The following is a 144,179-nucleotide window of genomic DNA, read 5'->3' as shown; positions in this document are numbered from 1 at the left end:
GCTTATGTTTATTTTCCAGATTTTTAACAATGAAAATGTACTGCTTTTGTAATTTAAATGTGTTTTGGTTTAGTTTGGCGTGTGTATACGGTTTTCTAAAGATATGCTTCTGAGGGTTATAATAAGTTAAAACAATTATGAAAGACACTGGTTACTGTGCTCTACTTCATGCATATGACTGATGAAATATCAGAAGAAAGGCCTCAGAGTGCTGATATAAAGCATATAACGTTAAACTTGCACAAACAGAAACATAAATAATTATGTCTTCATGTCACAATTCATAGACTTATCATGGTTTCTTTTATCTATTTTGTTCCAACAAATGTGGGCTACTTTGGGGAGAAACATATGCAAGGTATAAGAAGTTGTTATCAAGCATGACAGGTGCCCCCGTTTTAAAAATACGTCTGACAATACAGAAGTAAAGACATTTTGCTTCTCAAACTGATTCACAGCAGGGTTCCTTCCAAAACAAACATACCAAATAGAAGTATTTTTAAAGCCACAGAAATATGAATACCCTATCACATGACCCGATTGCTATGAAATTATCCTCAGAAAAAAGCAAATGAAGGAAAAAAATATTATTCCAGATAGTTCACTTCAACTTTATTTATAATAGTGAAAATCTGGAAACAACCTAAATGATTAAAATAACTGAGTCATGGTTAAGTAAACTGATAATTATTAAGTAATCTCCTCAATGGAATATTGTACAACAATTCAAAATCATAGTTATGAGACCATGCTAAGGTATGCAAAATAATTAGAAAAGAATGTTACAGTGTGAGGAAAAAGAAACTAAACTGCATGGTTCTGATTTTCATTTTATTATACCTATCTTAGTCCATTTGTCCTGAAACCCGTTTCTTATTTTAGAAGAGAATATTAAGGTTTGCAGAATACTTCTTAAATCTACTCTCTTCTTTATTTCCCCTTATAAAAATGCCCCTGAAGCTAAAGAAGCAAGCATAGAAATAGATAAACAACAAATAAATGATTTTGTCCTATATATAATTAAAAGCACAAAAGAGTTTATAATTCTTTACCAAGAAAATGGTTTACATTTCTTCTCACTTATAAACAAGAACTAATTCCTCACAATAATAATCTAGCTTTGAAATTATTTGTAGTTACTACGACATATTCATTACAGAAATGATATATGGCATCACGCACCTGGATATTATCCAAAATTTAGAGAATATCCCAAAATTCTTCCAGCTACTATATTAAGCAAGTTTCTTCTGAAATTCTCCCTCACCTCCATTCCACTATTTAAGAATCAAATGGAACCAATTTTGCTCTAGATTACTCACCACTCGTACTCCATAATGGATGTGGGCCAGAGTGAAAGCAGTTGTTAATGTAAACAGGAGAATGCTCTCAATGTAAGAGGCTACTCCTACATTTACCACTATGACAACCAAGAAGAGAGGAACCAGAAACCAATTCAAAGTTGGGCACCGGGTACTGCTCATCTGACAAACAATCAGCTGACACTTGAAGTTATTAAAAAAAAAGAGAGAATGAAAATTTAATTAGCAAAGCACGAGTCACTCCGACATTTAAAAAGCATTCAAGTACCTGTACATTACATTATTATCAAGTTCAGTAATTCTCAACTGCTCAGGAGCCCAACTGGACCTCTACCCCAACCTCCAAACCCGTGGACCCTCAGACCGTGTGTCAGAAGACACTGGAAGATAATTTAATAAGGGTGCTACAGAAGGCATTCTTCTACTGGGTAACAGTTTGGATAAAAGAAATTTCTCCCAATTTTAAGATTCTATGATATACGACAACAATTTTCTCAGAACACCCTCCCACAGCACCACACAACTAAATTTCTTCACGGTGATGAGGAGATTCTACCTCCAATCAAGTCATGTTATCATACAACACCTCAAAACCTCTTTGGCTCTCTTTACTTTCAACACCTTACTCAAATATAGTTTTATTCCTTCAGAGATACATTTTATACAATGCATTAATGTTTTCAGATCTTTAAACCCTATGAAACCAGTATGACTTGGGATAGTAAACGCAAGTTATACACATGGAAACATAAACTCAGTGGCTAAGTTAAAAAATAAAAACTTATTAAGGACCTGGCCTGAGCTAGAGCACAGGCTTCCTGGCTGTCAGGACTAACAGGGTCTTTTCTCAAGTCCTCCTGATCTTTCCTCCCTGTCTTCCCTCTTGCTGGGCCAGAGCAGAGAAAGGGATTTTTTAACATACGTAGTATTTATTACAAAGTTTTTTATTCTATGTTATTAATTTAAAAATCAGTTGATTATGGGCTTCCCTGGTGGCGCAGTGGTTGAGAGTCCGCCTGCCGATGCAGGGGACACGGGTTCGTGCCCCGGTCTGGGAGGATCCCACGTGCCGCGGAGCGGCTGGGCCCGTGAGCCATGGCCCGTGAGCCATGGCCGTTGATCCTGCGCGTCCGGAGCCTGCGCGTCCGGAGCCTGTGCTCCACAACGGGAGAGGCCACAGCAGTGAGAGGCCCACATACCGCAAAAAAAAAAAAAAAAAAAATCAGTTGATTAGAAAATGTGTGTGTGTGTTTCCTCTCTCAAAAACCCCTCCCAAGCTCCCTAAATTAAGCATTAGATCTGCTGCCATTTCAACCACACTATAAATAATATTTAGAGTCTGAAGGGAATTATTCCATGAATTCTTCAGCAGGCAACCAAAACAAAAAATTTAATTATGCCATGGTTCCAAAATACTACAGCTGTCCCCAAATCCTACTGGTTTCAAACAAAAAAATAAAATAACTTTCAGCATGTTGTCTTTGAGGTTATTAATTATTCTTTCAAATTTCTCATATAAGATCTTTAAATTAAAATCTGCTTATTCTAATACTATATAAGGTTTCTCAAACTATTGAATTCTGTCAAATATTTCTTATATGTATTACGATTTTTAAAAGAAAAAATCTTACTGTGATATTGGCAAAGCCTGTTCCAACCATTAAGTAGAATACTCTAGGATGTAACTCTAAAATATCTGAAGGTGACCGGAGGATCCATGCTGTAGACAAAATGAATAGCAAACATGGAGAAAAGAAGGGAACCATAGCTTCATAGACTGAATTGTGTTTCAAGGTGTTATTTTTATAGCTTCTGAAAAAAAAATCAAGTAATACAAAGAACATTATTACATATAAAAACACTGTACTTGTATTTCATTGTTTTCAAAGTACTTTCACACTTATTCTCTTATTTTTATTCACAATAACCCCATGGCAGAGGTAGAACCAACATTATTAATCCCATTTTAGAGACAGGTTAAGTGAGGATGTGAGAATTTAAATTTACATAACTGGCTACCAAGTGGCAGGGCCAGGACTAGAACAGAAGTCTTCTGACCCTTAGTCTCACTTTTCCCTCTGGAATGTAAAGATGAATACAACTTGGACTGTGTCCTATGAGATTATATTCTAATAGGAAAAATAAAATGAACACAAAACAATACTAGAAGAGCACCTCACGGTGCTACTATGATACACAGTTTAAGAGTGAAAGACTCTGAAATGAGACGGTCCACAGCGTATCTCAGTGGCTCTGGGCACACAGGTGGTACTCTCATATATGTTTGCTCATCTGAACTGAACCCTCAATCGTCATCCCGGTTCTGCCACTAATTACATAACCTTAGGCAAAATACTGCCCAATCAGGACAGGACCTCAACTTTAGAAAAAGAGGAAGACATGACTCAAATCACCTCTAAGGCCTTCAGAGCTTTAAACTTTATGGCTTCTATGAATGACTGCCAGTGGCCGTAAAGAGGGAAGATTCATAGAGCTCGGCTTGACATGGATAGGACTGTGCAAGACAGACGTGAGCACTGAAGGATGAAGGGGCAAGTACAAGAAAGTGTTCCAAGTAGAGGAAACAGGAGTAAAGAGTGGGAGCAAAAGTACTGAGGAATGAAAGAATAAAATACATTCAGGTCACATAAATGAACTCAGTGTGGCTGAGCCAAAGTGGAGAAGTGCATACATAGATCAGAGAGATGCAGCTCCACCAGGGCAACTCCCCTCCCAACCCCTACACACTCCTCAGGCCGGAATTTCCATATGGCGCTCTTTGAGAAGAGGCGGCCTAGGTCCAGGATTTGGTCCTCAACTACACAAGTTGAGAAGTTTTATTGTATGATCATGCTAACTAAACTTACACATAATCAATTTATAAAAACTTACAATCAATTTATAAAAAGAACATAAACCTATCAGTATTTGACAGGAACATACTCCCTCCTGATTCACTCACCAAAAAATGACAAATGAGAAGACTGTTTGGTGAGCCCAAAACTTTTACAAAAAAACTAGTAGTTCTGGGCTATGGTTGAAGTGATTACGCAAGCCACCACAGACAAATTATCCTAACCTCATTCTAGATTCAAAATACAGGTTTCATGACCTTTTCAAAATGCCCAGATTCCAAAAGAAAGAAATCCTAAAATTCACCTAAATAACAATTTCTAAAGATTTTCATATTTCTTGCCCAATTAAAAAATAAAATACTTACCTGAAAAAGTTTAACAAACTCATTGGAAGAGTCACACATAATGCACAACCTAAAGGGAAGAATATTTAAATTATCATGAATTATTATTCAAGCATCATTTTTATAATAATCAAATACATACAAACTATGTAATATTTTTAGACCCAATAATTTTCAGGTTCAGGTTTACTTCTGTAATGAAATTAAACACATTTTTCAACAGCATTTACAACTCGAAGAGTGGCAGTACGGTTTGGTGATTCAGAGCAGAGACTCAAGGAGCCAGAGTGGGTTGAATCTCAGTTGTGCTACCAACTGGTCATGTGACTTCAGGCAAATTAACTTTTCAGTGCCTCAGTTTCCTCCTTTATAAAATAGAGATAATAGTAGTATCAACCCCATAGGGTTTTGAGAATTAAATGAGTTATTACATGCAAAGACACCTGGAACAGTACCTGGTATATAGTAAATTGCACAGCCAGTATAAGTTATTTATTGGAAGAGGGGACAATTAATAAATCCTGCTGCTTCCTTGACACTTATCTTTACCTCCCTAGCGTTCTTAATTTCTCCCCCTACCCTATACACTAATTCTTTCCCCTGAAACCTTAAAAGCACAGCCTTCCCAAGAAGCCTTACCATTGCTTCTGCTGCTCTATCTACTTATCTTACTCTGCTATTTCCTGTCACTCACCAAACTTGCCTGTTGTCTTCATCTCCTCAGCACTCATTCATTCTGCCTCCCCTCTGCAGAAACTGTACTCTTGAAATTTATCAAGCTCTCCTAATAGTCAAATTCAGTATCCTGTCTTCATTCCTGACTTCTAAGTAAGACGACTTCGCTGACTACCCACTAACTGCAATTCTTTCCTCCCTTGGCCTTTGTGATTCCATTCACCCAATGTTCCTGTTAGCCGTCCAACCCCTACATTTGGTGTCCTTTTTTGGTAACCTACCTCCTGCATATTCCTAACTGGATGTTTGACTGTGCATCTACACTCCCTCAGAGAATCTTCTCTTCAGCTTTAACCAAAAGCTACCTGCAGATGACTCCAAAATCTAATTATGTATTCTTGGGCAAATCAGACAATCTCTCTGACCTTCAGATTCCACAGGTGTACCATGAGGATGGTTTAAATGATTTTCTAGTGACCCCTGAATCTGATTCTGTGATCTATAGAGATGTAAAGTTCTAATCATTCTCTGTTTCAAACTCCAAATCAATATATGTGGCAACTTTCTGGACACTTCATTTGGATATTTCCTTGTCACTCAACATATTAGTCCATTCTGGACTCCTGGTGACTAAACTTGGCTTGGGGGGGCGGGGGCAATGGTCAATGCAGCTGTGACCTTAAGGATCAAAGACAGAAGAACATTCCTTCAAAACAATTCTTAAGGCATCTTGCTAAAAACAGATGAAAAGGGGCTTCCCTGCTGGCACAGTCGTTAAGAATCTGCCTGCCAATGCAGGGGACATGGGTTCCATCCCTGCTCTGGGAAGGTCCCACGTGCCACGGAGCAACTAATCCCGTGCGCCACAACTACTGAGCCCGCGCGCCACAACTACTGAAGCCCGTGTGCCTGGAGCCCATGCACCGCAACAAGAGAAGCCACCCAATGAAAAGCCCATGTACCGCAACAAAGAGTAGCCCCTGCTCACCGCAACTAGACAAAGACTGTGCACAGCAACGAAGACCCAATGCAGCCAAAAATAAATAAATAAATAAATTTATTTGTTTTTAAAAAGATGAAGAAACTAGAATTCACTGAACAGAAATCTCATCTCAAAAGATGAATTACTCTACTACTTTCAAGCCCAAATGGAACAAAGTTCCCTCAGTTAAAAGATCTTAGAGGGAGTGGAAGAGAAGACAAGATGTCCTCAATGTCCTCAGAAATTTTTAGCAGCTCATTCCATGTCAAGCTGGGGAGCACACTGTTAGGGAGGCAGGGCTAAATGAATTAACCCAGAATCATTTGTAGCTTTCAGGCGTTGAAAATAGGCTGAGAGAAACTTGCAAAAGATTTGGTACCAAGAGTTTTTTAGTTTAAAACATCCTAAAATAGCTTTATCTTAATTAAGTGCAGTAAGCATGTAGAAAGCCTGAGCTCTATATAGGTTGCCAAAGAGAAACACTGTATCTTCTATTTCTTCTCTAAATAACACTCGATGTACTTTCTATAAAGAATATTTAGTGGTTAAATACTTGTCTATTAAACTCTATATGACGATAGTGATAGAACCCATATATATGTAGACCTGCTTTTCTTATTACCATAGGAAGGCCTAGACTTCATAATAAAGGAGACAACAGCTATAGAAAAATCGGAATAGAATTCATAAAAAAGGACTGATTAGAATGAGATAAACACCAAGGATAACATGGTCACAACAAATATTTTGGTTCCTCATATTTGCAGGCTTAAATAAAAACTTCAATGAAAACCAACAAGACAGGGGCTTCCCTGGTGGCGCAGTGGTTTGGAGTCCACCTGCCAATGCAGGGGACGCGGGTTACAGCCCCGGTCCGGGAGGATCCCGCGTGCTGCGGAGCGGCTGGGCCCGTGAGCCATGGCCACTGAGCCTGCACGTCCAGAGCCTGTGCTCCCCAACGGGAGAGGCCACAACAGTGAGAGGCCCACGTACCGCAAAAAAAAAAAAAAACCAACAAGACAAAAAATACTTCAACGAAAGTAAAAAAGACAAACAACAAACAAGGGGGAAAATGTCATTTATATCAAAACAAAGATTAATATACCTAATAGATAAAGAGCTTCTAAAAATAAAGGAAGTGGTTAACAATCGTAATGCAAAAATTGACTAGAGATATAAAGAAAAAAGAAATATAAATGGCTCTCAAACACTAGAAAAGTTCATCCATAATAAGAGAAATGCAAATTAAAACTATACAGATATACCATTTCTTACCTATCACAGACTGGCAAAAATCCAAAAGTTTGACAACGTACTACATTGGTAAAACTAAATAAACAAGTACTTTCATTCATGGCTGATGGGAATTCAAAAATCAGATAACCCATATGGAAGGGAATATGGGAATATTTAGTGAAAATGCATACATTTGTCCTTACTAACAATTCTACTTCTAGAGACCTCTTCCAAAATACCCTGGGAAAAATATGAACAGACATATATATGTACAAGACGATTTATTGCAGCAATTTGTACAACAGCAAAAGACCAGAAATAACACAAATGTCCATCAGTAGAAGGTTGTTTGAACAAACGATGGTACATCCACACAATGAAGTATTGTACCAGGCAGCTGTAAGAAGAAATGAGGAAGATCCCTAAACATCACTATGCAGTGATCTCTAAGATATATTATTACGTGGAGGGGAAAAAAAAAAGAAGCACGTGTAGTAAAATATGTATAGTATGCTACCATTTATCTATGAAAGGGGGTGATAACCCCCCCCACACACACACACTTACTTATATTAAGAAAGAAACAATGAAAAGATAAACCAAAAAATTTAAAATTAAGAATAGTTAACTATGAGGGAAGAAAAGGCTTGGGTAATGATAGAGACTAGACTTCTTTGAATATATCTTGTTTTATATATAGATTTGACTTTGTAATCATGTGAATACGTTACATAATTATAAAGGAAAAATAAATTTTAAAGGAAAAAGTAATCCATAAATATCAAAAGTAAAATGAAACTAACTTAAATGTACATATCCACAGATGGTGGCATAACCACAGAATGGGGACTTTAGACTATAATAACCTGACTGGGCATTCTCTAGTGGGATAAACCATAGGGCAAACGGAACTGCAAAAAACCAAAGTCTTCAACAATTTCCAGTAATCATATGTTGCTGATTTTGGAACTACATTCTCAGACTGTTGTGGGTATTTTATGGAATAACACAAATGTATAATTATTTTGTGTCGTTGAAAGCAAAGACTTTTGTCAGAGTTTAAAGGACATACAAATATAAGATCAACTAGGTTAAGTAAAAGATCTGTATCATTTAATATGATTTGGAATTATCAGTATGAATTTATGAGGTACTTTATCAAAAAACAAACTTTATTCCCCTGGCTATCCACTGAATGAATGGATTCCTAAGCAATGATCATCAGCGACTGTGAGTACCACTAGGTGAAGAGTTGAGGCAGAACCTGGGAAGAGGTGGAACAGATGTACAATACCTCATCCCGCTAGTCATTACTGATACCACAGACAGAAAGACAACTAGCTATCGTGTGCCCCCCAATGTGATGCAGTAGGAAGTACTATTACCGAATAAGTATTGCTGCCAAAAATTATAAATTACAAAGAAACTCATATGCCTATTAAAGTACCCACTTAACTTTCAAAAATATATCTCCTATGTCGGAGATTCCATTTTATCTTTAAATAAACATTTAAATGTAAAATGCAGCACACCTGCCAAAGGACGAGCTGCATAAATCAAGATTCACTCATGAATGATAGCTGGAGATGAAAAATAGCTCGCCTTTTCAAGGTAAAGAAATCAGTTTATAGAGGCACCCGAAAATGAACATTTGTTAGATCACAGCAGGGTTCCTAAAATATCTGCAGTCCAGAGCCACAGAAAATCCCCAAACTACTCCTCTTCTGAAAGCCAGTGCTTAATGCACCATCTTCCCAGCTGCTTCTAAGCCTTCAATTCCCATTCTGTAACCAAGGTTCACACGCAGACGGAGGGAAGATTAATTTTTAGATAAGAGAACAGAGCAACAGCCAACAAGTTTTTTTCTTTTACTCTACAAAGGTCTTAGTGTCACTCCTGGTGCCCCCAATAACAACCCACGTTCCTCTTCCTCTCGGCCTCTCTCCATAAAAACACTCTCCCACCACTCAATCATCCTGTAGATATCCTCTTTGGCTAAAATCAAAAAGGAAACATTACCATGATCAAAACCTTTATCTAGCATTCAAAGGCTTAAGAAAAAGGGTATCTGAGAGGAACAGAAGCTCAATTTTTGGAGTGGATGTATTATAAAGTAAACTCTGTGTTTCGTCATTCTAGTTCCTCAAACTAACCATCTTCCATTTTGAGATGAGTATTGAAATCAATACCGAACGTCCAACTAAATGTGGATCCTCCAATACAGTCTAGATTAACTTGAATAGTTAGTTTACAGGGTTTGTGTGATCTATTTTGGTATTGCCTTCTGATTAGAAATAATTTGGTGCTGAACAAAAACAAAACAAAGCAGAGCAAAGCAACCTTATTTTCCTTAAGGGTTTGGCTGAAACCCTACAGGGTTGCGGGGTTCTGCTTTTGCTGCAGGGTGTGCAGGCAGGCAGGGAAGTGCTGCTGGTTATAATCAAACACTGGCTTTGATAACAAAGCGATGTTACAACAGGCTTCAACATGGAGCTTCTTACCAATGATCATTGCAGTGAATAGGTCTCTATATAAGAAATTAAACAGGAAAGGTTCATACCAGGCCTCAACTCCCACAATCGCAGTCACTATGTAGACAAAAGAAATAGTCTGGAAGGAAAATGCAGACAAAAGTATACAGAGCATTAACAGCTGGAAAGATCAGGGAGTCAATAACGCTTTATGCAGCATAAGTCTAGTAAACAGTTTTAGTAAAAGCAAGAAGTATGCTTAAATTTGATATGGTGGCAAGTCTTCTTGCCTTTAAAAATAGTTTTTTCAGCCAACAACACCATAAGATAAGTAACTTCTAGATGATGCAAACAACTGGCCTCATAAGGCACCTTGTAAATTGGTTTAGCCACACGACGTTCCAATTTGCCCACCCAATCACTTTCTTCAAACACACTCCAACTTCTGATTCTTTACTGGAGCCTTAGGTGTAGACGGGCAAAATGGCAACACAAAAAGCTGGGATTCTAAGGCAGGGAGAGTTAATAGCAAGGCTATAAAGTAAGAGGAAAACAAATCTCTCTACTCACTGAGAAGTCGGCAATGAAGACAAAAAGCCAACAATTTAATTATAAGCGCCTTTCTTTATAAAATCAACAGTTTCAATGAATGTTTGTTAAGAAACCGTTCATTTTTTGGTGTAATAATGGCATTGTAATTATGTTTTTTAAAAAGAACTCTTACCACTTAGAGATATATAGTAAAATATTTATCACATAATACCAGGATTTTCCTTTAAAATAACTGGAAGGAGGGAGAGGAAGAGTACATGTGAAACTAGACTGGCCAAGTGTTAACTGCTCAAGCTAAGTAACAGGTACATAAGGGTTCACTATACTATTCTCTCTACTTTTGTACATATTGGAAATTTTCCATAAATAAGTAAAAATAATATAAAATAAAAAAGAAAAAAATATTAAAGCACCCATCAGTTCTAACCAAAAAAGCAAAAGGTCAATAAAGAAGGAATAACAAAAACTTTCCCCAAAATTCATGGCAATGTTGAAAATTGAAGGAAGAAGCCATACTTACCACCTGGCTAACGTCATATCCCCATGGCAGGAAAAGAATCCCTGTGTTATACTTTTCCCAGTGGGACAGGATGAAAGAAAATAAAACTACCCATAGCAGGAGATAAAGAACAAAAACACTGACACCAGATGGTCCTCGTCCAAAAATGGAATACACAGTTACAACAAAGTAAACACATGACCAACTATCCAGGCCATGGTCAAAAAGCTCCCCTAACGGGGTGCTGGAATTGGTTCTACGGGCTTGCTTTCCATCCACACCATCTGCAATAAAAACACATTACCACAGGAAGAGGTCAACAATTGCACCAGTCTGGAGAAAGTCTTCTTTAATAAAATGGAGAGAAACAAAACAAAACAGATGAGCATATCATAGGAATGTTAATTAACTAAATTATAACTATCAGACAGTATTGTAAAAATCCAACCTTTAATTCCTACAATGCAAAGATTTCAGAAATAAAAACTGTAATTTCTCAAACCTTAATCTAAAAATTAAAATGTTAAACATTGAATGGTGTCTATTTTAGATCTAAGGAAGAAGCATTCTAGCTGGACTCTGAATTCCTCCAAATCTGCCTAAGAACTAACTGAGTTGTTCCACTAGCCGCAAATTCTTAACCCTCCAGAGAATATTCAATAGTTGTTCATTATAATTTATCTAACCATTCCTTGCTCTAGGATCCAAAAACACGCTGTTACTTCAGTCATAACACCTGTTTCATCTTGTTTGATATCACAGTTACTTCTTTACAGATGGACCACCTCCATAATTTTAAGTGCTTTCCAAAAAGGCTTTGCAACACAGTAGGTGTTGAGTAAATATAAGAATAAATTTATTGGGCTTCCCTGGTGGCGCAGTGGTTGAGAGTCCGCCTGCTGATGCAGGGGACACGGGTTTGTGCCCCGGTCCAGGAGGATCCCGCATGCCACAGAGCGGCTGGGCCCGTGAACCATGGCCACTGAGCCTGCGTGTCCAGAGCCTGTGCTCCACAACAGGAGAGGCCACAACAGTGAGAGGCCTGCGTACCACAAAAAAAAAAAAAAAGAATAAATTTATTGAATAAATTGGGAGATTGGGATTGACATATATATACTAATATGTATGAAATGGATAATTAATAAGAACCTGCTGTATAAATAAATAAAATAAAATTCAAAAAAATTTACTGAAACTGTACAATGCACTATTTTTTAAATTAATTTTGATTGGGGTATAGTTGATTTACAATGTTGTGTTAGTCTGCTGTACAGCAAAGTGAATCAGTTACACATGTACATATATCCACTCTTTCTTAGATTCTTTTCCCATATAGGTCATTACAGGGTACTGAGTAGAGTTCCCTGCGAAGCACTATTCTTGATGCTGTGAAGACTATAAAAATCTTAGAATAAACTAAGTTTGTGCCCTCAAAGAGTTTACAATTGAGAACGGAGACAAAACATGACAGTTACAGATATGATGTATCACAAACCAGAGAAGAGTACAGAAAAGGGATAGTTCTCTTCAGGCTAAGATAAGCTAGACTGGCTTTCCAGACAAGATGAAATCTGAGTGGGGACATAAAGAATGAGTTGGATTTCGGTAGATAGGAGATAAAGGAGTGTGTCATTTCAAGAGGAGGGAGTGCTATCGGCAAAAACACCGAGATGGAAAAGCACATGTGTGTGCAGACAATGCCAGGTAGTTTAATTTGACCAGAAACTAGTATGTGAAGATGGCAGTCTAAAGAGGCTAGAAGGAAGGTCTGAGCCATTTCAAAGGTATCAGAGAGTCTGAGGAGCTACTACAATTATCTGAGTAGAGGATTATGAAGAGAAAAACAATGCAGTGCTTCAGGGAGACCCACTTGATATTGGTGTGAAGGACAGGCTGGGAGAGGAGCCCTACTTAATAGGCCTAAATTGAGATGGAATGCAGTGGGAATAAAAAGCTGGAGGAGGGCGAGATATTAAGAAAATAAAAATGATAGTGCAACAAAAGAGGAGAGGTGAGGTCGAAGCACAAGAAGACCATCTCCAAAATCTCCCGTCTGTGTAACTAAGAGAGTGGCAGTATTAACAGAAATAAGAAAATCTGAAGGAGCAAGACTGATAGAAAAGATCTGAGTACAGTTTTAGATGCTGAAATTGAAGTGTTGGCAGGACATCCACATGGTAATGTCAAACAACTCAACCTAAGGGTACTTACTAGCAACTCAGAAGATAGATAAGGGCTAGATACTAACATGGGAGTCAACTCAATAGTGTTAAGGATCAGGATTACCAAGGGAATAAGGAAGGAAAAAGAGAAAGAGAAAGCACACTGGAACACCTTCACACAGGGGCAAAAACAGGAGCCGGGGCGGGGTGAGGGGGGGCGGGGAGGAAGAGGGGAAGAGGAAGAGAGAATGGTACAACCTAGTTAAAAAGGAAGAAGCGTCTGAATTATAAAAATTCGTCCTCCAAAGAAACAGTTTTGTTAATTAAGTGCATCAGAATTAGACTAATTGTAAAGATTCAGATTCAAGGAATTAAAAATTCCTTATCATTACTGTGTTTATCTTGCTCACCACAGTATTATCCCCAGTGCCTAGCTCAGTTTGTGGCAAAGAGGGCCTTTAAAAATGTTGTTGAAGGAATATATGAAAGGACGAATCTCAAACTCTTGCCCAAACACTGTAGATCTCTGTTATATAGGACTGGGAACTTTTCTGCCCCCAAGTAGTTAAAATATATCCTAAAAGTCTTTTCTTATTATTTGCTGACTTAATTTCCTATTCTCAGTGCAACTTCTGTGCAGTTATTACAAATATTATATTCATGAACTACATATTAATTAGGTTTTGTACGTCTTCTCACTGAACCCGTTGTAGCCCCATAAGTCTGGGGTCTAGATAAGTCTCACAATGTTTTTTCATAAGAAAGGCGATTCAGCGCATAACCTATATATTAAGAAAAAACCAGCAGCAGAAGCTACAGCAGCACCCTGTGATCAAACACACTGATATTTCTGCAGCAAAGCGTAAGAACAGTCACATTAGTATAAATGAAGACTATAAATTGTTGCTTCAAGGCAGGTTTTGCAACAAACAGTTCATGTTAGATCAGGATTTTTGCCAGAATTGTGGAGACCTGAAACAGGTAGATGGTACAGTACTTCAAAAGACTCTTACGGGGACTTCCCTGGTGGTACAGTGGTTAAGAATCCACCTGCCAATGCAGGGGACACGGGTTTGAGCCCTGGTTCGGGAAGATCCCACATGCTGCAGAGCAACTAAGCCCATGTGCCACAACTACCGAGCCCGCGAGCCACAACGACTGAGCCTGCGTGCCACCACTACTGAAGCCCGCGCACCTAGAGCCTGTGCTCTGCAATAAGAGAAGCCACCTTGGGACTTCCCTGGTGGTGCAGTGGTTAGGAATCCGCCTGCCAGTGCAGGGGACACAGGTTCGAGCCCTGGTCCCAGAGGATCCCACATGCCATGGAGCAACTAAGCCCGTGCGCCTCAACTACTGAGCCCATGTGCCATAACTGCTGAAGCCCACGTGCTTAGGGGCTGTGCTCCGCAACAAGAGAAGCCACTGCAATGAGAAGCCCGTGCACCGCAACGGAGAGTAGCCCCCGCTCGCCGCAACTAGAGAAAGCCCGCACGCAGCAACAAAGGCCCAGTGCAGCCAAAGATTTAAAAAATAAATTAATTGAAAAAAAAAAGAGAAGCCACCTCAGTGAGAAGCCCACGCACCGCAACAAAGACCAACACAGCCAATAAATTAAAAAAAAAAAAAAAAAAAGACTCTTATGACATGCTGTTAAAAGCCAGAGCACACAGGCCACCCTCTCCTTTTCTCTATTCCTCCTGCAGTCCTTGGCAACCAAATCCTACAGCAAAAAAAAATTTTTTTTTTTTTGGCCACACCGCACGGCATGTGGGATCTTAGTTCCCGTGCCCGCTGCAGTGGAAGCGCGGAGTCTCAACCACTGGACCTCCAGGGAAGTCCCATTAAAACCAACTCATCTTTAATAACAAATGCACAAAAGCCTCTGTCTAAATGTAGATCTTTTAACTAAGTTTTTGCCTAATTCTTCTTGATTTCATTCTCTTCCTTCCCCAAACTCTTGCAGCTCTGGTCATCCACCACGTCAGCATTTAATTCTGTACCAAATTACCCTGGTTTTATGAATACAAGTCATTTTTATCTGAAGAGACCTAAGCAACTTTAAGTCAGGGTCTGCTACTTCACATTCATTTAAAAACCACATACTGAGTACCTCCTATGGAGCAGGCACTGTTCTTAACACTGGGTACACAGCGAGCAAGATAAAGTACCCACCCTCAAGGAACTTACATTTTAGAGCAGACAACATACAAGGGGGTCATATGGTTTTAAGTGCTATGGAGAAAAATGAAGCAGGGAAGAATAGGAGAATGCAGGACAAGTCACGCAGATGATCCCAATGAAACGCACCCTGGGCAGAATACACGGTGTAGCCTGGCCCAGTGGACTTCCCTGACCACACCCCCCCACCAAATGAGAATTGATCACGTCTATATTTGTTCTTCCACTATGCTCTATTACAGCATCTCTCTCAGTATTCTGCAGTTATTTGATATGTCAGTACTGCTTTCCAAACTCATGGCAAAAATGATGTCTTATTCCAGGGTTGGGAAATACTTCTCGTAAAGGGCCAAACAGTAAATAGTTTAGGCACTGTGGGCCAAATGGCCTCTGTTACAACTACTCAACTATGTCTCTGCTGCAGGAAAGCAGCCACAGACATGTAAAGGAATGAGCATAGCTGCGTTCCAGTAAAACTTCACTTACAAAAACAGACAAAGGGGCTTCCCTGGTGGCGCAGTGGTTGAGAGTCCGCCTGCAGATGCAGGGGACACGGGTTCGTGCCCCGGTCTGGGAAGATCCCACATGCCGCGGAGCGGCTGAGCCCGTGAGCCATGGCCGCTGGGCCTGCACGTCCGGAGCGTGTGCTCCACAATGGGAGAGGCCACAGCAGTGAGAGGCCCGCGTACCGCAAAAAAAAAACAAAAAACAGACAACAGGCCAGATTTGGCATACAAGTGGTAGTTTGCCAACTCCTACCTTATTCTTTGAATTCCCAGCAAATGACAATATTTTTCACAGAGAAACTCAAGAAAGTATTTATCAAATTGAACAGGATATTAATAAACCCTAGTTAAAATGAATTAAGCATAGGAGAAAATGTTTGGTGGCTATCCTTGCTGACAGTTTCCCCAGCCACTGACTATTTGCCAATTTCTTACCTAGAGTGTAGGCTACGAAGTTGAGGATGCCCACTATAATCCAAACCCAATCAGGTACATGCTTGTGACCTGGTGCTGTAAAGGAAAGCAACACAGATTTTAACACAGTCTAAGTACAACTGTTCTTACCATAGCCCACACTGCCAATGAGAAATGTTTCTATATATTAAGTAGAAGCTGAAGTACCTTACAATATATTTCGAATGCAGAACTAGGTAAATATTGAATGTATCAGCAAACTCTGACAAAACCAAAGTAACTGCCCAACCCCTCATAAACAATAGGCATTTATTTTGAGCTTTAATCGTAATTCAAGACTGACTATCTTCACTTGAAAATTACTTATGTGCCTAGAATGAAAAATAATGTTTTTGGAATTCAAAAAATGCTCGTGTTTAATCTGATCCTTGTTGTTTATGATTATACTACAAACATGTTATTAAGCTTTCAACCTATACTCTCTCACTAAATTATTAATTAGCTGAATAAAAGACCTTTTGATTTGTGTATAGGTAAATTACCTCAACTGGATGATCCTGGCAACAAAATCGTTCTGAAATGTCTAGACCTCACTTTTCCCCCCCCTAAGATAAAACAAGTGAGATGCAGGTCTGGGTTCTAGTCCTGGCTCTGTGACCAACGAGCAGTGTGGCCCTGAATATACCATTTAACCTTCCTGTTTTCCATTTCCCAAATATACTGGGACTAGATGGTTAATCTGGGCCTTCAAGTTGTATGACTTGGAGAAATACATATAATATTTACGTATTTTTAGTTCTCTTAGTAACTAAGTAAATAGTCTTATTTAGTCAGAGAAAATACTATTTCTAGTTTCAAAGATAAACTTTTGAGGCTGTTCTGAGGATTAAAATACAATTTAAAAAACCCCCACAATATCAAAACCATGCTTAATGAAATTTAAGCATGGTAACGGTAATGATCTTCAATTACCATTTTATTACATATACAGAAGCTATGGCTAAAATTTTCAGTTGATAAAGTCAGGCATAGGTAGAGTTTCAATATTCATAATTCCTATAATATCAAAAGTCATTAAGTGTTTGAAACTCCAAATTCTCCTACAAAAACAATGTTGTCGGTGATTGTTAATTTCTCTAGGTCAGTGCACAAACGTCTGCTGAACCCACAACACAGATGAATTATAGCAGCGGTCCCCAACCTTTTTGGCACCAGGGACCGGTTTCATGGAAGACAATTTTTCCATGGATGGGGGAGGGGGGGCAGTGCTGGTGTTTCAGGCGGTTAATGCAGGCGAGGGCAAGCGGCAGATGAAGCTTCGCTTGCCCGACCCTTGCTCACCTCCTGCTGTGCAGCCCGGTGGCTAACAGGCTGAGGACCGGTACCGGTCCGCGGCCCAGGGGTTGGGGACCCCGGAATTATAGTACTAAAACTCCTGACTACATCATTTATAAGTATTCTTATTGGAAAATATCTTCTAGCTTAGAATGCAAAAACTACTCATCTACCTCCATCTTTCTATTCCTCTCAACTCCATCCACCAGCTGAGCAATAAGAATAAACTGTTTCCCACATATCCCCCCTCATCCCAGATGTGCTCCAGATTTTCTTGTCCAGCCGGTGCAGAAGCTGGGGTGTGGGAGGAAGTAAGATGGCAGTGGGTCTGAAAGAAGACGTTGGGAATAAGCTGAAAACTGCCTCCAAAGGTGCATTTTGCCTCCCGTCCTCAGTAAGGGCCCAGACTTCCGTCAATAAATATCTAAGGTCTAACAACCATTTTCAGAGGAAACTGGGAGTTATTAAAGGTACGTACAAGTGCTGAGCAGAGGAAAGAGAGATCACATTGCCTTTAGAAAAGGGGGATTTTTATTCCATACCTAGAAAAGGGGAAGGGATATTTCTGGAACTGGTAGGTATGCTGGGCCTTGCTTATACTCATTTTCAGGCAAAACTTCAGAGTCCTAATTTTCCGTCTTCTTATAAATCCCATTACTCCTTATTTACAAAAACCTCATTGCTTTTTAGACAGCATATCTAAATTCAATAGCCAAATTGGTTTCTAGAACTTATTAGAAACATACATAACAGATTGTGAAAACACAACTTAACTTTTACACCCAATTCTAACATTTTACAAACCTTCTAATATTCAAAACTTTTCAGAAATGCAAGCATCTTAATAGAATCAAAAAATAACCATATCTCATTTTTTGCTATTTAGACATTTAAGATTTTATATTAAAGTAATAATCTTACCTGAAGCATAAAAGTCAGGATCAAAGTATGCCATAAGCAGAAAATTGAACACAACCAGCAGAAAGCCAGAAAAGGTTATCAGATTTGGAGCCAGCCAAGTAGGAAATACCTATTTTTTTCAAAATAATTACAAAATAATTACAAAATAATTAAAGTAGAGAAATCTCTCTGTCCACTACATACCACAACATGCAAATTTGTCAAAACAAAAACTATAAATTTGAAAGACCATATATACAGGAATTATATATATCAAATTATAAACCATAATCAGTTAATAGAAATCTATTTTCTATATTTTAAATAATTCTATAATCAACAAACTTTTATAATCATAACATTATATTTATTTTAGAAAAATTTAAGAAGCATTTTATAAATATGATAGATCTAGAGTATAAGCTTATACTTCAACGATGAGATAAAGCAAAAGGTATGTGACTAAAGGAAAGGAGGATGGGAGAGACAGGTTCTCTAAACGTCTTATTGAACTGACAGTTGGTCTGTAATACTCCATAAAATAGTTTAAAATATTTAAAACTTACTAAAACCTAAGTACATGCTTATTAATCATCATACCTTTACTACAGTGTTCCAAAATGGATGCATGATATACAGCGAGAGCGGATTGGTATCCACAGCACTGTACTGTTAAGAAATGAAAAAAAATATTCAGAGTTAATCCTTGCATACCAGCGAGTATTTAGAACAATATTTCTCAAATGAAAATAATAGTACAGGGACTTCCCTGGTGGTGCAGTGGTTAAGAATCCTCCTGCCAATGCAGGCAACATGGGCTCGATCCCTGGTCCAGGAAGATCCCACGTGCCGCGGAGCAACTAAGCCCGTGCGCCACAACTACTGAGCCTACGTTCTAGAACCCGTGCACCCCAACTACTGAAGCCCGCACACCTAGAGCCTGTGCTCCACAACAAGAGCCACCGCAGTGAGAAGCAGCGCACCGCGACAAAGAGCAGCCCCCGCTCACCGCAACTAGAGAAAGCCCGCGTGGAGCAATGAAGACCCAACGCAGCCAAAAATATATAAATTTTTTTTAAAAAGAAAATAATAGTAAAAAAAAATCTAGAGAATATATCTAGTTATACAATGTCCTCTTCTAAATAACAGAACTGGAGAAGCAATATGAATGGGGCCAAGATGGCCAAGCACAGCCAGACAACTTTTTACTCAGATCAACTTTTATAATATTACAATGTTGCAGCAAAAAATTTGATATTGCTTTCAAGTGCTCACCTATTTGCAGGATAATGAGCACACTGTGTGCATTCACACACTGACTTTCTCAACCTCCTTCATCCCTCTCAACTAATGGGAATCTAGCTGTTTTACCCTTGACACCATTACTAATGCACTTATTAATGGTACAACCTTGGGTGAGTTACTTAACCTCTCTGTCTTAGTTGCTTCACCTGTAAAATGAGGATCACAGCCTTTACCTCAAAGGATTGCCATAAGGATTAGATAAACTGATAATATACAGGAAGTGCTTAGAGCAGTACCTAGCCCACAGTTAGTGTTATATAAGCATTAGGTACCATTACTGTGTTTTGAGCACCAAAGGAATGACAGATCCCTTTACAGCTGGAAAATGGATTGCTTAAGTAAGCAAAGGAAGAAAACAACAGGTTAGGGTGTTCAAAATGTACTCCCCAATTGTTGAGCTATTTAGTAAAACTTCAAAGAAAATTTTAACAAAGTATCTGTATGTAATTATGTAATACTTTAAGAGTCATGTTGATGACTTATTCATCAGAGACACAAACACACACACAAACACACACACACTGGAGTGCCTGGCACGTAGGAAGCATCCACTAGGGGTGGGGAAGAAGGGATACAAAATGGGTAAGGGACAACTTAATTCTCACCCTCAGGGAGTGGGAATATTACCTAATTCAACAAACTGTCATTTAAAAGACGTCACACTAGTCAAATGCCTGAAAAAAGTTTCAACTGTGCTTTATATTTGTTTAGCATGAATATATTGGGGTGGCCAAAAAGTTCGTTCGGGTTTTTCCGTTAAGGCCAACCCAAAAAATAAGTAGTAAGTATCTGAGCAACTGATTTTTTTTTTTTTTTTTTTTTTTTTTTGCGGTACGCAGGCCTCTCACTGTCGTGGCCTCTCCCGTTGCGGAGCACAGGCTCCGGACGCACAGGCTCAGCGGCCATGGCTCACGGGCCCAGCCGCTCCGCAGTATGTGGGATCTTCCTGGACCGGGGCACGAACCCGTGTCCCCTGCATCGGCAGGCAGACTCCCAACCACTGCGCCACCAGGGAAGCCCGAGCAACCGATTTTTTTAAAAATCATAATTAAAGATCAATATTTCTTCCTGAATGTTTTATGGATATGCAAGAAATATTCCTCATCAGTGTTTCAAGATTTAAAAGTGTGATGGAGCAAAAAAGTAAATAAATAGAAATAATTTAAAATACTGCTAGCAAAGAGAGTTAGCTAGTAAGTCACATGTTTACTCAACAGAATCCATGGCTGAGCGCCTCCATTTCTCCAACTCATTCTGATGAAATGCGATATCCTGGACAAAATATCTGAGACAGACAGTGGGAAGAAAATGGTGAAGGAGAACACTGGCCAGAGTGAGAAGCTCTGCAGCTGCATCCAGACTCTCAGCTGGAGCCTACTTAAATGAGTATTACTGTTCTCGCTAAAATCAACTTCTACGTGCATGGTTCTCTACAGCCAGCAAAGCTTTTCCGCATAACAGATACCATGACACCTGAACCTCTGCAGAATGAAGGAGTCCCCAACTGATAGGACTGCCTGAATTTAAGTTTTCAGACCTGAGGACATGCAACCAATATGAACCCTGAAAAGCTGCCAATGACAAGGCGGGAGGGCCATGGCCTCCTCCATTTCACCAAAGTACGAACCCAGACCCACATGACATAGCCAGCAGGTCAGATAAACTGGAAAACCACACATTTCAAGTCCACCATCTACTGCAAAGTACAAAAGTTGTAAGAAGTCCAAATCAGAAGAAAACAATTTAAGACATCACACGAATAGTTAATACGATGTACAAAGTACAATGCTCTTAATTCAAATGTTTGCTGAATGATTCTCATTCAGCAGCTTTCCATAATTTGAATTTAGATCTAAAAGAAGGTCATTTACTCATGGTATTTTGATTTGAAAAGCTCCTCTTTTTAAATTCTGAAGATTTTTCTCTTTTTTAAATCTCATTATTTCCACTATTATAACATTTCACTTTTTTTTTTTTTTTTGGCTGTGTTGGGTCTTCCTTGCCGCACGCGGGCTTTCTCTAGCTGCAGCAAGCTGGGGCTACTCTTCGTTGTGGTGCACAGGCTTCTCATTGCAGTGGCTTCTCTTGTTGCAAAGTACAGGCTCTAGGCGCGTGGGCTTCAATAGTTGTGGCTCGCAGGCTCTAAAGCACAGGCTTAGTAGTTGTGGTGCATGGGCTTAGTTGCTCCACGGCATGTGGGGTCTTCCTGGACCAGGGATCGAACCCGTGTCTCCTGCATTGGCAGGCAGATTCTTAACCCCTGCGCAACCAGGGAAGTCCCCAAATTCTGAAGTTTTAACTCTAAATTTCTATTTCAGGAGACCAGTAGAAGTATGAAAAGATTATAGTACTCAATAAAAAAAGGTCAGTTTGCCTAACTGCATTTTTTACACTTAATAATAGTAGCAGATAAGCTCAAGTATAACAAGGAAATCTAATATGAGATTACAAAAGGTAGCAAACAGTAAACCTAAAGAGCACTCTGTGCTCTAGCCTTACACACTTGAGTATTTTTCAAGGTCACATATCACTTGGTATAAACAAAGAAACTTGAAACTGTCTTGTGAATCAATAGGAGGAAAGAAGAATGAGTCACACCTTCCACATGCCTGAAAAAATAAGTAAAATGTAACCTTTTAAAGGAGCTAAACTAGATTGAGTTAATGCCTGTTAAATATATTATTTTCTATTGGAATGATGTTTTGGTATATACCAGAATATCTGAACAAGGTAATAATCCCGTTTAAGGCCTGCAGGACTTGCTTGATCTACAATCTGTTGGGCCACACTAATCCAGTGCCCTGGAGAAAGGCTTGAGAACCACAACCTGAGTTTGAGAATCATTCCAAGGCAAAATCTCAGAACCACAAGAGTTCAGGAGATATCTAGTTCTCACGTGCCTACCCCTCACCTATGTGAATAGGTAAAACAGTCATCTGGTCTCTTTATTTTTTTCTTTAATTTATTTAATTTATTTATTTTTGGCTGCGTTGGGTCTTCATTGCTATGTGCGGGGCTTTCTCTAGTTGCGGCGAGTGGGGGCTACTCTTCATTGTGGTGCGCGGGCTTCTCACTGCGGTGGCTTCTCTTGTTGCGGAGCATGGGCTCTAGGCGCGTGGGCTCAGTAGTTGTGGCACACAGGCTTCAGTAGTTGTGGCTCACGGGCTCTAGAGCGCAGGCCAGCAGTTGTGGCGCACGGGCTTAGTTGCTCTGCGGAATGTGGGATCTTCCCGGACCAGGGCTCGAACCCGTGTCGCCTGCATTGGCAGGCGGATTCTTAACCACTGCGCCACCAGGGAAGTTCCTGGCCTCTTTTATTTATTTATTTTTTAATTTTTGGCTGCGCTGCGCAGCATGTGGATCTTAGTTCCCCAACCAGGGATCAAACCAGCGTGACCTGCAGTAGAAGCGTGGAGTCCCAACCACTGGACCGCCAGGGAAGTCCCTGGCCTCTTTTTAAATGCCTCTGGTTACCAAAAAACTCATTACTTCTAGAAATAGCCCAATCCAATGTTAAAACAACTTTTCTAATGCTAACAAAATCCTCCCCTTGCCCCATATTTCCTATCATGTTTTCAATTTCCCTAACAAAGCTAAGCAGACAAAGGTCCAATTTTTTTCCAAACAATAATGCTTCAAACATTTGAAGATGGCTCTCCCTGTCACATCTAAATCTTCTCTTCACCTGGTTAAAAAATCTCATGTTCCTTTTGCTGTTACTCTCTTGCCAAAGTTTCACTCTCTTCATCATCTAGGTCTAATTCTCTAGACCAGAGGTTGGAAAGCTTTTTCTGGAAAATGCCAGAGAGCAAATATTTTAGGCTTTGCAGGCCAAATGGTCTCTGTAACAATACCCAAAACTGCCACTGAAGCAGAAAGAAGTCGCAGAAAATAAGAAAACAAAGAGGCGTGCTGTGTTCCAATAAAACTTTATTCACAAAACAGGTGTACAGGGGCTTCAGTCTGACAACCAGTGCTCCAGACAATCCATTTTGTTGTTAAACCAAAATAAAAGTGTGATCCAGGGTAAAAGGAACATTTCAAGTGGTGCATGAGCACAAAGGAGAACATGACTATAAGGTCTTCTTCCTCAACAACTTATTTCTCTAACAGATGCTCAACACAGTATTAATTTCCTGAGGCAACAAAGTCATACTGCAGATTTACACACACCTTCACAGCCACCTTATCCCCTCAGGCCTTTCTCATACAGACTGCAAAGCCACCTTTCTCTGCGTTAATATGAAGCTGACTGTTGGAAACTAAGTGTAAGACCCTACATTTACCATTTTAACATTTCATCTTGCTAGAGTCCACTCATCTTTCTATCTCCTCCGATCTCCTCAGGGTCAGACTCAGTTATCCAAGGTACCAGCTATGCCCCCCAAACTCTCAGCATGGAAAGCTGTCATGCTAGCAATGCCTCCACATAAGTCTCTGTAAAAATGCTGATCAAGGTAGAACTTCTAAACATTCCCCTCAAGATTGCTATTAATACATTTAGTCATTTTTATTTGGGTACAGAATTCCATACTGTCACCTATGGCAATTAGTCTATGTCACCCACGAGAAAAGATCTTCATAAAGTCTTAGTGAAATCCAGAATTATCTTAGATAATATTCTGTCAAATATTAGAAAGTTTCAAGACTTTTTTTTTTAACTTCAGTACAAGTCAGGAAATAAAGCAGAGTTCATTCTTCATTCATTCATTCAGTAAAGTCAACAAATAATTGTGACTGAGTGCCTACGATTGTGCCAGGCACTGTGCTAGGCCACCAGAAAGAGAATGGTGAACAAGACCAAAAAGTTTCCTACATTCACCAAGTCCAGTCTAGGGTGAGATGGATGCTAAACAAGAAAACAAGTCGTAATCACAAGATGTGATCAATACTGTGAAGGCAATAAACAAGGTGTTGTACCAGAGGACCAGGGGGCTGGGAATGTGCCTAGTCAGGGTGCTCAGAGAAAGCTTTTCAGGGGAGGGGACACTTAAGCTGAGTCCCAGAAGATGAGAAGACAGGTAAAGCATGTACGAGACAGAACAGTGGGTCAAACAAGGGAGACACCACAGAGAACGTGCTGCTGGAGATTCCATTTATATGAAGTTCAAAACCAGACAAAATTAATTTATGGCAAAAAGAGGTCATAATAGCAGTCTGCTGAGAGGGACTAAATAGGGGCCCTCTGAGGTGCTGAAAATAATTCTTTATCATGGTGGTGGTTACATACATATACAAAATTCATCAAATTGTGTACTTAAGATCTGTGCATTTGTATATAATTTATACCTTAAAAAGGAGAAAGAAAGAATATATGTGTGGCAGTGTGCAGTGTGTGTGTGTGTGTGTGTGTGTGTGTGTGTGTGTGTGTGTGTGTGGTTTATAGGTGTTGGGAGGGGGGCGTGCATGCCAAGATGCCCTCTAAGCAGAGAACAAAATGTGGAAGGACCACAGAGTGGAGGGAGGCCAATGGAGCTACAGCGTAGTGAGTGAGCAAGGAAGAGTGGGATGAAATGACACTGGAGACATGGGCAGATACCACCCAAAGGTCCACAGTGAGTTTTATTTTACCATAAGCCCAGTGCATATCCTGATTTATATTATTAAAGGATCCCACTGTTTACAGTGTAGAAAATGGACTGGAGGGGAGCAAAAGTACAAAATAGTTATGAGACTGTTACAGTATACCAGGCAAGAGACGATTACGGGTTAGGCCAGGGGCAGTACGATGACTCTAAATTACTTCCAAAATATGCTATAAAGTGCCCATTTTTGAGAAGGGCATTAGAAATGTGCCTCCTCTTAATTTAAGAAGGAAATTGGCTCTAACAAAAAGAAAACTACGGAAGCACTTCCCTGGACCTAAAAGTATTTCCCTTATACATGTACTTTAAATCCCTTCTATATACTGATAAGAAAACTGACTGAACTGCCACACCCCTGCACTAAATACAGAGTTTTGGAAACTTATTAATTAGACTGAGGTCAGTATCCCGTCTAGTACTAATACAGATGGTAATACTCTAACAACTATCAACAGATGCAGGTTTCCCTTGCTTTGTCTTCTAATCAATATAAGGAGGATAAGTCTCCAACTATCAAATGATTTTTAATTCAAAGCCTGTCTTTACCCATTTGAAATATAAACTTTACACTTATAAAACATATTTTAGTTAACCACGGAAATCCATAAAGTATGGATTGAGTACAAGCTAATAACAGTTTATAAACAGCACTTAGTGTTAATCATTTCAGATGTAAGCAAACTCAAAATGATGTTTCTGACTTTTTTAAATGATTCCCCAAATTCTTGAGTTCCAAATCATCCATGTTTTTAGGAATAAAAGGCAGGATAGTCACAAAGAACCAATTTTAGTTCACAACTGGGTTCACTGTATGAAGTTATTTATTGCTCAGACCAACTTTCCAGACATAATGAAAGAAACACATTATCAACCTTTCTTAAGAACTCAGGAGAGAGAAAGGAAATGTCAACTCTCTTCTCTCCCGCTGCACAGTGAAGCTCAGTGTCTGGTGTGGTATTGGTATGATATGGAGGTCAGTCCCTTGCTGACAGGTCTCATGACTCAACCATGTTTAGGTGTAAGTCTTTACAGGGGCAGGATCCATTGTGGCCAACATGTGCTCTACCACTCCAGGAGCAGAGTTCTTTAGCAACGGCATTCCACGTCCCTGGGCCAGTCACTTAAGCAAAAACCATAAAGCAAAAGATCCCAATTATTAAAAATTGTTATTCACGCAACAAATATCAAGGCAGTCAAAAGAGCTACCTTCGGGCCTCCCTGGTGGCGCAGTGGTTGAGAGTCCGCCTGCCGATGCAGGGGATACGGGTTCGTGCCCCGGTCTGGGAGGATCCCATATGCCGCGGAGCGGCTGGGCCCGTGAGCCATGGCCGCTGGGCCTGCGCATCCGGAGCCTGTGCTCCGCAACGGGAGAGGCCACAACAGTGAGAGGCCCGCATACCGCAAAAAAAAAAAAAAAAAAAAAAAAGAGCTACCTTCACATACAAACGTGGGACTCACTGAGCACTGGTATTTAAAGAAGCAGTTAAGAGAACGGAGAAAGCTTCCCAACCTGATCCTTTCTGCATCTGGCACGTGGTAGGAGTTCAGTAAACATATCTGAATGTTTGCACATATGAATGAATAAATGCATGAACTACTCTGCATGTTTACTTAAATGGCAGTATAGAGTGACTCCATCAGTGATGAGAGGAACTCTTTTCCCCCGGGAACTAGTCTACAGCAACTTTTCACTTCACAAGGGGAAGTTGCTCTTACTCTCCCCCTATTAATAACACCATGTCTACATTTGTATGCTTTATAGTTTCCAAAGTACAATTACATTTGTTCTCTTATTTGATATTGTAAAATAGATAAGGTAGATTATTCCTATTTTACAGATGAAGAAACTATAAAATTCAGGGATTAACAGCTAATGAACAGGAAGGTCTAAACTGTAAATCCTTTATGAATCATCTTGGAACATTTCTGTGAAATGGATCACTTTGCTTTAATCCAGACTACCCCCTCCTGGCTCAAATACAATCACAAGCTACCTAGATCCAATATACTGAAATTGTTATTAACATAGTATCCTCCAATACACATTTTTCTGTCTTCCAATTTGTGGCGGACACATCCTAAGGTAATCCCCAGTGAGTCAAGCCCTTGTATAATCAATCCCCTCCTACTGATGGTTCAGTCATTCCCCTGAGGGTGGAACCTGTAACTTGCTTCTAAGGAACAGAATATAGTGAAGGTGATCGATGTCACTGCCTTGACTGAGAGAACATTACATGGCAAAGGTGATGAGATGTCCCTTCCACGATATAGTTCATTACCTAAGACTCCATCTTAACAGTTTGGAGAAGAGTCTCCCATTGACCTTGAAGAAGCAAACAGCAACGTTATGAACTGCCTATGGTGAAGGCCATGTGGCCAGAAAAGTGGGCAACTACTAGGAGCCGAGCGCCTCAGCCCTGCAACTGGAAAGAACTGAGTTCTGCCAACAACCACACGAGCCTGGATGAGGACCCCAAACTCCAGATGGGAGCACAGCCCAGGTGACACCTTCACTGCAGGCTGGAGAGACCTCAAGCAGAGGAGCCAGGTAACTGGTGCCCTGACGCACAGAAACTGTGAGACAATAAATGTGTGTTGTTTTATGCACCAAGTCTGTGGTAATTTGTTATCCAGCGATAGAAAACTAATATCCAATACTGAAAGCACTGCAGCATCCTCTTTTCTAGTAAGAGATACCTTGAGGCGCCTATCCACAAAATCAAGACTACCTGATACTTGAGAGCTAATATATGAACATTACGGTAATATAGCTTCTTACTCCTTTACATTCGTTTCTTGGTTTTATTAACTGCTCTTCAATATAATGGAATATTTCTCTGATGAGGTGCTTCTCAAAATGTAGTTGCCAAACTGAGTGCAAATTCTTGGGCCCTACCCTAAATATACAGAATCAGACAGCCTGGGGGTAGGGCCCAGCAATCTGTCTTTTAACAAACGCCCCAGTTGATTCTGAGGCACCCTCAAGTCTGAGGGCCACTGCTCTGGTGAAAACAAATGTGAATGACACTCCTGCAAATTCCTCAGCTGAAGGAAAAGCCACACGATCAGCTTAGTGGTCAACACCTAAACCTCCTGATGGCAACTTCAAATACGGCACTGTGAGCAAGAGACAAGGTATAATAAAATTCAGCAGGTACTCACTAAATGCAAGGCACTGTGCTAGTAATAATCTACCAAGAAAGAAAAACACCAAATCGAACTGAAAATGAAAAAGGGGGGGGGCATTACATTAACCCTAAGCCAGAAATTTAAAGTTTCTTAAAGTACTTTTTAATCAATACAAGACTTTATGAACTACACCCACAGAGAACATGACTCAGTGGACAAGGAGATCCCACTTCCGTGAATACTGTCATTTATATCTGCTAACGAGTCAGAGGAGAGAAGGTGGTGAGAGACGACTGGAGAAGAGCTAGAGCAGTAAGACAAGAACAAGCATGTCCTGAGGACAGACGTTTGCTTGCTAGGCTTAAACAACATATAATAAACTAACGAGAGATGAGAGGATAAGACAAAAGGAGGGGTCATTTAGTGAAGGCACTTGAAATCCTTGCTGAGGAATCTCGGCATCAAACACATGATAAATATGTGGGAGGTACTGCAGATTCATAAATAGGGAAGTGGTATTTGAAAAAACTTACTTACTCTCCCTTTGCTGAAACATCCTTTCTCTTGGTATAACCTCCCTGGGTGTGAGTATGTGTGTATATGTTATATGACAGTTAATGTTCACAAGCAGAGAAGCACTAATGTCAAGTTTTATTTTTTATTTACTTAACACTAACACATCACTAAGTGCCAGGCACTTTACAAATATTAACTCATTCAATTTTGACAATGATCCTATGAGGCAGGTACTACCCCATTTCACAGATGAGGAAAGCTGGTTAGAGAGACTAAGTTATGCTCAAGATCGCAAAGCTAGGATGTGGCTTCTATTTAACTCAGTATCAGTCCCAAAGCTAATTAGTTAATCAAAAGCCATTTACCGCAATTAGAGCTAATAGTGAATGAAATGTTAATAGTCAACTAAATATAAGACTAGCAAATACAAGCCCACTTGTCCCTACGAATAATTTAAAACTGGGGGAAGAGAAAACAAAGTCAGTTCTTCCTTTTTCACTGTACATTTTCCCCATCTGTAGACATTAGCATAAACCCAATTAAGCATGTCACTGAAAGTCCTTATTCTAATGTTTATATCTTTTGCACAAAACACCCAGTAACTACAAAGCAGAGTTTATACGTCATTCTTAGAATTGAAAGGCAACATAGCATGAAGAACGTGGACTCTGGACACAGAATGCCTGGGTTCAAATCTCAGCTGTGGGACCTTGAGCAAATTACTTAAACACTGTGTCTCAGTAAAACGGGGAAAATAATAGTACCTCTACCTCACAAAGCCCTTGTGAATATTAAATGAGACAATATATGTAAAGCACTTAAGGAAAGCCTGGCATATAGTAAATGCTACATAAATGTTTGCCATCATTATCATGATCACTATTGGGTATTTACAGTGACATTTCTCTTGCCATTGCAACTTCCCCTCATTGAGCTCATCAGGCTCAGCCTGGTCCCTCACACACCTTCCACTTCCTTGTGCCTCTAATTTAGCATGGTCCTCCCAGGCTCTGTGCCTTGGTTCCCATCAGACTCTCTGATTGAAACATCTTTCCCCTCTCTCCCTTATGTGCTGGGCAAATTCTTATTCAGCAGAGAAGTTCTTGACATTTAAGCATTACAGCAGTTACAAAAGCAAGCCATCAGCAGTGAACTGATATTTCAGAAAGCAGTTTAAGAACCAATTCGTTTCTTCCAAATAGTACCTAGAATTGGAGTAACCTTCTACCTAACAATCTCTCTCTCTCTCTCACTCTGCAGAAGTTTCCCATCCATTTTTCTCTCACTCCTTCTGAAAGATTCCTCTGTCTGCCAACTGCAAAATTAATTCTATGAGACATTTGTAAATCTATATCTAAGACGACTAAAATACTTTTCAAGCCTTACTAATGTACTTACAAGTGGGAGAGGCCAGTTTCCCACATCTACTTAAGGAGACCAAGGCACAACTAAAGATAAGTTATGCTTGAGTTAACTGTAACATATCTAGCTAATGCCATAATCAACACATTATATCGTAGTCGGCCTGCAGTCATAACAAGTGAAAATCAAAAGATCAGGAATTTCTCATGTTTCCCCTGTGACTCTGGAGGAAAAGTGTTCTAGTCTTTGAAATCATTACAGAAACAGTCCTCTAATGGGGGACATTTCATCCACAAAGGATATTTCTCTAGAACATGAAATTTTCTTTGTTTTAATTCCAAGTCCAAAAACCACACCTTCCAAGAGAAGTCTACCCCATGGTCCTGTCCAAGAGAAGTGCCCTGTGCAAAAGATTACTGTTATTCTGCCAGATTCAGCATCATTCATCATTTAAATTATAATTTTTCTTCTGTTCTGTAAGGACCAATCTCGTATGAGTTAGGTTGCTGATGAGATATTAATAAAATACCTCCTCACTGAAATATCAAGAGGATTAACTCTTAGACTCAGCAAATGCTGGGTGCCATTATTACCAAAGAGTTAATGCTTCACAAAACCCCTACCTCAGGGACTGCTGCCTCTATCCGCCCAATCATCCTCCTAGAACCTGACTCATCCCAGACTCCTCCACATCTTTTACCTTCACCCCTTCCAGCTAGTCAGTTACTGCGTTCTGTCAATTTAAAATCTTAAATCAAGGATCACAATCAAATGTACATAGGGATCAGGCAGGTAAACTGAACAAAGCAGACATGCGTGGAGCACAGGGACTGGTAGGGAAATGGCACACTAGAGAGCAAATACCTTTTTTTTTTTAACATCTTTATTGGAGTATAATTGCTTTACAATGGTGTGTTAGCTTCTGCTTTATAACAAAGTGAATCAGTTATACATATACATATGTTCCCATATCTCTTCCCTCTTGCGTCTCCCTCCCTCCCACCCTCCCTATCCCACCCCTCTAGGTGGTCACAAACCACTGAGCTGATCTCCCTGTGCTCTGCGGCTGTTTCCCACTAGCTATCTATTTCACGTTTGGTAGTGTATATATGTCCATGCCACTCTCTCACTTTGTCACAGCTTACCCTTCCCCCTCCCCATATCCTCAAGTCCATTCTCTAGTAGGTCTGTGTCTTTATTCCCCTAGGTTCTTACCCCTAGGTTCTTCATGACCTTTTTTTTTCCCCTTAGATTCTATATATATGTGTTAGCATACGGTATTTGTTTTTCTCTTTCTGACTTACCTCACTCTGTATGACAGACTCTAGGTCCATCCACCTCAGTACAAATAACTCAATTTCGTTTCTTTTATGGCTGAGTAATATTCCATTGTATATACGTGCCACATCTTCTTTACCCATTCATCTGTTGGTGGACACTTAGGTTGCTTCCATGTCCTGGCTATTGTAAATAGAGCTGCAACGAACATTTTGGTACATGATTCTTTTTTTTTTTTTTTTTTTTGCGGTACACAGGCCTCTCACTGTTGTGGCCTCTCCCGTTGCGGAGCACAGGCTCCGGACGCGCAGGCCCAGCGGCCATGGCTCACGGGCCCAGCCGCTCCGAGGCATGTGGGATCTTCCCGGACTGGGGCATGAGCCCGTGTCCCCTGCATCGGCAGGCTGACTCTCAACCACTGCGCCACCTGGGAAGCCCTACATGACTCTTTTTGAATTATGGTTTTCTCAGGGTATATGCCCAGTAGTGGGATTGCTGGGTCGTATGGTAGTTCTATCTGTAGTTTTTAAAGGAATCTCCATACTGTTCTCCATAGTGGCTGTATCACAAATACTCTTTTTGAAGAGGGCAAGCACTATTCAGCTTCAGGAGATTCTTGTCAGGAAGAAGTTCAGGGCCTATGTTATCCATTATTTTAGTTTTTCAAGAGAATCCAGAAATCTGGGCTTTTATGGGGAAGATACTAATTTTTGAAACAAAGTAGGTGTGAGCCAAATTAAATATATCTGCTGGCCAAATTCAGTGGGCAGGTTAACCAGTTTTGACCTCCTTTAGATTCCCATCTCCCCTTCTATCCCCACTGCTTTGATTCAAGCCTTCCTCATTTCTGACCCAGTTTTATCTGGGAGGATCCTAAAAGATCTCCAGATCACCCCTACCTCCCTTGCTCTCCATTCATTTTCTAGTTGCCAGGGTGAGCTTCCTAAAATTAAAATCTGATCCTGTTTAAAATTTGTAAGTGGCTCCCCAAATCTATAGCATTACCATGTACCTAAGAACTACCTGAGGTATGTGTCTAACATGAATATCACAGCGACCTACCCGATCTGAACCTCCCAAAATGGACCTAGAAATTGGCTAAACACTTTCCCCAGGTGATTCTAATGCCAATAGTCCTTGGACCACAGAAACAATGATCTACAGGGTAAAATCCAGAAATCCTTTACATCAAATCATCCCCCTCTGAGGGGGCCCCGCCTCCCTCTCCAGTCTCTTCTCTTGACACTCCACCACTAAGCCCCAACACCTAACATCTTATGGTTCCCAGAAAATACTCTCAGGCCTCAACCTCTGTGCACTCACCCCACTGCTCTCCAGTTCTGGGATGCCTTTTCTCCCCTCTTCACCTGGTAAGAACTGAGGCCTACTCAGCTTCATCCTCTAGACTGAGCTCTGCCTTCCCCTCCATCCCCTCTCTGAAGCCTTTCTCAGCTTTAACCCTTACTCCCTGGAGCTGCTTCCTTCTCTCCCACAGCACCCAACACTTACCTAACTGTACTTATTAACTATTTATATCTGTTTAGTTCCTTGCCCATATGCCACCAAACTGAGTTCCTTGAAGTCAGGAATTCTAGCTTAGCTTAATTTTGCAGCCCCAGTGCCATGTCTGACCCAGAGCAGGCCCTCAATAAATGCTTACTGAATAAACAAAATCAAACTGCATGAACCAGTAAGGGTGCAGGCCAGATTCCAGTTCTTTAGCATTACCATCAAGATATATGCAGCCTCTCCTTCCCACCTAAATTCACAATTATCACAATTCCTGTAATCAGGCTATTGTTGACAGTCAAGTTAACTAACTACCATAATAGCAGAAACCAATTCATCATAAAATTATATTCTTGAACCCAAACAAGATATTGCACAGAACACTTCCTCTCTGAAGCAAAATGATATGATACAATTTGAAACTAGCTGCTACACTATCAATTAAAACCAAGCCTTCCTTAGGTCAGATTAGGTATACCACAATAGAAGTTTCACCCTTAGATAAGTGGGAAAATCCCTCAACTAAAGACAGGATAAGAGAGAAGGAATGATAAGCCTCATGAGAGTGAAATCCCTCAACATAACTGTCTGCAGGTACATTAATAAGCAACAGAGAACAATGGTGGTTAAACTTTCGACATCTTCACATTCAAAATACAAAAGTATCCTTCCAATTTCCAGGAGATGCACAGCTCCATTTTACCATACTTCCAAAATGGTTTTTATTCTTTTACACTTGCATTCCTTCAACAAATATTTGTCAAATGCCTACTCTGTTCATGTGCCAGACCTTGGTCACATTGAACAAGAGAGCTGTAGGATGTGCCCTCCCAGAGCTCATATCCTAACAGAGAGGGCACTCAACTAATTATTCAACTGTTTGATAAGGCTGGGGTAACACAATGAAGAACACAAGTGTTTAGAGAGCATATAACACAGAATCCATCCCATGCTTTCTTCTATACTCAAAATCAACTGTCTTAACAGTTTCTTACTACAGAAAGCTAATTACTACGCTATGTGTGCGCTCCTTTCAGGAGTTATTCTGAATAATCGCCAGGTTTCCAACTGTAGCTCCTCAGATGTACCTCTAGGGAAGATAAAGAAATTAAACTGGTTCAAAAGTAATTTTTCCACCAGCTGCTTTTATAGTACCAATTTTTCTCTACAACTCTTTGTTTTAATATACAGGGTCACATCAGGGAATAAAAATCTCTTTTGAGTGTTTTGGGTCTTTACCCATTTATGGGATGATCTTCCTCAAAAGCTGTTTTAATGCGATAAGCATTTACAAAGCACTCACTGTCGAAGCCCACATAATGGGAATGGGTGATCTTCAGGAAGAAAAGGTCTCTAGGTGCAATTCATGTTCCAGTTAAACTGACCACACAGACTTTTTTCCTTTGGACCTTTGGATTCATATTTTTTTTAATATGAACACAGTACTGAGTAAAGAACCTTCTACTAGAAGAACTTAAGGTTATAAATTTGTGCCACACACCCCCACCCCCAGTTTTTTAAAGGAAGCCTCATTATAACTAAAATAACATCAATAAACTACGTTTTAGTGAACACTGGATGATGGTTAAATTGACCTTTGTTTTCCAAGATGATAGGAAATCTGCTGTCAGACACAGGAAGTGAGTCAGATCACGGAAGAGGGAAAAATAGGAACGGAAAAATCACCCTAAAATTTTCTGTAAATTAGGACACCTATCTAGTCAGAAATATAAATCTAGGAAAGACAGCTTATATATATATATATAAAAAGGAAGATTCCCTATTACAGACACTGCTGCAAATGAAACAGCTAGTCTATTGGCACCTACCAGAAAGCCAGATCCTAGTAAGGAAGAAAAAGTTTTGTATGTCAATATTTACAGTGCAGAAGAGGTAACAGAAAGGTGGTAGAGCTTAAGGGAAAACAAGAGGTATCTAGGTTAATAACCTTCTTTAGTGAAAGCTCTGCATTGGGTTAAATTTCGACTTAAAATTTTCAGACAAGTCAGCACCTCAGTTCAAAAAGGTATGGCACAATATTGCTTGAAAGCAGAGGAATGTACTATGTGACCTTATAAGGTCCCTTACAGTTATTCCAATTCCAGTTTGACAAGATCCACTATGACTCTTCTCAGTTATTCATTCATTCCACAAATGTTTACTGCATGCCTATGCACAGAAGTACTGTTGCTCAGGTCATGGTGATCCATAAGACAAGTCTAACCACTTGGGTACCGCGCTCTAATGGGGAGACACCTAAAGAACTAATTCCATCAAGGAGCAGAGGGTACTGTGAGAGCACACTTAAGGGGAATGAGATACTTAGGGAATGCTTCTCTGAGGAATATTTAAGATGTGAAGATGAACATAAACGGGGAGCTACATTCTTGGCAGACATAACAACATTACTTGAAGGTCTGAAAAAAAGGGGACGAGGGAGACGGCTGCTAATGTTGGGAGGGGTAGACAGTGAGTGGCATGACGTGAAGCTGATGACACAGACAAGGGCCAGCTCATTCAGAGCCATGCAGATCATGTTCTGGATTTTTGGACTTCATTCCAAGAGCAAAGGGAAGACAATGGAGGATTTTAAGCAAAGGAGTGATGTGACCAGATGCACATTTTTTTAAAAGATCACTACGAAGCATAGAGAAAGAACTGGAAGGGCAAAAGTGGATGTGCGTAAGCAACCATATCAAGTAGTATTGGATTATAACCCAAAGTATAAAATAAATATACATGAATTCATACTGATATAAATAAATCATTGAATAAATATACATTGGGAAGAAAAGATAAATCTTCCACGCAGAAATCCAAATAAATTATGTCAACGCTCTGCCCTCAAGGAGGTGGAGCGTAACTCTCCACTCCTTAAGTGAGGGCTGCGCATACTGACTTCCTTTCAAAAAGAAGTGTGACAAACACTACCTCAGCAAGGTGATCAAAGTCAACATCAACAGTGATAAGTCATGCCGATGACATGATGACATGTACTCTTCTCACCATGAGAAAGGCACTTCAACCCTGTGGTCTTCCTCCCAAAACCCCATGACCCTTGTCTAATCATGAGAAAAACATCAGACAAATCCCAATTGAGGGACATTCTACACAATACCTGACCAGAACTCCTCAAAACTGTCAAGGTTATCAAAAACAAGAAAAGTCTGAGAAATTGTCATAGCCAAGAGGAGCCTTGAGACGTGATGAGTAAATGTGATGTGGTATTCTGGATGAGATCCCAGAACAGAAAAAGAACATCAGGTGAAAACTATGGAGATCTGAATAAAGTATGCGCATACGTTAATAATAATGTGTAAATATCGGTTCATTAATTGTGACAAACGTACCATAAGATGTTAATAACAGGGAAAACCGGGTGTGGAGTATATGGGAACTCTGTATGTACGATCTTCACAATTTTTCTGTAAATCTATTCTAAAATATTCTAGAACCATTCTAAAATGAAAAGATTAAAGTATATGTGGGGAGAGTGGTAATGGAACCATCTTTCTACTTTAGGCTAAAAATGACAGAACGTACAGGACCTGGTGATTCACCGGCTGGTGGGTGGGGTAGACTCAGTAGTGAAAGCGACACAGGTAGCAAGGACGAAAGGTTACTGCTCAGATGTGGGGCTTGGGCGACTGACTGGACGGGCAGTGGAGTCATTCACTGATAAGGGAGTCGTGGAGGAGAACCGTACGTTAAGGAAAGTGAACAACCAGCATTTACTGGAGGCCCATTATGTACTAGGCGCTTCTCCAATTCTCATAATCACTCTGCACCGTAGAGACTATTATTTGGCCCAAAGCCAAATACAGAAATTAGATTCTGCTATCAGGTTCGGTATCAGGTTTATATGTACTCCAAAGCCCGCGCTCTTTCCACTACACAGTTCCAGTTCCTGCCTGTGCACACGTACTTCACTGGCCGCCCAGGCGCCTCTTTGCTGGGAGTGGAAGCGAGCGCATCAGCAGTTTGGCCCCAGCAGTCACTCTCCCTCCCCGGGCCTCATCTGCCAAATGATTCTCTCCATCTCCGAAGTTGAACGCAAGAGAGCCGAGTAGAAACTTCTTCATTGAAATGAAGACAATTAAGACACCACAGAAGGGAACTGCATCACCTCTCAGGGGACTAAAAATAATAATAATGATGAAGTAAAGAAGCGAAAGGAATTCTCTCGCTCCACTCTCGTCGACCGGTCTCCTAAGGAAAAGGCAATCCCCCGGGAGGGTACCCAGTCGGAGCGGCGGGCCTAGGATGCTCCCACGCTCCCCGACCCCAAAGCCCCAGCACTCGGCAGGACCCACGGAGAAACTCCCGCCAGCCTGCCCGGAGCCACGCGGCACAAGGTGACACGGACCGCGCCGGCTCCTTAGGCGCCTAGGAAAGGCCGGGACCAGCAGGGAGAGTGGCGTCCGCGGGGCCCGCGCTACCTTGTATTTATCAAAGCCGGCCAGCTGCTCCGGGCTCACGTATTCGTAACCAGCCATGACGACGCGAACACTAGCGCCCACTCGGCAGCGACGCTCCACGACGAGATGGGGAAACACGAGCACCACACCGGCTGGGCAAGACTGGGGAGACCTAGGCTGGCAAAGGAGCTGGAAAAGCCGTGCTCCGCCCACCGCGCACGCGTAACCACCCCAGCCACTTCCGCTGCCGCCCAGAGCGCAAGCGCAGCCCCCACTTCTCTCCGCCCACCGAGGGAGTGTAGCTAGCAGGCTCACGCGGTTCCCCCTTCGCGCCGTCGCAGTCCAATCAGCGTAGATCGGGAGCCACTAAGTTCCGCCTTCTAGGATTCCTCGTCGCTTTATTAGCTAGCGTCAAAATTGGTGAGTTGAGGTAAGGCAAGAGGGGAGGTGAAAGGTCAGTTTCCCAGAAGGCCTTGCTTTTCGTCTCTGGGGTGTGCCGGCGGTGATGTGGCGTCTGTGCCTGGGTAGAGATTTGGGGATACCTTTTTAGTCTTGGGGGGTAGGGTGATGCGTGCGAATCAGTTCAGCAGTACCTCAGGAAAGAGGGCTTAGTTCCCCCAAGCCGTGAAGTAAAAGCAGACAAAGCGTCTGTACCCAGCCCGCTTCCAGCTCCTGGCACAGTGCGCTGCACGCAGTAGCTTAGTGAACGTAATTTGCTGTAGAGAAGCCAGTGAGAGGCTTTTTGTAGTCGGTAAAGGGGCGTAAAAGAGCTTTGGAGACAAGCTCCTAGGGACAGCGTTGTTTGTGAACCTTGGACAAACTCTGCTCTATTTATTGCTCTGTTCCAAATGAAGATTGCCAGTGTCTCCTGACCAGATAAAAACACTGATCCCTGAGTCTCTAGGGGTCCTTAAATGCGTTTGCAAGAAGTGCGTTTACGTAACTGGAGACAATTATGGAAAGAACACTAGATCTATGGCTAGTGTGTATCAGTCTAATAATAAATTGAATAATGGTAATAGTTGCTACCATTTATTTTTTTTTCTTTTCTTTTTTTTTTGCGGTACGCGGGCCTCTCACTGTCGTGGTCTCTCCCGTCGCGGAACACAGGCTCCGGACGCGCAGGCTCAGCGGCCATGGCTCACGGGCCCAGCCGCTCCGCGGCACGTGGGATCTTATGGACCGGGGCACGAACCCGTGTCCCCTGCGTCGGCAGGCGGACTCTCAACCACTGCGCCACCAGGGAAGCCCGCTACCATTTTTTTTTTTTTTCTTTTTCTTTTTGCGGTATGCGGGCCTCTCACTGTTGTGGCCTCTCCCGTTGCGGAGCACAGGCTCCGGATGCGCAGGCCCAGCGGCCATGGCTCACGGGCCCAGCCGCTCCGCGGCATATGGGATCCTCCCAGACCGGGGCACGAACCCGGTATCCCCTGCATCGGCAGGCGGACTCCCAACCACTGCGCCACCAGGGAGGCCCGCTACCATTTATTGATCGCCTTCTAGGTGGGGAAATTTACATAGCTTATCACCAACCCCTATAACAACACCGTGAGAAACGGAAGGCATTTTACCCACTTTGCAGATTAGGAAATCAAAATTCAGACTGCCTAACCTGACCAGGATCACTTAATTACACAGCTCGGAAATGGTCAACCCAAACTTGGTCTCTGGTATGGAAAGCCACCACATAAGGGAGCCTCTCAATCTCTCTGGGACTCTGAAACAAGGGCAATTATTTTGAGATCTCTTATGTTCTTTGCATTCATTCATTCAACAAATACTAATTGAGGACTCAATATATGTCAAGTATATTATTGTTTCTGCATATGTCTTACCTTCTAAACTTTAAGATTCTCACGAGGTAGGGACTTCCCTGGTGGCGCAGTGGTTAAGAATCCACCTGCCAATGCAGGGGAAACGGGTTCAAGCCCTGCTCCGGGAAGATCCCGCATGCCACGGAGCACCTAAGCCCATGCACTACAACTACTGAGCCTGCCCTCTAGAGCCTGAGAGCCACAACTACTGAGCCCACGTGCCACAACTACTGAAGCCCACACACCTAGAGCTCATGCTCCGCAACAAGAGAAGCCACCGCAACGAGAAGCCCCCACTCGCTGCAACTAGAGAAAACCCGCGCAATGAAGACCCAACACAGCCAAAAGTAAATAAAGATTCTAACGAGGTAATAGATATAAAATATCTATCATCATACTTGGTACATGGTAGATGAGCAATAAATTTGGGTGTTATTTTCCCTCACTTGCCCTAAGGGGAGGATTTGTATCTTATACAACCTAATTTTCCCCATGTCCCATAGCCTAGCAGCTTGCAAATGGTACATGGTCAATACATTCTGTTGAATGAGTGAGCAAAGATCTCTGATACACTGTGAAGTGCCCAGCTTTGAAAAGGACATTGGAAATGTGAACCTCCCTTTAAGAAGGACGTTGGCTCTAATGAAACAAAAACTATGAAACCACCTCCTTATAAAAGTATTTTCTTTGTGCCGGTACTGTATTTAAATCCTCTCTGTGTATTAATAAGAAAACTGAATTGGAATTTTAGACATCTGTTAAATCAGACTGAAGCTATTCTCCCAAGTAATACACTATAGATTTCCTCTATTATGTGTTTCTTTTAATCGATATGGAGAGAAAAAAAACTTGTATGATTTTAATTTTTAATTTTTTAATAGAAATCCACTTTTAATTAATTAATTTTATTTTTGGCTGCGTTGGGTCTTTGTTGCTGCACACAGGCGTTCTCTAGTTGTGGGGAGCGGAGGGTAACCATTGCAATGCGCGGGCCTCTCATCGCGGTGGCCTCTCTTGTTGCGGAACACAAGCTCTAGGCATGCGGGCTCTAGAGCGCAGGCTTAGTAGCTGTGGCGCCCAGGCTTAGTTGCTCCGCAGCATGTGGGATCTTCCCGGACCAGGGCTCAAACCCCTGTCGCCTGCAGTGGCAGGCGAATTCTTAACCACTGCGCCACCAGGGAAGCCCTAAATGATTTTTAATATAAGGCCTGTGCTTATGGATCTGGCATATAAACTTCATACTTGTAAAAGATATTTAGTTAATTGCGAAAAGCCATAAAATGTGACTTGAGTACATGAACCTAATAGTAGCTCATAAACTGCAGTTACTGTTAATCACTTCAGATGTAAGCAAATTCAAAGTGACATTTCTGATTTTGTAAAATGTTTTCCTACCTCTCTAACATTTTCTTCAAAAGCAGTGTTTTAAAAAGAGCAGCTTTTAATTTTGTGAAAGCAGTTACAATTTGCTGCCTCTCTGCTGCAGAAGATTGTAACAAGTTTGAATCAATTATGAGTCAGTCTGAGAATTTCTAAACTAAAACATAACACAGAACTTTGTTTATACTTTGACATCTGTTACATACTGGCTGTGTGATCCTAGACAGCTTACTTCACCTAAACATGTTCTCTCTCTTCTTTTTTTGAAACCACATTGAGTATTTAGTTAGTTAGTTAGTCAGTTATTGGCTGCGTTGGGTCTTCATTGTTGCGCGCAGGCTTTCTCTAGTTGCGGTGAGTGGGGGCTATTCTTTGTCACGGCGCGTGGGCTTCTCATTGTGGTGGCTTCTCTTGTTGCGGAGCATGGGCTCTAGGCGCGCGGGCTTCAGTGGTTGTGGCTCGCGGGCTCTAGAGTGCAGGCTCAGTAGTTGTGGTGCACGGGCTTAATTGCTCCGCGGCATGTGGGATCTTCCCAGACCAGGGCTCGAACCCGTGTCCCCTGAATTGGCAGGTGGATTCTTGACCACTGTGCCACCAGGGAAGTCATATAACATGTTCTCTTTTTTAAAGAGTGGGCATTAGACTAAATCTCTAAGATCCTATTTATCTCTGAAATTTAATTAAACTATATCATTTAACTTCTCTAAGATGAAATCAACTAATCTGAAAGTGATCATAATTCTTACCCTACCTTATAGTTATTTCATAGAGCACATGAAGTGGTATGGCATAAGCCTGTTAAATTAAGCCCATACAAATATAAGATATTATTTTTCCAAAACCCCATGAATCCTGGACCTGGGTGAGTTTTACCAGGTACTCTCACCCAGGAAGAGAAAATTGTCGAGTAAACAAGTTTGCCTTTCCAAGTGAATCACCTTCCTGTCTCCTCTTTCCTGAATTCCATTTGAGGGCGCATTTATCCCTAAGGCAGCCCAGAGCTGCCAGGGACCACTTCATATTGGCCTGGCTAGTCCTTTCTATACCCCATGCTGTCTCTTCCTTCTGCACCACAATACTGAGCACAGTTTGCTATTGCTTACTTCCTTGGTCTGCCTCCTCATCCACTGAAGTTCCTCTCTTCTATATCTCATACACTCAGGGTCAGGCTTTTTGCCTTCCAGAATGATAATCATAAAAGATATTTGTACTAGAACAATGTTATCAACTTCCTAATATAACCTGGGGTGGGGTGTGGGGGAAATGGTATAATTCCTACAATTCCTGTTTAACTTAGTCAGAAGTAAGATGGAGTCAGATAAATGGAAATATCTAGAAAATTGGGAGTTAGTTAAGGACTGATATAGTTAGTAACTCCAATATAAGTTATTAAAGACATAAAAATAGGCAAGACTTCCCAAGGAAGCTTGTAAAAAGATACTGATTGGGTTTTTATTTTTAAACAATGATAAAGCCTTATATTCATAAACTCAAAGCAGTTTGACATCTCACTAGATCATCCTAACAACCCTGCACCATAGCTGGGTAGTTGTTCTAATTGTACAGAACAGAACAACAGAAGAATTACATTTGGGCACGTTTTTGGGAAAACTTGCCCAAAAGTTTATGGTAAAACTGGAATAAGAGAACAGGTCATCAAACTTCTAGTTGAATAACTTTTCCACTGCACCATGCTTCTACAAGTTACCATGGTAAGATGTTTTAAAAAAGAAAATTCACAAGTTAGTTTTTAATCAAGTCTGAAGGGTAGCGGGGAAACTAGGAAAGAACTGAACAGAGTCATTATGTTGCTCGTTGTTTCTTTTTTTTTTTTTTTTTGCGGTACGCGGGCCTCTCACTGTTGTGGCCTCTCTCGTTGCGGAGCACAGGCTCCGGACACGCAGGCTCAGCGGCCATGGCTCACGGGCCCAGCCGCTCCGCGGCATGTGGGATCTTCCCGGACCGGGGCACGAACCCGCGTCCGCTGCATCGGCAGGCGGACTCTCAACCACTGTACCACCAGGGAAGCCCTCGTTGTTTCTTAAAATGAAATTCCCTGGCTAGCGTAAACCTTCTCAGGTTGGGTTTTGTCTGCCCGGTTTTTGCTGTGTTTTACATTTTTCAAAAATAATCCTACTAGGTAAGAATGTATTGAGTGCTCTCTTTGAGTGGGACAATCAACTTCTTTATCACAGAACAGGGCTGCGCAGTACACTGAGTTTCAGCCTAAAGTAGTGCTGCTCTGTACCTTCTACTTCCCATGTCAGTGGAGGAGGGTATTATCTCCATGATTCTGTGACTCATCATCCCACCCACCTCCATTGGTTCTCCAGTTGTTCTCTGGCCATTTTTGTGCTCTTAACCTTTGAACACCAACTCAGTGGTGTCAATAGTCATTCAAAACCAAAAGAAGCAGTGTAAAGATTCAGAGGGGCTTGGAGGCCCAGTGTGATATGAGGTGAGAATAAAATCCAGACCCTCTATATACTTGCCATTCTTGTTTTGAAGATGAGTGATTATTTCTCTTGTAAATCCATTATTCATGAGCATGGCTATTAAATAAAAGGAGAATTATTTTAAAAAACTGATCTCAGCGAAGTTTTACAGTGGGCAAAGTCTTATAGTCAGCATTCTCTGAAGTTCTGATAGTGACCCAACATCTGTATTTTCTGAGCAGAGAGAGAATTGATACCTCTCCTACACACACATCCTCCTCCCCATTATTGCTACACTAAAATGGAAGTAAGAAATAAATAAATAAATATTTTTAAAAATAAAATAAAATGGAAGCAGAACTCTAGGTAAACCAAGTACTAATCATTCAGATGGGTAGCCATAGTGGTTTCACCCCTGTCATGCCTCTCTCCTTATTCCTGTTTGCCTCATCTAATGTTGGCTCTGTAAATATAACCAAATGTAACCACTATTCTTTTTTTTTTTTCTTTCTTTCTTTCTTTCTTCAATTTGAACATACCGCCAAGCAAGGGACTCCATTTTTGGGTAGGGATCATTTTTGTCTTCATGAAACTTTGAGATAATTGGAGTTGAGACGGATGGTTACTTAGTTTGGGTGGAAGAGAAAGATACTAACAAAAACAAAACAAAACAAACAAACAAGCAAAAAACCCTAAGAGGAGCAAGTGAGTAGGAAAGTTTGCTGTGATCCATTTTCCTGTAAGAATCCTCAAAAACCTGGGGCAGGGATTGAGGTAATAGTTGCCAACATAGATATCTACTACAGTAACGCTTTGAAATCTTTCCTGATATACCCAAGGCTGTGCAGGCTGCTTGACTAGAACTCTAGCAGAAGTTAGGGAACAAGACATACAAATATGAGACAATGTATAAAAATAGCAACTTCATTATCTCTTCATGTATCCTTGTTGAACATTAGCTGTGCACCAAATCCAGATACCATGACATACCTTGGAGATACAAAGTTGGATAAAACATGGACCCCAGGCAAGGAGTATATTACTACATTCTGTGAATGGCTAAGCAACAAGTAAGCAACAAGTGCTATAAAACTCTTCATATTCATGGACATAGTAATCCCACTTTGGATGAATATATTTCCAGGAAATAATCAGAAAGAAAAGAGTCTTCGTCGCAAAGATTTGTTAAGAGCCATGAAGGAAAATGTGTGAAGTCAACATTCCCAATGAAATAAGAACCCAGGGGCTTCCCTGGTGGCGCAGTGGTTGAGAGTCTGCCTGCCGATGCAGGGGACGCAGGTTCGTGCCCTAGTCTGGGAGGATCCCACATGCCACAGAGCGGCTAGGCCCGTGAGCCATGGCCACTGAGCCTGTGCGTCCGGAGCCTGTGCTCCGCAACGGGAGAGGCCACAACAGTGAGAGGCTCGCGTACCACAAAAAAAAAAAAAAAAAAAAAAAAAAAAACCCAAACTGTAAACTATGGTAAATCAACATGATGAAATATACAGTCACTAAAAAGATAAATGAATGGGTGCATAAAACATGGGGAAAACTCCAGAAAATAACAAGTGTTGGCAAGGATAAGGAGAAATTGGAATACTTCTGCACTGCTGATGGGATTGTAAAATGGGGCAGCCTCTGTAGAAAAATGTTTGACAGGTCCCCAAAAAGTTATACATAGATTTACCGTATGACCCAACAATTCCATTTCTAGGTATATACTCTAAAACTTGTACACGAATGATCGTAGTAGCATAATTCATAAGAGCCACAAAATAGAAACAACTCATATATCTATCAACTGATGAACAGATGAACAAAATGTGTAGATACATACAATGGAGTATTATTCACCCATAAAAAGGAGTGCAGGACTGATACATGCTACAACATGGATGAACCTTGAAAACATTATGCCAAGTGAAAGAAACCAAAAACAAAAGACCGTATATTGTATAATTCCATTTATATGAAATGTCCAGAGTAGGCAAATCTATACAGACAGAAAATAAATTAGTGATTGCCAGGGAATGGGGGTGAGGAGGATTGGGAATAAGTATTAACAGGTATGGGGTTGCTTTTTGGGGTGATGAAAATGTTCTGGACTTAGATCATGGTGATGGCTGCATATAACATTGTGAATATATATGAAAAACCATTAAAATGTACCCTTTAGAATGGTGAATTTTATGTTAAGTGAATTTCTTTTTTTTTTTTTTTTTTTTTTTTTTTTTTTTTTTTTTTTGCGGTATGCGGGCCTCTCACTGTTGTGGCCTCTCCCGTTGCAGAGCACAGGCTCCGGACGGGCAGGCTCAGAGGCCATGGCTCACGGGCCCAGCTGCTCCATGGCATGTGGGATCTTCCCGGACCGGGGCACGAACCCGTGTCCCCTGCATCAGCAGGCCGACTCTCAACCACTGCACCACCAGGGAAGCCCCATGTTAAGTGAATTTCATCTCCAAAAAAAAAAGACAAAGTGGATTATTGGTGTTATAATAAAAAGAAAAGCACAAAATAACACATACATACTTCTTACAACCAAGAGGAAGACAAAGGAATATCATGAATTCGGGGTTTTTAATTAATGGGTTTTTATCATTTTCAGTAAAGCTGTTTCAAATTTAGTACTTTAAAAGGCATATCAGCCAGCACATTATAGCAAGTTGTACAAAGATAAAACTGTATAATTATAAACTTCTAAAATATAGTATAAAACTGTAAATTTCTACCATTTTATAAAGTAGGAGGGAACAGGTCGTTGTGTTAACAGGGTGGTTATTAAGGATAAGCTGTGCTTTATTGGTGGGAGATGATCATAAGGGTTGGATGTGAGCATCAGCACATTACTCATATTGGATTTCTCTTCCTAGTTTGGCATGAGAATAGGAATAAGAAAGGCTAAAGGGATAATTTGAGAAGCAAGTGCTTGAAGTAGCTGCCAGCAAGTTCCCTCTTGAAAGCAGTAGGCAGATAATCAGGAAAAAAGTGAATTAACAGCTTCTCTAGAGAAACTGAAATAAAGAAGGGTGGCATTAAGATGGACTCTAGAGCCCAAATTGCTGTGAAGGAATAAGCCTTGCAAATAAGAAAATAGGTAAAAACCAAAGGGAGGATTAAGTAGGATAGAACACTTCTTATAGGTAATTTTTTTAAATGCCATCTTTGTACAGGCACAGCCCTTTAAATTTTATAAACTGCTAGAAGTAAAGGCTTTTCTTTTAGAAATGAAAGCCTAGGTGTGTATTAGAAGAAATACTTTTCTCATAAGAAAAGGCATCTGTGGCTGGGGTCTCTGAGGTGGCTGTCGCACTGTCCCCTCCCTGGAGAGGAATTGCTCTGGAAAGGTGCCTGAGAAGATGAGGAGGAGCTGGACAGGGACAAGACAGGAGCGAGGTGAGGCCACATCCGGGAGACCATGGCTGACAGAGATGTTCCCCGAGAGGCTCCAGTCCAAGGCAGGAGCCTCTTTTCATTTCTCTCTCCTTGTGGCTCCAATAAAGTACAGGTTTTGCAGAGCAGCCTTGTGGGTTGAGGCCACTTCCTTCCTGATCGGGGCTTTTCCTGTTGTCTTCCAGACTGAAAAGATGCTTCTAGGGCCCATCACAGGGCTGTCAGGAGGAATGCCTGGAGCTCTACCTTCACTTCCTGGAAAGGTCTAGATTGTTACTGCGATATCTGGAGTGTTGGTAGGAAACATTTGAAATTCATTAGTGTTCGAATTGCTGATTATTTGGATTACTTTTATTTCTATTTTATATGTTGACACCTTGATCTCTCTAAACCTGGTGAGGAGAATTCTCCCTACTTTATCTCACTGAGCGCGTCCCAAGCTCACCTGTGCTCTCCACACTGTTCTGACCAATATCTTCTGTCCTCACTCTGACAACAGAGTGCAGAGTGCAGACCAGTACTCCAGCCCTGGCCACCCACTCCTTTCACGGAATTGCTCCTAACCGGAAGATGTAGGGTAGGAGCTGGTACCAGCGGGAGGGATGTACTCTGCCCTTAATGACTCTTGGGTTTTTACTTTAGAATGGAGATGCTGGGGAGAGACATGCACACATTATGAAACAGACCAGATGCATTAGAGTTTAGCATAAATCAGCCACTGTGAATGGAGAGGAGGGTGGGCTGGCAGCAGCATCGAACACCGGATGGGACTGTGGGGGACAGAGCAGGAGCTCATTTCCTATGTGCGTTTTGGCTGTTAGACCTCTGTGCATGTGTTTAAAAAAAAAAAAGTAGAAAAATAATAGAAAAAAATAGTCAGCACTCACTTTTTGTCTTTAAATATTAAAATGATTCAAACTGGAAGAAAAAAAGACATTTATGTGGGGTTTTTTTTTGACACCTATGTGTTTTTAAAGACATATCGTATATTGCATCATATATTTATATATAATATATATACATATATTTTAGCAGAAAAAGCATAAGGATGAATCAAATGCTGTCTTAACAGTCAAGGTCAAGACCAGGAAAGGTTCCTCATCCCTCTATCTAGCATCATCATCTTCATCATTATCCATCTTAACTATCACATATAGAAAGGAATATACTTGATATCCATATACCCACCACCAGTAATTAAGAGATGTTAATCTTTTGCCATATGGGCTTCATAGCTTTTTAAAAACTGTTTCAGCTAAAGCTCCAGCTCTGCAACATATCTTTCCCATTTGTTCCCAGAGTTAGCCACTATCTTGTTGTTGTTTATTATTCCTATTCCTGTTTTATACTTCTATTACATATGTTCATATCCTGATTCAATATAGTACTGTTTTGTGCTTGTGTGTGTGTGTGTGTGTACTTAAATACTATCCCGCTGTTCCTAACCTCTTACAATATTTTTTACACTCAATATTGTTTTGAGGTTGATCTATATCAATACATATAGATCTAGTTCATTTTAATTTCTGTGTGGTTTTAAAGTATGGAAGTAAAGCTATCTACAGTTTGTTTATCCATTCTACTACTGATGGATATGAGGTTGTTTTCACTTCTTGGGCCATTCTTTAATACATTTCCTGTCTAAAATTTTGTTTGAATTCACGGACTCTCAAGAAAAAAAATCTGAGAACCACTTTCAAGTAAAAAACAAATTCTTTGCATATTTCTTTTTGTGTGTATATTTGAGAGCAACAAGAAAAGTTGAGGTCATTTCATTTAAAAAAAAAAAAAGAGATCTAACACTTTTTTGGTAAACAACTCAAAAGCAAGGTATATAGTTTTGTTCATTTTATGACCAGAAAGGGAGCCATAAGTACTTTCAGTCTCTAAATTACACATTTCTCAATTGTTTTAGGTTTTTTTTGACAAGCCAGCATTGCTCTGATAATCCAAAATCAGAGCCACTTTAATTTTCTTACGTTGTTCGTTTGCTTACTTTCATATACATACATATATATATATATATATATATATATATATTTTTTTTTTTTTTTTGGACCATGCTGTGCTGCTTGCAGGATCTTAGTACCCTGACCAGGGATCAAACCTGGGTCCACAGCAGTGAAAGCATAGAGCCCTAACCACTGGACTGCCAGGGAATTCCCTTACTTTCATATATATTTTTAAATTTTATTTATTATTTATTTTTGGCTGCGTTGGGTCTTTGTTGCTGTGCGCAGTCTTTCTCTAGTTGGGGCGAGCAGGGGCTACTCTTCGTTGTGGTGCGTGGGCTTCTCATTGCGGTGTCTCGTCTTTGTTGCAGAGCACGGGCTCTAGGCCCGTGGGCTTCAGTAGTTTTGGCATGCAGGCTCAGTAGTTGTGGCTCATGGGCTCTAGAGCGCAGGCTCAGTAGTTGTGGTGCACAGTCTTAGTTGCTCCGCGGCATGTGGGATCTTCCTGGACCAGGGCTCGACCCCGTGTCTCCTGCATTGGCAGGTGGATTCTTAACCACTACGCCACCAGGGAAGCCCTACTTTCATATTTTTAATGTAGATATTCTGTTGTTGCCCAAACACAGTAGGCTCTTAATTGAATACAAAATCCTATTTGGTAGGATTTTTCTTGAGCTCTGAGATAAAGGTCCAAACTAATTCTACCCAAGATACAAGGAGAGAGTGTGGTACCCAACCTCACTTTTATTTGACTTGGGTATTGTGTGGTTAATTTACTTCCCACTGGCAACTGTGACCCATGAAGTGGCCTCCACCTATCTCATTAAACCAATTAGACTTGAGGAGGCTGGATTTTATCCTGTAAAGAATATTTTAAAAGGGAATAACTTGAGTGTTCTAAGAATACTTGAGAATATTCTTAAACTGCTCTGTGATGCATTTAGAGAAGTGCTTTTTAAAACTGTAATAATAATGGTTAATGAGTGCTACCCACATGCTACAAAGAGAACAGTGTTTTGTTTTTGGTTTTGTTTTTTGTTTTTGTTTTATTTTAACATCTTTATTGGAGTATTAGTGTGTTAGTTTCTGCCTTATAACAAAGTGATCAGTTATACATATACATATGTTCCCATATCTCTTCCCTCTTGCGCCTCCCTCCCTCCCACCCTCCCTATCCCACCCCTCTAGGTGGTCACAGACCACCGAGCTGATCTCCCTGTGCTATGCAGCTGCTTCCCACTAGCTATCTATTTCACGTTTGGTAGTGTATATATGTCCATGTCACTCTCTCACTTTGCCACAGCTTACCCTTCCCCCTCCCCATATCCTCAAGTCCATTCTCTAGTAGGTCTGTGTCTTTATTCCCGTCTTACCCCTATGTTCGAGAACAGTGTTTTGAAGGAATGGATGTGGTTGCCATTCTCTAATTCATTTAAAGAAATGTTTAAAAACACATGTAATAAAGATGGATATAAGTGTGTTATGTGCATGCTACTTTGACAAGAGTATTATTTCAAGGGAACTCGAGTAACTTGAGAGAGAAGGAATTCAGGAAGATGACTCATAGAGTTTTATGAAGTCCTGGGAGCTCTCCCAGTTGTACGTGCACAGATTTGACCTTAAACAGCATACCATAAGCTTTGAGAACTGCACTAAGACATAGACCATCACCCAGGTCCCAGACTGGCCACTGGGTGGCACATACATGCAGTAGATCTGAATAGCATCACAAGGCTTTGAAAAAAGAACTGGTATTGAAAATACAGTCCACAGTACATTGGTCAGAACTTGTGACCTGAACAAAACTAGGCCAATTACTTGCTGCGTCCTCCCTCTTTTGGAGTGGCCAGTCCTCCAGACTCATTCTCAGCTCCCCCATCCCCACAAGGGAGACCTGCAGATGCCCGGCTATGTCAGTGACTGGGTAAGTAAATTCCGTTCAAGGAGGAGGTATTGGGAAGTGCATCTGGCTCACATCCAAACCACCATCTCCTACTCAGCTTTTCCAGTAATGAAGCTAATTTTGATCTCTGGTTGTCTGACTCCTATGTCTGCTTTTCCATTAGTTACCTCTTTGCAAACCTTAACATGTAGTTGTTCAGTCAGAGAAAATTGTTCTTCTTTCATGGAGTAATATTACCATCTTGGAGCCTTTTGTGATTTATATAAGACACCTCATATTTTTCACATTCAAATTGGTCATCTTGTCCTATATGGTTTTAGGATTTCATTTCATGCTTAGGAAGGCCATCTATACCTCCAAGTTATAAAATGATGCTCATAGATGGGTCTAAATAGATAGGGCATGTGCTTAATAGATAGTTAAATTTATTAACATTTTGATATCCTGAATTATACATTAAAATCAGCAGGCTCCTGACTTAGAGGATTTGAAATTTTTTTATCTTTAGAAGAAAAATTCTGTTCCACTCCAATGTCATAGTCCTCCCCATAGGTTTCTTCACACATGCACACGCACACACACACACACACACACACACACACGTCAGCATAAAACTTCTCAGAAGCCTTGTAGGGCTCAAAGGTAGCATTGGAAATGCCACGAGTCTCTTCAGCTTCTTTAAGTTGTGCCCTTGAGCAAATACTTTAACACAAATGCTGAAGCAGGGTTTTCTGAACTATCCCAGACAGCAAGTATGGGATCTCATTCTAGGATCTAAAGTTAGATGCTTAAATCATAGGAGATCTGAAATTCTCACTACTCTCTCTAAGTCACTTTATACCAACCACTTCTTAAAATTTTTTGACATCAGAAATATCCTTAGTTTTTATGAAGACATATATAGCACCTGGCTTTTTTGTTAAAATACTTCTTATTGTCATATATTTCACAGGTCATACATTTTATGGCATCAAACAATTTTAAACATACACTTTCTGTATTAGAGCTTTCTGCCTCAGCCAAGAATTAGCTGATTAGCTCTTACTGAAACTGTACTGCATCAAGATTTCCAATTGGGTAAATAGCTGTACATTTTCCCCTCTGCACACTGTCCCATGACATGCCCTGACACTGACCAAGGCTTGGTGGCAACCAGAAAAAATACTATATTCCATAATAACTGTCATAGTCTTTGTGCCCAAATCTTATTTTGGCAAATGCACCAAGACACATGTAGTCCACAACACCACTGAATCTCTAGGAACTCGCATAGCATCTGACATCAGTGCTTAGTAAGTATTCACTTAATGGACATATGAGCGAATGGATTCACAACAGAATTTCTTTAAATTTTCTGTACTCCTATGACATTGAAAATATAGTTTGATTTATTAAATGGGAGTTATACTATTTGTAAGGAACACATCCACAGACCCATAATCATGGCAGTTTCCCAAACTTAATTTCTGGACTACAAATTTGCCTCCAGACTAAGGTTTCAAATTCTTAATTGTGGTCTTCATGGCCCTTCACAATCTGACCCGTTCCTACCTTTCCAGCCTCATTGATCATTATATTCCTTCAAGAAACCTTCCCAGAAAAGCCAAGTTTAAATGTCCCTCTTGGTGCTTTGTATCACCATGTTGCATACCCCTTATATTAATAATGTAAAATTTGACTTTTTTGTGTATAGTTTGAGACGGGGCCAAACAGGTTTTTTTGCATGTGGATATCCGGTTGTGCTATTCTCCCATTAAATTGTCTTGGCACCATTGTCAAAAATCAATTGACCATAAATGTGAGAGTTTATGTCTGGACTCTCAGTTCTATTATATTGATCTACATTTCTATCCTTATGCAAACACCGTCTTCATTATTATAGCTTTGTAGTAAGTTTTGAAATTGGAAAGTCTAATTCCTCCAACTTCTTCATTTTCAATATTATTTTGGCTATTCTGAGTTCTTTGCATTTCCATATAAATTTTAGAATCAGCTTGTCAATTTCTGTGAAAAAAGCCAGCTGGGATTTTGATATGGAGATTGTGTTGAATCCATAGTTAATTGGGGGAGTATTGCCATCTTAACAGTATTAAGTCTTCTGTTCCACCAACATGGAATGTCTTTCCACATATTTAAATTTTCTTTAATATCTTTCAACAATATTTTCTTTTTTAGTTTTCAGTGTACAAATCTTGCACTTTTGTGTAATTTATTACTAAATATTTTATTCTTTTCGATGCTACTGTGAATTGTTTTCTTAATTTCATTTTCAGATTGTTCACTGCTCCTGTATAGAAATACAATTGATTTGTGTGTGTGTGTGCGTGGTACGCGGGCCTCTCCCTGCTGTGGCCTCTCCCGTTGCGGAGCACAGGCTCCGGACGCACAGGCTCAGCGGCCATGGCTCACGGGCCCAGCCGCTCCGCGGCATGTGGGATCCTCCCGGACCGGGGCACGAACCCGCGTCCCCTGCATCAGCAGGCGGATCCTCAACCACTGCGCCACCAGGGAAGCCCTACAATTGATTTTTGTATGTTGATCTTGTATCCTGCGACTTTGCCGAACTTGTTTAATTAGCTCTAATAGTTTTTTAGTGGATTCCTTAGGATTTTCTAGATATAAGATCATGCTCTCTGTGAATAAAGATAATTTTACTTTTCCTTTCCAATCTAGATGTCTTTTAGTTCTTCTCTTGCTAATGGCCCCAGCTAGAACCACCAGTACAATATCTCTATGATCTCTTTTGGCTGCTCATAGGCCTTCTTTAGTTCCTTGTAAATCTCAGCTGTGTTCCAAATGGTCACATTTGCTGAATTAAGGACCTCTAGATAAGTAAGGTAGTCATGAGCTGGCTTTCCAAAGGACTGCTTGATTCTTATGCACGTACTTTCCACAAACACCTATTTTCACGTTATATGCATTTCCTCTCCTCCTCAGGAAAAGAAACATCCTTGAAGAACTGTCTTCCTTGTGGAATCAAATTCTATCTTATATTATTTTTAATTTATGTTTTTAGGCAGAAGTTCCTATTATTCTATATTTAAATTGACCTATCTTTTCCTCTCTACCTAGATTCCCTAGATTCAGGGTCAGAAGACCTGGCTTTAAGCTTCAGCTCTGCCATCAACTAGCTGTGTGATCTTTGGCAAATGATTTTCCCCTTTGGCTCCTTTTCCTCTTCTGTAAAGTGAGAGTTGAAGTGGATGATATATGAATTCAGGTCCCTTCCCATTCTAATAACCTACCATTTAATAGTTCTAATAATTTAGTGCCATGTCAGGTGGAAAGAGAACAAGAAATGAGGATTCAATTACTCAGCCATGAAAAGAAACTAAATTGAGCTATTTATAATGAGGTGGATGGACCTAGGGTCTGTCATACAGAGTTAAGTAAGTCAGAAAGAGAAAAACATATACCGCATGCTAACATATATATATGGAATCTAAAAAAAAAAAGGTTCTGATAAACCTAGGGGCAGGACAGGAATAAAGACATTGTAGAGAATGGACTTGAGGACACGGGGAGGGGGAAGGGTAAGCTGGGACGAAGTGAGAGAGTGGCATGGACATATATACACTACCAAATGTAAAAAAGATAGCTAGTGGGAAGCAGCTGCATCACACAGCAGATCAGCTCGGTGATTTGTGACCACCTAGAGGGGTTGGGATAGGGAGGGGGGGGAGGGAGGGAGAATCAAGAGGGAGGGGATATGGGGACATATGTATATATATAGCTGATTCACTTTGTCATACAGCAGAAACTAACACAACATTGTAAAGCAATCATACTCCAATAAAGATTTTAAAAAGGGCTTCCCTAAGACCTAAATAGACATTTCTCCAAAGAAGAGATACAGATGTCCAAAAAGCACATGAAAAGCTGCTCAACATCACTAATTATTAGAGAAATGCAAATCAAAACTACAGTAAGGTATCACCTCACACTAGTTAGAATGGGCATCTTCGGAAAATCTACAAACAACAAATGCTGGAGAGGGTGTGGAGAAAACGGAACCCTCTTGCACTGTTGGTGGGAATGTAAATTGATAGAGCCACTATGGAGAACAGTATGGAGGTTCCTTAAAAAACTAAAAATAGAATTACCATATGACCCAGCAATCCCAATATTGGGCATATACCCAGAGAAAACCATAATTCAAAAAGACACATGCACCCCAATGTTCACTGCAGCACTATTTACAATAACCAGGTCATGGAAGCAAACTAAATGCCCACTGACAGACGAACGGATAAAGAAGATGTGATACATATATACAATGGAATATTACTCAGCCATGAAAAGGAATGAAATCGGGTCATTTGTAGAGACATGGGTGGATCTAGAGACTGTCATACAGAGTGAAGTAAGTCAGAAAGAGAAAAACAAATATCGTATATTAACGCATGTATGTGGAACCTAGAAAAATGGTACAGATGAACCAGTTTGCAGGGCAGAAATAGAGACACAGATGTAGAGAACAAACGTATGAACACCAAGGGGGGAAAGTGGCAGAGGTGGTGGTGGTGGTGTGATGAATTGAGAGATTGGGATTGACACGTATACACTAATATGTATAAAATGGATAACTAATAAGAACCTGCTGTATAAAATAAATAAAATTCCAAAAATTTTTTCAAAAAAAAAGGGCTTCCCTGGTGGTGCAGCAGTTAAGAATCCACCTGCCGGGCTTCCCTGGTGGCGCAGTGATTGAGGGTCTGCCTGCCGATGCAGGGGACACGGGTTCGTGCCCCGGTCCGGGAAGATCCCACGTGCCGCGCAGAGGCTGGGCCCGTGAGCCATGGCCGCTAAGCCTGCGCGTCCGGAGCCTGTGCTCCACAATGAGAGAGGCCACAACAGTGAGAGGCCTGCGTACCGCAAAAAAAAAAAAAAAAAAAAAAAAAAAAAGACAGGATCAAGCTAAGAGTAGATATAGAGAAGAAATATTTAAGAAAAGCCTTTAGAGGACACCAAGATATCTAGCTGAATTATCTTACGGAATCCACAAGAGGATGCTGACAGGACTCTGAAAAAATTTTAAACTAAATAAATGAAAAAAATCTGACGAATGTTTGTTAATTTAAAAATTCATGGATATTTTTATAAAGTGGAATGAGGATGTTTTCTTTCGAAATAAAAAAGTGATATGCTAACCACATGCCATTGAAAATATTTTTCTTACATACACTATATTTCCACTTAAGGATTTGTGTGAATATTTTAATTGTGTATAAACCAGCTCAAGTATTTCTCTAAATGGATTCAATCATTCTTTCAAATAGAACATACCAACTCACCAGGACAACTGTAATGTCTCTGTGCCTCATACTTGTTCCAGCCCTCACAGGAAGCAGCAGCTACTGGAATCCCGTGGGGGCTTTGCCTTACTAGTTTCCCTGGCAACAGAGTCAGGTCTCAATGCCACTTTCACTTTTTTTAATATTTATTTATTTTTAAATTAAATTAAATTTATTTTTTATACAGCAGGTTCTTATTATCTATTTTATACATATTAGTGTATATATATACTTTCACTTTATTAACAATTTACAGTCTTGTTTTAATTATAAATTTTTTTTTTAAAAATTCAAGTAATATAGAATAGAAACAGCAGATTCCTTTCCTGAGTATGCTTCTGTAGATATATGTGTTCTCATTTTCCTTCTCAAATGATTGCACATACTCAGTGCATGCTCTGCTGCTAAAAGCACACTTGAGAATGGATAAATGAAATGACATTAAGCCTTTGTTCACTTGGCTCTCACCATAAAAAAAAAAAGGAACGAAAAAGAATGCTCTGGAGGTAAACACAAGAAGGTGAGATATAGCAGCAATTCCATTTCTAAAAAGAAGGCTTAAAGAAATAAGTAAACAAGTGAACAGATAAATGTTCAAAGGGTGTGCACTCTAGCATGTTTACATCCTCAAAAAAGAGGCACTTGGTAAAACAAATTAGGATATATCCATACAAAGGAATGCTATGTGGTCATTAAAAATGATGACATATAGCTACACCCACTAATATGAAAAAATGCTACATAGCTAAGTAAAACAAAGGGGTTCCAGAACACCATTATACCAGGCAATTATGTTCTATATGTCCACATAAATATGTACACATTAAAAAGGAGAGATATCAAAATATAAACAGTGGGTATCTCTACTTGATTTTTCATTTTCTTCTTCTACTCTATATTGTTTGAATTTTTTACGATGAGCATGTATTTTTATATTGGAAAAAAATAGTTTTCAAAAAGTTTTCCTAGGGGCTTCCCTGGTGGCACAGTGGTTAAGAATCTGCCTGCCAACACAGGGGACACAGGTTCGAGCCCTGGTCTAGGACGATTCCACATGCCACGGAGCAACTAAGCCCATGCGCCACAACTACTGAGCCTGCGAGCCACAACTACTGAGCCTGAGTGCCACAACTACTGAAGCCAGTGCACCTAGAGCCCGTGCTCCACAAGAGAAACTACCGCAATGAGAAGCCCATGCACCACAATGAAGAGTAGCCCCCGCTCGATGCAACTAGAGAAAGCCCGTGCACAGCAATGAAGACCCAACGCAGCCAAAAATAAAATATATTTAAAAAAATTTTTTTCCTAAACATTTTGCATATTTAAAAATAGAATCTTGACAAGCAAAGAAACACAAGCAAAATACGCCCTGGAATTTAAGTTTGTACAGAAGGATAGACTATATTAGGGGTTCCTGGGGAAGCTGTGAACTCCCTATTTGGAGTTCTGCTTTGGGAATCAGTTGATCACTGACGGTTCTTTAAGTGTGGAAGGGAAAAGGGCTCCAATTTGAGTACGACATTGAGTACAAACACTGCCAACATGTCTAAATGCTTCTTCTCTTTCACAATAATCTATTTATTTTCAGAATAATATGTCTACTCACTATTTTTGTCCTCCAATCCCCACATTCTCCCATTTCCTCTCCATCAATGATCCCTCTTCATTGAGGAAGCACAATAAACCAGTTCAGAGTCCCCCAAAACCACAGCGGATATAGGCAGAGGGACTCTGAGTCATCCAATAAAATCTGAGAAAGCCCGGGAGACCCTGCTACCGCCTTTTACTTCTCAAGAAAGACCGGAACTTCAGAGGCCTGGAGAAATAAGCAAAACTGAGAAAGGATGGGGGAGAAGACAGGCGGAGAAGCAAACAGCTAGGGGCAGGGAAGAGTGGTGGGGAGAGGGTGGGGAGAAGCTGGGGAGCTGACCTTCTGAAATTTGAATGAAAGAAGAGGGCAAATAAAGGCTCCACTCTCAATTGGTTATTTGGTGGAACAGAGGGTCTAATTAAAGTTTTACATGAAAAGAGAGACACTTTTAAGTTGGGATCTTTAAAAACATAATCAGTTTAAGATATTTAAGAACAAACATCAAGAAGGTGGCTATAATCACCACAGCCAAGGATGATCTTTTGTAGCAGTCACGGTAATGAAAATAACGTGGCTCTCTCTATACATATAAAATGTTTTGAAATAGTACATAACTTTAACCTGTGTGCTCCTCTCCAATCCAATTCCACTGCCCCCTACCTAGAGATAACTTCTGTTCTGAATGTTTTCCCTTACCTTAAAAAATTTTTTTAATTGTGGTAAAATACACATAAAATGTTATCATTTTAATGATTTTTAAGTATACATAAGTATACTTAAGTATAAGTGTTAAGTATATTCACATTGTAGTGCAACCAATCTTCAGAATTATTTTCATCTTCCAAAACAGAAATCCTATACCCATTAAACAACCCCTCATCCCCCCTCCCCCAAGCCCTGGCAACCACCATTCTACTGTCTTTATTAATTTGACTGTTTTAAATACCTGGGACAAGTAGAATCAGACAGTGTTTGTCTTTTTGTGACTGGCTTGTTTTACTTAGCGTAATATCCTCAAGCTTCATCCATGTTGTAGCATGTGACAGGATTGCCTTCCTTTTTAAGGCCACATAGTATTCTATTGCATGTATATACACATTTTGTTTATCCATTGGTCCATCAGTGAACACCTGAGTTGTTTCCTAGTTATTGTGAATAATGCTGTTATGATCATTGGTGTATAAATATTTCTGAGACCCTGCTTTCAATGCTTTTGTATATATACTAGACCTGGAATTGCTGGATCACATGGTAATTCTATTGGGTTGGCCAAAATGTGCCTTTGGTTTTTAAGTAAAAATAAAAGACACATTTTTCCTTTTCACCAAGAACTTTATTGAGCAATGTATTCACCCTTTTATTCCATTACCTTCTGCCATTTTTCAGGCAACTTCATAATTCCATCTCCCCAAAACTTTTTATGTTTTTGAGCAAAGAACTGTTCCAGGTGCCTCTTACAGTCTTCCAGGGAATTGAAATTTTTTCCATTAAGAGAATTTTGTAAAGACTGAAATAAACGGAAATCCGAAGGTTCAATGTCTGGTGAATACAGCGGATGAATCAGAACTTCCCAGCCAAGCTGTTAACAGTTTTCGCCTGGTCATCAAAGAAACATACGGTCTTGCATTACCCTGACGGATGATTATGCATTTTCTGTTGACTAATTCTGGACGCTTTTTGTCAAGTGCTGTTTTCAGTTGGTCTAAATGGGAGAAGTACTTGTTGGAATTAATCGTTTGGTTTTCCGGAAGGAGCTCATAATAGAGGACTCTCTTCCAATCCCACCGTAAAAACAACATCTCATTCTTTGGATGAAGACTGGCCTTTGGTGTGGTTGGTGGTGGTTCATTTCGGTTACTCGACAATCTCTTCCGTTCCTTCTGTTCCATATTTTTGTACAGTATCCACTTTTCATAACTCGTCACAATTTGTTTTATTGATGAAAACAGAACGTTTTCATTACGTTAAGTAGAAAATCCCATGCGGAAATATGGTCAAGAAGGTCTTTCTCGCTTAACCTATGTGACACCCAAACATCAAAGTGATTAACATAATCAAGCTTGTGCAAATGATTTTCAACGCTTGATTTGGATATTTTGAGTATGTCGGCTATCTCCCGCGTGGTATTATGTTGATTGTTCTCAATTAATTTCTCGATTTAATTAATGTCTCAATTTGATCGCTATCAACTTCAACTGGTCTACCGACCATGGAGCATCATCCAGCAAGAAATCTCCCGCACGAAACTTCTCAAACCACTTTTGACATGTTTGATCAGTCACTGCACCTTCTCCATACACTGCACAAATCTTTTTTTTTTTTTTTTTTTTGCATTTCGGTTGTGTTTTTACCTTTCCTGAAATAAGCATAATATGCCGAAAATGTTTTCTTCCATCTTCAATACTAAAATGGCTACACAAAAATTCACCAATTTTGATTTTTTAAAAAATGCATGATGTCACAGCTGTCACGTACAATCTAACAAAATTGTTTTGAATAAAGTTAAAGACAACTAAGTGCTACTAGAGCCATCTTACAGAAAAAAACCAAACGAACCTTTTGGCCAACCCAATACCTTTAATTTTTTGAGGACCTGCTATACTATTTCCCATAGCATCTGCACAATTTTACATTCCCATCAACAGTGCACAAAGGTTTCAATTTCTCCATATCCTCACCGACACTTGTCATTTTCAGGTTTTGTAATAGCAGCCATCCTATTGGGCGTGAAGTAGCAGCTCATTGTAGTTTTGATTTACATTTCCTCAACAATCAGTGACGCTGAACATCTCTTCATGTGCTCATTGTACATCTTCTTTAGAGAAATATCTATTCAAATTATTTGCTCATTTTTTTTTTTTTTTTTTTTTTTTTCCGTACGCGGGCCCCTCACTGCTGTGGCCTCTCCCGTTGTGGAGCACAGGCTCCGGATGCGCAGGCTCAGCGGCCATGGCTCACGGGCCCAGCCGCTCCGCGGCATATGGGATCCTCCCAGACCGGGGCACGAACCCGTATCCCCTGCATCGGCAGGCGGACTCTCAACCACTGCGCCACCAGGGAGGCCCTATTTGCTCATTTTTTAAATAAATTTATTTTATTGTTTCAGGCTGCGTTGGGTCTTAGGTTGCTGCGCGCTGGCGTCTCTCTGGTTGCGGCGAGTGGGGGCCACTCTTCGTTGTGGTTCACGGGCTTCTCATTGTGGCAGCTCCTCTCGTTGTGGAGCACGGGGTCTAGGCGTGTGGGCCTCAGCAGCTGTGGCATGCAAACTCAGTAGTTGTGGCTCGTGGGCCCTAGAGCACAGGCTCAGCAGTTGCAGCGCATGGACCAGGGATCGAACCCATGTTCCCTGCACTGGCAGGCGGACTCTCAACCACTGCGCCACCAGGGAAGCCCTTTTGCTCATTTTAAAATTGGGTTTTCTAGCTCTTGAGTTGTAGTTCTTTATATATTCTGGATATTAACCCCTTATCAGATATGATTTATATTTTCCCCCATTCCATAGGTTGCTTTTTCACTGTCCTTTGATGTACAGAAGTTTTTAATTTTTATGAACTCCAATTTTTTTTTCTTTCCTGTTCTTTTGGTGTCATATCCAAGAAATCATTGCCAAATCCAGTATCATGAAGCTTTCTGTTTCCTTCTAAGAGTTTTATAATTTTAGCTTTTATGTTTAGGTCTTTGATCTGTTTTAATTTCTGTATATGGTGTAATGAAGGGGTCCAACTTCATTATTTTGCAGGTGGATATACAGTTTTCCCAACACCATTTGTTGAAAAGACTGTCCTTACCCCACTGAATAGTCTTGGCACTCTCCTAGAAAATAATTTCACTATATGTGAATTTATATCTGGGCTCCTTTTTAAACTATTAACTAAACCCCAGATTTCACCAGTTTGTTTTATTAGTGTCCTTATTGTTTTAGAATCCAACCCAGGATACTTTAGTTCTCATGTCTCTTTCGCCTCCTCTGGTCTGTGACAGTTTCTCAGTATTCTTTTATTTTTCATGACTTTGATAGTTTTGAGTACTGGTGAAGAATTCTGTAGAATGTGCCTCAATTGAGTTTTGTCTGACGTTTTCTCATGAATTGACTAGGTTATGAGTACTTGGAAAGAACACCACTAAGGTGAAAGGCCCTTTTGATTACCTCATACCAGGAGGTCTGTGATATCCACATGACAGCACCGATACCAACCTCGGTCATTTGGTTAAACTAGTGTTTGCCAGGTTTCTCCACTGTTAAGGTTGCCTTGTTTTCTGCCTTCACACTCTGTTTACTGGAATTGAGTCACTAAGTCCAGCCCACACTGAAGAGGGGAAGGGCATGATCCACCTCCTGGAGCCTGGGGTCTACATATATTACTTGGCATTCTTCTGTAAGATTTCTCTTTTTTCTTAACTGTTTTGGAAAATATTTTCACCTTGTACATAGGCATCCTAGAAATGTACTTAGTTTTGCTTATTTTTAAAACTTTGCTGTGGATGAACATTCGTTATTTACAATATTTTGCTATTAAAGAGAGATGCTGCTATCAACACTCTTGTACATGTCTCCTGGTATTCATGTACAAGTTTCTCCAGGAAATATACCCAAGAGTGGGAAAGCTGGATTATAAACCACGTGTCATATTCAAATGTACAAGATAATGCCAGGCTGTTTTCCAAAGTGGTTGTATCAATCTACATTCTCACCAGCAGTGTATAAAAAGTTCCTACTGTTCTACATCCTCACTAACGCTTGGTATTCTCAGTCCTGTTCATTTTTGTCAGTCTAATAGGTATAAAATAATACCTCATCATGATCTTGGTTTGGTTTTTCTTGATTACTAATGAGCATCTTTTCATGTTTATTCTGCATTTGTACATTATTTTCTAAAAAAATACCTGTTAATATCTTTTGCCATATTTTACCATGTTATCTTTCTTCTTTTTTTTTTTTTGGCCTCACCGCATGGCATGTGGGAGGGATCTTAGTTCCCTGACCAGGAACTGAACCCGAGCCCCCTGCAGTGGAAGCCCAGAGTCTTAACCACTGGATCACCAGGGAAGTCCCTATCTTTCTTCTTTTTGATTGACAGGAATTCTGTATACACCCTGGATCCTTTGTAAAATATATCTATATCATATATATCTTGTAAGGTATCTATCATATGTATGATAGAGATATAAAAGATATATTTTTGATAAGATATATATGTACATATATATAAAAGATATATATATATATATATATATGCACATCCTTTGTAAGTTATATCTGTATCTTCACCCCATTTGTGGCTTGTCTTTCCACTCTATCATATAAAGAACAAAGGTTCTTATTTCAACATAGGCCAATTTATAGATCTTTTCGTTTATGATAACACTTTAAATGTCTTATTTAAGAAATTCTCCCCACCCCAACCTAGGGTCATAGTGGTATTTTTTTTCTAAATTTTAAAAAGTTTTTTATCTTTTATATTTAACTTATCTAGAGTTAATACTTGTGATATGTAAATATAATGGTTTGCAGTATTAAAAACTCACATTAGGTGGAATTCACCAATGAAATCATGGGGAAATAAAGCTGGGACTCTCAAATAACCTTTTAAGAGGTTAGCGCTTGCTCCCTTGCCCAATCTGTCCCTAGAACTAGAGTATGGTTCTGATTGCCAGTAACTTTCATAGACCTAAATGAAATTCACATGAACGGTTGCAACTGAGACTTTTGCTTCTGCAATGCACTAGCATATATGTTATTTAATGCAGTTTGGTTGTCAAAAAACTGAGAGAATTTTTAGTATGTTGACCAAATTTTTGAAATTTCTTTACATTTCATTAAACCCAGCAAACAGAAACATCTCCAAATGATAAAATAAATTTATTTCAATTGGGCACTGGGGAAAAAATGGTGTTATTCTAAAGCAGGACCTTCTTTATGTTCCTAGTGGCTTCATGGTTGACTAAAATGGTTAGAAGTTACAAATGAGTAATCCAAGGCAAAATCTGTCCCTAAGCCAAGAGAACCACCTTTTACCTCTAATAAAACAATGCAAATGGTTCTCTGATACTTCTCTACTTTATTAAGGTTAACCAACATGGTATTTATATATCTAAACATTTACTGTAAATTTTCAGTGATGTTTAGATTCTGAATTACCTTTCCATAATTAAGTTAAATTCAGGCACATTGGTTTGTATTTTATAGAAAACATTTATCTTTAGGTCACAAATAGGAATGAGCTATAATTTGCGAATGTTACAAAGGTGATTCCAAATCTCGGCTAAATTCTTTGCAAAACTGCAACCACTCATTCAGTCTTTCATAAAAATAGAGACCAAACACAATTGCTTAAACTTATCACTGTTGAGAGATTCTGGTAACTAAGAAATTCCTGAAAGAGTAATAAGCCATGATTATTGGAAAGCTCAGAACACTGGCAAGGCTCAACTGCAAAGTACTTAACAGAAGGCCACAAATTTTGTTTTCCTAAGAGGAGCTAGGAACTATAGATGTCACTGAGTAGTGCATTGAAATGGCATTGCCTAGGGTGAGTGTTGCACAGAAACTCCAGGTCACCTCTTCTTGATCTATTATTTTGGATAAGCTTCCACTATCATAGCATGGCCCTGTAAAGGAAAAAAAAGTTCAATTAGAGCAATCAAATGCAATGAATCCAGCCAGTACAGAGGCAGCATAGAACAATGGGAAAAATATAGGCTTTGGAACTTAATCCTGGCTCTGCCATTCAAACACTGTGCAATCTTGGGAAAGTTATTTGCCATTCTGAACCTCAACTTCCTCTCTAAAATGGGGTTCATGGTGCCCACTTCAAAGTGTTTTTGTGAGCATTAAATTAGATAACATACAATGTATGTATACACACACACACATATACATGTATACACATGTGTATCAGAGTCTATCTAGAAGAGTCTGACTCCTAGTAGATGCTCCGTAAGTGGTTACTATTAAAATAAGCCAGAGGGGCTTTTTTAGCTGTATAAAAATAAACGCAATACAGTGAATCCAACAACAGGCTTCTCTCTCTCCTAGATAAGAAAACCGAGGCTTTGAAGGTTAAGTTACTCATCCAAATCCACAGAGCTATTAAGTAACAGGGCCAGGACTTGAAACCAGATGATTCCAAAACCTGGTCTCTTCTTTACTACTCTATGCGGGCGAAGATGATGATCTGAGGTCCCACAAAGGTAAAAAGGTAGAAAATCCCTTTCCTAGTACTAGGCCTAGTGCTGTATCCAAGTTATCTCCCTAGTTTAAACCTAGTATAGAAACTAATGATTTCATGAGTCTAAATCCTATCTGATAGTCATTCTATCTTTTGGACTGCTATCAAACTAGTTAATAGCCTAACTAATCTCCCTGCTTCTAGATTCAATTCAATCCCCACAAATATTTATTAAGCAACTATTATTTATAAGGCACCAAGCTGAACACTGCGTGGGTACAAAGTTTTGCTACATGGTCTGTATCCTCAATCTAATATACACTGTAGTTCAAAACAAACTGCTAAATACCTTGATACAGGCACAAGCAAACAAAAGAACATGGATGGGAAGGTTTGACTGACTTGGGGTTGTCCTAGAAGGGCCCATAATAAGGTAGAATATTCCTTCTCCTGTTTTATTTCAACTGTGTTGTTTTCATGTTCCAAATCTTTTATATTGCACTAGATGAGTGGTTCTCAACGGCAGTGATCTTGCTCCCTCCCCTCCCCAGAGGACATTTAGCAATGTCTGGAGATATTTCTGGTTGTCCCAACTGTGTGTGTATGGCAGGGGGGCGGGGGGTGGTGGGGAGTGAGGGGGTGGTTTGCTACTGGTATCTAGTGGGTAGAGACCATGTTAAGCACCCTACAACACACAGCACAGTCCCCTCACCAGCAACAAAGAATTACCTGGCCCAAAATGTTACTAGTGCCAAAGCTGAGAAATCCTAATCCACAATGATGGATTCCTCCTTTGATCTAATCATGTTTGTAGCACTCATTTGGCTCTTGATGAAACAATGCCAAGTTTAATCTAGTTTCTAAGATGCATCATCTCCTTCTTCACTATACTGTAAACTTCTAGAGGTAAGTAATAATACTGGATATTATTCTTTGTTCATCCACAAAAGCATCTAGTATTGTGTTATTAATCCTCTATGTGCTAGATTAAAAAATTAGGGAACAAACACTCAAAACCAAAGGACATTCACCTATGTGGACTATGCACTATGTACAATGCTATGCACTAGTTACCTCCCTCATTTAAACTTGGCATAGAAAGATAAGAGGGAGGGCTCCAGTCCTGATTTACCATGGTTTTCTGTAAATGAAGTTACAACAGATTAGAAAATACTTCTGACTGTGAAGTCTAAAATATTCCAACCTAAAAATAACTGATCCCTTGCTTCTTCAAAGTCTCTGAGAAAAAGCCATAAATAAAGGCTTTTAAATGTAAGATGTTTATACTTTTACATATCTTATTCATCTTGGTCGGCAACAGATAGTTTCTGTTATCTGGAGAAAAATCAAATCTGTCTCCATCAGGGCTGGGAAAAAAAAAAGATTACAACCAGCCTTATTTTTGGATTTTATTCCCCAGTGAAATGCTATAGCAGGTAGGAAGTTTCGTCAGTAACACAAGTAAAGCAGATAGAAAAAAATCTGTAGAAAAACATAATTTTCCTCAGCTAAATAGCAATAGGTTATCCAGAGGCAAATTAATTCTGCATTAAGGTATAGTTCAGTTCTCAAGAAAGACTTGGAGAGATTTTATGGATAAGGTCTCATGGTGACTAAATGAATAAAATTTTATTATTAAAGAAGAAAATAAATCAAAGTGTGAATAATGGTAGTGTCTGATGAGGGGATTATTAGTGATTATAATTTTATTTTCTAAATACTTTTGTATTTTCATAATTTCCATAAGGAGCATATATAACTTTTATAAACAAAAAACATAAACATTATTTTAGGGGAAAAAAATAACTTGGATTTAAATAGATCTTTCCTTTCAAAGTACTATCAGAGTTAAAGTTGTACTACCTCCCCACAAAAATGGGCTGCTTTTTTCCCGGTGGTCTGTCATCAGAAAAATCGCTCTAAGACTGTTTCAAATTAAGCTAAATCAAACATTCTTGGATGAATTTGTTTTGTTTCCAAGAAAATGACTTTCTGGAAGCTCCTATGAAGCTTCTGTGACATACCTGCCCTCCAGCTGCACAGGCGGCAACTAACCCATACTGGCCTCCTTCCTTCTGCAATCTGTTGGCAGTTGCCATGACCAACCGACAGCCAGTGGCTCCAAACGGGTGCCCCAGGGAGAGTGATCCACCCCAGATGTTAAACTTCTCCAAAGGAGGCGATCCAACCTGGCTCCCACAAAAATAGACACAAATATAAAGATGAGTTTACTTAAGAATCAGGCCAGGCTTGTAGTTAACAGGTAGTAATGGCAATAAAGGGAAGTAACTAACTTAAGACAAATCACAAGTTATTTTACTGCAAAAGAAATTCTAAATCAATTCTGAAAGCCAAGGGCCCATTTATTTTTCATCTAACATGAGAATGGATGAACAAAGACAACCTAAAATTTTGCTTTTATTTTTTAACATCTTTATTGGAGTATAATTGCTTTACAATGGTGTGTTAGTTTCTGCTGTATAACAAAGTGAGTCAGCTCTGTGTATACATATATCCCCATATCTCCTCCCTCTTGCGTCTCCCTCCCACCCTCCCTATCCCACCCCTGTAGATGGTCACAAAGCACTGAGCTGATCTCCCTGTGCTATGCAGCTGTTTCCTACTAGCTATTTTACATTTGGTAGTGTATATATGTCCATGCCACTTTCTCACTTCGTCCCAGCTTACCCTTTCCCCTCCCTGTGTCCTCAAGTCCATTCTCTACGCTGGCATCTTTATTCCTGTCCTGCCCCTAGGTTCTTCAGAACCATTTTTTTTTTTTAGATTCCATATGTATGTGTTAGCATATGATATTGGTTTTTCTCTTTCTGACTTACTTCACTCTGTATGACAGACTCTAGGTCCATCCACCTCACTACAAATAACTCAATTTTGTTTCTTTTTATGGCTGAGTAATATTCCATTGTATGTATGTGCCACATCTTCTTTATCCTTGCTTTTATTTTTTTCTAAAGAATTTCCGGGAGGTATTTTTCAACTAAGAAATAAATATATGTAATGAAACACAAAATTCTTCATAAGAAGCAGCAGCTTTCCTCTTCATACTTTTATTAGCAGGCATTAAAGCTCCAAATATTAAAGTGCTTTGGAAATTCAAGCTTTTTTTGGCTATGCTGCATGGCGTGCAGGATCTTAATTCCCCAACCAGGGATCGAACCTGTGCCCCCTGCAGTGGAAGTGCAGAGTCTTAAGCACCGGACCGCCAGGGAAGTTCCTCGAGCATATTTTTAACCAGAAACTTACCTTGGCTTTTCTACCCATGTAGTTTTGTGCAAACCAGTCGGAATCCATGGCTTTCAAATTAGCCAAAATCTGACCCTAGGAAGGAAAGTAACTCAGTGAGGACCTTGTTAGTAATGTGCCTCAAGGCGTTCTTTGAGGCTGTCTAACTTTCAAGCTAAGCAAATCTTTCAATCAGTTCTCAGTGAATATTTCCTGAAGACACGATCCGGTACTTTCGAAGGGCCTCAGGGTGATGGCTTCAAAAGGTGTGTTTTCCAGCACTGTGTGTAGCCCTGGATTCCTCCCATCATGCCCTTCCCCGCAGTGTAAGTCAGTACTTCAAACATAAAGCTCCACTCTTGTTGTACCCATACTAAATGATTATAGTCCTTTGATATGTGCTTTAGAGCGACTTACTGAGAAAGCTTCATGAAATTCAAAAGCATCAATATCCCTCATTGTTAATCCTGCCTTTTCTAAAACTTTTGGAGTAGCATATGTTGGTCTGAAAAGAAAAAAATAAGTGATACAATATTAAAACTTTAATTTTTAACCTAAGAGCTCCTTCATATTCCCCAAACTGAGTCCTACATAATTATCAGAGTGTCTTCCACTCACTCACTGATTCTACTATACAAATATTAAGTGTTGGTGATACAATATTAAACTGAACAGACATGGCCTCTGCCCTTTGCAGTTGATATTCTGGACTCAGAGAAATAGATAATAAGTAAACAGTTAACGAGAAGGACAAATTAATAATGTGAAGAGCTAGAAGAACACAGAGTTCAAAGGGCAGAGCATCAGAAGGGGCGAGGCTAGTTAAAGGACATAATGGAGGCTAGTGAGGGTAGAGCCTCGTGATGGAGGGAGAGAGTCTAAACATTAGGAGGCTTTTATAAAAAGCTATTCTGAAGACTGTCGCAGAGTGTGTGGCAATATGAAAAAAATGCTTCTGACATCTTAATGTAAAACAAGAATACCAAATTGTATATATACTGTAATTATAAGTAGAAACGTACAGGAAAAAGTGGAAAAGACTCCAAACTATAAAATGATAAACAACATACAAGATTATTATTATTTAAAAAACCCAACTCACAAGCCAATTATGAACTCAGGGCTTAATGTACTTTAGAATCTATGTAAGAAACATTGGTAACCAAATATTTTTCATTATAATCCTAGGATATACACTGCTACCTACCCAAGTAAAAGCTGGTCTTTTGGATCCTGAGACACGTACGTGAAATCCCTAGGTAAAAAAATAGAGGAGTTAGCTCTAGTACTAAAATAAAGAAACCAGAGGCAATTCATTTGAACACCTACTTTACCTCAAATATGCCTTCGGCTTATAACCCATGGCCAGAGCCTCTTCCTCTGCCAAGATCAGCACTGCAGATGCACCATCGGTCTGAAATGTTGACCGGAACAAAAATGTTAAATTCTGCAGCCTCTCTGGTGGTCTTTCTTCAGCCACCTTCTATGCCCTGTTCCTAAGTCTACCAACCAGTGACACTTACACAGTACCTCTATATAATAAAACCTTTTCATTTTACCCACCGTTAAGTCAATTCAAACACACACACCGACCCACTTTTGGAAGACGAGGGTACAAGAGCCTATTCAGAAAGTACCGTAATTATCAAAATGGATGAGGAGAATAGGTAACTCTAGAAATATGTGTTCACGATCAGCTAAAAGTTTTTTGCTTTTAGTGCAGAATATGAGGAATTTTAGGAATTAAAACAACCTCCAAAAAAATCTCTTATTTACTGATTTATTTTTACATTTTCTGGACTGTTTCCCAGCTGCTTCCTGCCTGTGGCTTCGAGGTGATTTTCTTCTATTTATAGACTATAACAATGGGAGAAGAAGAAATAGCTGAGAACATAAGAACCATGGCCTTCCCTCTCTGGACCTACCCCACATGCTTTCTTCCAACTGACAACTGAGAAGTTGGGGGACAAAGAAGTACCACTCACAAAAGCCCTTTACCATTGCTTCAAAAGAAAGAGCTCAAAAAAAAAGAGAAAAATCCAAAATTCCAAAGGAAAGGAAACTACTCTCTAGAATTTGCCAAATCAAAACAATTTCTACCACATCAGACCATATTTTTATAACTCAGTAACTGTGAAGAGGCTATGTAGCCACTACTAATAGGCAGGCATAAAGTCTGGAAACACAGGTGACTATACATAATGATATCACATCAATAATATATTCAATGTGCAGTTGTGCAAAATTGCAGGGAATGTGGTGCGTTAACAAACTCTCTGAAAATCCATGTATTTGTGATGCATTACCTCTGATGATTCGTGTTTCTGATTTTTGATGAATAAACCTGAACCTTTTGCACACCCCACAAGTAATCAAGGGGGTTCAGATCTGCCAAGAGTGTAACGCATACCATACGGCCCTATCATCCAACTTGGTTTTGGAAATAATCACCTAACCAGCCCTTCACCACTCAGGCTTTACAGAGTGGTACACCATCCTGTTGGAACCACTTCAGGCACCCTTGCCCGAGCTCAAGAGCAGGCATTAAATCATCACTTACCAAAGTCAAATATGTCAAACATTTGCCTATGTTTCTAGACTGTATATCTGGGTAGAGGAGTTACACTGTAAAAGAAACATTGACCAGATGAACTATATCCAGAAGACTACACCCACGGTAGTAGGAGAAGGGAAACCACATCTCCCAAGCAGAAGCAGAATCAGCAGGGACATTCAATTGAGGAGAAGAAAAAAAACCCAAGCAAGGACATGAAGCTACCTGCATATAAGTAAAATAACAACAACAGAAAACGAGGGTAGATTTATTGCATGATGCTTATAGGAAAGTAATTTGGAGGCTGTCTTATATGACTCCCTGAATTCAAATCCTATGTTCCAACCAAGCTTTTCCCTAAAGAGGTCCTTGCTCTCTTAACTCCTGATTTTGCATTTGCTGTTCCTTTTGCCTAGAATGCCATTTATACACTACCTGAATTGGCTTGTACTCTTCCTTCGAGATTCTCTGAGCAAGGGTCACCTCCTCTAAGAAGCCTCTTTGACTCACCCATCTACGTATCTTCCCCAAGAGCCTATGCTTATAGTGTTCACAGCACTTTCTCACTACATTACAATAAACTGTTCTTTTTAGCTCCAGTGCCTAGCACAGGCAGTCAAAGTTTTTTGACTGCTGAAGTGCCTGAAGAGAACAGCTTTTTTGTATCAGAATGGTGACTGGGTCAGGAGACTTCTATGGCTTTAAAAACTATAATTCTCTTTTAATATTCTCTTTGTAACGAAGAAGTACACTTTTAAGTCTCTGTTCATAATACACACAAATAACTCTATCTCAGGCTTTTCTACTGAGAGTTACACAAACACAAAGGATCCCTAGTAAACACATGTAGCACACACAGTTACCAGAAAAGAAGAATTTGCAGCTGTCACCGTGCCATAGGGCTTGATGAATGCAGGTTTTAGTTTGGCCATTTGCTCCAGGGAGGAAGGACGAATGCCATTATCTTGAGTAACTGTATCTTTTCCTATAAAAATATGAAGTTTTTAACTCTAAGGCACAGCAAGCATTATATATCTTCTCCAGAGAAATACACTTTAAAAATTATAAGAACAGGGGCTTCCCTGGTGGCGCAGTGGTTGAGAGTCCGCCTGCCGATGCAGGGGATGCGGGTTCGTGCCCCGGTCCAGGAGGATCCCATATGCCGCGGAGCGGCTGGGCCCGTGAGCCATGGCCACTGAGCCTGCGCGTCCGGAGCCTGTGCTCCGCAACGGGAGAGGCCACAACAGTGAGAGGCCCGCGTACCACAAAAAAAAAAAAAAAAAAAAAATTACAAGAACAAATAAAATGTAAACCACAGATATTCACTAAAAGGAAGCCTTTTATAGTTATCAAGATATTACCAAATTTGAAAATAAATTCTTAAGACTTTTGGGAAATAATCTAAATGATTTAACGTTAGAAAGGATACCCTATTTTCTTAAGATATTCATTCACATTTGGCTCTTCTATACAGAAGAGCTATGAATGAAGAATTTTAAAAACAGGCATGCACATAAGAACTAAAACATATCTGCAAGATCTAAAGGAGACATAAAATTTTCTCTTTTTAAAAGTTTTACCAGGGACTTCCCTGGTGGTCAAGTGGTAAAGAATCCACCTTCTAATGCAGGGGACGCGCATTCCAGCCCTGATCAGGGAACTAAGATCCCACATGCCTTGGGGCAACTAAGCCTGCGCACCACTACTGAGCTCGCACGCCTCAACGAGAGAGCATGTGTGCCACAAACTACGGGGCCCACGCGCTCTGGAACCCACGCACCACAACTACAGAGCCCACACACCCTGGAGCCCATGCACTACAACTAGAGAGAAAAAAACCCGCACGCCACAACTAGAGATAAGCCTGCGCACCGCAACAAGGAGCCTGCATGCCTCAACGAAGATCCCGCATGCTGCAACTAAGACCTGACAGAGCCAAAAATAAATACATAAATAATAAAATAAAATCTTTAAAAAAATGTTTACCTACTGTTACAACAAGGATTGAAACTTGAGTCCATGTTTAAGAATAAAGGCTGAGTGTTTTGGAAAGAGAACCATCATATTTACTGGAAAGTCACTCGGGGTCTTTGGAGTTTTAGAAGAAATTCAGAACTCCCTAACAAATATCAAGAGCATTAAGAGCATTCTCCTCTACAAAGTTAAGCAAACTGTTTTACCTGGTACTTTGAAGGGCACGACATCAGAAAGGAGTCCTTCATCCTGTGCCTTTTTGGCCAGGCTGTGTGAGCGCAGTGCATACTCATCCTGTTCCAGCCGAGAAATAGCAAAGGCGGCAGCCAGTCGGTCTGCAGAGTGGCCCATGGTCTCACTGGTGGAGAACTCGGCCACTGCTGGAAGCTGGGAAAGGAGATATTCAGGACCAGGCACACTGTTAAACAGGTACTATACCACACCTAGGGTTATCTGGGAAAGTTAAAGTCTACTATCAATCAAGACCAAGACAAGGGAAGTTCTTTCTGAACAGGGCATCTCTAAAAAGGGCTTACAAATTCAAATCTTCAAACCACTATTTTTTTCTTTCTTTCCAACTTGACCAAATAATTAACCTTTCCCTGTAACTAACAGAATCTGCAACTGCTAGAGCATAACTGAACCCACGCTGTCTCCCCTAAGTCTAAATCTCTGCAATGGGATGCTTCGGCAACACAAGTCTTTCTGTAAGCGTTCACAAGTCTCACCTCGGGTGACAGGAAATTCAATCTGAATTTAGAGATTAAAGACAGTCGCTGACCCAGAGTCTTGGCCCTACTGAGATCCAGCATCATCTTCCTCATTTTCCTTGAGTGGCGAATAGGGACATCAGACATTAACTCTACACCACCTGCCACAACCACGTCACACTGGCCGGAAGCAATCAAGCTGACAGCTGCAGGGCACAGGGCACAGGTACATGAGCATCTCTTGTATAGATAAACAGGCCATTGGTAATTTAAGCTGCTTTTCCTTTTTTTAAATTTAGGCTTCTTGATTTAAAAATTGTATGATAGTTACTAGCCTTGTACAACATGTGTAATTAAGGTTTTTACCTCTTCAGAGGGATTGGGGTAAGTTTTTTAAATGACTAAAAATACATTCAACGCACTGGAGAAAAACCAAGTTTCATTCAGGCTGTATGGACATCAACTTCCGGAAGTATCCACTGGACCAACCTCAAACAAATCGTATTCTAAACCAGAACTTTTGGCATATTTTATACGCTCCCACTTTAGTTTCCATAATGACATTTTTCCTATAAAGAGAATTTCAGTTTCTACTAGAAGCTAGAGAAATTCTGGCTTTTAGATAGAAGGCAGCCCCCTTCCCTCTTTATGGCCACTGGCAAGTACTGTGTCGCTCTACCCAGAAGCGGTCCCATGCTGCGTGGAGTGGAGAACGCCCCCATCCATGCCTCTGGCTTCACCCCCTGCACCCCTTAGGTGGCAACCTGGCCTTGATGTCACTAAGAGAGCACGATGACCATATCTTTCACGTTTCCTGTCTTTTCACAATAAGGGTTGATGCTACAAAATGTCCCACAGATTTGCTAAGTTTTTTAGGAGAATTTCTAACTAATTATAAAAATGCCTAGATGTGGGGAAAAAGTAGAGGAAAAGAGTTGTATCATCTAAAGCAGTGACTTACCACTGCGACAGTGGTAGAGGGAGGAAGGCCACAATCTTCGTGGGGGAGTATCATATTAGAATCACCTAACTAAAATCTAGCAGGTTATAAACTTCTCATGCCTTAAATCTAGAAGTATCCCTCCAATAAATAATCCCTGAGATAGCCAGCCACACTACTGATGGAGAAACTACAAGAATGGTTGTGGTCCTCAGGTACAGAGGGCAGGAAAAAGGGTTGAGAACTACTGTCAAAAATCAAAAAATTTAAACATTACCTTATTTTTTGAAACACACAGAGATCATTTATTTCTGTTAAGAGTAGTTTTTGTCTTATAAAAGACAAAGGAGAAACAACATGTACCTTCTGCAGTCAAAAAACCATACCTGTGGTCATGGCTTGGTTGGAAGAGATGCAAGCCATGGTGACAGTGTGAGCAGGAGTCCTGTCAGAGAAGCCAGCTCCGAGGGCAGCCTTCAGGAAACAGAGTGAATGAAAGGATCACTTATGAAGGCAGTGCTACATGTAAATGGTGCTTTAAGCAATACTTCACTGTATGGTAAATCAGGAAAGGATTTGAGTTCAATAATCCAGAGTAATATTTAAAATAAAACTAAGCACATCACAGAAATGGTTTACTAATTTTTTGTCTAGTCATTAACTGACAAGCACTCTGCTAAGTTCCTTGTAGCCATCTTCTAGTGTGGTATACAAGCCTACAACAGTCTTGCAGTTCACCTAATTTCTTAGCAATGCTTTTCTCAGAGCTTTAAGGACATTAATATGTAATTTGATTTTAACTTGTTTAAATTTGCAAGTAAACCTAAAGTAAACCTGCTACATATAGTTGAGGGAATGATGACCTATATCATGGTGTGGGGTTCTCATGATCTATGTTCCTGCAGTTATAAGGCTTAGTAGTAACGAAAGTCATCAAACATGAAAGTCATTTCTGAAGAACTGACTCCTCATGAACAGATTCCCACACAGGTCCCTGCCTGCTTACACGCGTCTCTACTTTCACTGACTGCCTGATATTTCAGACAGAACGCCATGATCCAACGCAAAGAGGAATTGGAAAACACGCCAAACATGCAAGAGTTCAAGTTGATGAAAGAAATTTTGGAAAACTGCCTGAGCCTCAAATGAGCCTCTGACAAATAAGGGTTAGACCAGTTAACAACTGGAAATGAGAAAACTGGTCAGGATGATGACACAAGAGGTGCTTCAAAAGAGAGTAACTTGAGGGGCCTTGAGAAAAACTGAGGCCCTCCTTTAATCTAAAAATGGACATGAGGACATCTATTATTTTATTATACTATTTATTGAGTAAATTATGCTGCCAAAAAAACAATGAATGCCTGATTCCATTTTTGTTTATGTAAAAAACTAATGCATAGGTGCAAAAATAAAATACTTACTTTTATAATATTAAATTTTCACTTGAAAAACAAAGCTCTCAACAGCTCATCTCCCCCACCACTATCATTTACTATGAAATTCTGGTTCCTATTAAGGGAATTAATTTTTAGTGGCCTTTTTCTCTAACTATTTATCCTCAGAATACAAGATTTTCTATAATTTGGTAAGGTTAACATGTTTCCAAAGCTGAGATTAAAGGGTTCTGTTTCTTAACTGATTTTTATCTTCATACTTATACTACCTATACTAGTTACTGCATTTACCACCATTCACCATAATCCACAGGGACAGAAATGTGCTACAGTAGTGTACATGCAACATGACCTTGCTCTGGTCTTCCCAGTGAGGCCTGATACTAAGTGCCCAACACTCTGTTGAAAACTACCCGCTGGCAACTGCACCTCAGCCTCTCAGTGTAAACCAACCCAAAAGGAAGAGAGAGGCAAGTCTCCAAGGGGAAGGGGAGGAGAGCTTCCCAGTGGGGCAAGTGTAAAGGGCACTGAGGTTGTAATGGCCTGATCCTCACGTGGTCCTTTCTAGCCTGTGTCACACCCTTGGCCCCAGATTACTCTCAAGACTGAAGGAACTTTAAATAGAAGTGGCTGCTGGTGAACCTTGTCTACATGTTTCTATTTAAAGTCTGAATAGCTCTCAAGGCAAGCTTAGGCTCTAGACAGTACAATGAGGGGAAAGGAGGAAAATGCCTCTTAGTTAAGCTGGAGAGCAGGGAAGTATGCTGAGGCCTTTCAGTGAAGTCAGGTTCATGGGAACTCAGCAGCAGAAGCCTTTCAGGATTTCATTATTACACTATTAATACAGACAACAGGTGCTTAAAGTTTTCTAGCTGGAAGTCACAGTAGCCTTTAGGTTACAGAACAACTATAGAGAGACATACTTATAATATATCCCCTCAATTTAGCCTTTAGTATTAGTACAGGGCTGGGAGAGGAAATCTACCACATGTCAATCAATAGCTGAGATTTGCATATGGATATAAAATTTCCAGGAAAAAATTTAGAAAAGCATTATGGCTTTAGTGTTGGGATAGAATAGAAATATAGAGAAAACTGAAACAGATTTAATATTTACTTTTTAAATGCTCTTATAAGAGTCACTTTGATTTTTTCAGAATATAGAAGTTGAAAATGTTGATATAGTCATGAGGTTATCATATTTGATACATTTAGAAGTGTGAAGGTCCAGGGAACAACAAAAAAATAAGGATGGGAAAAAAAACCCTCTTCTTGTTCTTAATTCTTTCCTGCCTCCCTTACAATATACAATAGCTGATTACGGCGGACTTCGGTAACACCAGGCCTTCAGCAGTCTTAACATATACTGATGAGTAAAAAGGGGGGACAAAACAAATACTTTCAGTCCTGCTCATTTCCCCTTCTCTTGGCTGACAGTGGTGAAAGTTACTGACCTTCCAACTATACTGAACACAATAATATGGCAAGCACAAACCAGAAATAAAGAAAATGCTTAGCATACTGAAATGTACTTTGGAGCCAACTTTACCCAAATAGCCACTTTTGAATTGAAACAAAGCCCAGAAAATGTTTTTGGACTATTCATTATGAAATGCCTGTAGAACATGCTGCAGAAGTTCCAAGGCCTGTCATATCTCAGCTGCCCAATAAACACTACATGGAGCTGTGCCAACTAGGGTAAAAGTAAACACCTGTGAAACAGTTAAAAAAGAAACTGACCTATGTGTCATCTAGTCAAAGGGAACAAATGAATAAGCAAGGCTACCTCCAACAAAAACCATGTTATGAAATAAGTTCTTTGTAAAATGTTGAAATTTTAAGTTAGAGGCCACAATATCTAGCATTACTAAAAGTCACATCAGCCATACTTTGCCATAATCTCTATTTTCCTAAGAGAAAACAAACTAAAATATCCCAAACCAGCTCAAATAATTGATTTGATGTATAGTATAAATATATTTTAGTATAGTATATGTCATTTGATTTATACAATAATTCTTTTAAATATAAAATAATTCAAGTAGTAAAATCACATTTAAGTCAAATATAACTTTAATGAATTTTAAAAACTTTTAGAGTAAATTCTATTAATTAAAACTAAAATTGATTCTCCTATCAATCTTTAAACAATATAAAGTTTGTTTTACTCACCTCTCTAGCCACATTGCTTGTTTTCACTTCCTGTATAACTGTGCCGAAGATGATATAATCAACAACATCCTTTGGGACACTGGTCCGATGCAACAAACCCCTGCCAGCAGAAGTCCAAAGCAAAGAAACATTTCATACATTCAAGATAGTGCCATAGATCATCACATAAGGCACTACAGTTAACTTTGGTTAAAAGGTTAACTTTGGATTTAAGAGCAGAGACTGTATCTTTTCCTTAATTTGACAAGCATGTGGCACCTTATCAAAGAAATTAAAGTCTAATTTAAAGAGTCAACCTCTGGGGCTTCCCTGGTGGCGCAGTGGTTGAGAGTCCGTCTGCCGATGCAGGGGACACGGGTTCGTGCCCCGGTCCGGGAAGATCCCACATGCCGCGGAGCGGCTGGGCCTGTGAGCCATAGCCGCTGAGCCTGCACGTCCGGAGCCTGTGCTCCGCAACGGGAGAGGCCACAGCAGTGAGAGCCCCGCGTACCGCAAAAAAAAAAAAAAAAAAAAAAAAAAAGTCAACCTCTGATGCTCAATTGGCAATGAGAAGTTAAATGGGAAGAATCATAAATAATTCGGAATATAATCTATAAAAATTTTAAATCACTATGTTGTATGCCTGAAACTAATATAAGATTATAAATCAACTATACCCTAATTAAAAAATTTTAAAGAAATAATTTGAAATAGGATAAAACATACATAAACCAAAGTTTTCAGTCAAAAATCAAAGAGGGGGCTTCCCTGGTAGTGCAGTGGTTAGGACTCCGAGCTCCCAATGCAGTGGGCCCAGGGTTCGATCCTTGGTCAAGGAACTAGATCCCACATGTGTGCTGCAACCAAGAGTTCGCATGCAACAACTAAGGAGCCCACCTGCTGCAACTAAGACCTGGTGCAACCAAATAAATAAATAAATAAATATTTTAAAAAAGAAGAAAAGAGAAACAAATAGAAAATTAAAGAGTAAAATCCCAGTTATGTTAAATTTGAAGTATCAATATAAACACAATTTAAATAACATATATTTTTCTAGTTCTGATCACTGATAGAGACTAGAAGCAATAACACTCCAGTAGGAATGAGCACATCTTGAACTCAGACTTGGTTTCTAAATGCCATTTACTAGCAAAGGTATTAACTTTTCTTTTTTAAATTAATTACTTAATTAATTAATTTTGGTTGCATTGGGTCTCCGTTGCTGTGTGCGGGCTTTCTCCAGTTGCGGCGAGCGGGGGCTACTCTTCGTTGCGGTGCGCAGGCTTCTCACTGCGGTGGCTTCTCTTGTTGCAGAGCATGGGCTCTAGGTGCATGGGCTTCAGTAGTTGTGGCTCACAGGCTCTAGAGTGCAGACTCAGTAGTTGTGGCCCACAAGCCTTGTTGCTCCACAGCATGTGGGATCTTCCCGGACCAGGGCTCGAACCCGTGTCCCCTGCATTGGCAGGCGGGTTCTTAACCACTGTGCCACCATGGAAGCCTTAAAGGTATTAACTTTTTAAAAAATGACTGAGGCCAGGTCTAAGGCAAGAAAAGTACAAAGTGAACCTCTCTGATCTTTTTTGTGCCAAAAATAAGAAAGCACTCAAAGATTAATGGGACCATAGCAAAAACAGGAACAAGGGTGTACACATTTGACAAAATTCATAAAACTATATACTTAAAAATATGTGCATTTTATTGTATGCAAATTACACTCAAAAAACAATATTATACTAAAAAACAAAAGGGCCATAGGAGCCAACCTGAAGGAACTCCCACAGATAAACTATGGGATAATCTGAGCTTCAAAAAGAACAGTGACCAAGCTTGGCTTTAACACAATTAATAAATAAAAATTTATAAATCCACATCACTTAAAAAAAAGAAAAGAAAAGCTGTTCTTTACAGAAAAATACCAACCAATAAATATAGGAGGAATAAAAGAATGATCAAAGTCATAATTTTGTAATCTCTAATGTAATAACTAATCTAGGCAAAAATTATCAATGAATGCTAAGACCATTTGGTCAAAGGTTGTTGGGGAACAAGATGTTTACATGGTGTTAAGATATCACTTTACAGGTGACTTACTAATTGCAAAGGAAAAAAATACACCTTTATAATCAAGAGATCTAGTGGTCTGATCACCATGACCGTGTGGTTAGATTTAACATTACACATCATGCGCCTCTTAACATGATGCAATACCCATGCACTTTACCTATGAAGCATTCTTACCAAAAAATGTTTAACCTGAATCTAATCAAGCTTAGAGATCTAACTTCCAGTTTATAGGAAATTCAGAGGAAAGTTAAATATTACTACGAAGAAACACCCAGAATGTGGGACATTCTACAGGCCAGCTGGCCTGGCCTTTTCAAAAAGTCACTCTCATGGGGGGTGGAGTGGAGGGATATCCTAAATTAAAAGAGACCAAAGAGACATGTTCATTTGTAATATGAACTTTGACCAGGTCCTGGTTTGGAAAAAAAAAAAATTAAAAGAAAGGACATTCTTGGAACAAGTGAGGGGGATTTGACTATGAACTGGATATTAGAAGTTATCATACAATCATTATCATCTTAGCTATGGTAATGGTATTGTGGATAACAGAGAAGGTCCTCATTCTTAGGAGTACTAGCTGAAGAATTTAAGGCTGAAGTTATCAAGATGCCTGAAACAATGTCAAATGCTTCAAACCATATAGCTATAGAAAACATGGCAAAATAATAACACTTATTAATGCTAAGTGAGGGGTATTTAGGTGTTCACTTTCAATTTTATTGTATAGTTGACATTTTTTAAGACAGAAAGTTGAGGAAAAACCTGTAAATCTCCAGCCTGGGACCATAATCAGAAATAGCACCATTATCAGGAATGGGAAAGTAAGCTGGCTTCAGGGAAAAGATAATTTTTATTTTTTACATGCTGAGCTTGAGATACCTAAGAAAAGAGGTCAAGTTTAGAGATCTGGAAGTCCTCTACATAAAAAAATAAAGATTAAGTAGATGAGATTTTTAGGGAAAAGCATGCATACAGAGAAATGCAAAGTTCTAAGGACTAAAACTTACAAAATACCTTTAAAAAAGAGACAGAAGAAGGGATCCAGTTTTTTAAGAAGTAGAAAAGAATCAGTCAGAAAATGGAAGGAAAACCGTAATGGCCTAACATGAAGTCAAAGGAAGACAGTTTCAAGTAGAGCTGACAGTGTCAAATGCTATAGAAGACAAAGTCATTGAGGTCTGAGAAAAAATTGGTGCGCTTAGTGATTACACAGTCATTATTAAGAGACGCTTCCAAAGTATATTACTGTAGAGCAATGGGAATGGAAGCAGTTATGGGATTAAGCAGAATGAATGGACAGTAAGAAAAGAAAAGCAACTGCTGCTTTCATTTATGCTTAAAGGCTGGCAGGAAGAGAACAAACAGAACAAGATGGGCAGAAAGGTGCAAAGAAGGGTTTTTTCAGACTATGAAAGACCTGTAGCTGCTTAAAGACACAAAGGCAAAGCATCAATGAATGATAATGCCTTACATGTTGACTCTCATCAAATTATTCTTCCATCTCAATCTCATGCAACCACATCTAATTTTACATTTTTATTTGGTTTGCACAGGAACCTTCAGGTCTCATTCTAGGCTTTTTTCTAGATAAATAACCACATCCCCATCCCACCAGGGATACCAAAATCTGAGGATGCTCATGTCCGTTAAATAAAATGGCATAGTACAGTTGGTCCTCTGTATACACAGGTTCTGCATCTGTATTTGCATTATTTGTTCAGCTATCCTCGTACAGTATGAAGTTTCTAAGATAATCATCAAATATATGTATTGTATTTAGCCTGATCAATGTAGGACTAGCCTGATCAATCTAGCCCTAAATTGTTTACAACTGGCAGCTAGCTACAGTACTCATTAAGGAATACTGTCATGCCAAGAAATAGTCACGCCTACAAAATAAAGGTCGCTGACATTCACCAGCTGCTTGAATTTGTGTAGCACATATGGCTAAAATGAAGAATAAATGAATCTTGTAAAATCTACTAAGTGTTTTTTCTCACCACATAAAAGTTAACATATCTTAGATACGGAAATTCCATTAAACATGCTATTTCAAGTGTAAAAACTGGAGAAAAGTACTTTTAATGAAGTAAGAACTAAAATGAAACTGCATTTACTCACGAAAGCGCCGCTCTAGCCAAATCATGTGGCATCAGGTCTTTATATCTGGGGAAAGAACATAATTTAAACCAAAAGCCTAGAGCTTTAATAAAAAATGTTTTTCATTCTGTCTGAAATAACTAAAGAAATAATCTAACATATGATGCTATAAATGCACTTAACATCATTCCAAATGAAGAAATAGTGTGACTTTGCTATTTGTCATCCTTAAAAATCTGGCAAGCCTTGACTCCTTTTGAGCTGGCTAAGAATCGAACAAGAATCTTGCCCACTGTCTTATTGTTCAGCATGACACATGTTAAATATTTAACATTTAATATTTTATTTAATACAATATTTTTATTTAAACCCCACCTTTTAAGTTCTCCTTTATTTTATTTTTAAAACATTCATTATTTTGTGATGTCTCAAGGGACATGAGCAATATATTGGACTTTTAAGAAAATTTTGTTTTGAAGTAATTTGAGGTTTACAAAGAATTGGAAAGATAGAACAGAGTTCCTGTATACCCTTTACCCTGCTTCCTCTAAAGCTAATCTTACATAACCATGATGTACTTGTCAAAACTAAGAAATTAATACTGGCACAATACAATTCACTAAGCTAACTTTATCTGGACCTCACCAGTTTTTCCACTAATGCCTTTTTACTGCTCTTGTTCCAGTAAAAGGGCATTATGCATTTTGTTGTCATGCTTCCTTAATCTATGCATTTTGTTGTCATGCTTCCTTAATCTCCTCCGATCAGTGACAGTTTCTCAGTCTTTCCTTTTCTTTCTTGACCCTTGACACTTGGAAGACTGGGGTTATGGATATGAGGGAAGTGTATCACAGAGGTAAAGTGCCCTTCCCACTGCTTCTTATCAGAGTGTACGTGATAGCAACATGACTTATTACTGGTGATGTTAACTTGATCACTTGGTTAAAGTATGGTTTTCTTCACTATTTTTCCCTTTCTGAATTCAATTTGTTAGAAATGAGTCACTACTCTGGCCCTTACTCAAGGGGAGAACTAAGCTCTACTTCCTAGTGGAAAAAGTAACAAAGAAATTATGGACACATGTTAAAATCATCACAGTAGTTAATAAATACTTGAGGGGAGAGAGTTGAGGCTATGCAAATATCTTGTTTCTTCTTAACATTTCTCACCCACTAATTTTAGCATTCATTCGTAGATCCTGGTTGCAGCAATTATTCCTGTGGTGTTCTAATGTTGCTTTATTTATTTATTTTCCTCATTCCTTCTGTATTTATTAATTGAAATTCTTCTTTAAGAAAGACTTGTCCTTTCTCTTTTATTTTTTATTCTATCATTTATTTATATCAGATTGAACTCATAGATATCTGATGTATTCTTTGGGTTATGGTATAATACCATCATAACTTATTAATTAAATTGTTCCAGGTTTTGTCATTGAAAGGTATTTTAGGCTGGTCCTGTCTCTTTTTTTTTTTTTTGGCAGAGACGCATGGCTTGCAGGATCTTAGTTGCCTGACCAGGGATTGAACCCGGGCCCCTGGCAACGGAAGCACCAAGTCCTAACCACTGGACTGCCATGGAATTCCCGGTCCTGTGTCCTATTGACATGCTCCATTTTTAAAAATTTATTTATTTATTTATATTTTTGGCTGTGTTGGGTCTTCGTTTCTGTGCGAGGGCTTTCTCTAGTTGTGGCAAGCGGGGGGCCACTCTTCATCGCGGTGCGCGGGCCTCTCACTATCACGGCCTCTCTTGTTGCGGAGCACAGGCTCCGTAGTTGTGGCTCACGGGCCTAGCTGCTCCACAGCATGTGGGATCCTCCCAGACCAGGGCTCGAACCCGTGTCCCCTGCATTAGCAGGCAGACTCTCAACCACTGCGCCACCAGGGAAGCCCTATATTTTTAAGCACTTCTTTACTTTCTGGCACTCCAAACTGCTCCAGGTACATCTTGTATTTTTTTTTTTGGCCCAGACCTAGTCGTTCTTCTAGGAAGCCTGGTTCCTACTATTGAAGAATGGGTATTTAGAAACCAAGATGTGGATGTGAACTCTGTCTATTTAAATTTAAAAAATAAATTCCCTTTATTTTTAAGCCAGAGATTTAACCATTGGATTAAATAAGAATATTCATTCTTTAAATTCCTAAAAATTAAAGCCTAAAAAATCCAAAAATGTTTTTATTTTTACTCTGAATCACAGAAGAATCATCAGTCGTTTTAAAAATCTTTCATAGGTAAAACCAGTTCCCTCAAATTTAGAGCAGAATAACTTGGGAAAAAGTCGTGTGTCAATTTTAAAATATCTGAACCATAATTATTTAGCATTTTACAATCTTTATTCTCATGCTCCTATACCCCTCTCTACCGGGATGCCTGATAAGACTCCCAAATGTCACTGTTGCAGTGTACTCCTAGGGGTGCTTCCAACGTGCTTTCTACCTCTAAGAAAAACTTGGTCTTTCAAAGATCACTCAAGTTGAAAGCAAAGCTTCTTCAAATTAAACAGAAAAAGATCTTTTTCTACCTAGAAAATGATCTTCTATTATAGAAGACTCATTTGTCACCTCAATCGTAAGATTAATAATATGACTTAACTATTTGTCTTCTTTATAAGTTCTTCCTTCTATATTATTTTTTGGTCACTTTTGTGCTGTACATGAATATTACCTTAAAATTTTTATTCTTTCTTCTCTATTAACTATATTTTCTTACGTTACTCAGTGCTCTTCTCTGTGTCGCTAAATCACTCATGAACTTTATCTTCTTTCTAAATTAGGATCCTAAATTAAACTAAAACACAATAATAAAACACAACAAAAGGAATAAACCCTATGCTAATGTGCTGAATATCTCAAACTTCACGCAAATACCAATTATCAAAGCAAATGTGTAAATAATATAGTTGAGCGTGTTTGTATTTTTTTTAACAGCTAGTAAAACAGTTGGAATCAAAGTTCTACACAGTATACAAACAGCCCTTACAAAAAAATGGTCTTCCTAGCCAAGAACTTTCTTCTCTTGATGGAACTTTCTTTTCCTACCCTGTTACTGCTGAGTACAAGGAGGATCCCCTCTCATCACTTCCCTGTGGCTAAAGCTTCAGATTCTTACTCTTACTGTTGTTGTGTCAGTACACGAAAGTTATAATACTATATTGAGAGAAGAGGGTGAATGAAGAAACTTCACCAGCATTCACTTACATAAGAAAATACTCTCTAGGTTCTAAACCATCGTTTAAAAATGAACATTTATTGTTTGTGTATGTATGCGCGTGCACACACACACACACAGGTCTGTATCTTCCACAAATGGTGGCATTATACACACTGCTCTGAACCTTGCTTTTTACACCTAACATATCTTCAAGATCTTCCCACATTAGTACAGAAAGGTCTCGTTATTTTTAGCAGATGCCTGACATTCCCTATTTTTTGACATCTCCCTATTCCAATATTTTTAAGTTAGTAACTGCTAGTTCAAAATACAAACAATGAAACAATCTAAACAGAATAGAACCAATGTTTCATTTAGTTTGCACCTAGTTCCCAAAGTCCATCGTCAACTTTTGGACAGCCTGGGCCTCACTTGGGGACAAAAAAGGAGGAGAAAAGTCTACGGAGAACAGCAGTTTGGTTCTGGGGAACTTGGGGGCTGGTCTAGGATCATTCTTATTCCATATACTTGGGGTTGTGCTGTACCAGGGTTTGGACCAGTCCATCAACTCCAATTCTGATAATTTCCAGGAAACCAAAGCCAAAGATTAAAGGTCCTTCAGAATGCCCATGGGCCCACATTCTCCATATTCAAACTTCCGAAGAGGCATAGAAACAACGCACAGTACTTATCTTCAGATGAGGAAAGGATATCTCTGTTAGAAGCAAACCTAGTCCCACACTAGGTTTTTAAAATATGACTGGTTCAATCTAACACTACATGAGGCTTACTCAGGAGAGTGGATAAAAAACAAATTTTGTCACATTATTTCACCACTGGCTTGACTTATTCTGTATTAGTTTCATGAAAATGTTTTTCATATATTAGCCCACTAGCAATAGTATTACCTACTGGGTTACACTGACAAAGATCCCTTTTGAAAGTGCCTTAAAAAAAGGAATAAATAAAGTACATGGGGTGATGGATGTGTTAATTAACTCGACTGTGGTAATCATTTCACAATGTATATACACATATATATACATATATATAAAATCATCACATTGAATGCCTTAAAAAAATCACTGTGTACAACCTAAATATATACAGTTTTTATTTGTTAACCACACCTCAATACAGCTGGAGAGAAAAAAGAAGACAGAAAGAAAGAATATGTAATAAAATCATTTCATACTTACGAAGTGCCTGACAGCAAAAATGGAGTGCGGACACCATCCACCACCACAACGTTCCTTATGTTGGGTTTGGCTAAGGTTTGCTTCGATTTTGTCTGGACAGCTTTAAGAGAAAGTTCAAAGAACAATTAACTAAAATATATGAAGTCAGGGATTTCCCTGGCAGTCCAGTGGTTAAGATTTCACCTTCCAATGCAAGGGGTGCGGATTCGATCCCTGTCAGGGAGCTACGATCCCACATGCCTCAGGGACCAAAAACAAAACAAAAACATAAAACAGAAGCAGTATTGTAACAAATTCGATAAACACTTTAAAAATGGTCCACATCAAAAAAATCTTAAAAATAAAATAAAATATATTAAGTCAAATGACTTTTTACATTTTTAAAGACAGACATTCAATGCCAAGTTGCATTTGTCATTTACCAAACCACTTCAACTAAAAAAAAAAAAAAAAGGATTAAGAAATTAACTAGCATTTACAAATTTCCAAAAAATATTTAAGGTAAACACAGAGATTATACCTAATGATAAGGTTGTTTATGCCATTAACAAATTGTTTTTTGGGTTTTTTAAAATCAAATGTTTGACAATCTATTCCACTGAAAGCAACCAATTAAGTCTGCCCTTAATATTAAAAGTTACAATGACTGATATCGTTTAGTCTTCATATAGCTTAATATTCTTGCTTTTCTATGTAGAAATAAAGGCATTTGGTTGGTGACTACTGCCATTCTACAAAAACCCAGAATGCTTCCTGAATTCTGGCTCAATTTGTCTAGTTATTTTCCAACATCAAAAGAGCAACCTTGGGGCTTCCCTGGTGGCACAGTGGTTAGGAATCCGCCTGCCAATGCAAGGGACACAGGTTCGAGCCCTGGTTCGGGAAGATCCCACATGCCACGAAGCAACTAAGCCCGTGCACCACAACTACTGAGCCCGTGCGCCTACAGCCCACGAGCCGCAACTACTGAAGTCCGTGCTCTGCAATAAGAAGCCCGTGCACCGCAACGAAGAGTAGCCCCCGCTCGTCACAACTAGAGAAAGCCCGTGTGCAGCAACAAAGACCCAACGCAGCCAAAAATAAATATATAAAATAAATTAAAAAAAAAAGAGAGCAACCTTTCTCTAATGTTTTAATTAAAAAATAAAACATGAACATATCCTGGTGGTTAAAAGAAAAGAAAAATAAATGTAACTAAAATATGGAGAGTAAAACTAAAGTTCCCTCTTTATGTCCTCTGCTGCCATGTAATTTCCTTCCCAGAGGTAGATACTGCTAATTTGGTGTATATACTTTACCACTTTTTTTCTTTTTATGCATGTACATGCACACACTTGTGTATTATGTTTACTTTTCTGACTTAACAATATAGCTGGAAGATCTCTGTTTGTGTTATCTACATGTGTCTCATTCTTTTCTTATTGCTGTTAATGTTGAAATTCATCTCCTATCACCACTACTTCATTACCAGAGATAGAGAAAAATCCTAAGAATTGGGAATAAAATTTTAACAATCACCTTACCACACCCACTTATGTCATAGAGAGCTGTTTATGATAAATATCTACAACCAACTTTAAGAAAATAGTAGTGAAAGCTAAGAGTCATGATAAAATGGGGTACAAAGATTCTCCTCGCAGCTCTAATTGGTTGGTGAAAGAGATAAAGGCACATGGAGATTATCAAGGAGACTGTAGCAAAAACAAGCATGTGGTGCTAACGGCCAAAATAAAGGCAGTATCATTGTGAATGGAAAGGAAGGGACCAATACAAGAGATTTTATAAAGGAAGACTATGTATTTTGGTGACCAATCAGATATGGAAAGAAAGGAAAACAGGATTATAAAGGAAGCTTAGAGACTAAGAAAACCTAGCTATTCTACACAGAGTAAGAACTGGTTTTGGAAGAAAAGTGACCTCAATTTTAAACATGCTAACTTTGAGGTGATGCAGAGACACCCAGGTGGATATGTACATTTGACAGTGAGCTAGAAATGCAAAACTAAAGCTCCAAAGAGAAGTGAGGTGTAGCTGGGAGAGCCATGATACATATGCATTTTAGAACACAGAAGAGGCAGATGCCCCCTTGGTCTTGCCTGGCACTCCCTTAGGTTGTATTCAATAAATCTCGCTTTCTACCCTCACTTCTGGCTTAGTAAATTCTTTTACCACCCATGTTGCCAGCCCCATCGCCACACTCTGTGGGCATTTTGATGGCCAGTACAGGGACCAGACCACTCTCTCCTCTCTCTGCCTTTTCTGATCCGTCTTCCAACAGGTAGCGATCGGCCTGCTGACTCGGGGCAAATGGCCATGTCTACTCCTTGGTGGGACCCAAAGGCCTCCAGGACGAGACTCCAACTTGCTCTTGCCCTAAGGGGTACATTCTGGAAGTGGTCTTTTCTCCTCTTCAACACTGCCGATGGTCTGAGGTCCCTGGAGACCGGGGACTGCGTATCCTGACCAAGGCGACTCTTCAGCAGACCTAAAACCCAGTCCCATACCGACCAACCGTCCCTGCCTAATCGGGTGGCAGTGTCCTTTGGCCCTAGCCTTGGTACTCCTCACTTCCAACGCCTGGTGCAGTCGGCAGCAGCGGCTTGGCAAATCCAGGCATGCTGCGAGATTCCCCTTCTCTTTCCATCCTCCCTTGAGGACCGTCCATCCTGATGCACCAACATTTCCAGGTACTTCAAGTGAGTCACTACAAAAATGATTTCATATCATCAAGCTACAAATGGTGACAAGGATTCCAACCTCTAGAATCAATATAGCTGACTACTCTTGAAAAGGCCTCCCCAAATTTCTATTCACACTATCCCACAGCCCCATAGCTGATCAGCAAAGCCAACCAGGACCCCACATCACCCCTTCTCAGTAGAAGTAGCATGAGATGATGTTGTCACCCAGATGTTAGTGATTTGACTTTGCTGATCTGTTGGGGGGAAATGTGGAGCTTAACAATAGAACAGCCATCTTAGGCTGGGGAGGTCCTTTCAAGATAAGACAATCACACCCTCCCCCAATGGAAATTACCAATGGTCGCAAGCAGTTGGTATACCAGGAAGATTGAGCTATGACATACGCAGCCCTAACCACCATATGGGTAGAACATTAACCCAAGGGTGATCAAAAGGGACCAAAAAGAAGCCCAGTTTCTCTTCCCCCAGGGAAGACCCCCTCTTGGTCTCGCCCGCTGCTCCCTTGCAGTGTACTCAATAAATCTTGCTTTCTACCCTCAAAAAAAAAAAAAAACAGAAGAAAAGCAGAGACATATTTTGCAGTGCCTGCTCACCCATAGCCCCCTCTAAATGGAGCTGCCCTGCTTAGAGTCCCTGCAAAGGGGCAATCATAGACGTCATGTCCCTAAGCCCACACCCAAAGCTGGTTAGATTCAGGGTGGGTACTACCTGACTACCTGAAGTCAATCCATAGAGTGGCCAACCAGTAACCCATGTCATCTACCTACAAGTGATAAGCTGCATCTGATTCTCTCTCACAGGAATCTAAGCAAAGCATGGAGAAAAATACCAATTAGTTGAAGCTGAAAAATGCCATGAGGAAGAACCAGGGTGATAATAAACTGAAATTATTTTTAAGTCAGAGTTATGGGGCAGCAAAAACCCTGAGTGAGCAAAGAAGCCAGCAAGAGTGAAGAAGAATATAAAGAGAAGCAGGAAGGCCAGGAAAGTGACACACCATGGTGCCAGGACTGAGACAAAGTGGCTGCCCCTAGAGCTGCTTGGCTCCTAATACCTCCCTAGCTGTAGTACTCAAGCCCTCTTATCCTTAACTTGCGTGGGCCCCTTACTCACAATAAAAGACCCTTGGTTTTGTGATCTCCCCACATGTAGAGGGCAGAGAGAACATGTGGGACAGAGGGTAAACTTGAGAGGTAGTAGGAGACTGAGGAGAAAACAGTACATGAAAGCAAAGGCAGGAGAGTATCCAGGAGCAGAGGCTGGTCAACTATTTCAACACTCAGGAGAATGGGGACTGAAGAAAGGCCACTAAGCTTGAAGATTTGCAGACTACTTGTGACTGACCTTAGAGAGAATAAAGTGATGAGAGGAAAAGTCACATGACATACCTTCACATCATTCCACTTTTTAAGAACTGACCGCATGTTCCTTTTACACACTTTCAGATAAAATTCAAATTCCTAACTCTTCTAACAAATTCCTTGCTTTACTTGGTTCCAACTGAATGATCCAAAAACGTTCTCCACCACTGCTCAACATGTAGCAAGATGAGCAAGCCCCCAGGCCCTCACAGCCTTGACTTCATTTCACACCCCTTGCCTTCATTCATATACCCTCCCATCTGAGTGGCTCCTTTCTGTCCATCTAATCCTTACCTACCCTTAAGGCCTAGTTCACATTCCACCTCCTAAATAAAGCCTTCCCTGATAACTACAGCTACCTGTAGTTCCTGCCTCTTAACTTCTATGGCAACCTATGGGGCAAAAATTGGCCAAACAATTTAGCATATTATAAAGTAATTAAGGTAATACTAGAAGTCACATTTAAAAATAATATTCAGGGCTTCCCTGGTGGCGCAGTGGTTGAGAATCTGCCTGCCAATGCAGGGGACACAGGTTCGAGCCCTGGTCTGGGAAGATCCCACATGCCGTGGAGCAACTGGGCCCGTGAACCACAATTACTGAGCCTGCGCGCCTGGAGCCTGTGCTCCGCAACAACAGAGGCCGCGATAGTGAGAGGCCTGTGCACCGCGATGAAGAGTGGCCCCCGCTTGCCACAACTAGAGAAAGCCCATGCACAGAAACGAAGACCCAACACAGCCAGAAGTAAATAAATAAATACATTTTGTAAAAAAAAAAAGAAGAAATATTAAATAATAATAGTAATAATATTCATTATATATTGAACAGTCACCCAAGGACTCTAATTCTGTTTCATGTGCACACTGGCTCCTAATCACATCAGAATTTTCTCAAAGGCTCTTTTTTATATATTTCACAGTGCTATGGGCACTCAGTAGCAAAGTAGTGTAAGAATCTGAATAGGGGGTTAAAATATCTGGGTTCTAGTCCCTGCTCTGCCAAAAATTTCTTATTTGCAAATATGGGAGCTAGATTAGATGACCTCAAGCACTCCTCCCAACTCCAAACCTAGTATTCCATGGCTGACATACACATTCTCTATTTCACATACACAATTAAAATCAAAGCAGAGGGCTTCCCTGGTGGCGCAGTGGTTAAGAATCCACCTGCCAATGCAGGGGACACGGGTTTGATTGCTGGCCCAGGAAGATCCCACATGCCATGGAGCAACTAAGCCCGTATGCCACTACTGGGCCTGCGCTTAGAGCCCGTGAGCCACAACTGTTGAGCCCGCATGCCACAACTACTGAAGCCCACGTGCCTAGAGCCTGTGCTCCGCAACGAGAAGCCACCACAATGAGAAGCCCGCACGCCGCAATGAAGAGTAGCCCCCGTGCCGCAATGAAGAGTAGCCCCCGCTCGCCACAACCAGAGAAAAGCCCGTGCACAGCAACGAAGACCCAACGCAGCCAAAAAAAAAAAAAAAAATCAGGGCTTCCCTGGTGGCACAGTGGTTAAGAATCCGCCTGCTAATGCAGGGGACACGGGTTCGAGCCCTGGTCCAGGAAGATCCCACATGCCGCGGAGCAACTAAGCCCATGCGCCACAACTACTGAGCCTGCACTCTAGAGCCCACGAACCACAACGACTGAGCCCGTGTGCCACGACTACCGAAGCCCGTGTGCCTAGAGCCCATGCTCCGCAACGAGAAGCCACTGCAATGAGAAGCCCGCGCACTGCAACGAAGAGCAGCCCCGCTCACTGCAACTAGAGAAAGCCCGCGCACAGTAACAAAGACCCAATGCAGCCAAAAATAAATAAATAAATAAATAAATAAATAAACAAAAAAACCTTTCATTAAAAAAAATTAATCAAAGCAGAGAGAAAACATGCCATGTATTATACCATTGTTTTATATATATGTATGTCTGTGGATATAGATATATAGATAAATAGATGGTCCTTGACTTTCCATGGTTCAACTTATGAATTTTTAACTTTAGGATGGTGCAAAAGCAATACACATTCAGTAGAAACCATACTTTGAATTCTGAATTTTCATTTTTTTCCCAGGCTAGCAATAAGTGGTATGGTATGATACTCTCTCATGATACTGGGCAGCAGTGAGCCATAGCTCCCAGTCAGTCACACAATCACAGGGGTAAACAACCAATGCACTTACAACCATTCTATACTCATACAACCATTCTGTTTTTCACTTTCAGTACAATATTCAATAAATTACATGACATTCAATACTTTATTATAAAATAGGCCTGTGTTAGATGATTTTGCCCAATGTGTTCTGAGCACATTTAAGGTAGGCTAGGCTAAGCTATGATGTTTGACAGATTAGATGTACTAAATTCATTTTTGACTTACAATATATTCTCTCTTTTTTTTTAACAAACTTATTCATTCATTTATTTATGGCTGCATTGGGTCATCATTGCTGAGCATGGGCGTTTCTCTAGTTGTGACAAGCGGGGGCTACTCTTTGTTGTGGTGCACAGGCTTCTCATTGCAGTGGCTTCTCTTGTTGCAGAGCACAGGCTCTAGGTGCATGGGCTTCAGTAGTTGTGGCACGTGGGCTCAGTAGTTGTGGTTTGCAGGCTCTAGAGTGCAGGCTCAGTAGTTGTGGCGCACAGGCTTAGTTGCTCCGCGGCAGGTGGGATCTTCCCGGACCAAGGATCAAACCCGTGTCCCCTGCATTGGCAGGTGGATTCTTAACCACTGCGCCACCAAGGAAGTCCTGACTTATAATATTTTCAACTTATGATGGATTTGTCAGGATGTAACCCTATTGTAAGTCAAGGAAGATGCATAGTATATATAGCCATTGAATAAGTCAAAATTTCCATCAGACACATTTCCAGTCAATCTGATGCCTGGAAACATCAATAAACCTGTATCCCTCTATTCTAATTCCTTCATCCTAATAGCACTGTCAAGCATATTCACATGCAATTCAAGATGAATTAGTTACAAAATTATTGCAACCTAAAACCTGTTCAGCATGGGTACATTCCCACTCCCTCCCCTCAAATCAGTTGGTCACATTCCTTTGTCTTATCATGTGCCCTCTTGCACCACTATCACCATCAACGTTAACACAAATCGCTAGGACAGTGTTAGACACCAGGGACTCTAAAAGGCTTAAGTCTCAGAAGGGCTCACAGTATAGTTGGGGAGACAGAAACACAAAAGACTTTAAGAGCAATATGAAGAAGAATACTCTATATGCCAGAAAAATGCCTTCCCTCTGTTGGTATTCAATGTGACCTTCCAGTTGGCAAAGAATCAGATCTATCTGTCTGACTGCAAAGTCCTGGGTGAACATTAGAATTAGGGAAAAGGTGAAATGGGATAGAAAGGAATTATTCTTTGTGAGCCTATACAAATCTATATTCTAATTAGAATTTAGAGGCCACAGAAAATATATTTGTGACATGACAACTTGAAACTTTTCTAGGTGAGATTAGGCAACAGACCCCTGATAATATACTTATGTAAAACAATATAAAAATATCATCTTGTACACACACATATATATATATATATTTTTTTTTTTTTTGGCCGAGCCACGTGATATGCGGGATCTTAATTCCCCAACCAGAGATCGAACCCACAGAGTCCTAACCACTGGAAGCATAGAGTCCTAACCACTGGACCTCCAGGGAATTCCCATCTTGTACTTATATTGAGTTTACAGTTTTCAAAGTGCTGTGAGATATCTTCATAGCTACTTGAGGTTAACAAGACTAAAATTATTATTCTTTTTTAGATAAAGAAACTAAAGCACAGGGAAGTAAAGTGATCGGTTCAAGGCCAAACTGCCCAGAAAGAAGTAGAACTGGAACAGAGCAGAGGTCTTCTGAATCTTAGTAAGATGCTTTTTCTATTAAGCTATTATTCAAGTAGAAACACCATAATAAAACCAAAATCAGAAGTCATAGCCAATGCAGGACCCAGGCAAGGAGAACCTGTCTGGGTATTTTTAGCACTGGCCAGTGAAGATACATACCTACAGTAGGTTCTGCAAAAGTATGTATTCAACAGTGAAGAAGTCTTTACCAAGGGTCTAAAAGACCATATAAAATCAACAAATTTCCTTCCTTTTTCATTTCATATTGACTAAACAACCTTCTGTTATTAACTGGTTCCACAGTCACACCTATTTCATGTATGCATCCTCCTGCACATGGACTAAGAAGATATTCATTAACAGAGAAGCCTGTCACTGAAAGTTTAAAAAGTTACCTTTTGGCTCCACAGCAGTCTCCAAAGTGTTTGTAAGCTAATCATCTCTAGGACTGACAGCCAGTAGCTGATTAAACTGACCAGTAAGATTCATGGAACCTCCGTGACTCCATCAGGCTCCACATCCCAGAACCTCCTGTCAACATCCTCGAGCCCACCCTACACCATGTACTATCGTTACTGATTGGTCCTATATTGTTTTAATTTAAAGGCAACAGTGATGTTCATGTTGCTCAATAAAAGGGAGAGTTAGCAAACTAGTTTTGGTTTTTATTCAAAATTCACAAATTTAGATTCTAGAATCTAACTCTAAATCAGACTATTTTTTTCTTTTTTTTTTTTTTTTTACAAATTACTGTACCTGCGGCAGCTTGTAACTGGGAGGAACAGCTCAGAGGCCTCACAGCTGGAAGACAAAATAAAGTGTTTACAAAAAGCAGTACAATTCCATGTCTGTGCAAGATGCTTACACAACCAATCTAATCTTAAAAAGAAAGAACAAATGAAACTTACAAAATCTGAGGGCCCATTGTGATGTACTGGGAAGATTTTTTAAAGTGTAAGTCAAGAGGGAAGTCATTCTTAAATCTAAAAAGAGAAGAACAAAAGGACTTTCTGGGTTATTTGAACAATTTGTAGCTTATAGTGTAGTCTATGATCTCTGATATGTCATCCATGACTACTATAAAATACTTTAAAATTTACTCTGTTACCAACTACCCTTCCTCTATTAATAAAATAGCTACACTGACATAGTATGCAAACCACTAATCTAAGCATTAACCCATCTAATCCTCACAAGGACCTATGAAGTACGCATGATTATTACACCCTTCTTAAGAGATGAGAAACGGAGGCATACAGGGATTGAAAGACTAGTAAGATCTTGGCAGAGCTGTGATTTGAAGCCAGAGAGTCTAGCTCCAGAGTTTATGCTTTTCTCTAGGGCCAAAGGAGTAGAGCCTGCTGGACATGATCATGAAGCCACCAATGGGAGCTTCCTGATTTTGATGGTTGTATTGTGATTATGCAGAATGCCTTATGGAATGTATTTGAAGGGGATACACACTGAAGTATTCAGAGGTAGTGCAGTATCACATCTTAACTGCTATAAGAAAAAAAAGTTCGTACACTGCATTTGCTACTTTTTTATAAGCTTGATATTATTTCAAAATAATACAAATATAAACCCCTCTATATTAAAAAATATATTAAATACTTCCCTAAATTCCCAAAAATGAGTTCCTACAAATCAGTAAGAAAAAAATTGGCAAAGGATATGAACCAACTGGTCACAGAAATAGAAATATCAATACAAATGGTTCTCAGATACATGAAAAGATGTTCAATCTCATTCATAAGGGAAATACAAATTAAAACGGCACAGAGGTATAATATTTGACTTAAAGGTCTGATATTCATTATGTGGTAGTCTGCACACACACAGACTCTCTCATATACTGCTGCTGAGGGTGTAAACTGATGCACCTCCACAGATGCATCACTATGGAGGGCAATTTAGCAATTACTGTAACTGTCAAAAAACTGCAACTGCACCTAACTTTTGATCAGTAATTCCACTTCCCTGATTTTTATTTACATAGTTGGTCTGTGTAAACAAAAGAATACATCAGAAATGATGAGATGTCACTTTTGAGATTAGGCTGTTAAGAGATCCTGCAGCTCCCGTCTTGGTCTGTCTCTCAGATCACTCGGTCTAGGGGAAGCCAGCTGGCACCTCAGGAGCAGCCCGATGAAGAGGCTCTGGTGATGAGGAACTGACACCTCCTGCCAACAGCCATGTGACTGAGCTTGGAAGTGAATCCTCTAGCACAGACAAGCTTTCAGATGACTACAGCCCTCTCCAGCATTCTGACTGCAACCTCATGAGAAAGTCAAAGTCAGAACGGTCCAGCTAATTTGCCCCCAAATTCCTGACCGTCAGAAACTGTATGAGATAATCAATTTTTACTGTTTTAAGCTGCTACATTTTGGAGTAATTTGTTACACAGCAACAGCCAATATAAAAGCCTTGTTTAACTTTTCTTAGGTCTTCATTGACCTAAAAGAGATGCCCTGTGGCTTCCAAAAAGAAAAAAAAAATCACATTTACCAAATATATGGATTGGAAAGAGATGGAGGAGTCCAACCTCTAGGCTTACCAGCCTAGGTATACTCAAGGGAGGGACTCTGGCCAGGGAGACACAAATTGGCCCATGAGATGGGCACCACTTTACCAGAAGCTACATTTGATGCCACTTGAGTCTGGAATATAAATCCCCATAAGTAAAGTTCCTCTTGAAATAAAATTCATGAAACTAGTCAAGAAAATACTGATTGAAAAAAAGGGGGACCTTGCTCTAACAGATATCAAAATTTTCTATAAAGTACCAGTAATTAAACAGTTCAATTCTGGCACAGGAATAAATGAAACTAATCAACAGAACAGGATGTAGCAAGTTCAGAAGCATACTCATGTGTATGAGAATTTAGTATGTAATAAAGATAACATTTCAAATAAGTGGGAGAAAGATGAATTATTCAATAGATTTGTTGAGAAAATGGCTAACCATCTGAAAAAAAATTAGATCCATAGCTCACACTATAAGTACAAATTACAGATGCATTAATCTAAATATATACTTTTCTAGCTTACTACAAGAATATATCAGAGAATATTTTTATAATCTTGGGGAAAGGCTTCCAACATGTGGTATAAAACCCAGAGGCCATAATGGAAAAGAACAACAAAAAGAACTGATTAAATAAGCATGTAAAATATCTACATAGCAAAAGACACTAAAATAAAGTTAAAAGGCAAACAATAGATTCAGAGAAAATATGTGTAACATGGAAAATAAAGGGTTAAATCCCATACTCCATAAAGAACTTCTACAAATTGCAGGAAAAAGAGAAACAATCTATAATGGAATCTGTGGTTTTCACCCCAATATCCATTTCACCCCATTATGTAGTTGCCACATGTGGTTTACATGGGACTGAATCCAGCTCAACTCCAGGGTTTAAACCAATCAGAATAATCTCATTCTCTTTGGTTCAGGCAACCAAGGCCTAAAATAATCGTGCATGGTATTGCCTTGACCACTGGTATCGATTTAGGGATGGTCTTAGTCAGTCTGACATTCAGGTCTTCTGCCTGGAATTCTGGAACATACATCTTTCCTTCTGAGGCTTGGCATGGCTACAGCAGTTTGCAAACATGATAAAAGCTAGTGTAAAGGTAGAGCTGGTCTCAAAGGAGGACAGAGCTGAAAATTCAGAAAAAAGAAACTAGAGCCTTGATTGAATCATATCTTGAAACCCACCTTCCCACTGTGCTTTTCCGTTCTGTGAGTCAACAAATCCCCTTTATTAAGCCAATTTAAGTTTAATTTTCTGTTATTTGCAGCTGAAAGGCTCCTTCCTGAAACATGACCAAAAGGAAAAATGAGCAAATGAGCAATTCACAGAAGAAAAAAAAGTCAAATAAATAAAAATTTAAATGTTAAACCTCACTAACAATAAAAATTTTTTTAAATTAAAACAAGGTCATTTTGGGGTTATTAAGTGGCAAAAATTAAAAATATGGTTAGCACACAATTCTAGTGAGAACGGATCTATTTAAGCACTTCCATATACAGTTGATAAAAGTATAACTGGTAAAGCCTTTTTGGAAGGCAATTTTTATCTCTCAGATTCTGAATTGTGAATTTCTGCGCCTAGTAATTCTTCTTATTGGTCTTTAAGCAACAGAAATATTCAAGTTGTATATGTAGCAATCATAGATCTCTAGCCAATAGAAATACTCAAGATGTAGATGCACATAGCAGGAAATGGTTAAATAAATTATAGTATTACAAACATACCATGGAATACTGTTCAGCAGTTTGTAAAGAAAAATGAAACATAATAACATACATGTATATACTGACATGGAAAGATGTCCACAACATATATTAAATGAAAAAGCAGGCTGCAGAATAATATATACATAGTAAGACTCCATTTTATGACAGAAAGAGATGAAAATCCATAAAGATGAATCTATATATGGAAGAGATAAAGAGGGACTTTCATTTTATATTCTTCTGTCTTCTTAAAAATTTTTTTACAATGAGCATCTTATTTTTAATGCACAGTATAATTCTAGTTTTATAGAAAATCTGCATATACTAATATCTTTATAGATAGATAAAAACATAAAAATGCATTTAAAAAGTCCAGAAAAATACACAGCAAATTTTAACAGTAGTTATCTTTGGGTGGTGGAGTTATTGGTATATTTATTTTCTTTAGATTTCCTGTAGTTTCTGGGAAAAAAATTAAATAGAATATACATCCCATCAAAAATTAATAAAAAGTAGAGACAGATTTCAAAAGAAAGAAGGACTAAGCAAAATATGACCTAGTTATTGTCATCTGCTTTAAGCTTTAGGAAATACATTTTGACTCAAGGATTTGGGGAGCCTGGGTAGGCTTGAGTAGGGTGTGAAACTATAGAAAGATGCATGAAGTTGCAGGAACCTAGGAGCAAGTAACATGAAGAAGGGGCTAAACAAGTAATGAAAGCAAGATGGAGTGGCTCTAACAGCTCATTATTACAGTATCATTAAGACACAATCCACAATATCCTTAAGAGCACAAACACTAAAGGCAAACCACCCAATCCAAATCCTGGCTGTACCCTAGTTGTATGACCCTAAGCAAGCTACTTAATTTGCAAAAAGGATTCTTGATGACCTCCAAAGGCCATTTTCTTTCTCTGTTTTAGGAGTAAGATGTAGATAATTCATCTGTAAGATGAACCTGTGAACTGTAGATAATTAAAGTACCTACTTCATAGGTTGTTGTGAGGTATATATATATATATGGAACTTAGAACAGTGCCTGATACATAGTAAGGGTTATACATGTGTTTGCTATTAATTTTAGTGGGTGATGGTATAAATGTATTTAGTTCCCCTTTATGTAAGACACAGTGAGAAGCATAACATTTCTGCCCTTGATGGAGCTTATGATTTTGCTCAGAATACAGGAAACAAAAAAATCAAGAGCCAAAAGGATGACCTGAATCAGGGGATGGCAAACTTCAACCCATGGGCCTCTAGCTAACAACAGATTTTACATTTTTAAAAGGTTGTAGAGCAAAACAAGACAAAGAATATGTGACAGAGATCAATGTGGGTTGTGAAACCTAAACTATTTACTATCTGGCCCTTTACAGAAAAAGTTTGCCACTCTTGATCTAAACAGTAAGTGCTACACCGAATTAGATGCAGAAAGAGCATTATGTCGGCAGGAGGCAAGCTTTGAACTGTAAAAACCTTTTGAGATGGAGGGCCTTTGGAGGTCATCAAGAATCCCTTCTGCAAATTAAGAGATCATTGCTCATGCAGTTTCTGCTTAAGGTGTTCACAGTGATGGGGGATTCACTATTTGACCTGAACTTTAAACAGAAACCTCTCTTCTTTCTTTCCATACTCCTCACTTCGGTCTCAACTTCCCTGCCATTTCCCCTCGCCTCTTCCTTCTCCCTCTCCTGCGGAACAGGCAATCTGGTGAACAGTGAGACTTAAATTTATGGCTGAATCCTGGCTCTGCCACCTACCAGAAAATTTACATAATCTCCGAGCCTCCCAAACTTCACCTACAAAATGTAAATAACAATTTTGGGATCGTGAAGATTAAATGAGATGGCGGTGAAAGGGCCTAGAGGGCCCTCAACATTACTTTTTGTAGTCAATCACTCGATTCCAGGACTCAAGCCTATCTTTCCAGCACAAAAACAGCTTTCAGGCAATGCAGAGCTCTTGACTAGAAGTTAGCAGACCTCTAGGCCTATTTCTACCACCTGTGGCCATGGGTAAACTCACTCACCCTGATTCATGGGCTTCACCCATAAAGTGAAGGGGATGATGAATTACCAGATGATCTCCGGGTCCCCTCTGGATTAGAAAATAATCTTGAGCCCTAGATCTCGGAGCGGGACACAGGAATGTCTCAGCTCCTCCCACATTCGAGTCCCGAAAAAGCCACACGACCGAGACCCACCCTCGGTAACATAAAAGGGGTAAACCCCGGGCCCTGTACCGAATCTCTATTGCCGCCGGCCTGGCTTCAGGCAAAGCAGGTGAAACAACAACACTGGAACACAGGCCAGCGCTTTAAACCGACACAAACACAAACCAACAGTTCGTTAACATACGGTGATAAATTAAAAGACACAGGCGACACCGCTGCTCTGAGCTACAGACAGAAGGCTAGGCCAAATTACTGCCCAAATTGCACTGGTACGGGAGACGCCCATTGAGAAACTTCCTTCCGCTCCCTCCAATTCCACTACCCCAGGTAGAGGAGGCGGCCGCGGGCGTAGTAGGTGGGAAAGGAAGTGCGGACCTCGCCGGGGAAAGGCCAGGCGGAAAGCCGAGCACCCGCGCCTTCTCACCTTAGCTCTCGTGGGGTCAGACTCCTGCTGCCGGCAAGGTTTGGACCCGAGCAACGGGCCCCGACTGGACCAAGGGGCGGGCCCTGCCTAGAAAAGACCCTTCACCCTTCCCACAGGCTCCGCGGGCTTCGCAGGCCTTCCGGGCTGCCCTCCGGCTGCCTGACTGGAAAATCCGGAACTCTGTCCCCCTCTTCCGTGACCTTCCTTCCTCCCCACGGAGAAGGTGTCCTTTCCGCCCGGTTAGCCAGAAGCAAAGGGCGGGGTTAAGGAACCGGCGGCAGTTCTCCATAGCGGTTTTAGTCAGGCAGTACATCGGGCGCCTGGCCAGAGCCAGGCTATGGAAAGAAAAGTCCTCTGCTTGGCTCCCCCGACTTGAAGCGCCTTCCACTTTCGTCCTTTGCTGCTCAAGATGGTGGCCTCCCGGGCAGTTGGCAGCCTCAGCCGCTTCACTGCCTCCAGGATGTTCCGCTGCCCAGGTGAGGCCTGGTTGAGGGCGCCCACCAGCCCCGGGCAGAACTCCTACGGAGACCCGAGCTTCCCCGGAGCCTCGTCTCCCCATCGCTGCCACCTCCCTGCCCCGGCCCAGGGTCCCAGCCCTGGATAAGGGGGAGGGATGCTGCTTTGGGATCTGGTCTCTTGTTCCCTGGCGCAGGGACTGACATTTCCTCTCTCATGAGTCCTGCAGCGATTTCGGGCTCCATAAGCCCTAACGTTTCTGAGCCTTGTCCACCCGGTCTGGCACTTTCCGCTGGTCTCCTCTTATTTCATTTAATGATGGCCTTGAGCCTGTTCTTACGAGATTGGGAGGACTAGGACAGTCCAGTCTGTCACATCTTTGTGGCTCCATTGCACCTTGCGTGTAACAAGAGGCATCTTAAAACCTTGTATGAAATTAACCAGCCTTACAAATTACTGCCATTCCCTGCCCCTTTTCCCCAAAACCTTTTCTGTACCTATTACCACACTTCAGTAGGAAGCTCAACTCTTGCAGTTCCAATAATCCCAGTATGAACGTATAATATATTGATTTTCAAGCGGCAGATCCTGCAATTTGCTAGAAGAAGCATTTTTTAAAAAAATACGCAGATACCCTCTTTCTTAAGGAGCAAGATGTTAGATAATTTTACAACTATTTCTACCCTTGTTTCTGACGATACCCAGTTAGCTTGCATTAGCTATATTGTCTTTTTGTCTTCAAACTGGCAGTGAAAGCGTTAAAGTGGGTGACTGGAAAATCAAGCATTTTCCTTCCATCTCAAATCTTAAGGTGAAATGTGACTTTTTATTGCATGTTGTACTTAATATCGGTTACTTAATTAGAAATATAATTTATAATATGCCTTCCTCCTTCTGAACCCCTGGGGTAATACCGTATGTTGTTTTTGGAGGAGTGCCTGGAATCTCCCTTTACTGTAAGGGACTAATTTCGAATGATTGAATCTCTTCTGCTTTCTTATTTCGACCAGTGTTTTTAGTCTCCACAGGACTGCTTTGTGTGTGTGTGCGCGCGCGTCAATCATAAGATTACAGAAAACTGAAATGCTGTGAAGACTGGGGAAAGGGATTAAGAAAAAAAGAATCACCCATTCCCTTACTACTCACATACCTACTGTTAGCATTTGGTCATGTGACCTGACAGTTTGTCTATTTTCCACATTTTTGGTTTAACACTTTTAAAAATATCAAATGTGGGCTCCCCTGGTGGCGCAGTGGTTGAGAGTCCGCCTGCCGATGCAGGGGACACGGGTTCGTGCCCCGGTCCGGGAAGATCCCACATGCCGCGGAGCGGCTGGGCCCGTGGGCCATGGCCGCTGAGCCTGTGCGTGCGGAGCCTGTGCTCCGCAACGGGAGAGGCCACAGCAGTGAGAGACCCACATACCGAAAAAAAAAAAAAATCAAATGTATATTTTTGAGCTTCCCCTCCATTGATTTTGAGGTAATGCAATTAAAAGCATTAAATTTGGAGTCTGACTTCTGGGTTTGAATCTAGCTCTGCCTTTTACCCTCTGGTGACCTTGGGCAAGTAATTTCTATGTCTGTTTTCTCATTTGTGAAATGGGGAATAATATCACCTTGTGAGCTTTAAAGGAGTTATTTTAGGTATAAAGCAGTTTTTCGTGGAGTAAGTGCTACTATTAACGTTAATAAACGTTAGCTGTCATAACGCTTTCCTGCCCTGAAGAACTATGATTCTATTGATACAGATACGAGACTTCTTTAAAGTAATTTTTACATTTTACATGTGATAAAAGGTTACAAGCCTAGTTTTTCTATGTTTTTTTATAGAAATATATATATACACATGTGTGTATATATTTTGCATTGTGTTTTAACCTATAAGAAAATATGGCTTGGGGAGGGAGGGATAAACTGGGAGATTGGGATTGACACATACACACTACCATATATAAAATAGATAACTAATAAGGACCTACTGTATAGCACAGGGAAACTCTACTCAATACTCTGTAATGACCTATATGGGAATAGAATCTAAAAAAGAGTGGATATATGTATATGTATAGCTGATTCACTTTGCTGTACAGCAGAAACTAACACAACATGGTAAATCAACTATACTCCAATAAAAATTAATTTTAAAAATTAAAAAATATGGCTTATTCTAGCGATTGCTCCTTTAGTAGCAATGTATAAATTTTGAAAAAAAGTCTAGAAAGTGAATTTAAACTTACCTGCACACCTGGATTTCCATTTAGACTCAACAGACTAACCCTAACCCTAACCCTAATTGAAAGTCTATGCCAAGGCATTGCCAAACATTTAATGAGATTATGACGTTTAATGATGGATGATTAAAATCTCTTGATGCTGCTTTGTATTTCTTGAAGTTTTAACCCATTCCTGCCTGAGTGCTATAATTCTGAGTGTGTCTATCAAATGAAAATCACATCTTGACCAAAATATCTTGTTTAATCCCCACTCTTACTCTATCCAAATTCCTGATTACCTAAGTGGTAGAATAATTTCACAGGAAATGAATTGGAGGCAAATACTTTAGTAGACGGTGTATGTTTAAATTTGACTCTCACTTCCTTAATCCTGTCCCTTCCCCCAGTACTGAATAGTGAGAAAAGCTGTTGATTGTTACAACCAAAGTAACACTTGAATATTTGAAATTTGTGTTAGCATAATCCAGCTCTCTGCACTGCTGTAGTCTTCGATCTTGTAGGTATCTTATCGAGTTAAATTATTTAAATGATTACAAAGTAGGCCAGAGGTTTCTCTCTCTTTTGCTGGCACAGGAAATATAGGCTAAAGTTCACCCAGCTGCTCTACAGCAGGGGTCCCCAACCCCCGGGGCTGCAGGCCGGTGCCACCTGAACCATCCCCCACCCCACGGCCCCACCGGTTCATAGAAAAATTTTCTTCCATGAAACCTGTCCCTGGTGCCCAAAAGGTTGGGGACCGCTGCTCTAAAGTAAGCTCTCCTAATTAGGAAGTGAGGAAGGCTGGATTCCAAAAGCAAAGTTACCGAGTACTTCAACTTGATTTAGTTGACTGTGGTTTGAAATTGTTTTCCAGCATGTTTGTATATTTGCTGTTTTTCTCTTTGTTTCTTGTCTCTATTGATTTAGAGGAGGTTTTGTGTATGTCTGTATGGGGGGGGGAAGGTAGGTTAGTGGATGAGAGTTTATGGTTTATAAGCTAATGAGCTCAAACCTGTTGTCTCAAATATTTGGTCTTCAGAATTACAACCCACGTCCAAGCCCCTTCACCTGCTCTGTTTTCTACCCCACCCCCACCCCCAACCCCCCGTAGGCACTTATCTTCTAACATATTTATTAATATATTTATGTTTCTTGTCTTTTATCTGTCTTTGCACCCCATCTTCTCCCATCCTGCATTCCTGATCAGTTCCTTCTCACTAGTTCAGTTTACCCTGTTCTAGCTAGAATTGCCTATTATCTGGCTCCCCTCCCACAGAATTTCTACTTTATAGGGAAACTCCTTTCTATGCCAGGCCTGTTTTCACCTCCTCCACACAGACAGGGATTTTTGTCTTTCTGTTCACTCTAGGCCACACTAGATTTTTGTTGTGGAATAAATGACTATGAGATGATGTTGGAGGAGATTACAGTTTAGTTGGGGGAAACACCTGCTACAGATGCAGCGATTAGAGAACAAAACAGTGAGTAATAAAGATAAAAATTTGGGCAGGGAAGGCAAAGACCCTTGTAGACAGAATCTCAAGATAAGGCTTTGTGGAGCCATGATACGGATATAAAGAAGGAAGAGTCACAAATACAGATGACACAGATCTCAAATGATGGAAAAGCAAAGGGAAGTATATCATTAGTGAAGTAGAGGCACTGGAGATTGAGGAGATGGCTGGCTTCTCTTATCTTAATTTACTTTGGTGTAGGACTTTGACTTATAGGTACTTTTATAATCATTACATCACTTTTACTCTGTCTTTATAAGAACACTGAAATGCTCTGAGAGACTTGTACATGGTCATACAACTAGTAAATAATAAACTTGATGGTCGAACCAAAGGCTTTGGACTCTCGGGTCCTTTGTCTTTGCACCATGAGGGCTCACTTGGATTGCTTAAAGAAAAAAAAATGCAGACAGAACCAGCGATCACCCCACTCTGGTTCTGGTGCCATCTACAGTTTTTTTTTTTTTAAATAGTATGTTGTTTTGCCTTTGAAAGCAGTATAAAGCTGCTTTTTTCTGTGCCTTCGCTTCCCCTCCCTTAAAGAACTGCAGGATAGAGAGAAACATGGAGCCTCTAAAGCCCCTTGATTTTATTTTTCATGACACTGGAAAGTCTGTCTCCATAGAAATGCAAGAGGACCTGGCTGGAGAACATGCTTGAGATATATTTGGAACAACATTATGGATTGCTTTGTAGATTACTTATTTCTTAGTGTATTTGTTTCCTATTGTGGCCCTAAATTTCCACAAACTTAGTGTCTGAAACAATAGAAATGTATTATCTTACAGTTATGGATATCAGAAATGAGTCTCACTGGGTTAAAATCAAAGGTGTTGGTAGGGCTGTGTTCATTCAGGATGCTCTAAGGGAAAATCCATTTCATTGCCTTTTCTAGCTTCCAGAGGCTGCCTGCATTCCTTGACTTCTTCAAAGCCAGCAAAATGAGTTCTCATGCTGCCATCCCTGGTTCTTTTGCCTTTTCTCCTCCTCTGTAATTTCATGGGGTGTACCTGAATAATCCAGGCTAATCACCCTGTATTAAGGTCAGCTAATTAGCCACTTTAATTCCATTTGCAGCCTTTATTTCCCTTTGCCATATAACCTAACATACTCCGTTTCTGGGGACATGGGCATCCTTGAGAGGCCATTCTTCCACCTACCACATTTAGTATCCAGATAATCATTTGACCTGATAATTGAAACAAAAAGATACAGCAGCGCTCACAGTAATGGCTTAGAACACTTTGTTTTGTCGTGGTTGTTATAAAGTCTAGCTTTGTTATGTATAGCAGGTACTATGGAAATTCTGTTTTGTAAAATAACTAATTTTGAAATACTTTTTTCTTACAGGTTATATTTGCCGCAACTTTACAAGGTCCTCTGCTTTGCTGAGTAAGTTTAATTTCTCGTTGACATGCTTACATTGCTTTTTATACTTATTTAGCAATAAACATGTTTACAAATAAATTTTCCTTCTCTTTTTAGCCAGAACCCATATTAACTATGGAGTCAAAGGGGACGTAGCAGTTATTCGAATTAACTCACCCAATTCAAAGGTACCTAATTTAACTTGCTGCAGTTTATTTCTACTCACTACATTCATTAATCCAGTCCTGAATGGCAAAGAAATAAATCCACCAATTTGGCAGTAATCTTATCACATGAACTTACAGTTTTGATAGTTGCCCAAGGAATGCAGTTTTCTGCAGCAGAGATCCTTGTTTAAGAATTCCTCCTGGGCTTCCCTGGTGGCGCAGTGGTTGAGAGTCCGCCTGCAGATGCAGGGGACACAGGTTCGTGCCCCGGTCCGGGAAGATCCCACATGCCGCGGAGCGGCTGGGCCCGTGAGCCATGGCTGCTGAGCCTGCATGTCCGGAGCCTGTGCTCCGCAACGGGAGAGGCCACAGCAGTGAGAGGCCCGCGTACCGCAAAAAAAAAAAAAGAATTCCTCCTAGTTGACTTTAGGTGTCAGATGAACATCAAGGATTAATAAAGCTAGCCTTTTGTTACACTGTAGAATGATAAGGTGGTTTATTAGATAAGAAGCAAAGTATAAACTTTGTTTATAAGAATTAAAACTAACCTACCCATCTTAACTATGAGGTTATTAAATCGGCTTCCTTAACCTGCCTGACATAAGTCATTCATAGTAAGTTGGCTGGGTTAAATGTTGTTAAGTTTCCTATGGGACCTGAATGACTCGGTGCAGTTCATATATTAGAAATCAAGTTCTGTTCAAAGTGGAGCTTCATTTGTTTTTGGCAACTTCAAAAAAGCATGCAGCATTAATCCAGTCTTTTGCCAAGAAGAGCTTTATTGCAGGAGCTCATGCTTTTCCCTCACCTAAAGTTGGTGTAACGATTTCATATTTCAGAAATCTTATTACCAGAGGCCTCAGTGAAGTAGGAGGACCTAGATGTAAGCAATTAACAACTATCACAAATTAAGGAAAGTAAGAGCCAGTCCCCCTCACTAGAGTAAATCTTAGCATTTACTGAGCAATGATTCAAACTTAAGATATTTTTTGTAAGTTGACCATTTTTCCTGAACACAAGAATAACACATGCCTATAGTAGGACATTTTAAAGCAATAAAGAGGAGAATAACAATCATTCATACTCCAAACCCAAAGATAACCGCTTTTAACATTTAATCCAGTTTCAGCAAATAATATTCTAAAAATTAAGATCATATTATATGTCTAATTTTTTTTTTTTTTGCGGTACGTGGGCCTCTCATTGTTGTGGCCTCTGCCATTGCAGAGCACAGGCTCTGGACGCGCAAGCTCTGTGGCCATGGCTCACAGGCCCAGCCGCTCCGCGGCATGTGGGATCTTCCCAGACCAGGACACGAACCCGTGTCCCCTGCATCGGCAGGCGGACTCTCAACCACTGCGCCACCAGGGAAGCCCTATATGTCTAATTTTGATTTCTTTTTTTCCTTAACATTATACAAGTTTTTTCCATGCTGATAAATGTTTGTACACTTAATTATAGCCTACATATGATTGAAACTTAGGAATATGACCTCCTCAGGAATACGAGTTCCTCCTTTAAGTAGAACTATTTTTAGAGGGAGGGGTGCTTACAGTTGGCCAAGGCACCTGAATAGACAGCTGCTGGGTTGTTTGTTTGTTTGTTTCCCTGTCTCTTTCTTTTAACAGTATATTTCTCCTGGATAAACGTATTTCCTATAATCAAAATAGCATTTGATGGTGATTTGCACATCTGTTACTTTGAATTTAAACCCTTAGATTTATATGTATTTCCCTTTGGTAGGTGAATACTCTGGGTCAAGAACTGCATTCAGAGTTCATAGAAGTAATGAATGAAGTCTGGTCTAGCAATCAAATCAGAAGCGTTGTCCTTATCTCATCAAAGCCAGGGTGCTTCATTGCAGGTGCCGATCTCAAGTAAGTTTTAGGAAATTTGAAGTCGTCTTTTATCTTGGCTAATGGTATGTTTTTTTAGGCCTAATCATTTCTCATTTTAAAAGAAGGTAGGGCTTCCCTGGTGGCGCAGTGGTTGAGAGTCCGCCTGCTGATGCAGGGGACACGGGTTCGTGCCCCGGTTGGGGAGGATCCCACATGCCGCGGAGCGGCTGGGCCCGTGAGCCATGGCCGCTGGGCCTGTGCGTCCGGAGCCTGTGCTCTGCAACGGGAGAGGCCACAACAGTGAGAGGCCCGTGTACTACAAAAAATAATAATAATAAAAAAAAATAAAAAAAAAATAAAAGAAGGTAGAAGTAAATTTTCTCTGCAAGTTTTTTTAAAGTTATTTTCATGAGTATAATAAAGTTAATAAAAAAGAGGGATTTGTTGCTTAAACCTTATAAGACTGAATACAGCCTTTCTTTAAAGAAGTTGAAGTAGTAGTTCAAGGATCAATATTTGAGTAGAATGAAAATAAACTAACAATGAGATGCCCTTTTTTTTTCATCCACCAGACCAGCAAACATTTAAAAGTTTGAAAATATATTAGCAAGGACTTGGGAAAATGAGAAAGTTAAATATTCCTAGTAGGAATGCAAATTGGTATAGCCACTTTGGAGAGTAATTTGATAAAATTTAGTAAAACTGAAAATGCACGTACCTCTTCTAGGTATATATGCTAGAGAAATCCCACTCTTTGGTTTTAAGGACCCATGCATGCATAGGGATGTTCAGTCCTGTGTAGTTTAAAATAGTGAAGAATTTGACACAAGCTAAACGTCAGTCATGAGGGAAATAGATAAGTAAATGTGGAATATTCACAAGATAAAATACTACAAAAACAATTCAAAGGAACTAACTAGATCTATAGCATAATGTTAGAACTCAAAAACATAATGTTAAAAAAACAGCAAGTGGGCCTCCCTGGTGGCGCAGTGGTTGAGAGTCCGCCTGCCGATGCAGGGGATACGGGTTCGTGCCCCGGTCTGGGAGGATCCCATATGCCGCGGAGCGGCTGGGCCCGTGAGCCATGGCCTCTGGGCCTGCGCATCCGGAGCCTGTGCTCCACAACGGGGGAGGCCACAACAGTGAGAGGCCCGCATACCGCAAAAAGAAAAAAAAAAAAAAAAAAAAAAAACAGCAAGTTACAGAATGTTTGATACTGTATATAGTTTATATAAACATTTTAAAACCATACATGAAATACTTCTCTGTATTATTTATGGATACAAATATGTAGTTGGTTTGAAGAATACACTACAAACATATGAAAATGGTTGTTTCAGAGTAAATGAATTGGCTGGTAGAACTTCAGGGGTCAAAGGCTACTTTACCAATACAGCTAATATTTTCTTTTTTTTTTCAATGATATAACGTACGTATATATAACTTCTTTAGAATTCTTTAAAGCAAAAGTAAGGAGGAGAGATGATACCTTAATATTAGTTTACTGTGTTAAAATGTTAACGGTTGTTAATTCTGTCAAAATATGGGTATTTGTTATATTTGTTGTATTATTCTTTGCAGTTTAGGCAATGATAGCCAGCATTATTGGCTTAATAATTTGTATTTATGGTGTTTGTATATTTTTAAACTTTGTTCAATATTATATACCCTTTTTTTTATGTATAGTAATTAGAAATTCATAAATATTCTGTTTGTTTATGTTTAGTTTTTAGAAAAAGCAAAGTTATCTCCATCAAGTGCTTTTTCTTCTAGCTTGGTTATTTAAGCCTAGTAAGACATGATGTACCTGGTAGTAGCTACCTAAATCCATAGAAAAATACTTGTAGCTTGTGTGAGGCTAGCTGAACAACTCCCAGCATATAAAATGACAGAAAATTAGTTATCTTTGGTCAAAAGTAAAAAACCCACAGCTTAAATGTGTTCAGAAACAGTAAGTAGCAAATGAAACAAACTGAAATTAAAGGACATTGAGGACAACATTATTGTAATAGAAGCCTTTTTTTCTGTCATTCTGATGGATATTTAATCCGAAAGCTACCTGATAGTGAAAATGTTTAAGTTGCTTGTGAAAATATTTACCAGGAGATGATTTTCTCATGTACAGAGCTTTGTAATCTAATGATTTGTTACCAAAACAAACAAATTATTCAACATGTTTTGTTTCATATTCTCTGAATCCAGAAATTTAACACTCTTTATGAGAGATGATGTCACTGATATTAGTGCTATCTGAGGCAAAATCATTCTTAAACTTCTGAGTGTTTGAAGATTCACTACCAAATATTGATATATGATAGGATAAGGATATGGTGGATGAAGTATTGAACAAAATAGATTATGGTTTTATCTTTGTTTTTTTTTTGGTTCTCTTCTCTCATGTTTACTGCAGCATGTTAACTGCTTGCACGACCTCTCAAGAGGTAACACAGATATCACAGGAAGCACAGAGAATGTTTGAGAAAGTTGAGAAGTCCACAAAGCCTATTGTGGCTGCCATCAATGGATCCTGCTTAGGAGGAGGACTTGAGGTACATATTTATTCCAAAGTCATTGAGACAACTGTCCAGCTCATTGTTGGGATTCACCAGCTGCAAACCTTTAGGTTACTATTTTGCCTTAAAAAAAGTTGTTGAGGGAGAATCAGCTTTGTTTTTAGTTATCAAATTTCTGGATAGGTTTTTATCCTTATTCTCATGGCACAGTGCAAGTGAACCAAAGTGTCATTTTCATTTACAAACTGAGAAGATTTTGAACTAGATCTCTAAGGTCCCTATCAATTCTAAAAAAACCTTGTTCAAGTTTGCAAGGCAAAGATTCAGAAGTGTGATTCATGCTGTTGAGCTACTGAAGTCTAGTTGAGACACATAATGCATAATGTACGTCAAGTGTTTTGTGAGTAGTAAAGATGGTAAATAACACAAGATTTGAGAGAAGAGATGCTTACCAAACTGGAGCATGTAAGAAAGAAGGAGGGGAAAAGAAAATAACATTTATTGAACATTTATCACATGCTGGGTTCTATACTAGACACTTTCACATGTATTAATTAAGGAAACCTGTGTCTGGTCCTAAAAGATAGGCAGAATTTGATTAACCAGAAAGTAGTGGGAAAACATTCCACATGTGGCATGGTGTGAGCAAAGACAAGGATAAACAAAGCCTAATTAGGGCACCATAAGTAGGCCTGCTTGATTGAAGAGTCTTTACATCGTACAGGGCTTCTTAGCCTGGGGTGCATATATAATTGTGTGTGCATTTTTCTGTTGAGAGCTTCCATACCTTTCAGCAGATTTTCAAGGAGATCCGCAACCCAAAAAGAGGTTGATAACTTAGGGGAAAGGTATGAAGTAAGGCCAGAAAGGTAAATTATAGAAAGCATCAAATGCCAGCCTAAGGAATTTCAGTTTATTCTGGGGGCATATTCCTGCTTTATGAGTAATCTTTAGACCCTCACATATCCTAAGATGTTACAAAGTTACATTTTTTAACACTCTGATTTTCTTTCATTTGTTTGAAGCTTGCCATTTCATGCCAATACAGAATAGCAACAAAAGATAAGAAAACAGTACTGGGTTCCCCTGAAGTCTTGCTGGGAATCCTACCAGGAGCGGGAGGCACACAAAGGCTACCCAAAATGGTGAGTTTAAGATACCCATGTGAACTTGAGAACCTCGGTCCTATGTGCCCCTTTAGATCTATTTCCTCTGTACAAAAGGTATAATGTGGGTATTCATTGTAAAATTTAGAAACTGGACTTCCCTGGTGGCGCAGTGGTTAAGAATCCGCCTGCCAATGCAGGGGACACAGGTTCAAGCCCTGGTCCGGGAAGATCCCACATGCCACAGAGCAACTAATAAGCCCGTGCGCCACAACTACTGAGCCTGCACTCTAGAGCCTGTGAGTCACAACTACTAAGCCTGCGTGCCACAACTACTGAGCCTGCGCTCTAGAGCCCGTGAGCCACAACTACTGAGCCCACGTGCCACAACTACTGAAGCCCATGCACCTAGAGCCCGTGCTCCGCAACAAGAGAAGCCACCGCAGTGAGAAGCCTGCGCACCACAACAAAGAGCAGCGCCCGCTCGCCACAACTAGAGAAAGCCGGTGCTCAGCAACAAAGTACCAATGCAGCCAAAAATAAATAAATAAACAAATTTTAAAAAAAGAAATTTAGGGCTTCCCTCGTGGCGCAGTGGTTGAGAGTCCACCTGCCGATGCAGGGGACACGGGTTTGTGCCCCGGTCCGGGAGGATCCTGCGTGCCGTGGAGTGGCTGGGCCCGTGAACCATGGCCGCTGGGCCTGCTGTGTGTCCGGAGCCTGTGCTCCGCGGCGGGAGAGACCACAGCAGTGGGAGGCCCGCGTACCGCAAATAAAAACAAACAAACAAACAAAAAAATCTGGTTTGACTTTTCTCATTTTAATATTTATTTTGCTCAGTTGGATGATTTGTAAATTGTAATTGTCACTCTGATTTTTTTCCATCTTTGCTCAAATCCTTGCTGGCTTGTTAGGTGGGTGTGCCTGCTGCTTTTGACATGATGCTGACTGGTAGAGGCATTCGTGCAGACAGAGCGAAGAAAATGGGCCTGGTTGACCAACTGGTGGAACCGCTGGGTAAGTGCTAACATGCTTCAGAATTGAGCCTTATGAAGTTATTTATTTTTTTAAAGAGTTAATATCTTGAATATTGGTTATAGTGAAACCCAAACACTTAAGAAATGAGTCATTATTCTGAAGAGTGAAGTTTTCTAAAAATAACTAATACTAAATCATTTTCAACATCACCCCAATTTCTATTTTACGTTATTTATAATTGGGACATCAGGAGTACAGAATTGAATCGAGTCATTAGTTTTGGTTCTTAAATTACCTGTATCATTATCCATGATAACTATTCTTCAGTTTTTTGTGTCTGTTTTAATAATACAGTAAACATGTATGAAACAACCAACCTAAGGATATTAATAATTGACATCTACTAATGTGCTGCTTCCTCCCATACAATTTCCTTGCCTCTTCTCATCCAAGGAAACCACTATTCCAGATTGTATGTTCATGACCCTCCTACATTTCTTAAAAATCAGCATTATTGAGATGTTATTTACATGATAATAAATTTACCAGTGTTTAATGTACAGTTTGCATTTTGACAAACGTATATAGCTATGTAAACACCACCACAATCATACAATAGAACATTTCTAGTATGTATCTTTTTGTGTCTTTCATTTAGCATACTGCTTTTGAGATTCATCCATGTTGTTATATGTCAGCAATGTATTCCTTCTTGTTGCTGAATGTCATTCCATTGTATAGGTAAACCATAATTTGTTTATCCGTTCACCAAATGATAGACATTTGAGGTGTTTCCAATTTGGGGCGATTCTGAATAAAGCTGCTATGAACATTCATTGACAAGTCTTTATGTGGACAAATATTTCATTTCTTTTGGACAAATACTGAAAAGTGGATTGGCTGGACCATATGATAGATGTGCTTAGCTTTTAAGAACCTGTCAAACTGTTTTTCCAAAGTGGTTATACCATTTTACATTCTTACCAGCAGTGTATGAGAGTTCTAGTTACAACCACTTTACACGCTCAGTCTTTTTAATTTTAAACATTTCAATAGGAATGTAGTAATATGTCATTGGGGTTTAATTTGTATTTCCCTAAAGACCAAAGATACCGAACTTATTTCATGTATTTATTTGCCTTCTGTATATCATCTGATAAAGTGTTCAAATGTTTTGCCCATTTTGTTTGATTTAGCTGTTTTTCTTATTACTGAGTTTTCAGAGTTCTTTATATAACAGGCTATAAGTCCATTATGAGACTTGTAATTTGCAAATATTTTCTCCCTGTCTGTGGCTTGTCTTTTCATTATCTAAGAGTAGAAATTCTTAATTTTGATGAAGTCCAATGTATCTAAGTCTTCTTTTATGGATCATGGTATTGGTGTTTTAGAAATCTTTTCCTAACAAGATTACAAGGATTTTCTCCTATGTTTTCTTCTGAAAGTTTTGTAACTTAGCTCTTACATTTTGGTCTGTGCTACTTCAAGTTAATGTTTATGTATGGTGTGAGGTAAAGATTGAGTTGTTGTTGTTGTGTGATTATGAATATCCAAAATGTCCTGGCACAATTTGTTGAGAAGACTCTTCTTTCCCATTGACACCTTGACACCTTGGTGGAAAATTAGTTGACCCTCTGTGTTTGGATCTATATCTAGGTTTCATATTTCCAATTATTTATATGTCTTTACTTAAGACAGTGTCACACTGTCTTGATTATTGTGTTTTGTAGTAAATCTTGATATCTGATAGTGTAACCCCACCCTCCACCTTGCTTCTCTTCTTTCAATATCATTTTGCCTATTCTAGTTTCTTTGCATTTACATATGAATTTTAAATCATCTCATCCATATCTACAAAAACATCTGCTAGCATCTTGATTGGAATTCCATTGAATCAATGTATCAATTTGGGGAGAATTGACATTTTAAAAATACTGAGTGTTTTCATTATGAACATAATAGAACTTTCTGTTTACTTAGGTCATCTTTAATTTCTCTCAGTAGTGTTTTATACTTTTTGTTGAACATACCTTGCACACATTTTGTTAAATTTGTACCTAAGTATTTCATACTTTTGTGCCATTATACTTTTTTAACTTTAATTTCTCATTAATTACTAACATATATAAATACAAATGATTTTCGTATGTGGACCTTGTATTCTGTGATTTTGCTAAATTTATTTATTCTACTAGCTTTTTCTGTAGATTCCTAAGGATTTTCTACATAAATAATCATGTTATCTACAAATAAAGAGAGTTTCACTTCTTCCTTTCCCATCTGGTTGGTGTTTCTTTTTCTTGACTTACTGCAGTGGCTAAGATCTTTAGTACAATATTGATTTGAAGTGAAAGCAGATATTATTAACTTGTTCCAATCTTAAGAGAGACATTCACCCTGATGCTGTAAGGTGTATAATGTTATGTAGATTTTTCATATATACCCTTTATCAGATTGCAGGTGTACCTTATTTATAGTTTGCTGAGAACTATATTGCTTTTTCTGCATCTAATGAGATGATTGTTTGGGTTCGTCCTTTTAGTTTATTAAGTAAAGTCATTTACATTGATTTTTGACTATTGAATTCATTCCTAGAATAAACTTCACTTGGTTGTGATGTATCATCCTTTTTATAAAGTGCCGGCTGAATCAGATAAAATTTTGTGAAGGATTTTTATGTCTGGTCATGAGAGAGAATGGTCTCAGGAATAATATTTTTTTTCTTGTGATATTTTTGCCTGGTGTTGATATCTGGGTAATTCTGACTTCATAAAATGAGTTGGAAATATTTCTTCCTCTTCAGTTTTCTGGAAGATTTTGTGTAGAATTGGTATTATATTTTCCTTAAATCCTTGATAAAATTCACCAGTGAAGTTATATGGACTTGGACTTTTGCTTCTTGGGAAGGTTATAACCTGTGAATTCAATTTCCTTAGTAGATAATGGGGCTATTCAGGTTGACTCTTTCTTTTTTCTTTTTTTTTTTGGCCTTGCCACGTGGCTTGCAGGATCTTAGTTCCCTCACCAGGGATTGAACCCAGGCCCCTGGCCATGAAAGCACTGAGTCCTAACCACTGGACTGCCAGGGAATTCCCAGGTTCACTATTTCTTTTTTCTTTCTTTCCTTTTTTTTTTTTTTTAAATTGGAGTGTAGTTGATATACAATGTTGTGTTAGCTTTGGGTGCACAGCAAAGCAAATCACCATACATTTACTTACATCCACTCTTTTTTAGATTCTCTTCCCATACAGGTCACCACAGAGCATTGAGTAGAGTTCCCTGTGCTACACAGCAGCAGGTCCTTATTAGCTATCCATTCTATACATAGTAGTGCAGGTTCACCATTTCTTTTCTTTTTTTTTTAATTTTTAAAAAAATTTTATTTATTTAATTAATTTTTTTGCTGTGTTGGGTCTTCATTGCTGTGCACGGGCTTCCTCTGTTTGCAGTGAGTGGGGGCTACTCTTCGTTGAGGTGCGCAGGCCTCTCATTGTGGTGGTGTCTCTTGTTGCGGATCACGGGCTCTAGGTGTGCAGGCTTCAGTAGTTGTGGCGTGTGGGTTCAGTAGTTGTGGCTCACAGGCCCAGTAGTTGTGGCACATGGGCTTAGTTGCTCTGCGGCATGTGGGATCTTCCCAGACCAGGGCTTGAACCCGTGTCCCCTGCATTGTCAGGTGGATTCTTAACCACTGCACCACCAGGGAAGCCCCAGGTTCACCATTTCTTGAGTGAGCTGTAGTTGTTTATTTTGCAAAGATTTTGTCCATTTCATTTAACTTGACCAATTTATTTCAATAAAGTTGTTCAGGGACTTCCCTGGTGACGCAGTGGATAAGACTCCACACTCCCAATGCAGGGGGCCTGGATTCGATCCCTAGTCAGGGAACTAGATCCCACATGCATGCTGCAACTAAGAGTCGGCATGCCACAACTAAGGAGCCTGCCTGCTGCAACTAAGACCCAGCACAACCAAATAAATAAATAAATATTTTTTTTAAAGTTAAAAAAAAAAGTTGTTCATAATACTTTATTATTATTCTTTTCATATCTTTACACTCTATAATGATAGTCCTCTTTCATTCCTGATATTGCTAATTTGTGTCTTCTCTTTTTTCCCTGATGAGTCTGGCTAGAAATTTATCAGTTTTATTGATCTTTTCTAAGAATCAGCTTTTAATTCCATTGATTTTGTTTGCTGTTTTATTGATTTCAGCTGTCTTATTATTTATTTCTTTCTGCTTGCTTTTGGATATAATTTGCTCTTCTTTTTTCTAGTTTCTTACTAGAAACTAGTTTCTGGTTTCTTTCATTGATTTTAGGCCTTTCTTCTTTTCTAACCTAAGCATTAAAGCTATACATTGAGCAAGGTTCCCTGCGCTATACCGTAGGTCCTTGTTGGTTATCTATTTTAAGTATAGCAGTGTGTACATGTCAATCCCAAACTCCCCATCTATCCCTCCCACCCTCCCATCCCCCCTGGTAACCATAAGTTCATTCTCTACATCTGTGAGTCTGTTTCTGTTTTGTAAATAAGTTCATTTGTATCAATTTTTTTTTAGATTCTGAATACAAGCAATATCATATGATATTTGTCTTTCCCTGATTTACTTCATTTGGTGTGATAATCTCCAGGTCCACCCATGTTGTTGCAAATGACATTATTTCCTTCTTTTTAATGGCTAAGTAATATTCCATTGTATATATGTACCACATCTTCTTTATCCATTCATCTGTCAGTGGACATTTAGGCTGCTTCCATGTCTTGGCTATTATAAACAGTGCTGTGGTGAACATTGGGGGTGCATGTATCTTTTGAACCATGGTTTTCTCTGGATATATGCCTAGGAATGGGATTGCTGGATCATATGGTAACTCTATTTTTAGTTTTTTAAGGAACCTCCATACTGTTCTCCATAGTGGCTGTACCAATTTATGTTCCCACCAACAGTGTAGGAGGGTTCCCTTTTCTCCACACCCTCTCCAGCATTTATTGTTTGTAGATTTTTTGATGATGGCCATTCTGCTTGGTGTGAGATGATATTTCATTGTAGTCATGATTTGCATTTCTCTAATAATTAGCTATGTTGAGCATCTTTTCATGTGCCTCTTGGCCATCTGTATGTCTTCTTTGGGGAATGTCTGTTTAGGTCTTCTGCCCATTTTTTGATTGGGTTGTTTGGTTTTTTGATATTGAGCTGCATGAGCTGTTAGTAAATTTTGGAGATTAATCCCTTGTCGGTCACATCGTTTGCAAATATTTTCTCCCATTCTGTGGGTTTTTTCGTTTTGTTTATGGTTTCTTTTGCTGTGCAAAAGTTTTTGAGTTTAATTAGGTCCCATCTGTTTATTTTTGTTTTTATTTCCATTAGTCTAGGAGGTGGATCGCAAAAGATATTACTGTGATTTATGTAAAAGAGTGTTCTGCCTACGTTTTACTCTAAGTTTTATAGTATCCAGTCTTACATTTGGGTCTTTTATCCATTTTGAGTTTATTTTTGTGTATGGTGTTAAAGAATGTTCTAATTTCATTTTTTTTACATGTAGCTGTCCAGTTTTCCCAGCACCATTTGTTGAAGAGACTGTCTTTCCACCATTGTATAGTCTTGTATCCTTTGTAGTACATTAATTGACCATGGGTGCGTGGGTTTATTTCTGGGCTTTCTATCCTGTTCTATTGATCTATATTTCTATTTTTGTGCCAGAACCATACTATTTGGATGATTATAGCTTTGTAGTATGGTCTGAAGTTAGGGAGCCTGATTCCTCCAGCTCTGTTTTCCTTTCTAAAGATTGCTTTGGCTATTTGGGGTCTTTTGTTTCACCATACAAATTTTAAGATTTTTTGTTGTAGTTCTGTGAAAATTTGATAGGAATTGCATTGAATCTGTAGATTGCCTTGGGTAGTATAGTCATTTTGACAGTACTGATTCTTCCTATCCAAGAACATGGTATATCTTCCCATCTGTTTGTGTCATCTTCGATTTCTTTCATTAGTGTCTTATAGTTTTCGGAGTACAAGTTTTTTGTCTCCTTAGTCCCCTACCCCTTTCCTGAGACTTCAGTCTCACATAGTTTAGATCACTTGATATTGTCCCAAAATGAAGCTCTGTTTCTTTTCTTTCAGTCTGTTTATATTTCTCTTGCCATGTATTCAAGTTTCCTGTTCTTTTCTTCTTCACAGTATAATTTGCTATTAATCCAATTGCCTATATTTTTTGTTTCAGGTATTGTTTTTTCTCATATTTAGAAATAATATTTGATTCATTGTTACATCTTCAATTTCTCTTCATTATGTTTCTGTTTTCCTCTGCCTTCTTTAACATATGGCATGAATTTACAGTAACCTTTCTAACATTGTGTCTGCTTATCCTATCTTTTCAATTCTGCATCTGTTTCTATCGGTCAGTTTGTCTCCTAGCTGTAGACCATGTTTTTTCTTGCTTCTTTTCATGCCTTTATGTTGGTTCTTTCCCTGGCCTCAGGTAGTTTCCTCTCATGCATGTGCAGAATGATACTTCGCCTGAGTTTCAAGGGGCCCCTCTGTAGATCTCTGGAGCTCTCCTTTTGCATAGCAACTGCTCTCCAGTATTCTTCCATAAGTCCAGCATTACATTATGAGTTTTGTGGACCCTGTGCACTTTTGTCATTCAGAAGTTTGGGGCTTAGTTCATTTTCTTCCTTGTCCGTGGAGGCTGAAAGTAGGGCAGATGTCTTAAGGGGGAGAATGGTTGCATATTGTTGCAGGCTTCTCCCTCTACTGGGATTTTGTTCCCTATATACCATAAGAAGGCACAAGATCGGCTTTTCAACCTCAGCCACCTCTCGCTCCAGTGTGGCTCTTACAAGCTTTTGATTGAGAGCCTGGTAGGTGTCTGTTTTCATAGCTGTGTGAAAACAGCCTTTGGCTTTTTTGAGTCTTTGTCTCCTGCCTCCAGCAAGTTTGGTATCAGGCTCTGCCTCAAGCGAAAAATCAGGTGCATGTTTTTGGCATGTCCCTCTTTCTATACAAGTCCTGCATGTGCTAAACATTATGACACTATAAGAGATTTCACTCTAGCTTCCAGCCTCTTGCACCACCTTAGAACTTCACAGATGTTCCATGCGGGAAAACTAGCTTTGCGTTTGCTTTCTTCTAGTACTGACTTGTTGTGTGTGACCACCAAAAACTCTGATCATTTCACTTTCCCTCAGTAGCATCCTTCTGCTTGAGCCAAGTCCAGTCTTCAGCCCACGCCCAAAAGCATCATGTACCCCCAGGCAAGACAATGTCCAGCAATCATCAGTTCACATTGGACAGGCTCTTCCCTCTCTGGAATTCTGTTCATATAACCTTTGTTGCTTCCACAGCTCTCCAGTGTCTTTACAAATGTGATTTTGCAATTGAGTTTTTTGTTTTCCAGTTTTGCAGCAAGAAAACAGGCCTCATGAGACATAATGCATCCTACTCAGAAGTGGAGGCCAGACTTAAATAGGGCTTAAGACTTGTTTTCTACCAGGAGGAGGTTGTTGCACCTTCGCTCAGTGTGACTTCTCTTTTTGAGTCCATAGTTCATGACATTGCCACTTACCAGTCTCTAGTCAGACTTAGAAAGCTGCGCTGAAAGTGGGTGCTGGAGCCTTCAGCTTTGGCCTGCCTGGGTTTTCCCCACCTGGGACTGGTCCAAGCCTGATTTACATTCCACTCTGTTGTGTTCATCTTTACAGGACCAGGAATAAAACCTCCAGAGGAACGGACAATTGAATACCTAGAAGAAGTTGCAATTACTTTTGCTAAAGGACTAGCTGATAAAAAGATCTCTCCAAAGAGAGACAAGGGATTGGTAGAAAGTGAGTGTCATTATTCAAGAACTAAGGCAAAGCTTCTTTCCAGGGAATTTAATTTTATTTTCTATAAATCCGAAATGAGGGAAGAGGTAAGCGCATTGTTTACTCTGAAGTGTAAAGTCAGCCTTAAAGGATGCAATAACTCTGCTCAAGTCCTGGACCTTACACTGGTTAAAGACTTTTTTTTTAAACTTTTTATTTTGGATAATTTTAAATAATACCAAAATAGAATAATGTAATAGTGTAATAAATACCCATGTACCCAACACCAAGCTTTAATGTTTATCAGCTAATGTTTAAAGAAGTGCTTAGGTTGAAACTTAGATTGTTTATATCAGAGTAAAGAGCAGTTCTTTCAGATAGCTAGAATCACTGCATTTTTATGGAGTTTACAGAACAAACTAACAAAGGAGGCTGGGCTCTTTCCAGTAAGGTTCTAAAAGCATTTTACCTTACAGAATTGACATCGTATGCCATGAGTATTCCATTTGTCAGGAAACAGATTTACAAAAAGGTGGAAGAAAAAGTACGAAAGCAGACCAAGGGCCTTTATCCTGCACCTCTGAAAATAATTGATGTGAGTCTTTACCCCATACTCCACGTTTCTCATGTGTCTTCCCTTTGTCTAGAGCAGTACTCTTTATTGCCATTCTGCACCGTGTGTGCCGGTACTAAAGTTCTTCATGCTGCTATCAAGGTTCTGACCAAAACTAACACAAGAGCATAGCAAGCTCTGAGGATTTATATAGACGGGTATTTGGGGAAAATTAGTGCCAGGCACACGTTTTAGTTGATGAGCTTAAAATCACCAGTTACAAACCAGGAAAGGAACCTATGTCATATCAGTATAACAAAGCCAGTAACATATTGGACATTGATTAAGAGGCAGTTGAAACAAAATTAATGGCTGTATTCTGTCCTTAGTCAAAACCATTGTCATTACCTAAAATGTCTCATTGACTTTCCATTGCCATAATTAGGAAAAAGATGTAATGATATAGAGAAGTTCTGGAAAAGCTCAAGGAGGATAATTAAAATGATCACAGAGTTGAAGTAACATCTGTCTAAAGGTAGACTTTAAAGCTTATAAAATCTTCAATCTGGAAAGTCCAAGATCAAAAGAGCAATAATTGAAGACAAGATCAATAATCAAAGATTTCAGAATTGGAGAATGAACTAGTCAACAAGTATATTTTGAGCCGAGGACACCAAAGTATATAAAATAGGAAACGTGGTCCCCTACTTCCGTTCACCTCACACAGTCTGGGTTGGGGAGATTAAACACATATATGTGGTAAGGCAGATGGCAGGATGGGGGCAGTATGCAGCTGCATAGGGTTAACGCCAGCTAACTGGGACAGAGGAAGATTGCTAAATTCACTGAGGAGGGAACGATCCCTGAAATTGTTAGAGAATACACGATGAGAGAGCCAGGTAGGATGGGCATTTTGAGCAAAGTTACAGAAGCTGGAAAGCATGAGGCTCTTCAAGGAACATCAAATCAGATCAGTTTTTTTTTTTTTTTTGCTTTATAACAAATTTAATCAGTTATACATATACATATGTTCCCATATCCCCTCCCTTTTGCGTCTCCCTCCCACCCTCCCTATCCGCCCCCCTCCAGGCGGTCACAAAGCACCGAGCTGATCTCCCTGTGCTATGCGGCTGCTTCCCAATAGCTATCTACCTTACGTTTGGTAGTGTATATATGTCCATGCCACTCTTTCACTTTGTCACAGCTTACCCTTCCCCCTCCCCATATCCTCAAGTCCATTCTCTAGTAGGTCTGTGTCTTTATTCCTGTCTTACCCCTATGTTCTTCATGACATTTTTTTTTCTTAAATTCCATATATATGTGTCAGCATACAGTATTCAGATCAGTTTTTGTAGGAGGACAATGCAATGTCTTCAGGAAGGAAGACCAAAGGTAGATTTTAAAAGGTAGACAGTAATTAATTAAGAAATTTGATCTTTGTCCTATACAGATCATAGAGAACCGTTTTCATGGCAGTGAGTAAAAATGGATTAGAAAGAGAGACAAAGTAGAGCAATGAACTAGGAGACTATTCTGGTAATTCCGACTTGAAGTTTGAATAAGACCCCGAAATAGAATAGTAAAAGCAAAAATATGAAGGTAGTAAGAGACTTGCCAAAGAGAGTTAGGAGTTAAGGTTTAGAAGTGTTGAGATTAGGTATTCAGGAAATTCAAGCAACAGTAGTTTAGACAGAGAAGTCAATTAAGAATATAGATGGATATATTTGGGGTTTTTTTAATCACCATTAAATTATGGGGATTGAATACAGGGTTGTTTCTTTTATACTTGCTATTGTACTTAGGTTAGTGCTTACCCCAAATGTTCAATTGAACTTCATGGAGTTCACGATTACTGTGATAAACTAAATGATGTTCCTGAGGAAGAATAAATGGAGAAATGTGCTGCAAGTGGAACTTTGGGGACCTGCCCACACTTGGAGAACAGGAGAGGAGCTGGAAGAATAATTCAAGCAGGAGGGAAGGGAGTTAAGAGGAAAAGGTAGACCTATCATTGGACTCAGAAAGGGGTGATGGCAGCTCTTTCTCTGACAAAATAACAGGATTCAAAGGATAAGGAGGTGGAGTTTGAGCTGTGGAACCTCTGGGTTCTTTTCCTTTTCTGACTTCTTAATTCCCTTTCCTTCTGCTTTATTTCCTTCCATTTTATGCTAGGTTGAGCAGTAGCCTCAGAGGTGGAGAATTAAGTCAGTCTTAAGCAGTAAGGCCCTCAGTCCTCTTCTCTTTCTCACGCCAGTCTAGACTTTTGACTTACTCTTTGAAGACTAACAATGCTAGCAATTTTTTTCAGCATTACTGTATATCCTGCCGATCCATTCCAACAAGGAACAAGTACTTTATATGTTTTTTAGGTAGTGAAGACTGGGATTGAGCAAGGGAGTGACGCTGGCTATCTCTCTGAATCTCAGGTAAAGTTATTTCCTTTCAGTGTTTTATTATTAGAGACAGAAAAAGCGAGATCCACAATGCTGTGTAAAACTGAAAAAAGGTAAAGTATTCAAAGCCTAGTAAAAAAAAGTTTTCCTCCACTGGTTGTCGTTTCTTACGATTAATCTCAGTGAGCAAGTAGGTGCTAAGAAAACCATAGTAGTCCCCAGATATTTGAACTTGCTCTCAATAATGAGGGTATAACTAGGAAAAGCAGGAGTAGAGTTAGAATCCTTTCAAAAGGAATCATTTGGACTTTTTGTTCTGTAGTTGGGCTGGTTTTGTTGTGATAAAGTGAGTACATTGATACAAAAATATGGTTCTTACTTGTTAGAGCCTGCAGATAAACCTGTGAAGCGCAGCCTCCCTTTGATGAATTAGGAAGTGAAGGGAAATGTTTTGCACCCACTAAGACAAGAAAACAGCAACACACGAACCAGCCTCAGCCCTTCCACTTCCTAACAAGTTGGTGGTATTGTAGATTTTAGTTGTTTGGGTTGTTTTGAAGTTTTAGGCAATCATTGAAGGATGATTGCTCTTCAATAATAGAATAAAAGATATCTGAAGAGCTCAGGACAAGTTCAGAGAAAACATTTCTTATACTGGGTTGCTTACTGCAGTGCACTCTGATTAATTCTTTTACATTATCACTAGACACACATACACATATGTACAGAAAGATTGAAGCATATTTCCCAAAATAATTAGCCTGTACACTGTACTCAGTATTTTCTATCTGTTCTACTTATCACAACCTCCTAAATTCATGACCACTGATAGATTTCTACCCATGGTTTGAAAATCACTGGTTTATTGAATAGAACCTACTTTGCCAAGATTAGTAGAACATTGTTTCATGTTCTATTCAGACATGAAGGCAACATTATTAGAGGGATTCCTTCTCTTAAGTGCTGTTTGCAACCATGTAATCATACCAGTAAATTCTAATAATATTGATGATGGTAATAGCTAACATTGAGGCCCAGTCATTTTACTAGTGTTTTCATTTACTTCCCACAACAATACTGTAAAATAGGTATTGTTTTTCCCATTTTAAGGATGAAGAAAGGTTCACAACTGGGAAATGGCAGGGCCAGTCGTTAAACTCAGTTCTTTCAAATACAGACTCTAAATCTCATGCTGTTTCCCACTAAGTTGAGACTTGTTCTCTGTAAGTGTTAAGGTCCTTTTAAAGTGGTAGATATCACATGGGGCAGCCTGCTACCCTGGAAGGAGAACTGGAGTTGGGAGTCATACTGCCTGGGTTCAAGTTCTGTCTCTGACCCTTTGAGGCAGTGTGGCTTTGAGCAAGGTCAAGTTCTGAGCCTCCTCTTCCCAGTCTTTAAAATGAGGGCGGTGGTTGAGATGATTGGTCCATTTTGGCTCTGACACTCTAATTCCATGAAAAAAGTTACCACAACCTCTGATGTAGAGAATCTGAGAGCTCAGTTATATCCAGAACCTTTCAAAGCAGTAGTTGGAAGTGGTACAGATGAGGGGAGTGAAAGAAAGACGCTCAGCAGAAGACCAACTTCAGCAGCTCAGGATCTGAGGCTTTGCATATGTTACCTCTGCTCTGCAGAGAAACTGACCCCAAAGAATCCACGTCTCCAAGACTGAGAAGTTCTACCTTTTCTTCTTCCCTTTTTCCAGAAATTTGGAGAGCTCGCAATGACCAAAGAATCAAAAGCCTTGATAGGACTTTACCGTGGTCAGACCCTATGCAAGAAGAATAAATTTGGAGCTTCGCAGAAGGAGGTTAAGTAAGTCAGCTCTGTATAGGAAGCCCCTGTGGATTTCAGCACATGCTATGCTTGTCAATGTCTCTGAAGATCCATAGAGCTAGATTTATGCCTTCAGTCTTGCCCTAAACCTCTTCTGTCCTGAGCACTTTAGATCCCTATTCCTACGAAGGATTTTTTGGCTTTCAGAGTTCTGCCTGTGCTGAGTTTTCTCCTGACCTCTCTAATGTCTCCTGTAGAGGCATTTTTGTCTCACTATTGATGTCCCCTAGAAATATGGTTTAGGTTTCCCCTTCCTAAACCAAATACACACACTATGTGCTGTTTAATGACCTTGTCTCTCTCTGTGACTTGAGATACCATCTCTGGGAACTCACACTTCTCCCTCATTAAAAAAAGTAAAGCCTCATTCTAGTCATTAAAGTCTTGTCCTTCGTTTAGCTTACAGCCTAAGCGTTCGAGAGTCTACTTACCTGTTTCATATCTATTCTCTTCAGCGAGCCTTTCAGTGTTATGCTGCCTAAATAGCTCTTCAGCATCTTAAGTTTAGTAATGCCCCTAAACACACCCCCTTGCTCAGTCGTTCTTAACCTGGGCAACGTTGCCACCAGAGGACACTTGCCAGTCTCTGGAAACATTTTTGGTTGTCACAGCTGGGGAGGGAGGGATGGTACTGGCATCTGGTGGCCAGAGGCCCGGAATGCTGCTAAACATCCTACAGCGCACAGGACAGCCCCACAACAAAGAAGTATCCAGTCCAAAATGTCAGCAGTGGTGAGGTTGAGGAACACTGTCTACCTGAATTACAGAGAGGGATTTGTGAAAGCAGCTAATGTTACTACCTTCTCCAGCCGCTCACCTTTAATGAGATTGCAATCCAAAGCAGAAGAGAAAATCAATAAGAAGCCTAGGTGAGACAGACAAGATTCTTGCCAAGAGGGCTGATTTCCAAATTAGAATATGAAACACAACCGTAACTGCTTCTCCAGCATACGTGGTGATCAGTATCTGTCGGGTTGTCTGTGTACCACCTAATGTTGACAATATCTCGCATTCAGTGGGTGAGATAAATTACTTTCATGCTGCAGTGGAGTGATGATATGGCCACTTAAATCTGCATCTCTTTACACATCCTACAAAAATTACTCTTAAATTTTAAATTGGACTTCCCTGGTGGTCCAGTGGTTGAGAGTCCGCCTTCCAACGCAGGTTACACGGGTTCGAGCCCTGGTCCAGGAAGATCCCACATGCCGCGGAGCGACTAAGCCCGTGCGCCACAACTACTGAGCCCACAGGCCACAACTACTGAAGCCCGCATGCCTAAAGCCCGTCCTCCACAACAAAAGAAGTCACCGCAATGAGAAGCCTGTGCACTGCAACAAAGAGTAGCCACTGCTCGCTGCAACTAGAGAAAGCCCGTGTGCAGCAACGAAGACCCAACGCAGCCATAAATTAATTAATTTAAAAATTTTTTAATTATAGAATGTTTACTCCTAAGCTAATTAGCCACTCCTGACTCCTACTCTGGTCTGCATGTAACTCTTACTGTTATATGCAGATAGCATATAATACCACCTGGAGAAGCTGTTATTGTGTACCAGTACACAGAAAAGACAGGCAGCATGCATGTGAATCTCCTGTAAGAAGAAATAAGAAAATGAGAATCAAAATACTTAAGCTTACAAAAATTCTCCCCCCAAAACAACCACAATGCAAAAGAAAACTATAGCAGGATGCTTCCAAACTTGAATTATATATCCTTAAATATTTACAGATAAGAAAAGAATCACTTTGAATCAAAAGTTCAAAAACTCAGAATTAAATGGGCAGAAAAACAGGATGATATAAGAGTTGACCTAACTTGGGAAATAAATTGAAGAAAAGGTAACCTCATCTTAGAAATGAAGAATAAATTATAAGGTACGCAAGGCAGAATAGGTTGAACCAAAAATCTAATAAAGAACATTGAAGGAAGGGCATCCCCCTTCCTGCTTTCCCAGCTGTCAGTAATAGTTCCACTTCTGTCTCTCTAGGCCTCTTCTTCCTTGCCTCGCATAATAATTTGAATTCCTTATGTATTTTCTCTTTTTATAAATTAATTTTTTATGCAAAGAATGCATTCTTAATCTCCTTTTAAAAAAAACTATTATAAGGAAGTTTGAATACTAGATGAATGTTTTGTGTTTGTGGTTTGAATGTTTTAATATAAAAGGGATCCTTCAGTATGAATCCTATAATAATCCTTTTTAGTCAGTGGTGTGACTTGGAGACTATGTATGTGGGTACGTACCAGTTAACTTGTTCCTCTTCATCTTCTACTGAAAGATTGATGACTTCCAACTTTTCATTATCGTAAACATTGTATGACTGTTCATCACAGCATATCATCTTGTGTATAAGTGCATTTCTCTAGAGTAGATAGTAGAATTACTGGGTCGTAGAAGATGCCATTTTTGGTTTTAGTACATTTGACCTCCTATATAGGGCAAAGCATATACTTCCTTCAACCATGCATGAAAGAACAAAATTTTTTATATCCTCACTGTTACTTTTAAAATTTTTGCCAATCTGATGGGGAGAGAATACATTCGTTTTAATTTGCATTTCCCAGATTATTAGGGAAATTGGGCATTTTATTGGCAATTTGTTTTCTTTTTCTGTGAATTGCTTTATATAAACCCCTGCCCATTTTATTGGGTTATCTTTTTTAATTGATATGTGTGTTCTTTATATTTCCCCAGTAGTAATCCTTTGTCTGCTATACCTGTTACAAATTTCTTCCTCTTCTATGGTTGTCTTAATTTTTGCGGGGTCATTTGTCAAGCAAATTTTAATTTTGATGCAGTAAATACATGAATAATTTTTTCAGCTCCTATTCTTTATGTTTTTCTACCCTATTTTCTCATGTTCTCCAGTTACTTAACACTCACCATATAAAAATGTGTATTATCACAAAGCTGCATTTGAAAGATACTCCCAGGAGTTGAAGTTAGGGTGCCTTTTCAGGTCTTGAATATGATTTTTGAACATTATAATCAGAATTGTTATGAATGAAACAACTCTAATTTAGGTCTATGGTGTTGTAAACTTGGGCTTCTTTTATGAAGGAAGTTGTTCTGAAAATTTTTTTTAGTTACTTATGGGAAAATGGCATATTGTTCCAAAACTATGGAAAACTAAAAAGAGTCATCAGACATGATCTCTATCCCTTCAAAAGCTTAGAATTTAGTTGAGGAGACAAAAATGATGTACATGAAGCTGTTCCAAAATACTGTGGGGTAAGCCAAATGGTCCTGATAAGTTCAAGAGGAATTCAGGGGTGGAAAAGGCAGTAATGTGTATGTATGGAGGTGTTTGAGGGAGGGGTAAGGTCTGGAAGCAAAGAAACCATCCAAGAGTCTTTTGAACCAATCCAGGTAAGGGGTGAGAAAGGCACAGATTTCAAGAGAAATGAAAGATGACTGGAAAATGGCAAAATCACTAGCAAGTAAGTAGTTGGAAGAAGAGAGATTAGTCTTTAGGCCTATCACTGCAAGTGGCTTTTGTTTGAAGAAAAATACTCGTTAATTTAAGCGTAATCCATGTTGTTTTGTTTTCAGTGATCTCAGGTATGATTGAAGATGAGTATAATTCTGTCTCCTTGGGTAGACCAATTCTTTTAGACCTAACGGATTTTTGCATTTAACTTTGAAAATCAGTCATTTATGAAAGGTGTCTTTTTGTAGGTAAAAATTATTTTAAATACCTTATTGTTGGGGCTTCCCTGGTGGCGCAGTGGTTGGGGGTCCGCCTGCCGATGCAGGGGACACGGGTTCGTGCCCCGATCCCGGAGGATCCCACATGCCGCGGAGCGGCTGGGCCCGCGAGCCATGGCCGCGGAGCCTGTGTGTCCGGAGCCTGTGCTCCGCAACGGGAGAGGCCACAGCAGTGAGAGGCCCGCGTACAGCAAAGGGGAAAAAATAAATAAATAAATAAATAAATAAATAAATAAATACCTTATTGTTGTCCCTGCTTTAGTTGGTTTATTGGATAACGACCTGGGCAATCTCCCACTTTTACTGAATTAATTAAGATTTATACCAAAAGTCATTTCATCCTTTCCTTTCAGGCAGCTCGCTGTTCTTGGCGCAGGGCTAATGGGGGCCGGCATTGCCCAGGTCTCCGTGGATAAGGGCCTACAGACTATACTGAAGGATGCTACGCTAGCCGCGCTGGGGCGAGGACAGCAACAAGTGTTCAAAGGGTAAGCCTGCTCTCTGCCTTTGCTGGGAGAGTAGCGCGTGTTTTGGTTTTTGCCGTCATAGTTTCCTTTCTCCTGAACATGATCTGTATTGGATACTCCATAGTTAAGTCTCATGTCCTTTGCTTTTTAGACATGCTAATTCCTTCTTTCACTTTTTTTTCTTTTTTGCTGTTGTTGCAGACAATGTTATTATAAATCATTAACGTCATTGGAGTCTGTAGTCTTTGAGTGCAGAAGAGAAAACCTTATCTATTAGACGTTTTTAAATGCCATATAGTTTATACTTTGGTATCAGACTAGAAAGTCTCATGTTTGTGAATTTTAATTGCTGTATTGTTACAGAATATTGAAACAGCATGACTGTGTCTATAGAGAGAACTGAGATAAGGATATGAGGAAATGTGTAACTGCGTCTTGAAGGTGGGGCTGGGATCAGAACTCATGAACCTCATATTTCTTGACCGGTGTTACCATAGAGAAGCAGTTAACTGATTTGGTTCCACAATATCTGGATCTTATGGACTGTGTCTCCATCTTACTTCTGAATTAATAAACGGGGAATATTATTCTCCCTCCTGCCCGTCCCTCCCTCCTCTCCCCGACCCCACACACATACTGCCTGGTTTGCAGAGGGGAAAAATGGAGCAGCAACTTGGCCAAACTGGGAATTTGTTTCAGCTCATTTCTCTGCTCCAATGTAATAGACTGTCTAAGGCTGGCTGAACTTTGATGTCTTGCATGTGACTTTTAGTTGAGTTAGTTTTTTGTTTCTTAAATGGATTACGTAGCTTAAGTGTGTTTTTACCCCTTTTCTGCTCATATATTGCTACCATAATACTGTGCAGGACCTGGCAGGTTTAGTCATGTTGGCAGATAGCAACTATATTAATGTAAGATAGCAAGGCATTGTAGTAAAAGATTCTGACCCCCCAAAATGGCTGTGCTCGATAACACCATTGCCCTGAGGCCAGCATGCGAGTGTTCCCAGAGTTTCATACAGTCACCAAAATGAGAAATTGCTCTAAAATAGCTTTTCCCCCTCGACCTCTTTTGGATCCAGCTGTCCCGGGTTTCCCTTTTTGCATTAGAAACATCGGGCTCTGGTGAGTGCCCCTCACTGTACTGCTGACTTGGGACATACATATTTCTTGTCCTCTCGGGAATAGTTTCATTAGGCATTAGAATTAGAGCAACTAATAATGTTTTGAACTCTCACAAGAATCTTGCTTGCTGACTGCTGACATGGTTGTCAGAAACCAAGATATTTGAATCCATACTTTTGAGACTTAAACTGACTACTTCTTTGAACTTACCTCGTGGCTTTAATTTTTCTTTTGGTTAAGGAAACTAGTGAATGGGGTGTAGCTTAATTCTTCTTTCAGAGGAAAACTCTAGGTCTTTTATTCTGAAAGTGCGGTCAGATTAAAACCTAAGAGAGCCTATTTTCCTTGGCAATACAAACTATCAGTTAAGTGTCTGAGTAGCAGGAATCCTTTTTAGCTCTCTGTGGGGAAGAAGAAACCTTGAGTTAATATTTTATGTAATCAATATGATGTGCTACTAGGTACTGACCAGGAAATGGATTAAGAATATATGACATAATGCTTGGTCTCTGTCCTCCGGTAGATCACAATTACAGAATAACAAAATGATATGTAAGCAAGTATACACTCGTGGTCTAGGGCCCGTGTTGGCTGTTTCCCCTATTGTAGGTAGAGAATTACTAGAGCTGCTCTCTTGTTTGCCATTTTAGTGTTCATGTTTACTCCTCTTGGCAAATTTAACTCTTTTATTAGTGATACCATTTATGCAGGTTGGGCATGTAGAGGCATCTTTTAGTAGAAAGAATATGGATGTGGGGGTCAGCCTGTTTGAACCCTAGGACCCTCCCTTAACTCGCTGTTGGACCACAGGTTCCTCTGAGTCTCCTTGAGCAGCTCAGCTCCCTCAAAGTGGGAGCTACCTCACTGAGTTGGTGAGAAACACACAGCACACTGTCTGGCCCATGGACACTCAATAAATGTTAGTTTCCTGTTCTCCTCCTCTGACTAGGAATGTGTTTTTTTCCTAGACTGAATGATAAAGTGAAGAAGAAAGCACTAACATCGTTTGAAAGGGACGCCTTTTTCAGCAACTTGACTGGGCAGCTCGATTACCAGGGTTTTGAAAAGGCTGACATGGTGATTGAGGCTGTTTTTGAGGACCTCAGTCTTAAGCACAAAGTGCTCAAGGAAGTAGAAGCGGTAAGTAAGGGGCCTGCTGTACTGAATCCTGGGTTGTGAGTGGAGAACACAGAGACAGGGTTTTTTAAAGGAACTCTAGGAAATGTGCAGTTCTTTTTATAGGGCCATTCATTCCCAGATGTAAGGGGTTTTGTATGTTTGTTTGTTTGTTGGAGGGGTGAAGTAGAAAAGAACAGCTTTATTGCTTTGCCAGGCAAAAGGGGACACAGCAGGCTTGCGCCCCTCAAAACTGTGTCCCCCAAATGCAAGTTTTTATGTGAACCCATGCACACTGTGTATAAAGGTCAAATCAAAGTCCTAAGGAAAGACAAACAAGTAGCTTATTAACTTAAATTAAGCACAGGGTTCATTAGCCTTATATGGGAGTTCAGTCACCCAAACATACAAATAACCTCATGGACTGTAGCCAGACGTCTTGACATTATTGGTTGGCTGCAAGCTATAACTAAACTAATTCAGGTCTAGGCAGCAGAGGAAATAGGGAGAAACAGTTTCTCCAGGCAGGATTCAGATGCTCATTTTGTGGAAATGCTACTCTGGTTTTGAGCCCAAATGCTGTGCATAGTCAACTCTTGAGATGGGATAATATGAACAAAACAAGTACTTGAACTGGGTGGTGTGAAGAAAGAGGAAAGGAGGAAAGAAGAGATGGCAGTAATCCAGGCAGGAGGTAGAACCGGGGCCCCGACTAGCCTACAGTTAAATAAACAGAGTGTAGGTTAGTAAATGGTGAAAATAAAATGGCACTGACTCTGCAGCATTCTGGGGTGTCTTGAGTAGTGGGCTGTACTCCTAAGACGCCCTTCCATGGGAGGACAATCTCTGCTCTACTAAAGAATGAACCTAAGGAGGGTTTAGAAACTAAAGACAAGCAGCTCAGTTTGGGATGGATTCCACTTGTGAAACACACATTCCAAAATCTATTCTTTAGGCAGAGTGTAATGTAGATTCAGCTGAGGGAGTGAATTCAGAAGAGCTGGGTAGGTGTGTGTTCTCTCTGTGCAAGGTGGCACTGCAGCAGAGAAAGGGACACAACGTTCCCGGGGCTTTGGAGGTCCTGCTGGGCCAATGGGAGGTAGACTGAGGGGCGGCAAAAACAGACAGATTCGTTTACCACTAAAAGAGCATTTGCCACCTGACTGGGTGATGGTATTTGCTTTTGGAAAATCAGGATTTGGGAGTATCTGAGTGTAGAAAAGTTTGTTAGTTTTAGCAGTTGGGAAGCCAGTGATCAAGGAAAAGAAAGAGAAAGAAGAGGGCTCAGATCAAGAGAAGTGCAGACTATGAACAAATCAATACAGTAGTTCCCATTGAAACATAAATGTTAAAGGAGAAGAGAAGGGAAAGAAAGAAAAGAAAAGGGGTTTTATATGTCCGTGAAGTCCACGGACTGGGGGAAAGGGAGGATATTCAGGGAATCATGAATTTTTAGCAGATAGTAAGAAAAGAATAAGATTATTGCTAAAGGTAAAATCCAAAGTGTTACGTATGTTGTAGTTATTTATGTAACATGTCACAGGCCTTTACCTTTTTAGAGAAGCTAGTGAAATCATCTTAGGTAGGAGATACTCAAAGAAGTTTTTCAGAAAGGGTGGAAAAGAGCAAGGTCCAGAACAGATCTGTATTTGGAAAATCAAAGAATTTCAAGTGAAGGATCTTTAAGAGGCCATCAAGTCCATCCTCTTACCTGGCCTCTCCTTTCTTTACAGGAAAATGGTAAAGCTGAATCTACATGTGGTATTCCTCAGAGATTTAAAACTTCTCTTCCTCTCCACAGAACTAAAGAAACTTACTCCTTTGATATCTTCATAATTCTTGTCTGCAGACCCTTCACTGTCTTGTCTCCTTTGCTGTATTCACCATGTCTCAGTGTTCTCTTGGCGTGTGACAAACCACCACAAAAACAATGACCTTTTCACAGTTCTGCAGTTAGGGCAGGGCTCTGAGAGGCGGCTGGCCCTTAATTCCACGTGGCTTCCCAGTGGGGGCACTCGTGGGACTGCATTCAGCTGAAAGCTTGGTTGGGGCGCCTCCCTCTCCCTGTGGCCTGTCCTCGCTTAGTGGTCGAGCCAGAGCTTCTCTGCAGCACGGCTGCTGGCTTCTAAAAAAGCAAGGCAGAAGCCAGTGGACTTCATAAGGCAAGGCCTGGAACTGGCAGAGTCACTTCTGCTACTTTCCATGGGTAAAAGCAAGTCATAGGCCAGCCCAGATTTAAGAGGAGGGGAAAGAGACTGTGCCTCTGGATGGGAGGAGAGACACACATGTACAAGAGGGGAAGGATTGTTGCCAGCCATCTTTGGAGACATTGGTTTGCTCTTCATAGAGAATTTTACCACCAACATCAGACACCATACCATTAATAATGCAGCTTGAGACTATGTTAGCTTTCTGATCATCAGGCTCTACTTTTGACTCACATTATACTTTTTTTTTTTTTTTTTGCGGTACACGGGCCTCTCACTGTTGTGGCCTCTCCTGTTGCAGAGCACAGGCTCCAGACGCGCAGGCTCAGTGGCCATGGCTCATGGGCCCAGCCGCTCTGCGGCATGTGGGATCCTCCCAGACCGGGGCACGAACCCACGTCCCCTGCATCGGCAGGTGGACTGTCAACCACTGCGCCACCAAGGAAGCCCCTATACCTTTGATTAAATAAAATCATGGGCTCTTTAACACAAGTTTACTGCCAAGCCCAGGTCTTGCCCATTAGGTGTCTACTCATTTATTTCTCTTTCTTCTCTTTCATAAAATCTTAATGCAGTACTTTACCTTTATCCTCATTATAATTGATCTTATTTTGCACTCAGTTTTTCAGCATGTTGAATGTATCTTGAATCTTGATTCTTATCTCTGATGTTAGGATTCTGCCTGCCCAGATTTGCACAAATTTGACAGATGTGCCTTCTTTGTTTTTCATCCAAGCATCTGAATAAAAATATGAATAAGCTGAGATTGTGGGCAGAATGCTGAGAGAATCTCCATTAGACACTATTCTGCAGGTTGATAAAGCTAATAGTTAATATAGTATTCATGCACTGTAGATATAATTATAGTGGTGTACCATTTCTTAGTAACACGTGTGTAACATGAAATAGGCATGCACATTATGGTTTGTTCTCTCAAAGGTGAAGGGTGGGCGGGGCCCAAGTGTCCCTCATTGGCTTTGCTTTGGACTCCAGTCATCTCCCAGGCCTACATGACACATTCTTAAATGCTTTTCTCCTGCAGGTGATTCCAGATCACTGTGTCTTTGCCAGCAACACATCTGCTCTCCCAATCAGCGAAATTGCTGCTGTCAGTAAAAGACCTGAGAAGGTAAATTCTGAACAGAGGAAAACCCTGAAGTGTTTTACTGCTTCAGGCTCATTGATGAAGGCTTAGGATATGAGAAGGGACTGGTATGGATTATGAAGTGGATGAGGGTGATGATGTAGTCCCAGAAACTGGGCACAAAAAAGCTAGTACTGTGACCAGTGTGAGATGCAGGAACAAGGGAACTACAACTAAAATATACCTTTATAGGTGATTTGCATCCCTAATGGGTATTATTATTCAGGTTCAGACTATAAAACCTACATTTATTACATTTGGGTATTGAAAGATAGACCCTAAAATAAGAAGAGATGTTCCAAAATAATACTTGAGCTACAGAGCAGACTGTGGTGACTGTCTGGGATGGGTTTGGTTCCAACTCCAGATCCAGGAATGGAAGGTCTGGGGCTGTGGTGGGATGTGTCCACCCCAGTTTGCTTAGAGCTTCTGCCCAGGACATGAGAGGGGTGGATGTAGAAGCACTTACAGTGAGTATCTGGAATGATGCCTAGAAATCTGTCTTTGGGCTTCTGCCCTCTACCAGGGAAATCAAGTGAAATCATTCAAGGAGAAATAAAACAGTTCGCCTCTCTGGAGGATACCAGTTAGCCTCAGCGAAGCAGAGCCAGCCAAAAGTAGGCAGGAAATATAAAAGGCCTTTAAGCAACTGAAACTGTTAATACGAAGTCCACGTACTAAAACCACGAAAGTCTTTTTATTCCCATTCTAATAGCTTGCTAACTCAAGGTCATCTTGTTCCCTAGCACGCAGCAGATTAGAAGTGGTGTGGGCCTGATAGAGGCAGGTTCAGTGATGGCAGGAGGAGGTCATGGGGAGAAGTGGCAGCTGGGGGAAGACACAGACGCAGAGTAATGGCAGATAGACAGTCTGGCCACGTCGTGATCACTCACAGCAGCTCCTCAGCACTGGAGGGCAGCAGAGGAGACCCTGTTGCTGTGCCTTTGATGCTAACCTCTCCTTCTCCCCCGTGGAGCAGAACAAGCATCACACTTAGCAGTCCTCGCCCCCAGGGATCTTGAGCAGCTTTTAGCACCTGCTTGCCTAGGTCATTCATGTAAGAGTAAGGTCACAGGGGCACAAGTAGGGCGACCAACCCTCTCGGTTTGCCCAGGACACAGGCCCTCCAGTGCTACAACTGAGAAAGTCCCAGCAGTCCAGGACACAGCTGGCCACCTTTTGGCACAGCTTTTTTGAACGATGTCAATAGGTTTTGCTTGGGGTAGTGATTACGTGGGTAGATACACAGTTGTCAGAACTCATCAAACTGAACACTTTAAGATCTTTGCGTTTTATTGTATATAAATTATACATGGTAAAGGCTAATTACTTTTGCTCAGGAGTACAGTCTGAATCAGGTCCTGTCTTTTTAAGTATTTTAGACATAAGTAGGATAATTTAGAGGTTAGAAGCAACTTTTGGATTGATAAGTTGATGTAACATGCAAGTGACCTGTGTGTTACACAACGGGAAGTGGGCAGGCTGTGGAGACAGGCCGACCTTGATGGCATCCCACTCTGCCATTTACTGACTGACCCTGAGCTACTAATTTTAACCTCCTGATGTCTTTCTTCCTCATCTAGGTAATTTGACTGACTAGTTCACAGAGTTGTAGTGGATTAAATGTAAAGGATAAATGATAAATGTGTTAATGGATAGTGGATAGTAAGCAGTGGCAGATAGTAGTTAATACCTTATAGCTGAAGTGGGGAGTGGAGGCAAAACTATAAATTAATGGATAGACTCCTTTCACAGTTCAGTTGTGAAGACTATCTAATTGTTAGCTTAATGAGGCTGTTCTCAAACTTTAGCATGTATCAGAATCACCTGGAGGGCTTCTTAAACACAGATCTGGGCCCTGCCCCTGGAGTTCCTCATCCAGCAGGTCTGGGGAGGCCCTGAGAATTTGCAGTTCTGACATTCCCAGGTGATGCTGGTGTGGCTGGTCCGGGTGCTTGACTTTGAGAGTCACTGGTTTAATGAGGCTTGAGGGAATCTGAGTGTTGAGAAATGTTATTTAAACCCAGTAAGGTCGTCCCTGGGTATCCGTGGGGGATTAGTTCCAGGACCACCAGGAGATACCAAAATCCACAGAAGCTCAAGTCCCTTATATAAAATAGTGTAGAACAGTGAACACGGGCAGCCCTCTGTATCCTCGGGTTTCAGATCCAAGGAGTCAGACCCGTTGAATCTGATTCAGCCAGTTGGATCTGCGGTTGGTTGAACCTGTGTATGCGAAACCTGTGGATACGAAGGGCTGACAGTATCCTGGTGGTGAGATGCATGGACATAAAATCCAAATATATCTCTGACAGTCCAGCATAGTAAGTAATTCTTCTGCCTGTCTCCCCCCACACCCCATAAAAAGTGGACCTTCTCACCCAAACCATCAGCATCATTAATATAAATGGAACCCTCATTCATTCTTCCCCAGTAAATCTAATTTGGCCTTTAGCTGCGATTTTGGCATTAACTGTTCGTAGGATCCATTGCCCTTAGTGAAAAGCCCTAGAAGCAGATGGAAGAGAATTCCAGTTAGCTCTCCCCTGAACATACTGGACTTTTAATCAAAGAGCCATGGAACCAAACCACTTGACGATACCAAGCAGTATTCCTATATTATAACCGCCTTTCTCTGCAGTGCTTTCCTAGCAAAAAAAAAGAATGCTGTTAGTTTCCCCTCTCAGAGTTCTTAAATCTGCCGGTGTTTTGTCCCCCTTTGCCAGGTGATTGGCATGCACTACTTCTCTCCTGTGGACAAGATGCAGCTGCTGGAGATTATCACAACTCAAAAAACTTCTAAGGACACAACTGCTTCTGCTGTAGAAGTTGGTCTCAAACAGGGGAAGGTCATCATTGTGGTTAAGGTAAGGAGCTGTGTGTCAGAGCAGCAGATTCAGAAAAGTTCTATGAAGACTCCTTATATTTCCAGGTTTGTTTGTAACTCTTCAGTTTAAATATACCAGCTTTTGATATGATTTCCCCTTGGTGGTCTATGGTATGGACAGTGGTGGACCACTGAGTCAGGGTCTGGGACGTGGCGGGTTCTCCCAGCCATTCCAGACCTTTCAGATGACCGTGAGACTGTCTGCTGTGCTCCTGGATTCAAGCCAGGCTGCCCCTGGCTATGGCTTCCCCTGCAGTTTAATACTAAGGATTCTGATGGAGCTTATAAATCACCTTGAGTTTTGAAGTGGCTTCCGGGGGAGAGAGACCGCTTTCAGAACTGGGAAGTGCCCACAACTGAGGGGCCCATGAGCTCATATTCTCTCCCTTGGCAGGACGGACCTGGCTTCTATACCACCAGGTGCCTCGCACCCATGATGTCTGAAGTCATCAGAATTCTCCAGGTTGGTATCGATCTCAGAATGTTTGAGGCATCGTCCACTCTTTTTTTTTTTTTTTTTTTTTTATTTATTTTTTGTGGTACGCGGGTCTCTCACTGTTGTGGCCTCTCCCGCTGCGGAGCACAGGCTCTGGACGCGCAGGCTCAGCGGCCATGGCTCACGGGCCTAGCCGCTCCGCGGCATGTGGGATCTTCCCAGACCGGGGCACGAACCCATGTCCCCTGCATCGGCAGGCGGATTCTCAACCACTGCGCCACCAGGGAAGCCCCATCGTCCACTCTTTAAACTAGTTTTCCAAACTGGTAATGTTAAGGTGAGAAGCAGGCTTCCTTCTAAGACACTGACTCCTGTCTCTTCTCCAAGAAGGCCCTTTGGTGCCCTCTCTTTCCACACAGGGCTGGGAAGTCATAGGCTAACACTGCACTAAAATGGGCAGAAGTTTAGCTCTGCTTCCTTAGCGTCCTCCCTGCTCCAATAAGCCAAAGGCCTCCGACACGCTCTGTGTGCGGTTTCTGCGTCCCCGTCCAGAACAGGGCCCATTTGGTCGGATTGGTGCTACACCCGCTTCTGCTGCACGCAGACCCCTCCAGTGGCCCTACAGGTCGGTCACTGGCAGGAAGGGCGTGGCCACTCCTCGCTGGGCTCTTATCAGACGTGGGCATCACAGGACCCTACAGTACTGCTGCTCGGTAATGTCTCTTCTCTCAGCCTCGGGAAACTTAGCCCTGTCTGGCGTGGAATCTCGTTATTCTTGAGATCCAGGATTGCAAACAAGAAGGAAGTGAATAATTTGTTCATCTCTAGACTTCCTTAAAATTCTATAGGTTAAGAAAGGCTCAGACTTTCCCCTTGTGGCTCCCAAGCCTCTTTGTGCTTTCCTGAAACAGTCCCAGTCCTGGGCCTGGCCAGGCGGCACCCAGAAGAGAAGTGGGTGCTGCACAAGGCCATTTGTGAGGGCAGCACAAGGAGCCCTTAGGGGAATCTGGGACGGCCTTCCCCTGAGGTCCAGCTTTACTTCCCATCCAGGAAGGAGTTGGCCCTAAGAAGCTGGATTCCCTGACCACAAGCTTTGGCTTTCCTGTGGGCGCTGCTACACTGGTGGATGAAGTTGGCGTGGATGTAGCAAAACACGTAGCAGAAAATCTAGGCAAAGTGTTTGGCGAGCGGTTTGCAGGTGGAAGCCTAGAAGTGCTGAAGCAGATGATATCCAAGGGCTTCCTGGGTGAGTAGCCGCAAAGAAACATAACTAGCATCATTCATGACAGAGTTCCTGAGACCAAAGAATTGCAGAAGGCCCGCGTGGAAGAGTGTGTTTTCTAAACATAGAGCCCACTGTCACAGGGAATCTAAAAATGATTTCATGGCCACCTCTTTTTAGGCTGGACCTGTAGATTATGGACAAAAGGCAGAACTCTGGCCTCCTGAGGCTCTGCTGTTGCCCAAGCTACGCAAGATTGACAGGCATTTCATCCTGCCCAAGGCCTCTACTACACCCGTGATACTGCGGGAGCGTTGCGTCCAGGCTTTCCATGTTGTCTGACCACTTTTGTGGAGGAAGTAAACCTCTAAGTAGAGAATATAATTGAGGCCCACCAGAGAGGGGGCTTTCTCTCTCGGCAAAGTGGCAACAAAATCAACACTAGGACCTGGGCATCCTAGGGCCTGGTGTTGCATACCTGGACATTAAAACTCACCCACCTGGCCTTTCCTACCCAGATACACAGATTTCCAAGCTCCAGGACACACAAGCTCTTTTTTCCTTCGCTGTCAACTCTTCTGACAAACACCAATTTCTAGAGTAGGCTAGATCTACAAATTCAGGAATACGGAAAAGAGGCTAGAGCTTTATAACAGACTAGCAGAGAAGAGAACTCTCAGGCCCGGGCTCTGAGAATTTGTTAACTCTCCCTTTTCTTGCTTCTTTTAGGTCGCAAGTCCGGAAAGGGCTTTTACATCTACCAGGAGGGTGTGAAGAATAAGAATTTGAATTCTGACATAGACAGTATTTTGGCAAGTCTGAAGATGCCTTCTCAGCCTGATGTGTAAGTTCCTTTGAGGGGCTATTGGTGCAGAAGCGTGTTTCTCACCAGCCCGAAGCTTCTTGGACCCTCTGCCGTCATTTTTGTTATGATCACCATACGTAACCAGAGAGAACATTCCTGATGCTTAACACTTTTTGCCCTTCCACATTCCACCTCGTCCTCTACCAGGCCTCAGGGTAAGGACTGCAGCCCAGCCTTGGGAAGACCCCTTGGGAAGCCTTCCCTCTGAGGGTCCCAGAGAGCAACTAGAAAGACGGTTCTCCTAGGCCTGCTCACTCTCCACCCTGTTTATTATCATTTGTAATCAGCAGCTGCTGATGTCAAGAGATGCCATCTACCCCGCCAGACCCTGTTCTCAGTGCCCGGCTTCGGGTTAATTAGGGCAAGTAGCCCTCTGCTGGCTTTTTCCAAGGGCAGCACCTTCTCTAGCACTGGAGGTTCACTAGGGCTGGCCTGGAGCTCCAGCAGCCCCAGCCCTCACTCCCGTTCAGCACTGGGGCGCCTGTGTCCTCCCCTTTTACCCTCCCCCTCCCTGAATGTCTCTCTCTGTTGGCAGCTCCTCGGACGAAGACATCCAGTACCGCCTGATGACCAGATTTGTGAACGAGGCTGTCCTGTGCCTGCAGGAAGGGGTCTTGGCCACGCCCACAGAGGGAGACATCGGCGCCGTCTTCGGGCTTGGCTTCCCCCCCTGTCTTGGAGGTCGGTCTTGCAAGTCAGGAAGGTAGCTCGCCTCATCCCGGAGCTCGTTTCACTTCTTCAACAATGTCCTATTTCTCCCTTTAGGGCCCTTCCGCTTTGTCGATCTGTACGGTGCTCAGAAGGTGGTGGACCGGCTCCGGAAGTACGAGGCTGCCTATGGAAAACAGTTCACCCCGTGCCAGCTGCTTATGGACCACGCCAGCAGCCCTAACAAGAAGTTCTACCAGTGAGCAGGCCCTGACCCTGCTCACTCACCAACGCCAACTGCAGCAGCGCTGGTTCTCGACAGAGTGGCGTCTAGGTTTATCGGAGTGACCAGAAGGAAAACAAATTCTGGCATTGGGTGTGTGCCTTGATTAAAGTGCCTTCAGCTGTGAGCATCTCTCCCTCCCAGGGAGGTCTGGCTGTGAAGTCGTTTGTGCTTCAGGATGGAAGGTGGAACCCTCTGTGCTCACGAATTTGTAAGCCCCGAGGCCCCGAGAGGCGGCGTCTCTGGAGCCATCCTTTGCTGCCTGTTCCTCCCGGGAGACCAGTGGTGGCCAAGGGCGGTGAGGGCAATTCTGCGCCCAGCCAAATACTTAACGATAAAAATCAAACACTTTGCCAGCTTCTCTGCCTGCCTACTGCTTTCTCTTCTGTCTGTCTTTGCCCTTGTGGTTTAACCCCCTTTCCTTCAAGGGGTGAGCTGGAATAAAGCCCTGGGCTTCGCGGTAGGAATGTACTGGAGCAGCACCTTGAGAAACTGCGTTGATGGAAAGTGGGATTTTATGAGCCTAAAGCCTTTTAAACCAACTGTATTTAAATGCTTTGGCTGGGCTTCTGCTTACAGTGGGGAAGAGGCCCTGGCTAAGCAGAACAGTGGGAGAGGTGTGGAGGGCCAGCATATAAAAGACTCCTTTCCGTTGCACGGTTTTACCCAGTTCTTTTCTTGGTGTGACTCATTCATGTGTGCACCTCAGGATGTTTGCGGAACGTTGGCATTAAGCAGAGGAGGTGACGTTTTCCTGGCCAGTGTATCCTGCACGTCTTGGCTGCCCCAGAGCACAGAAGGTGGACGATGCCTGCACAGTGATCACAGGCATCCCGTGTGACCCACCGCCGCCTCCCCTCTGCTAGAGCCTCCACTCTTCCCCTCCCCCTGCCCTCTGTGTGGAAAGGTCCTACACTTGTGTTCTGGCAGAAGCATTGCCCAGTCCAGGTAAACAGCTTTGGGCTCCTCACTGGGTCTGGAAGGAGGATCCACGCCGTGTGCGTGCGGAATAATAATTCAAGTCCCATCACAGTGCGCAGTCTCATCTTGAGATGTCACCAGTTCCTCCCGCCTCTGCTCCGTCTGTGAGTACTTCAGACATCCCCCTGGATAGCTCTGCTGTGGGGACTGGCAGGCGGGAAGCTCAGCTCCAGTTCTACTCAACACTCACAGTTGGTTGCTAGGAAGCCAGACTCTAAAACCAAGGCGTCTCCGAGTTGGGAGTTTTCAGGTGACCCATAGAAGGTAGAGAACTGCTCCTCCACACCAAGGCCATTAACAGGCTTCCGGGGGGTGGGGGGGGGGTGTCTGAGCAGCCTCAAGGCAGGTATTTGGACAGGGCAGGAAGTTAAACCTGGGTAATGGCTTGGAGCTTTGAAGTATGACCTTTCCACTTAGCAGCACTAGGTAGGTGTGAATTATGTTGAAACATCAGTGGGAGTTGAGGGTTCTTATAGTTGAGGGGCTGGTGAGGGCTTTTCAGAAGGGAATGAGGGCCGCTCCACCAGCTGCCTCTGAGGAACAAGTGGGCCGTGTACCCACACTGTTTCCGAAGTCCTCTCCTGCCCGCAGGCATATACATTGTGCCCGTCGGTCCCCACAGCCCTCTGAAAGAACACGGTTGACGCCCAGAATTCCACCTGCACTACTCTTCAGTGGTCTAGCATTTATTTCACTAGCCCTTGAGGATTCACTGAGTGATCGGCAAGGAAACCCAACGTCTCAGCATCCCAGTGTCTGTGCTCTAGTTCCCGACTCCCCTCAGCGCTGAGGCAGCCTGCTTGGGGCATGAGCAACAGCACGGCTTCGATCCTCTTAAGATAGAAAAACAGAGGAGACAAATATCTCGGTAAGGCAGACGAGAACGCCGATAACCCCTGGGCCTGACACCAGGAGAATTAGTGTTTCTGGTAGGTGAGACGGGGACGAGCACGGTGGCAGGGGGTGGGGGGTCGGACACGACAGCCAACCTGCTCTGGGTGCTGGCAGATCAGCGCGCTCGACATACAGGGCACAAAGACCTGCTTTGAAGCAGGCGAACAAGTGCGAGAGGACTGAGCTCCGGGAGGACAAAAGCAGATTCTCCCAAGCCATCGTGCTTTCTCTTTCCTCCCCATCCCACCTGTGCCGGTGACAGAAAACCAGGAAGGGACACCGTGTGTTTGCCAGGCTCAAGTGATGGGGCAGGAGACCGCTGGGAGTGATGGGAGGCCACTTGCCTCGAGAATCAGGGAGCAGCTGCCCTCAACCCACCCGCTCCTGCACAGAGCCAGAGTCTTCGTGGACCGGACCCAACAGGCAGGATGGAGGGCTAGCTGCGGTGAGCTCGCGGCAGAAGCCAGTGCGCTGGAGACGTGGGGGAGCACCTGCCTCCCTAACTAGTTAAGCAGGTCAAGAGCAGAGCTGTGCTCTTCCAAAGCCATCACCCAGGAACCAGAACCCGCAGGGAGAGCCTCTGAGGTGTGGTGGCACAGGCTTGTACTTGATACACCTGTGTTCAGGGCCAGGGGCCCAACACACAGCAGAGCAGAGGGGAAAGGAGGGCACCCCCGACTCTGGGGCAGCTCGGCCAAAAGCCCACAGAGCACAGAGGAGAGCGGGCACTTGGGGAAT

The 144,179-nt window shown here is 40.6% G+C and overlaps 4 protein-coding genes across 11 annotated transcripts in view; 1 reads left to right on the top strand and 3 right to left on the bottom strand.

The window, feature by feature from the left end:
• SELENOI (selenoprotein I) overlaps positions 1 to 37,736 on the bottom strand; it is a 39,633-nt gene extending 1,897 nt beyond the window's left edge. Inside the window, exons 1-9 of the mRNA XM_082642317.1 lie at positions 37,555 to 37,736; positions 19,032 to 19,100; positions 18,453 to 18,561; positions 16,218 to 16,292; positions 10,958 to 11,220; positions 9,916 to 10,024; positions 4,543 to 4,591; positions 2,954 to 3,134; positions 1,323 to 1,505 (exon numbers count right to left, since the gene is read on the bottom strand). Of these exons, the coding sequence (XP_082498443.1) occupies positions 1,323 to 1,505; positions 2,954 to 3,134; positions 4,543 to 4,591; positions 9,916 to 10,024; positions 10,958 to 11,220; positions 16,218 to 16,292; positions 18,453 to 18,561; positions 19,032 to 19,100; positions 37,555 to 37,611 (1,095 nt within the window). The 5' untranslated portion in view covers positions 37,612 to 37,736. The remainder of the gene's footprint in view (positions 1 to 1,322; positions 1,506 to 2,953; positions 3,135 to 4,542; positions 4,592 to 9,915; positions 10,025 to 10,957; positions 11,221 to 16,217; positions 16,293 to 18,452; positions 18,562 to 19,031; positions 19,101 to 37,554) is intronic.
• Positions 37,737 to 63,331: 25,595 nt separating this feature from the next.
• On the bottom strand, positions 63,332 to 100,800 carry HADHB (hydroxyacyl-CoA dehydrogenase trifunctional multienzyme complex subunit beta). 8 transcript variants are annotated; one of them, XM_082642315.1, is made up of 16 exons: positions 100,144 to 100,463; positions 94,780 to 94,854; positions 94,628 to 94,672; positions 85,944 to 86,043; positions 81,613 to 81,657; positions 77,449 to 77,548; positions 74,269 to 74,356; positions 72,961 to 73,148; positions 72,439 to 72,619; positions 71,122 to 71,243; positions 69,039 to 69,118; positions 68,912 to 68,959; positions 68,122 to 68,209; positions 67,726 to 67,800; positions 66,486 to 66,650; positions 63,332 to 63,901 (listed from the first exon to the last, which is right to left on the bottom strand). In XM_082642315.1, the coding sequence occupies exons 1-16, from the start codon at positions 100,151 to 100,153 to the stop codon at positions 63,866 to 63,868; spliced, it is 1,446 nt and encodes a 481-aa protein (XP_082498441.1). In that variant the 5' UTR covers positions 100,154 to 100,463; the 3' UTR covers positions 63,332 to 63,865. The 8 variants fall into 8 exon arrangements, with proteins under 8 accessions (XP_082498441.1, XP_082498442.1, XP_082498436.1 ...); XM_082642310.1 differs by lacking the exon at positions 63,332 to 63,901 and adding an exon at positions 100,472 to 100,703 and having other exon boundaries at positions 66,302 to 66,650; positions 100,144 to 100,211; XM_082642312.1 differs by lacking the exons at positions 63,332 to 63,901; positions 100,144 to 100,463 and adding exons at positions 97,593 to 97,690; positions 100,712 to 100,797 and having other exon boundaries at positions 66,304 to 66,650.
• Positions 100,801 to 101,050: 250 nt separating this feature from the next.
• HADHA (hydroxyacyl-CoA dehydrogenase trifunctional multienzyme complex subunit alpha) lies at positions 101,051 to 141,917 on the top strand. The gene is made up of 20 exons (XM_082642308.1): positions 101,051 to 101,187; positions 106,245 to 106,286; positions 106,380 to 106,450; positions 108,173 to 108,306; positions 110,681 to 110,819; positions 111,809 to 111,928; positions 112,804 to 112,906; positions 120,571 to 120,693; positions 121,149 to 121,267; positions 123,595 to 123,651; positions 125,324 to 125,433; positions 129,521 to 129,655; positions 131,727 to 131,898; positions 135,124 to 135,210; positions 137,952 to 138,092; positions 138,507 to 138,575; positions 139,599 to 139,794; positions 140,500 to 140,614; positions 141,171 to 141,316; positions 141,401 to 141,917. Exons 1-20 carry the CDS (start codon positions 101,121 to 101,123, stop codon positions 141,544 to 141,546), a joined length of 2,292 nt encoding a protein of 763 aa, XP_082498434.1. The 5' UTR covers positions 101,051 to 101,120; the 3' UTR covers positions 141,547 to 141,917.
• A 2,255-nt stretch (positions 141,918 to 144,172) lies between these two features.
• The window catches only part of GAREM2 (GRB2 associated regulator of MAPK1 subtype 2), a gene marked incomplete at its 5' end in the record, with an annotated part of 13,529 nt that continues 13,522 nt past the window's right edge, over positions 144,173 to 144,179 (bottom strand). Inside the window, one exon of the mRNA XM_082642521.1 lies at positions 144,173 to 144,179. This exon is cut by the window's right edge and continues 1,469 nt beyond it.

This window comes from Mesoplodon mirus (assembly GCF_964341445.2).
Source record: "Mesoplodon mirus genome assembly, chromosome: 14".
In the NCBI taxonomy this organism is placed as follows: Eukaryota; Metazoa; Chordata; class Mammalia; order Artiodactyla; family Ziphiidae; genus Mesoplodon; species Mesoplodon mirus.
This window is presented reverse-complemented; position numbering and strand designations above follow the sequence as displayed.

Bases quoted from the DNA above. Each gene is read 5' to 3' on its own strand.
- HADHA (XM_082642308.1), top strand. From the start codon at position 101,121: ATGGTGGCCTCCCGGGCAGTTGGCAGCCTCAGCCGCTTCACTGCCTCC. The intron at 110,820-111,808 runs GTACATATTTAT...ATTTGTTTGAAG, and splicing joins GCTTAGGAGGAGGACTTGAG to CTTGCCATTTCATGCCAATA. The intron at 111,929-112,803 runs GTGAGTTTAAGA...CTGGCTTGTTAG, and splicing joins CACAAAGGCTACCCAAAATG to GTGGGTGTGCCTGCTGCTTT.
- HADHB (XM_082642310.1), bottom strand. The intron at 71,244-72,438 runs GTAAAACAGTTT...ATATTTTTATAG, and splicing joins CGTGCCCTTCAAAGTACCAG to GAAAAGATACAGTTACTCAA. The intron at 67,801-68,121 runs GTAAGTCGCTCT...TTTCCTTCCTAG, and splicing joins AATTTCATGAAGCTTTCTCA to GGTCAGATTTTGGCTAATTT.